This window comes from Gavia stellata, chromosome Z (genome assembly GCF_030936135.1).
Source record: "Gavia stellata isolate bGavSte3 chromosome Z, bGavSte3.hap2, whole genome shotgun sequence".
Lineage (NCBI taxonomy): Eukaryota > Metazoa > Chordata > Aves > Gaviiformes > Gaviidae > Gavia > Gavia stellata.
In genome coordinates, this window is record NC_082637.1 from 19,571,859 (window position 1) to 19,716,037 (window position 144,179).

General features: G+C 39.6%; 2 protein-coding genes across 2 annotated transcripts; both read left to right on the top strand.

Annotated features, from left to right (window-relative positions):
- The first annotated feature begins 12,086 nt into the window (after positions 1-12,086).
- FST (follistatin) lies at positions 12,087-17,608 on the top strand. The gene is made up of 6 exons (XM_059834171.1): positions 12,087-12,168; positions 14,111-14,302; positions 14,712-14,930; positions 15,296-15,520; positions 16,571-16,801; positions 17,526-17,608. Exons 1-6 carry the CDS (start codon positions 12,087-12,089, stop codon positions 17,606-17,608), a joined length of 1,032 nt encoding a protein of 343 aa, XP_059690154.1.
- A 27,261-nt stretch (positions 17,609-44,869) lies between these two features.
- NDUFS4 (NADH:ubiquinone oxidoreductase subunit S4) lies at positions 44,870-97,898 on the top strand. Its single transcript, XM_059833431.1, has 5 exons — positions 44,870-44,979; positions 68,731-68,809; positions 88,939-89,111; positions 93,279-93,352; positions 97,696-97,898. Exons 1-5 carry the CDS (start codon positions 44,894-44,896, stop codon positions 97,797-97,799), a joined length of 516 nt encoding a protein of 171 aa, XP_059689414.1. The 5' UTR covers positions 44,870-44,893; the 3' UTR covers positions 97,800-97,898.
- The last annotated feature ends 46,281 nt before the right edge of the window (positions 97,899-144,179 follow it).

The following is a 144,179-nucleotide window of genomic DNA, read 5'->3' on the forward strand; positions in this document are numbered from 1 at the left end:
TTGCACTCAGATTCCAACATGCAGGTATATTGTCATTACTGTAAATTTACAGTGACCTAGGAGAAAACAAATGAAATTGGTTTCTCAGAATGACACAAGAAAGACCAGTAGGGATTTTCCAACTGCTATGTTCTATTTTAACCCCAAATCCATCCTTCTCCTTTGCAAATTAACCTTAGGTGTACAATGTCAGTCCATTTATATCCAATACCTTATTGCTTAGCAGTGGATTCCTGAAGGTATTCTTGCAAAATGCTTAACTGCCTAAGGCCTGGGAGAAATAAAACCTGTTTCCTTGTTCACAACTATTTCTAATAGTATGAATAATCCCTTTCAATCTGGCAGCAGCTAATATACTCAGTCAGTGGTAACAATTATTTGCTGAAAGCAACTGATCTGTGCACATCAAATTCTGTCTTTGCTTAGAGCAGATACCTCGGGAAAGAAAGCCACTCCAGGAACAAAATAAGATGTCATCATAGTGTGAAAAGGTCATCTGGTGGAATTTTGGAGAAGGGAGTCAAAAGAAGTTGCTACTGACGATCTGAATTTAAAAGGAATCAGTTTCATGATCCTGAAGAATGTCCCTCCACCCATCTCCCTAAAAAAACCCTTAGAATTTCCATTTTTCTTTCATCTTGGGATCTCTGCAGCTGATTTTTATTCACTTTCTTTACAAGAAATGAATAAAAGTTTGCTATTTTCTGTCTTATCCACAAAAGGAGAACAGCCACCAAAGCTCAGAAACCAACAGCAAAACAGGTGAGGCTTCATGAGGAAATCTCGAGCAACCACATGTAATCCTCGACGTGTTATGAGTTAACCGGGCAGTGGCAGGACATCCAAGAGGGCAGCGCACCTCATAGACCTCAGACCATAGGGCTCCCATGTACTTGGTGGGAACAGTCCTCAAGAAACACAGCAGAAATGCCCCTCTGGACAGCCGCATGCTAAACGTCTGTCTTTCTGCATGGCCTTTCAGGGCGTCAGAACTTGGATGCAACCAAAGTGGTCTCAGGGGGAGCATCCTTCGTGGCACACACCGTTTGAAAGACACTGGAGACATTTACCACATGCAGCTGAAATCCCACCCTGTTCCACTAGAGGGTTATGCCTAAAGGACAAGCCTAAGCAGCGGCAGTAACAGGCAGGACGGTGCGCTCTGCTTCAGTGTAGTGCTGATTTTCCTTGTCCAAATGCAGGGGTACAGCCTCTACTTTACACCACTAGTTTCTCTTGCAGGAGCAATTTATGAAGCATAAAACCCCCAAATGTTGTCCTTTTCCCCTGCCTGTGTCTCTGAGCCTTCAAAGCTCCCCCTACAAATCTTTCTCAGCCTGAGTTTGCTGCCTATGGAACAAGAAAACTCGTCTGATTGTAAGACATTAGGACAAAAGAAAGTGCTAAATGATGTCTCTTCTCCTCCAACATACAAAAGAACTACTTTTTTAAAGATAAAGCATGTTTACAGCATAAAAAAAGGAATTCTTGTGGAAGAGTTTGGCTGAAATAACAGGCCATGCATAATAACCATGTAACTAAGAAAGTGATGGGTCCTGGTCTAACAAGAGGCATCACTCTACCTGTATGTCTTATCTGAATAGGAATGCTCAAAAAAGAGGGATCAGATTTGAAGATAATCTTGATTCTTCATCTAAAATACCATTGCTGCAATTGAATCACAAATATCCTATCCCTTTAAGCAAAATATTAAAATATTAAAGAGAAAAAAAATTAATTGCAAATAAACCCTTACTTCTATCTACCTCCTCTTCCCACATCCAGACACACTTTTCTCTGTGACCATTCATCTTTGTGTCAAGTTGCTACTTTTTTTATCTTGGCGTTGGAACCTGTCCAGGATTTGACCTCCCTTTTCTGTGAAAAGAATATGATTTTATTTCTGAGAAGCTCCAAGTACATTTTGGAGTTTTCTCTTTTTTAAGAAAAAATAAGATTAATACAATCAACACTCTCATACTGCACTCTTATTAGAATATCCTAGAATAAAAGGATAAAAATTATGAGCATGTGCTAACAGAATTTTTTAGGAGGCTTAAAGAAGATCTTAAAAATTATGTGCATCTTTAAACAAGACAGGGTAAAACCAGTACTTTTACTTCATTTCTAAGTGGTTCCAGACACTGCAAGTTATGTTGTTGGTATGCTGTAATTTTCCTCAAAAGAGTCAGTTACTTCACGTGCAGTATTGAATTTTGGGATATTGCATTTTGAGCCAAATAGCACACAGAGTCTGATGCTTAAATGACTCTCTTACTGTCTAGATTTGTTACGTCTTCATCTTTGAGATACTTCAGAATTGATTCTTTTAAGGATTTGAGTTTTACTAGTAGCAGGTTACTAAAGCATGCTTCAAAATTCTGTGGATAAAGCATTCACTTGGCTGTGAATGTACTTTCCACCTAATGGATTTGAAACCAGTTTTGACTTAGGTCTTCTCAGGAATGTTTTCCTTTATTTTGTTTTCCTTTGTTTTACCAATAGGTGAGCAAGTTACACATACCTCAAAGACATCTAAGAAGAACGGAGTTAATGGAATTCATCCTTAGTCCTCAAGAGGTCTCTCTTATTTTATGAATTCTTTGTAGATATGTCCGTTTGGAGTAGTGAATGTTGTTTTAAATTAATGCATTTTCAGATTTTCATGTTGTTCCTCCAAATCTCCCTTACTATCTGTTTACTGCCAAGATCCCTTTTTAATTTTTTTTTTCCTCTGCCAAAATACCATGAACGCCAACAGAAATCTAATAGCACAAGCTTGATTCTCTACTTTACAGTCCTCTCTGGAGGTTCTAATTATTACATTATTTACCCCTACACTATCCCTTCCCTTCCTCTCCCCCTTTCCTCCTCCACAAAAACCTCCTGAGTTTCTGCAAATTAATATGAAGAAAAGTGTCTTTCTTTAACAATCTCATTTGCATACAGTAGGCCACTTTTGCTGTTCTGCTTTCACATCTTTCAAAGCCAGCACAGCCCCATACCTTGCAGGCCTAAATTTCCTAGTTGTAAATTCTAGTGTTTCTATCAAGGACATATTTGATGTTGTTCTTACAACACTAGCTACTAGAATCCAGACATCATATCAGAATCTCAGCTTTCATTTTTAAAAAAATTATTTGCAAAATGTCATTGTTCTGTGGAAAGACCTGAAAATGTGGTTGCCATCTCAGAAACCAGAAAGTAGGAAAGAAAGAGAACTCAGTTAAAAACTACTTACTTAGGCTGACTTGTTTGAGTCAAACCTCATGATACCCCTGCATTCAGGACACTTGACCTTGGCAATACCACAGCTCACAGAGGCGAGCAGCCATTAAAAGCAAAGGCTCATGAGAACCTCTGGTGAGAGGAGTGAGACCTAAAGCACCCTCCAGTTAACCACTTCTGCTGCATCGCTGTAGAGAAGCAGGGACCTGCCAAGACTCTCTCAGGTTCGCTGGTTTTGCTCCCACATAGTGGATAGCACTATTTCAGCATGCAGGTTAGGAGGAGTTTGGATGTGCTGATGGATCAATTTTGGAATATATGGTGACTTTTCCCATTTGCAGAGATAGCCTCCTTTGTATATAAAGCTGGAAAGGAGACCACACCATCTTCTCACCATCACCACCACAGAATTTCATCTTCCTTTTGAATCCTGTGAAGGATGCTCAAAAAGTTCAATTAGCTCAGCAGGATATGGCCAATGAGTGTGATGAGGGACTAGAAACAGACTGAGTTTAGACTTGGAAATAGGGACTTTCTGTGCAATTAAGGTGGAACTATGAGGCTAGAAATAAGGACTATGTGGACCCTGGGGCAAACCACTGTCATCTTCTACTGCCTGTAATGAAAGAAAGTGGCACAAACTTCACACGCAAACCTCAGATAATTCTTTCGTCTTCAAAAAAAGTGATTCAACAGTAAATGTAATAGATACAGATAAAAGACAGCCACCTAATACAGACCAAATCCTGAATGTCAGGATTTAATGGTACATTCATGAATTTTTCTTTTAATAATCAACTTTTCTTCATCATTTCACGTTGTAAAGTATGGGGCCAACCCATGGATTTTTGCATGCGGAAATGAGATAAAGTAACACAGCAGCAAAAAAGGATGGCCAGTGGAGACAGATTTAGTTGAGATTCGGGGTTTCTCTCTCCTATTCCACAGGCTATCCCTATGTCTTTAGGCATGTCATTTTGTGCTTGATTCAGCTGCCTAAACAAAGATATTAATGTAATTTGTAAATTCCAAGTGTACCTAGGTTATTCATACAAGGCTAGCAGATGCGATGCCACAGACTTCTGGAGCAGCAGCTGGAGTCACATAGGATAGGCAAATTGTGTGGGAAAATGGCTAAAGTCCTTTTCCTGCCTCTTAACTATCTCAGCCTCTTTCATCTGAGATGCAGATGATCTCCATGCTTACTCTTCCTGCTCTCACAGCAGTCTTGTACAATGAAATTGTTAAGGATTAGCAGGTTCTCAGAGTTGGAGGCCCTGCAGTTATCAGCCCCACTCTCATGACCAGAGGAAACCAAGGACTTGGTTGATCATTATAAGAGGCAAAGGCCAGGGCAGAGACAGGAAAGCAGAAGCTCAAACCCATGCATTCTAGACTGTCCTGCAAAGCCATGACTGAAATGGCCACCCTGCGCACAGAAGATGCCCTATCTCCTCTTTTTCCAGACATCCAGGGAGGAAGGGAACTTAGACCTTATCCTAAGGACTGGCAGTCTGGATATCAATCCTTTTATTCACAGCTTCTGGCTCCTCAAGCCACCTCTTGATCAAGTGTGGAAGAAAGCGTATGTGAACTAACCAAGTTAGTGGACAGAACACGAGCCACAGGGCTCCTCCTAGACCCCCTGCGTGGGGGAAGTATCAGGAGGACATAGACAGTTTTTGTGCTACTGAAGGGAGACAATTCTCACAGTACATACAGTGGAGCCAACAAACTCTCAGCAGTCCATGCAGGGCCTCCACTTAAAAAAAATATATGCAATAGGTCCCCAAAGAAAGCATAAATTACCCTAGGTTTTTCTTCCTCCCCAGACTACTAGCTAATATTTGTAGTCATATTTATTCCATGAAAGCCTGACTTCAAAATAAGACTTTATAAGATCTACAGATACCACTATTTTGCACTGCAGTAAGACAAGTCTACAGTTACTTGCAGTGCCATTTACTTACGATAGCATAATACCTTCAATTTGTACCAAAAATTAATTTTGGAAATTCACTGTTGTTTATGTGATAGCAGAAATGTGCTTTCTAATGGACTGAAAATTCTGCTAACCTACGAAGAGTTGTCATACATGTGTGATGCTGTACTAGATCTTGAAATAAAAATGTTCAAGCACTAAGTGCTTTTTATAAGTATATTTCATTGCAAAAGAAAAATTTGAAAGAATCGGGATAATCATGAGACACTTCTTTTCTGCTTATAAAAACAAAGCAGCTCATCATAATTAGGAAAAAGCTTTTCTTTGCTTCCATCGTAGCCATGACCTTAACTTCTCTATAATTCTTTGTCACAGTCTCATTTAGATCATTATTTTGCTGAGGACTCTATCTAGTTCATTTACTTCCTCACATGCTATATATTCACCAACATGTGCAACACAGTACTAGAAGGTGACATTTGGAGTTTATCGACATGTACCATGTAGGACAATTTTGATAACATCCCAATAAGCTGCCACTGACTATACAGCAGTCTAAAATCCATTTGGTTCCATTAATCTCTGAAAGTAAACCATTAAAACTGATCCTCTTTCTTGATGGGCAATAAAGTAAATACAAACCTCACAATAAGAAGTTAATGATCTGTCCTTAACAAGGCTGTAACCTTGACGTACTCAAGCACCTACTCTCTAAGTCTAGAAACAAGATCCAGTACGTCACCAGATACATGCACTGAGCTGGAAATTGTCCATTTGTTACACTTTTTGCCATTCAGCTTGTCACAGGTGGCTATGGGTATCACTCTTAACAGTGATTTTTATTCCATTTAAGCTCCAAGCCAGGATCTACAGTCAAACAAAGCCTTTCTTGAGTTAGAAAACGATGTGACTCCATATATCCAATGAATCAGATATGCCCTCCACATTAACTTTAATAGAATCCAACTAACAAGAAGAAAAATAAAGTAATGGTAAAAATTAATTGAAATTGCACACTAGTTATTTACAAACTATGTCCGTCCACACTTTAGTTTTGGGTTTAGTCTCCAATCCTGTTCCAGCTGCAACCGACTGCCAACTGACATGTCCTTTGAAGTCTGCCACACAAAACGTTCCAGACCTTAAAAGCACAATAACCACACATAACCCCTCCATTCCTAAAGCACCGTGCTCCTCACCTATAATTTTAACTTAAAAATTTTAAGTTTTATCACCAAGTATGACATAGCTCCACTTGGCAGAGTTGTGGAAGTAGAAAAAGCAATTTGCCAGTCAGGAAGCTGGGCAAGGGCCATTCTGCACTTCGCACATGACTTAAGACAGCCAACTATTAGCTTAACGCTGCCCAAGCTGAAATGGCCTTCCAGGGGCTGTTCTATTTGACAGCTTTGCTCTTTCCATGCTCCCTCACGCTATGCCACTTCTTAAGCCTTTACGTGGAAATGGGTTGTTTAAAGCTGGCGGTGCTGCCTTTCTGGCATTTAGCCATTCCTTTAAAACAAGAGCATCCTAAAGGGTTGTTTAGAGCAGGTTTCCAGCAATAACTACATTTTCTGTTTCTTGTTTTTTAAGTTTTCAACATTTCATTTGGAATCAATGTCAGAATTCCTGCTGCTCTTGATAACACTACAGTCCCAACAAGGGGAGAGACTTTTTCTGCCGTAGAAATTCCATGGTCTGTGCACATTTCTAGTTTTTTTCTGTTCTCTGAAATTATACTGAGAAGTATCTGATCAATAGCTCAGATCAGTAAAGCAATAGATCAGTATACTCCTTTATCATATTTCATTTAACTTCCTCAGATAGCTAATGATTTTAACACTTCCCTTACAATTTTTTCCACTCCTATTTTCTACTGGAATTTTGTACTTTTGTCCAAGTTTTCAATAACGTGGAAAGCTTTTGTAATTTGTTTAGCAACCATGAATTAAACCTCACCTCACCACATCACATACTGTTTGCAATGGATACTGAATAATAAGGCTTGATGCACTTCGTCAATGCTGGTTCGTGGTACTGCCAGCACAAGAGAAGAAAATGTCTTTGGAGTGTCTAAGACAGCTTGTCCTGTTCTGGCCTACAACAAGGGGAAAGTATCCACCAAACTGTAGAGGGATAAACAATTCTGTACTGTAGAGGGATAAACAATTCTGTTAGTGCTCCCTGAATCACCGATAAAAGGTAGGAAAGGAGTCAGTTTGGCTCATACCACATATATGTCAATTTTATCGGACCTAAAATGTGAATGCCACCTGTCCACATGCCCTTTCTACAGTATGAACAAAGCCACAAACACACAGAGTTGCTAAACCTCCATGGGCTACCAGAAACTTTCCTTATTTAAGATCAGAGTACTCACAGTCATGCTGTCCTTCTATTCTTCCTGTGAACCACAATGAATCAGGCTAAACCTTTAGGGTGCCCTCCAGACAGTCTGAGCATCTGTCACAGGGTGGATTATTAAAACTGCAAATTGCTCACCTACAAGAGGACTTCTTGACCATGCTCAATTCCTTCTTTCCACTGAACCACAGGGAGAAGTTTCACATAGCACACCTGTTTCCAGCTGTCTTGGTCAAAAGGGATGACAGCGTTTCAGACTTGCCAAATATCTACTGATGGTCAAACTTATACTCCCTTTGCAATTTTTACCAGTGGCATTTATTAGGTAAGATCCCTACTATCTCTTAATTCAATCCATTGCCCGCGACCTGAAAACAGACATCAACTTTTAGGTCAACTTAAAGAAAAAATAAGTGTTCAATGTACCTGTATTCTTCTAATAAGCACAACACTCATCAATACCAATAACACACGTTCTGTGTCTAACAGTCTCACTTCCGTGTAGGAATAATTTCAGTGTAATAGCACAGCTATCCACTACCTAATATTATAATTCAGTTAATATATTTTGGAGCTTAGTTTTATCAGGAGTTGGTTTGTTTGTTTTTCATGGAAAAGTCCTGGCCAAATCAAGAAACGAACCTTTGCAATCCGAATTTTTATGCTTTACGCTGAGAAACACCACGTGGAATTTCTACGGAAACGGCTGTTGAAGGCTTGTATTGCCCTATACTGAAGAGAAAAAAAAGAAAGGGAAAGCTTATAAAATGGAACAAAGCAATGGTGCTCTGAAAAGTCCTTAAATCTGATACCTGAGATGCGAAAGAGGGGAACCTGTGTAAAAGTGCAGTTTTCCAGAAACGGACCCTTCTTTTTGTGATAATCAGGACAATTAGATGGAACAAAGGAGCGTAACAAGTCTTCTCTCCTACCAGAAGAGGACGTTCTACCTTTATGTGAGTATTTGCTCTGCGGGAGAAGCCAGTTGTGTGAGAAACCACACAGGATGACGCATACATCCAGGACCACAGGAGGGTGTTTGAGTCTTTTTCCTCTCCCTAGAATGTTAGGTTGGGAAATGCCAGGATAGGCCTTCCCATTTTCTTTCACCCAAAATCCAGAGCCCTTCCAAATAATCAGCTTTTGCTTGGAGTCCTATCCACATCCTTGAAAAACTTTATGCAGACACGCTCCTTATCAAAGAGAGGGTCCTGAGGTGGTCCATTCTTGATGCAAGCAACCGTTCCTCTGTTGAGAGGCAGCACGTTGAGGGGAAAAGAGTAAAAGGAAATACATAACACTAGTACGAGAAACACTGACCTATCACAAAATAAATATTCCCCATATGTGTATGCGTGTGTATGTATATGTATGCATGTTAACAGCACATGTCACACAAGGTTACACCTGGGGATTATTTTTCCTCCTACTCAGTATTTTGCTGCAATTTTCCTCACTTAATATTTTGGATTACGGGGTCTGTTGTAGCTACAGCTACATTACAGATAGGACAAAGACATACATTTTATGTAAATTGAGAGCTAAATCCGAACTTTCCAAAAGTTTGAGATGTTAGTATAGATGGGTTTTTTAAATGGCCTTATTATTCCAAGATCAGGGCCAGCTGCAAAGATTGGATTCACATCCAAAAACATATATTAAAATGCGTACACTTCTTGGTAGAAGTAAGTTTTAAAACCTGTCAGGCTGAGAACAACACTCTTTTTGTGTGCTGCCTGACAATTCAGTTACAGATCGACCCTACTGGTTTTTTGGTAATTTAAATATGATTGTTGGCAAAGCAGAAAGGGGTGGGGGAGTTGTACAGGGAGGCACACAGTGAGAAAGAAGAAAGCATTTCTGACTACACAATATATCCCCGACATGTTGTTACACACAAATCCAATATTTAGCATTTAAAAAAGAAGAAGAAGAAAAAAGAGAAAAACAATAAAAGAAACAGCAGCTGTTTCTATGTGATGTCAGAGAACAGGTGTGATACAAATCTCCATACCAGCGCAATCGTATTGATCTCCTGATGATACACGCATGAAGCACATGTGCAAACGTTATCGACCCATCCGGCACCTCATTTCCAGGAACACGGCCTGAAAATGCCTCTCTATAATTGAAAACATTATCAGGATCAACACCGTACTGGCCAATTATTAAAACACACACACGCACTGAGTAAGAAGAGGTGAGCCTGCCCGCGCAGCGCGCCCCGGCACCGCGGGCGTGCGGTGCCTCCCCGCTCGGCAGCAGCCGCCTGCGCTCCCCGCGCTGCCGCCGGGGCCCCGCCGGGCCCCTCCGGGGCCACCCGCGCTGGGGTGAGAGGCGGCTCGGCCCCGGCGCTGCCCCCCCGGGGGGGCGCCCAGCTCCTTCCCGAGGTGTGCGGCAGCGGCGGTGCGACGCCGCGGCCGGGAGCCCCGCGGGGCGAGTCGGCGGGGGACCCGGGAGAGGGGCGCCCGGGAGGCGGCGGCGAGGGCAGGCAGGCCGCCGACCCCACGCCCCGGCGGGCTCCGTGCGCTTTCCTACGCGCCCAGCCACGGGCCGAGCCCGGCTCTCCGTCCCCGCAGCGGGCAGGGGCTGCCCCGCACGTCCCGGCCGAGCCGTGCCCGGGGCGGGGGGGGGGGGGGGGGGGCCGGGGGGGACCGGCCCCCCGGGGCACCTGAGCCCAGGGTCCGTCGCCTCCGGGAGGAGAGGCAGGTTTTGAAAGCGGCCCCTCATGTGCGGCTCGGGGGTGAGGGGTGTTTCGCTATTGATTGTTAACGTCGTCTGCCATTAGAGGGCACTAAGCAACCCTGCATTAACGCTGCGCCGGCGAGCGAGGGGGGAGCGGCGGGGGGAGAGAGGGAGAGTGGCACCAATTTGGGAAAAGATTAAAAAGGATACGGAGTGCCGGAGCTTCTGAAGCGCTCAGAATGCCCGGGCGCTGCTCAGGACGATGATCATAATAATAATAACAACCAAAAAAAATTATGCAGCGAGGTCGATCATTTACCAGTCTGCTTCTTAATGCGTGTGACCGCAGGTGGTACCGAGGGACATTGTGATTCATGCCCACTTTCAAAGCAGGACCAGGGCCCGGGCTGAGGCACCCAAACAACTGTCTTCTAATATTAGCACGGCTGTATTTCTGGATCTATTATAGTCTGTCCAGACAGATCCCATTGTAATGGGATCTTTTATTAAAAGATTAGCACTATCTCCTGCAGTTGGTGGAAAAAAATCTGTTATCACTGAGTTATTTGCAGTTGTGAGGAGGGGGCGGGCGGTGGGGGGAGCCGGAGGGCGGGAGCGGGGAGGAGGGGTGTGGGGAGGGGAGGGCCGGGCGGAGGGCGCGGGCGGCCGCGGCGCACCGGCCCCTGACCCGGCACTGTCCGGGCATTCCTGTCTGCATACTTCGCAGTCTGTTGTGCTTTGGTGGCTCAGAAAAGCGAAAGAATCGAAATTAAAAAGGCAGCTTTTGAATAAACAATACCATTTTCCGTTAAGTAATCGTTTTGTGTAAAAGGAAATATCGCCTACTCGGTTTCATTCAGCGGTGCCAAAAAATGTTATAAATGAGAGACCGCCAACTTTTCTAAGGGGAGAATAATGCCAGACTGTGCTTAATAAACTAGTGCCCTAGAAGTTCATTATCGATGTTGCAATCTTTTCTGATTCTGAAAGGAGACCGCCTACGTCGCCCCCATTCCCGTCTCGTCCTCCCGGGCTCCCAGAGAAAAGGCTGTCACTTGGGCACAGCCCTAGGTATTAAACTTCTCTTTGGTTCGTCCCCCCCCCCCTTTTTTTTTTTTTGGGGGGGGGGGGGGGGAAGCTGGGGTTGGCCGGTGGGGTGGTTGGGGTTTGGGCTGGTTTTGGGCCGCGTACCGCCGAGCGAGCTGCGTGCGCCCGTCGGAGGTGCGGGGCTCTCAGCAGCCACTTCGCGCGCGCACGGCAGCGCCCCGCGGCCGCGGAGCCGACCCCGCGCGGGCAGGCGCCGCTCCGCGCCCCGGCAGCCTCCCCACCTCCGCGCACCCGCCCGCGCCGTCGGGGGGGAGAAGTGGCGCCCCTCGGGCGTCCGCGACCCCCCGCGGGTCTCCAGCGGCCGCGGCGCGGGCGCGGTGCGCCGCGCGCCTCCCCGCTTGCGCGGGCGCGGCCGGCTGCGCGGGCGCGGCGGCCGGGGCTTGCGCTGCCTCCCGCTGCTGCGCCAGCGGCTCCGGCGCCTCCGCCGCGGCAGGGCTGGCGTGGGGCTGCGCGGGTGCGCGCCCGTGTGTGCGTGCACCTAGAGCAGATCATTGGAGAGGGTTTCCAGAAGGTGGAAAATGTCACCTGATTCACACTGAACTTTTTAAATCTCCCCACCCCCGAGCAGACACACACACACATTAGGAGACCGCCCACCGCAGACAGCTAAGACCCCCGTATAGATTTAAAGAGAGACTGCATTCAGAGCCTGACGTTCATTCAATAGAGCGATCATAAGCAGGCTGGCTAGTGCTCGCTCCCTCTCCCTACTCCCCCTCACGCTGTTCCTGTGTCTCTCTCACTCCCTGCTACGCTGAGGATGTTAAATCAGAGAATCCACCCGGGCATGCTCTTACTCCTGATGTTTCTGTGCCACTTCATGGAAGATCACACAGTGCAGGGTAAGACCAGACTGTTTATTCGCAGATACGTTTCTTTATTACTATTACTGTTTTCTTTCTGTCTCTCGGGCACGGTTTAGTTTGCTGCGCTGCTAAACGCCTCTCTCCATGGTCCAACAGGACAGAAGTTAACTGTGGGCATGGGATTGCTTTGTACCGAGGTGCAGAGGTGTCATTTAGACGCCTTTTTGATCGGATCTTCGCACTGCTCTGCATAGGCACGGAGGACAGATGAGGATGTTTCTTGGTATTTATTGTTGTTATGCAGCATGAATGAAGAGCAGCATCGCGAGGGAACTTTCCCAGTCTCGGCTCCCGAATGAGTGCTCAAAGTTTGTTGGTAATTTAGCTCAGATTTTTATCTCGCCTGCCTGACGGAAGGAGAGGTAGTGATGGGGAGCCCCACGATTACAGCTGACATTTTTAGAAACCATTAAGTGGTCATTTTCCGGACATTCCTCTAATATTGGGATTTCCTCCTCCCCCTCTGTTGTTTTTTTTTTTTTTGGTGAATAAATATTAGTGTTGTAAATTCTCCTGTACTGAAGAGTATGCTTAAATAAGTTGGGGTGGTTGTTTTTTTTTTTTTTTTCCATGCGAACAAAACAAACGCGAACCTGATATTGACAACTCTTAAGAGCCCTCTTTCGACACAAGGGAATATTGATTTTTAGTTTTGGGGCTTTTTTCGCTCATCTTGACCGTGTTCCAACCACAACCTGGATGTCTTACCATTGCTTGTTTTATTAATTTTTTCCTTTTTTTTTTTTTTCTTTTCTCCCCCATTACCGAGCTAGAGCATAAGTTAATCTATCTAATGTAGGCAACTGTAAGGCGAAAAACTTTTTTTTTTTTTTTTTGTTAAGGGCGTTGTTTGTTCAATGATTTTTAGCGGGGAGGGGGGGGGGGCGAGATCTTACCCCGCGCCCAGCGGCATCTCGACTGGCCGATCCTGACCCCTCGCTGCGGTACATTCCCATCGGAGTAAGGAGGCAGGATCGAGCCCTGGCTGGATTAGCACCAGAATCAATTGGTATTGAGTTGCTGGAGAAGTCACATTGGTTATTCGCGAGAGACTCATCCCAACCAAAACTCTCCAGCTAAAAAAGGGGGAGTTGCTTGGACTAATGTTCTTGGCTTGACTCCACAAATAACAGGGATACTAGTGAAAAAAAAAAAGGGAAAAAAAAAAAAAAAACAATAAAACTCACTCTATCCGGTTTAGGGACAGTGTACTTTCCTCCGAAATGCTTGCGAGAGAGACAGCACCTATAACTTTTCCAGCTTGATCGATTTTTAAAACTCTGTAGGGACCTCCTGCTCTGTGTGCCCTTGTATTTTATGTACTTTGCTCACTTTTTTGGAGCTCTGCTGACTTATTTTAGTGAAGGAAAGATATTTGTTAATAGCAGCAGCAAAATGTGGAGATTTCGAAAGACTTCGCTAACAGCAAATGTTCCCAACTCGTGCAGATTGCAAAATGGGCTGGGACTGAAACTCTGTGCGGCACTAAAACAATGCTGCTGTGCAGCCGCGGTGAGGAGGAGCGGGCAGGGGGAGGAGGAAGGAATTTGCAAGCGCGATTTTCTTTTTATTCCCTTTTAAATGCACATCCTTTTCAAGCCTCTGTCACGTGCCGGCAGGGCTCCTTCTGCTCTACATATGGAATAAATACCGCCGAAAACTGCCTCGTCCTGCTTTGATCGGGTCTTTTCTTTCTTTCTGGCTTTTTTTGCGTGGTTTTTGTGTGTGTGTGTGTGTATGGTTTTCTTTTTTTTTTTTTTTTTTTAAACCGCGCTCCCAAACGGGCCGGCGTAGCTGCGGGTTATGAAATGGGGCAAATCAAAGTAAACAGTCTAGTAAAAGTCACTGCACGGCGCACGTGTTGTGTCTGGGTCACTGGTGCCTGCCACTGATCCGGCTGGGTGTCCCCCCCCCGCAGCTGGGAACTGCTGGCTCCGGCAGGCGCGGAACGGCCGCTGCCAGGTCCTCTACAAGACCGACCTCAGCAAGGAGGAGTGCTGCAAGACCGGCCGCCTGACAACTTCGTGGACGGAAGAGGACGTCAACGACAACACGCTTTTTAAGTGGATGATTTTTAATGGGGGAGCCCCAAACTGCATCCCGTGCAAAGGTGAGGGGGGTGCTGGCGAGCTGCTCCCTGCTGAGGAGCGGTTCAGGCAGGGACTGGGCTGGGGGAGGAGGAGCGGGGAAGGAGCTGGAGGGGGGGCAGCGCGGTCCTCCCGCTTCCTCCCTCGGTGGGGCTTTGAGGGGCGTCTCCTGCCAGCCCCGGGATCCGTCAGGGGACCCCCACTTCTGCTCGGCCGCCGTGCACGTCGCGGGGAGGGGCGCAGCGACCTCCTCTCCCCCCCTGCCCTCGGTGGCGGGGGGAATTTCCCTCGAGTGGTGTTTCCTGGAGGGGGGGGGAGGTGTTTTCTCTGTATGCTCAGGGGTCACGGTGTCTTTTTTTTCTTTAAGCAGTTTTGACACCAAGTCTGTTCTGCACGCTCGGTACTAAAGTGGTGCCTCTTTCCTTCCGTCAGAAACGTGCGAGAATGTGGACTGTGGACCCGGGAAGAAATGTAAAATGAACAAGAAGAACAAACCTCGGTGTGTTTGTGCTCCGGATTGCTCTAATATCACTTGGAAGGGCCCCGTGTGTGGCTTAGATGGGAAAACCTACAGGAACGAGTGTGCCCTTCTCAAAGCCAGATGTAAAGAACAGCCCGAACTTGAAGTCCAGTATCAGGGCAAATGCAAAAGTAGGTTTGCAAATCTAACCCGATCTCCCTCAAATGCCAAAGGGTGTGTGTCTGAGTGCAGGGAGGAGGAGCTGTTGGACGTACTTCCCCACAGGAACCAGAGTGATGTTCCAAATGCTGGGAGACAGTAACTAACCACGCTCAACAGACAAGGACGTAGCTGGATTGAGAGTTCCCCACAGTCTAGCAGCACATGTGTCCCACCAGCTACCCTAAGATGGGAAGGTTTCCTCCAGTGGCCCTTAAATGAGGAGAGCTGCTGAAGGCTTTTATCTGATCATTTGTTTCATTGTCTCACCCGTTCAGTCCTTGCTGGGGCTCCGGGATCTCCTATTAATCACTGTGTGTTTCTGTCTTTATTTCAGAGACCTGTAGGGATGTGTTATGCCCAGGCAGCTCCACGTGTGTGGTTGACCAAACTAATAATGCCTACTGCGTGACGTGTAATCGAATTTGCCCAGAGCCTACCTCCCCGGAACAGTATCTCTGCGGGAATGACGGCATAACTTACGCCAGTGCCTGCCACCTGAGGAAAGCTACCTGCCTACTGGGCAGATCCATTGGATTAGCCTACGAAGGAAAATGCATCAGTAGGTATCTCGGTCGGAGGGGCGAGGGTGGAGGGAGCTTCCTTGATCAGCTGCTTCAGAGTATCATGTGTGCAATTGGGTGGATGTAGTTAGCGCTGGGGAGGAGGAGAGACTTCCAGCAGCCTGGGTTAGTGCTCCCCTCCAAGAGCTCCCCTCCAGGAAAAAGAGAGCCAGGGTGAGCTTTGCCCCAGAAAAGATGGCAGAAGGGATGAGGGAGTAGAGGGCCTGATCCTGCTTCTCTTGCTATCGCTGTGGGTGCTGACATCAGTATCCAAGGAAGAAGTACCCGCCATTAAATAGATCATGACATAGTCACAGTGTAACAAGGTCTCGATAGTCAGTGGATCTGGATTCCTGGAAACAATTGTCTTCAAGTGGTCTTGGCAAAGCTTGTGTTAACTTAATTGGAAACATCTGATGACTTTTTCCTCTCTAGAAATATTGCAGTTTGGAGGCGGTGGGTAAAGATAGGAAAATAATCTCTGTGCATCCTGACATTTTGTGTTGTGATTTCCAGAAAGGACTGATAGTGAAGCGTGTTACAAGGAGGCACCTTCAGGGCAGCCTCTGCTCCCCGAAACTGCTGGGGGAATTTGGGGTAGTCTCAGGCTGCTTTTAGTTGGCTTACGTTGAGGTGAATTCCCTTTCTAATCTTGTAGACAACTACTCTGTGTGGGTTAGTTCGAAAATAATTGATTTAGAAATGTTGAATGTGTTGGCAAATTCTGCACTTACTGCTAATTTGGGGTGCTGAATTTCCACTGACATCAAATGGAGCAGGAAGGTCATGTACAATAGGCAAATGTAACTCTGTATTCCCAGGGCCAAGCTCTGCTGGCACAGCTGTCTTTCCTCCCCCACATATAGACAGGCAATGGTGTCTACAGGACTACTTGCTTGAGCAGAATCAGCAAGTATCATCACATCTACTGCATTTGAGCTTTGTCTATTCACAGTTCACAGGGGAAAGGGAGTTTGGGGTTGTTTGTTGTTGCTTTTCTTTTTCCTTTGTCTTTTCACTTACCTCTAGTATCCTGTGTATATTTTTAGAAGCCAAATCCTGTGAAGACATTCAGTGCAGTGCTGGGAAGAAATGCTTGTGGGATTTTAAGGTTGGCAGAGGTCGGTGCGCCCTCTGCGACGAGCTATGCCCTGAAAGCAAGTCAGACGAGGCAGTCTGTGCCAGCGATAACACAACTTACCCAAGCGAGTGTGCCATGAAAGAGGCAGCCTGCTCCATGGGTGTGCTTCTAGAAGTAAAGCACTCCGGATCTTGCAACTGTAAGTGAGATTTTTAACTCTGCAGACACATAAAGCTTCTGAAGGCAATCCATAGGTAATGAAGACTTACACCTTTAAACATAAGAAAGCTTGATACAGAGATTCGAGATATGGTACAGGTGCCATATAAGTATGCATCTATCACGCACACACTTTGGTTACTGATAAAATGCAATAGACCTCCAACAGCCAGTTGGCCTTCAAGTTGGGGTTTTGGGGATATTCTGAGGACAAGTCATTTTGTCAGAAAGGGCTTGCCCTAGGATTGTAATTCTAGTGATTTTTTCCTACTTTGTCGGCTCTCGTGTGCTTTGCTGATTGCTTTATTAACACCTGGATAAACTCTAACTCGGTCCAAAAGAACAAACTTAATGGTAGCACATGGGCACCTGGTTTAGCACAGTTGCCTCTACTAACTCTGAATGAAGGACACAAAGCAGTTAAACCTAGAACACAAGAGCGCTTTTTATTTGATTTCAGGAATCTGCCAATAAAACCTGAGCCATTGATTCTTCAGAACTTTCTGCAGTTATGACTTCATAGATTATGTATAAAAAAACCTTATTGCCTAACAGCAGATGCCAAAGAGCATCTCACTACAAGTCGCATAAAATGCAACGCTGTATTATGGCTGTTCAGAGGGCTTTGAAAACATGCACTGAGCTGCTTCTGCGCTGTTGTTGTCCTTATTTAAACAACAGCTCCCCTGTATTCCCCCATCTAGCCATTAATGAAGACCCAGAGGACGAAGACGAAGATGAAGACCAGGACTACAGCTTTCCTATATCTTCCATTCTAGAGTGGTAAAACCTCCATCACTATTGGAACAGCCATTGGGCACGAAATCAATGTCCATACTGTAAATAAGTGTATGCTTATTTATTTTGGGGAGAAAAAAAGTATACATATAGTTGAGTCTCGTAGACATTTATTTATACTGTGTCATGTTTTATAATTTATACATAAAATGTCTGGTTGACTGTACACCTTGTTTTTTGAAGAAATTTATTCGTTACGGGAAGAGCAGTGTTATTTATTGTGAAGTCTCTTGCTTGTAAAGTAAAGCTTTTCTTTTTTCTTGTAAACTATAAAAGTCCATTCCTTAGAGCTTACCCACATGATCTCATCTCTTTGTTTCACTGATGTTAACTCTTTTTCACTTTAACAAACTTGCATGTCCTTTTCTGTTACGTTTATTTATTGGATTTTCTTCTTGCCAGTTCTGTACATAAAAGATCCCTCGGGTTTTTGTTTACAAGGAATCTTGACTGACCAAAAGGCGTTGTAACTGACTTAAGTATACTTCCAGGGTGCATTGAGGCGATCTTTAAGGAAACTTCTTCCACTTCACTTTTCTCTACTTGTGATCACATCATGTACTGAAGTGATCTCAGTGTGCTGAGCGTGTATACTGTACTATACGAATTCCGGACCCAAAGAAATCGGATTATGAAGGTTGTTAATAGCTACAGGGCTAACTGTAGTAAGAATAAAGTTTTATTTTATTTTTATTGTTTTATTTTTTTGTAACATGCGTAAGTGTTTTATTAGGTGTTTCCTTTAAGATGGTCTTGCAGTACCACTTTCAAAGTTTTCCCAATCATTGTGTCACTAAAAGTTATATCAAAGCTTTATCAGTTCAAGTTTCTTGCTTTTCATAATACTTTTTTTCTGATGCAATTTTATATTTTCAAACATGGCGAGTTAAATATAAATTCATTTAAATATATAGTTTTGTACTTTTCTACCATGTAAATGTGCAATGTATATAAAAGTTATAATGTGTATTTGTAAATAAATGATGAGTGAAAAAATAAAAAATGGAATTTTCCTTAAAAGCAGTCCTCAGCTTTTGGTTCTAAAGGGTTCTGGCCCTCTGGTGCAGAGAAGACATACTGGTGGTTAGGGGAAAAGAGGCTTGTGCATGGTGTAGCAGCGAAACACTGGTTAAGGCCAAAGCTTTCAGGTGACATTGATTCAAGAAACCCTTTTTTTCAGACAGGAGCAATGTCTCCAGTTCATTGGTATTAATTAATTTTAAATCCAAGTACAGTGATGGAGGAGAAGAGATTTGGCATTTTTGTTTCCCTCTCCATCATCTAAATAAAAAGTCTGTCATTCCTTGGACTTTCATAACTTCCATACTTCTAGGAGGTTTTGAATATGCATTTGAATTTTTTCTAAGTTTCAGAACCATGTTACTGAGGTTGCAGTTGCATCACCATTTTAGATGACCGATAGAAAAAGCAAAACATGGCCTGCTTGCCCAAATTCATGATATGTCAAAATTAGCACAAAAGACTGAAAAAAAACCCTAACAAACCATCAAAGAGCACATTGTCACCTTCTCCCAAAAGGAAGGTTAATTCAGAAGTTCTTTTTGGTGAACCAATATTCAGACCAGACACACTTTTAAGAGTGGATACTAATACAGTGAACTGAGGAAAGGTAACAGCTATTAGCACAGCAGGGAGCAAAAGCCCCTTTTATGGTACCTGTGTTATGCTGTTCTCCCAAATAAGGCCCCACTTACCAAAATTTCTCTCATACTTACCCATTTTGTTTAAATACAAATCATATTTGAAGGCTGTTCCTGCTGTAGTCTTCCATAAATTTTTTACTATAAACTCTTAATTCGTTGTGGATTGTTTAGCATTATCCAAAGCAAATATAGTTTATTCATCTATGAATACATAAAAACTACAAGCGTGCATTTATAATACTGTATTCAAAATAACAGCAAAAAAAATTCTGCCCTTCATCCTCCTGTTCCTCCATTTAGGCAAGTAGTCTTTTTGGAAGGAAGTACATGATGAGAGAAGCAAAGGGAGCAGGATTTTGGTCTCCTGAGGGAACGGAACCCACAATAAAAAAGAACAGGGGCTGGGACAACAGAGGCATGGAAAAAAAACTTACCGCAAAGTCTCTCAAGGAACTAATAAACACATGACAATGACATAGAGACAAAATGTTTAATAGATGCTGAGAGTATCAGAGGAGATTTTTCTCAAATTCAGATAGGTGCCAGCTACTTCATTTCCAACAAAACAACAACATTAAACGACTGTTTTTAATTGTAAATATATTTACATGTCTTATAGAGAGACTGTAGCAGAGCAGGATTTCTGGGTTCTAATTTTATGTCCTGCTGCTCGTTCACAAAATACCTTTGAGAAAGTCACTGACAGCCAAATTCAAAAAAGCAACAAAAATGCCAGAAAGGTGTATTTACGCCTGTACAGAGATGCGAAATGGCCACAAAAATCTACATCAGGTTTTTGCTGATAAAATTATCTAAAAGTTCTGCTGCTGCATTTCCCATTTCTACTGTTATTTCTATACAGCTGAAAATCTTGAAACCTACTCTGCACCAAAGCCTGCCTGTAATGTACAGGTGAGGCATCTTCTGAGAGGCTTCACGAGGTAAGCATCTTCTGAGCATGCCCAACATACACTAACCTTGTCGTGAAGCACAACAGCCCCAGAGACTTTCTCCCAGAAACATGTCCAGAGGTTGTGGCAGGGTGACTGCCAACATTTTACATAATATCATACTTGTAGATAAGGCATTTGTTCATGAAGTGGGAGATGCAGGTTCACTGCCAGTCCCTTCGTGAGGAGATCTTTCCCACATCTCCCAAGAGTGCATCTACCACCAACTTAAGGTGAAGCTCAGGCTGGAGAACTGTCTGTCGTGCCTGCTGAAGCCATACCTCTGTACTGGAAAGGAAGCAAGATTCATTGAGAGAGGATAATTTGCAACCCTAATAGGTGCTGATTTTGAAGAGGAAGTCCTGTGTTCTTGCCTTAGGGGCTGCCTACACATTTTGCATTTGTAATTGAGTAACATACATAAATAGTGCTTGAAGCAGGGGCCAGGATCCAAGTTGCCTCCCCTCCTCCTTTCCCCAGTAGGTAAGTGCCTCCATCCTTGAGCTATGAAATCATGTTCCACTCTCTGCTTAAATCAAGATTACAAATCTCACATCTTTCTCTACACTGAGTCATAGTTACAGCAGGAGAGGCTTTACTTTTTCCATCCTCTCTTCTAGACTTGTACATGGGGAACTTCCTGGGAAGTGGAAATGTGAACTTAATTCTCTCAGTCTAAGGAAGGTGCTGAATCCGTTGTTTATACCTCTTTTCCTATTTTTTGTGTTTTTGTTTTGGTTCGGTTTTGTTTTGCTTCCTCTCTTAACGCACAGACTATCCTGGATGTTGTTTAAATGACGCAACAGAGATGTCTGGATGTCTAAGTACAAGAAGGTGGTTTCCAGCTCTTAAACCATCTTGCACAAGCTCCTAAACCCAGAAGATAAATAAATTTTCAGAAATATCTTTCTCTTCAGTGTTTTCTATCGTCTGGCATACATATTCCCCTTGCTGTAAATCACATTTCTGAAACTCCTAGTTCACCATGGAGTATACTTCAGTACTGAATCCCAGGCCTGTGAACTCCATTCACAAATGCAGGCACAGTAACACAGAGTGGAGCGTGCATGTTTGAAAACAGAAACCCATATTGTGGCACTTCAGTAAAATCGGCTTAATTCCAAGAGACCCAGATTGAGGCATTGGAACGATAAGAATATTGCCTCTAAAGCCCTGGTTCCCAAATGTATTCATCTACGCAATACATGCAAGTAGTATACACAATTTTGATCACACTCAAATGCATTCCTGATAGCTGTCTTCATATGACAGACTTAAGAACAGTATCATGGACCTCTTTTGCACCTTTTACCTCTTCGCTTGCTTTCTGCCTGCTAATACACCTCAACTAAAACTACATTCCAAGCCTCTCAGCAAATTTCAAACAGCTGCCATTTCTTTATTTTTTTTATGACATAAAAATGTTTCCTTCTTTCCCTGCAAATGGGAATCAGGTGAAATTAAATTTCAGTATGCAGTGCTGTTCTCTAGACAGTGACATTTTACTATACAATGAATCACCAGCACAGAAACATCTGTATCTTATCCCTTTGAAGAACTAGGATTCCATGCTTTCTGGTGAAGCATAACATTTGTACATAGACCAAGGGGTTCACAAGGTATCAGATTTTAAATTCATAACTCCCTGAAGATAAGGCAATCACATTTTTCGTTTGATATTTCTGTAATTCCAAGGCCTGCCTGACCCATTATGGCAGCATGAATTTTGCAGGTAGTATATGCAAAATAGTACGCACAAGTTAACTGTTGGGTTTTTTTTTTTTCCTGATAAATACATAATGGACCCTAGTGGTGGGATTTTGCTGACACTCGTTTGGGATCATCTGTATAATTCACATTCATTCATTATTTCTAAATAATGTGGCCAATGAAATTATCACCCAGAGGAGAAATATGACATGAAAACAAGGTGTGAGCCATAATGTTCAGCTGAGAGACTGATTTGGAGTTAAAACCACACATTTAGCTCATTTTCCTGTAATTTACAGGTACATTATTTTGATCTCTTAATCTTTAAACGGATTTGTTTAACTTCACCATGGAATTGAAGAGCACTAATGTGTCAGAAAACTGAGAAGGAACTCTGGACTTTGATAAAAGCTAATCAGACCTACCAGATGCTACAGGATAATGATTCTACCAAGGTGGTCCAGTGTAGATGTCAATGTGTAAAGGCCCCTGAATTTCCACCAGTGCCACTCAGTAATAGCATCTGAACCTCCCAGTGCTTCAGTAAGATCTACAAATACTCAGAACTCCTCAAAATGAAACCACAGCAGTCACATTCAAGAACTAAATTTTAGTCACCTGGTTTTAAAGACTTTTGAAATATTTAAGAAGGAATCTTGGGGCTATTTTTCATAGCATGTTAGAGGTTCACAGCAAAAGCAGCATTTTTTAAAAAATCATTCCTACCCTCAGTAACATGGTTATATGCAAAAATACCGTTTTACATAAGAACAGTTTTAATATATTTGCCAAGATCCCTTAGCAATTTGAAATGCTCTTATTCAGATAACAGTGTTCCTATCGATCTTCTGCTGAGCTTCATGTTACGTACTCTTAATTTTAAGTTTCAATTACTTCATATTTTAAGAGGCACCTGGAACCACAAAGATGACTTTGGTGGGTGGCCATTGTTAGAAACACTCAGAAGATACTAAAACATGCTACCATTTGATTTCTGAATTAGAAGCATTGCTAGAAGAGGTCACAAGGCAAGACATGTAGATAAGCCAGATATAGGTAGTTATGCAAGCCCATGGATAGTATAGACAAGGTGGCACTGATAACAAGTGAGCCCAGCAGAGGCTCAGGGGCTGCAGCATCTGCTCTACAACAGGAGCCTGAGGGATGGAGCTGCTTCTGCCTAGAGAAGGGAAGGCTTTGGGGGCACCTCAGAGCAGCCTCTCCCATTTATGATCAGGCCATTGTGTAGACAGAGCCAGGTTCTTCGTAGCAGTGCATGGTAGTAGGACAAGAGACAACAGGCGTAAGTTGAAACAACAGAAATTCACACTGGGTATAAGGGAAACCTTTTTCCCCATGAGGACAATCCAGCAGATGATGTCCTGACATCCCTTCCAAGCTGAATTATCCTATGATCCTGTGAAGAGGTATGTCCACCCAGTTTTAAGTCTTACAGACTCCAAAATCAGAAAAGCATGTCCAGTTGAAAAGAAACAATTCCCTCAAGAAACACTGATGGAACAACCGTATCACCACAGCTGTTGGATGCAATCGTCAACAGGAATATAGAATGTTTCTTCTTTAACATGCGTTTCCCTTACATGACCCTTAAGTGATCCTAAAATTTCCCATAAATGCTATTTTCCCATTGATTTTAATGAAACTTTTTGCTGTTCAAGGAATGCAGCATCTATTCTCTAGAACATTCATTCTGTGCCAAGTAGAATGTGTAGTGGACAAAATGCAAGCAAATGCACAAAAGTTTCTGTTTGTATTTTCAAGTAAAAACAAGTAAACAAGATGAAAGAGTGAAGCAGTTAAAATGCAGTTTAAAACTATTGTATTCTTCAGATTTGCAATTTTTTTTAGAACTGACAATAATTCTCAAAGAGACAATAACTAGTACCAGCTAGATTGGTCAAGACAGCAAGGAAAGCAAAAAAACCCCAAGGCAAGACACTTGGAAAAATAATGGGTAATGCCCACTGGAGCAACTTGTAAGAGCCCTGCAGGGATGTTTCCCATAATCTTTTCCCACATAAAGATGGTTTAGTCTGAGCAATTCAAATCCTTGTTTCAAACGGTGACTCCACCAAAACTGCAAAAAGCCTAAAATGCTTGGCATAAGAGATATACAAATATTGAGTATTTCCACATTTGAACTTCAACTTTAGAGAAATTAATTTTCATTCATTTTATGAGAAAGAAAAAAGGGACTGAGTCTGTCTCTATAAAGATACAGACCCAGAGCTCCAAATTTACACAGCCCGCAAACTCGAGAGTTGCACTTCCCAACCCAGCATGCCTGGAAGCTGTGACAATTCGTTTATTAATCTCCCTGGCATTCTCCACTTACGGGCTCTGATGGAACTTCAGCCTTAATTGAAAGGCACTTGCCACTGTCAGCAACCTAGCAAGCAGCACCACATGCGTTGACGGGGTGAAATCCAGCCAGGGCCCACAGCAGAAGCCCGATCAAAACCCTCATTTCCTATCTGGAAGAAAGGCCAGAACCTGAAGTGTTTAGCTGCAGCTTGTGTACAGCAAAGGTAGGGTAACATACAGACTTTGTTTGAATGTGTTTTACAGATAAACTGCAAGTTAGTAAGTAGCTATTTATCTCACACTGCAAAAGATACATGGTGAGGCTTACTATGGTCTGTTCGTGGTATTAATACCATTTCGTTCATACATGCAGGTGGGTCATTGCAGTGCACTTTAGGAGCCACACATTCAGATACATACTTAGGACCTTAAGAACATCTGGGAGTAAACCTTACTGCTCCTGCTCACCACCACCCCAGTTCTCCTCAGTAATGAATCAGTGAGGATCTAGGTAACTCTTTTCTGGGGAAAAAAAAAAAAAAAAAAATCAGTGAGGGATTTCCACTCTATAAGATTTCTTTTTCTTTTTTTTTTTTTCTCCTTTTTTCCCCCTTTTTTTTCTTTCTTTTCAAAATGAGACATAGCATATGGACAACTGGGAGAAATGGAGAAGCAGCAGCAAAGTGTCACAGCAAGGAAAATGAAAAAAGAGAAGGGCAGAGTGAAGATCCCAGGAAAAGAGCACAAGACCAAAGAGAAATAAAATTATGCTAAAAGTTCTATGCGAAGAACTACACACAGGAAGCCCATTTTAATCAGCCCCTCAGACGTATAAGCAATGCTATGAACGCTTAAGTGCCATCTACTGGTATATCTTGTGCTAACTAACCGTGTTGCTTGGGAGTCCGCCATGGGACACACGAAAGAGGAGATTCATCTTTTTCTCTGCCACTGACATGTTGGTGACTGTGAATAACAGGCCTTACTAGAACGCTGTTATAATCTCCCCACGGTAAAATGTAGATACTCAGATTTCATAACCTGTGTGCTTTCACAACCTGTGCAAAGCTCTTTGAGATTTAGTGGTTAAAACATTCTGCAAGAGAAGTAGGAACTTTTGCAGCAGCATGTCCACATCCAAACTTGTCACTTCTGGAGAAGATGTTAAAAAATGAAGTGGGAGACACAGAAGAAAAGGAGAACAGAAGACAGTGGAGGAAGAGTAAGGAAGAAGAGGGTAGAGACCAGTAGGAGTTAAGAAGGAGGAGAGTTGATAGAATACAGTGTAAGTGATTAATTGCTAAAGACAATACAATTTACACTGCAGTTTTAGCAGATGTGTATGTGTTGCTTCAGCTGTGGGAACAGCAGACTCTCCAGATCTTGTTTCTGACACACAATAACTGTGAATTCTATTATGTGCAAATAATAAATCTAAGCAGCACCTCCAACATATGAATGAGCAAGAAAAAGAGGGTCATATTTTCGGAAGTGTCAGCACATATTTGTCAACACCAAACTTAGCTAAATAGCACAAAGGAAGACTACAAGACAATGGTAACACAAACCCAAAGCAGTATGTGAGCTTGCAAGTAGATACATGGTTTTGAAAACCCACGTTTAATAGGTATGGCCTCTAGGGATGGCAGACTGCGCAGGGTCTTGGGTAGACTGGATGGGTTTGTTTTGCTGATGTATTTATTGGCTGGTATGTTAATTTTTTCAATGTGTTATAAAGCAGTCCCCAAGTTGGGGTCATGACCCCACTTGGGGCCCGCAAGCATGGAAGTGAAAATGAAAGTGGGGTTGTGACCCTGGAAGTAGGGTTGCTAAGGGAAAACTTTGGGAAGCACTGATGTTCTGCTACTAGGTGAGACCCCTGCGTGGATGGTGAGTTTAATCACTGCTGAGGGATAAAGTTTTTAACAGTGCCTGTATTTCTCAGAGACTTAAGTCTCATTTCTGACTGATTTACTGCCGGATTCAAGTAAAGGTCTCAGGTACATAAAGAGAGATTTGAGAATTAAATTCAGAATTGGGAGTACTACATCTTGAAAAGATCAGGCCCATCATGTAGTAAAGACATACCCAACGTTTTCTTTAAAGTATCTATTGGTAGCTGTAGCCTACTGATTAGAGCACTTCCCTGACAATCCCTGGCCTGAAGAAATCACACCGACCTCTGCCATTTTTCAGGAGGGTGATCTTAACACCAGGGCATCACCGTGGGATGGAGCCAAGTTTATGGGTTTTGCCCAACTCTGCAGGGTTACCAGGGGAGGTGGGGGTTGTCCCTCACTACCTGCATGCTCTCTGGGCAAGGAACAAGTATGTTTGGTTAAGGAGAGTCAGTATGTCGAGCAAGCATACTGAATAGAAAGGGATAGCCACTCAGAAGGAAAGACTAAGTCTTACTCCATTCTTTAGAAGAAGAGGCACAGATACACTTTCTTCAAGAACAGATCCTAAGCTTGAATTCAGGCTGGACTTCGAAGGTTTAAGGTTTAGTTGCCAGTACGCACTCATCTAGTGCCACTTCAGGCGCCCTACGATATCCTTGTTGGTCTCTAGCTGCTGTTCCCAAAGGAGACGGTTCTTCCATAGCTCCTGTGTCATATCTGACAGCCCAGTGAAGAAGCTCGTGATAGCCTAACGAGTTTTAAACAGAACAAGATCCCTATGTGTGGACAAGTGAATTGAGCCTTTAGGCTCCAAATCACCTAAGTACTTCTGAATAGTCATGAAAAGTAGACATGAAGAATTGTATCTGCTTATTTCTCATGCTCTATGCACAGTTATTCCAATCTCAAATTATACTATGCTATGACTGCAGCTTTCACAGTAGAGCTGGAGAAAATTCCTGACTTTCACCTGGAGATATATTTCGTAGTTAATAACAGAACATTTGTGACAGGCAGCATGCCATTTCAGTAAGTGAAGAGGCATTAACAGCTGATTTTTTGGCAGCAATGTGTCTCTGTTTCTCATTTATTAGTAACTTGTATTGATTCATACCAGGATTAATTATTGATGCAAATATTTCACCCATATTTTTTCTGTCACAAGCAGGGAAAAAATGCATGGCTGTAAATAATCCATACAGTGGTTTATGAAGCCCAGATTCCTGAGAGAGTATCAGATACCCACTTGGTGTCCCTGAGTGCTGGATTTCACATTCAGATCTCTGAATTAACAGATGTGTACAGTCACACACAGGCAGAAAGCTCCTTCTTGATACTACATCTGAGGAGGTTCAGGGTGCTGTTTATTTTAACAAAATCATGGGATAGCTTGTGCTTGTGAAATTTGCTCCAAAACTACTCATTTCGGAATGCTAATAACCCGTACTCTGCACAGAGCTCAACTTCTAAACATCTAAAAAAGGTAAGTGTACCTACTTTAATGTATTTCCAAAAAGAAAACAGCCACAATTCTGAGCAGAAGCCCCTGAACCTCAAAAACATACTTTTCTAATGTATGCAATCCTATTAAAAAGTACATCTTATGCATTTTTGCCTGAACATTTTGGTACATGAGATCCAACACATTTCAATTAAATTCAGGCAAATAAAATTTAAATAAGTCATTATTATCAAACCTATAAAAAGGGGAGGTCTCAGAAAGAAGGAATTTGATTTAAAATTTACAATATTTTAAAATACCGCACATTTCAGATCCTTCTATTTGCTGTGTTAAAAGTGAGGATGGTAAGAGCATTTTCAAGCTTTTTCTCCACAACAATGCTAGAAAGATCGTCTAATATGAAGCACAGAATTCTATGCATTCACATTATGCAAGAACTTGAGGATTTTAAGGAACAAACCAAAACCAAATATTGAAAAACATGATAAAGTTGTAAGAGTCAGCAGGGCTGACTGCCAAATAGAGAGGACTTTATTTATTCAGAACTGTTCCGTGTCTATGAAACTGAACCCTTGCCTGCTCTTCAGAACATCTCTTTTTATTAGTCCTGCATAGAGCAATCATTCCCCTCATCTAGAAATGGTAATTCTAGCTTAAACATGTTTTAAAGGTATATTGTCCTTCCGGTCAGTGAAGCAAGAGTGCCAGCATACCTACATCTGCAGCAGGGCAGTGTGAAGCACAGTTAACATGATGAAAAAAATTGCACTGCTAGCAAACATAATCATGTCAGTAAAACTTATTAAGTATAGACCAGACTTGAAGACATTATTTTCTGAAGAACCACAGAAACCAAGTTGACATTTGGGATTTGCTTTTTCACAGGAGCAAGTAGCCACAGCTGCTTATAAAGTTTTAATAGCTATGTTTTTCACTACACTGGCAAATCATAGGAGAACATATCAAATAAGCTTTTATTATAGTCTTGTAAAATATTCAACAGCATGTATTGAATGCAGAACCTATGTTCTCATTCTTTGTTCTGATGATGCCAATAAAGAAAGAAAAACGTAATATTTTGACATATCTGATCCAGAGAAGAGGAAGAGTTAAATATGTCTGTCATTGTGAAATCCTCATCTTTTCTAATGAAAAGCAAAATATTTAAGGTCAATTTTTCAACAACTCATGGAAAAATGCTTCCACACACTATTTGCATATTCAGACCAAATAACAGTCATTACTTGCACACACAGTCACTTGATGTGCTGTCTCAGGCAGATTGGCTGCACTGTCACGTGCACGGAATCCTCAAAGCTTCTTTGGGTTTCACAAAACCTGCAGATCATAGATGATATCTTTGTTTAAAGCCTCCATGGGGGGGACGGTGGCTCAACAGAGTAGAGGGAGTGTAACAACTGTTGCTTGTTTTCACGAGGGAGGTAAGATAGTCCCACCTTTACATGCACTCTTCCCCCATTTTCTCCCCAAGTTATGCAGCAGCACTGCTGCCAATAAATAAACTTAGGCTGAGGAAGGAGGTGGAGTTTTTTGCCCTTCCACCCCTTCTGTGAAGGTAAGTAGCCCTAAGCCACTGGGTTCGGTACAGAGAGCTGGGCTGGGGCTAAGGTTACTGAGCTAGAAAGGGACCCTGAATGGTATCCTAAGGCAGGCAGGGATACAACAAAAATCTTCTGGTAACACTGCACTAATAAGATCGCACGGGTGTGCGACTGTAGCATGAAATTGTTATCAAGGTTCCCGGCACAGTTTTGGCTCAGGCCAAGTACCCCTCTCCCACAATTCAAAGTTGCACAGGCCAAGGATCATCCCCAACAAGAATATAGTTAATACAGTCAGAAGGGCAAAAGAGCTAGCCATATGGACACAGGGCTTGCCATCCCAGTTAGCTTCAGGACCAAAGAACAGTCCTTAGTCCATTTTATTCACTCATACAGACACAGCTTTCAAGTCAGATTTACATGCTGTATGTGTGAAACCCCTTATTTATATGGCCTAGGAATAGCTTGTATAACTTGCAAGTGATGGAATGACATAAGACAAAGCCACAAATAAGCTGTGCATGATACTCATCTTAACTCTCTAGCAAAGGTGCACATGTATCAACCTGTCTATATTCCTTACTCCTTTAAATGTACTACAGACATTTTTCTTGGAGAATCAGGAAAGAGAGACAGCAGGTATGTGAATATCCTCAGTATCTTAATATGCAAATAGTGTACAACACTAATAACAGGAAATGTGCTAATAACAGAAAATGTGCTTGTTATTAAAATACTTGGGGAAAAAATTGATTGATTTGAGTAACTCGAGTGAACTTCACAATCTGTGTTTCTGAATAGGAGAAATGCCAGATCTGGAATAAGTATTTGCCTTATGGAACCTTGGCGTTTTCTCCTGCTCAGAAATGCAAACTGTGAAGTTCAACTGAGCTATGCAAATCGTCTTGTCTTATGCTTCTCTTATTAGGCAATTCTGTCGTGATAGTCTGAGTAATGAACTACATAATACAGTCTCAATGGTACATGGAATCAACATGTTATTTCAAGAGCAGAGACACTCTCAGTAAATAATTGCTTAGAATAATTTCTTTCATGCTTAAATTAAAGAGCTGCTGTCTGCACAAACACAGCTAGGCAGACTGAAGCAAGGAATGAGAAGAAATGAAGCGCTATTGGACACGCCTCATGGGTTCCTGATACCACTAGCAATATCCCAGGTGCATAGCTCAGTCTGAGATGCTATCTAAACTATGGGATGTGGGCAGATAATTCACATTTCCTTTCTTATACGTCACTGATATTTCTGCATGAGAAAAAGTTATCTAACCTACTAAACATAAATAAATCATGAAGCTCTGTTTTAGAAAGGATCACAGAAATTTTTACAAGGTTAAAGCAAATACCAAAATACATCAGTAAAAGACATGAAAGAAGGAAGAATGCATGACAATTAATCATATTAAAATAGCCAGATGGACTACTAGTCTTAGCAAGCAAGTAAGAGGAGTTAAATCACAGATGCTTGTGTGCCTTTGTTTTTATTCCAGAAAGTTGATTTTACATCAGGTAATTAAAAGCTACATGTTTGTAGCAACCTAGTGGAGAAAAAGCACTCTAGTTTTCCAGAAGTAACTAAGCACAGTCAACGCTGTTACCTTCATACTTCAGAGCAGTAAGATAATGGCCTTGTCTCCGTGAGGATTTTACAGACTTAGTTAGCAAGTACTAGTTGATCTACTGTGGGGAAAAAAAAAAGCAAAAAAGAAAGCAATGAAACCACAGCTTACGAGCCTTCACTGCAATGCCAGATGGAGAAATCTGCACCTGATTTGAGCATCCCGGTTAACCCAGGAACCCAGTTCAGTATTACTCCTCCACTCATAACAGATGTGCTCCCTTTATGCGTGCGAAGTTTGGCATTCTTCGGAAGATCCACTTTTTTTTCCTTGCAATAAGATGAGCTGTTCTCTAATTCTTCCATTGGAAGAACCTTCTGTTTTGGGTAGAACTGTTTGAAGGTCATAGATAGCCACCAGCACGTTGATGATATTAGTTTAGATTTTCATGCAAAGGAAATGGGCAATCAGCCTTGGTAAAAGTGAAATCCAGGCTCTAGCAACATAAAGGTAAGCAGTGAGAAAGGCACAAGAAAACTACAAAACAGTGACTGTTGCATTTCTGAGGCTAATTTTAGCGGTGTGATTTGCAAAGATTCATTAATTAATCCAGCAGACCTAATTGCAAATAAACACATCTGTCATAAAATTATCTTCTTATCATCTGAAAATAAAATCTTGATCTCATTCACTTGGTCCATGCATGGAAGAAGAAAAGACTGTTCAATTTTTCTGCTGGCATGAGGATTTGTGGGCCAGTTGCCTTTTCTGACATCATCTCTACTTCCATCAATGCATCTAGACCGCTTGTACACCCTTAAAAGATACAGTCAAGAAGTCCTTTGCCAGGGAAGTCACATCCATCCTTAGAAATTATGCTTTTTAAACAAAATGTCACCCATATTTTAAAAAAATGATAATTTTTTTCTCTATATAAAAAATAAGATGAAAAAGATCAAAGTTCTGAAAGATTACTACAACCATCCTGCAAATCAACAGGGATCTTTTCCTGTAGTAGTTTGCAATCAAAATCCATAAAGCTATGGGTTTTAGCTGCTGGAAAACAAAAGTCATTAAGTCTGCAAGAGGTCTTCAAGTCATCTGTGGACAGGCTACATGGTAATTGTATTCTCATTCTGGAAAGCTATTGTCAGGAACTGGTGGTAGGGACATCAGGTGCCTAGGATACCACAAAGAAATACAACTTTCCTCCACATATTTAGGTAGAATGATATGGAAATATAAAGCACCTTTTGTGATTTATTTCTGCTGACTCCTATCCACCTACTTTTGCTATAAAAAGGAGGATGACCTATGCCAGGAAAAGCATGACTTGGTGAGTTGTCAAAAAGGGAATGAATAATACAAAAACAAGAATAAAATTGGACTAGGCTAGAATCAACTTCCAATAAAAACATTCCCTAGGAAGTCTGAGTTTGGAGCTTATTTTTGCATGAAAGTATTTAAACTTTCACTGATATTGACATCCCAATGCTGTCTTTTTCCATTAGCAAGCAAAGTTTAGTTTCTGTCTTACATAGTTCAGCTGGTTGACATAGCAAACAGCAGAAGTGAATGACATTCTGGAAAATCTCTAGCTCATAATTCTTGGTTCTTAAAGATCTGGCAGAAGAAGCTTCAGGTTCCATGAAGCTGCCCTGTAGATAAGATTATTATCTATAATGACACCCACCAGAGAATACATAGCATCACACCTATTTTTAAGAAGTGCCAGGAAAGTGATACAAGCAGCTATGGGCTTGCTAGAATGACCCTAAGAATGTGCTAAAGTTCATAGCAGAAGGAAAGAATATTAAAAAAAAAAAAAAAGGAAGCCAAGAAGAGATGAGTAAAATGCTAAACATATATTTTGTCATACTGACATTGTGTGGTCAGATGCTGACATTCTTTGATCACATAATATATTTTCAGACAAAGGAAATGCAATAGAGATAATCCACTGGCGCATCAGCAAAAGTTACGTTATGACACCATAAAGAAAATTCTTAATTATGCTAGAAGAAGGTGGGAATTACTGGAAGAATGGTAAGGCAGATAAAAAAATAGCCAAAAAGAGGGAAAAGGAGATGATCACAAGTAGTCCTGAGAAACGAAGTATCAGACCAGAGTGCTCCTTAAACATCTTGTTTAATCTATTTGTTAACTTAACCTTGAGACAAAATTCAAGCATACATATGTTGATAACAAATGTTAGGATACATGGTCAGTACAGATGAAGACACAGACACTTCCCAGAAAGAACTGGATGACGTTGGTCATTGGTTAGTTACCGCAGAAAAAAGAATGAGACTCCAGACTGAGGAACTAATAATGATACAAGACAATTGTGTGATGTGGCCATACTGCAAGTCAAACACAACCCCAACACAGGATAGAAAGAGCAATGAAGTTCTTGAATAGTCTTCCAGAAGGAGCAATGGGGCAAAAATAGCTCAGATCCTCTTAAGATGGAACTTTATCAATTTATTAGAAAGGCTATGTGGTTGCCTGAAATAGGAGACTAGATGTGCCACAAGATGCCTTTCAGTTGCTATATATTCTTTGTTAAAAAGACCGTAACACCTTGCCACTATTTCTAGAAATGTGATTTACAAGCACAATAACCTGCATTCAACAATTTTCTATAAAATTTATTTTCTTGTTCCAGTTCTCCATGTTGAGAAGCTATCACTGCAAAACACTTTAAGCGTTGAACAAAAGCATCTGAATACAGAAATCCAAGTTGTGATGGAATGCTTTTAACCTGATGAGACAACAGGCAAACCATAATAAATATGGGAAAGAAAACATGGGCTTTGCCTTTGGTGGGAGGAAGGCTGTGGTGATGGAGAAGGTCATAAAGATAATTATTCAAGGCAAAGTTCAAAATAATTTACATATGCATCCCTGAAATCCCCTTCATTTTGTAGCAAATCAGTAGCAATTAAAAAAAAAGTCTAATATCAATGTTGAAAATTCTGATTTTGTGCTGAATATGTCATTTTCCTGCTGGCAAATCAAACATTGCTCATTGTTTAACTACAGAAATTGTGAATGTTGTGTATGGACTTCATAACTTGAACATTTTTCAAGAAATATCCCTAGAAACTGAAGTTCAGAAACATGTAAAAACAAGTTTCAACATAGTTGTCTGTATTCTTAAAGACAGAAAACTAACAAGAGGGAAAATTCTTTCTCTATGTTTACTAAACTTTTTGAATCTAGTTGTCCTGTGCAAATTCCAGGTGTGTGAATAAAGAGGGTATTTCAAGTCACTGCAAAATTTTGCATTTGTTTTTATGGAAGAAGAAAAATGTGACAAGCTTTTTTTAAAGTTTCTTCGGAAAGTTTTACTTTTTTGCAGTTGTTTCCTAGTTATTTGAGGGGTTTTTTTTCAGTTCATGGGAACTGGAGGCCTCGACTCAGCAAAGTGTATTAGCATGTTCCAAATTTCTTTAGGGCCATGAATATCTCCATTGAATGCATGAAGGACTCTACATTACATGAATATGAGAAATAGAGCTGGGTTTTAAACACATGTGAGGACACCTGATAAAGTATTTTACCTTAAAATGTGCTCAAAATGCATTTGTTTTTTAATATGTATTTCTAATCAGGTAATATAACTTAGCCATACATCGAATATCTAAACAAGAGGCTAAAAAGTTCCCTTTGAACTGTCTGAACATGTCAGATGCTACTTATACAGTTGTTATGTACCTTAACAAAAAATAATCTTTGTGAATAGATATAAATTATTTTTCCATTTCTAAGACTCATCAGAATTAGAAAGAGACAAGAGGCATAAGACAAAATTTAAGCTTCCAGAAAATGTTGCTAATTTCTTATTTTTTTTCTGAGAGCCTTTGTTCTCATTCAGAATGCCAGTGATCCTCTTTAGACCACGAAGATTCAATAGAAAACCTTGATCACTATGTCCATTTTGTTCATAAATGTATCCTTTTATTTCATCTTGCACTCTCTTTTCAGACCAACTACCCCCTTCTGCAAAAAGGAAAATTCTAATAGCACTTTCCTCCAGTGAATTCCTGTAAAAGGGGGCAAGCGATAATAGAAGTATGGATTCATAGGCATTAAAAAAATGAAACCATATGGAAACATGGGCAGAGGATTTGAGCAGGAAAAGTACTGTTTAAAAATTATTCTTTATGGCTTAATGTGGATTATTAGGAACACTGAAAAAGTTCTGAAAACTCTTAATTCAATGCTGCTACAAAGCCAATGCTCTGAAAAAACTAGAACAACATTTTTGTTGTCAGACTGGCTCATCTTGGAATGACAGCCTGGGAAATACACTTTGTGACCTAAATCTAAATTAACAAAAGACCCTGGAGAATACTTATTGTATCTGCCATTTTAGTCACAATTTCTGTGACCACTGACATGTACATGCGTACAGGGAATTTATTAACCCTCTTGTAATATTACTACCCTTCACCTTCTTATGAGGAAAACAGAAAATGAGGAAGGGTGTCCAAAGTCTCACATGGCATATAAAGTACAAAGAAAGAAATATGAGAGCCCTAGTAGTATTTAGCCTGCTGTTTATGAAATGAGGGAAAAAAATGTAACTTAAATTACAGTATTACATCTTCTGTCTGTTTTTCCACTGCACTTCAAGGGTATAAAATGGAAAATATATGAGAAAAGTAGTCTCAAAGAAGGTCTTTTTTATGATACTTTCCAAATTGATGAGAAGAATACACAGACACAACAGGGATTACAAGTCTGCTTGATGAAGTCTCTCTCATTTAAACTTGTTTCTGCTTTCTTCACAGAATGAGATAATCATCTCTCCAAAATGAATATATTTTTGAAAAAAATGACTCAAAGAAAGGTAATTGCTAATGTAAGGCTTAGAGGTCAGAACAAATGTGGGAAGAGAGGTAAGGAGAGGAATAATAAATATCTAGAAAAAATTAGAAAAGGGCCAAGATGAGGTAATTTCACAAGCCAATTAATCTCGCAAATGCTTAACTGTTTCACTGAAGAGCAGGGAGAGAAAAAGTAATGATCATACTGCCGTTCTGTGAAAGAGCCTTCCTTATACAACACATGGATGAGTTAGATCCTCCCCGATTTAATCTTGACACGTTAATATCCGAGTCAAAAGGCACAAGTATGAACAACTTCACTATTTGTATCAGCTAAAACTAAACTCATGAGGAATACCGAACAGGGTGGAAAAGACCTATTTTTGTCTAAAAGTTTCTGCTGCAGATGAACTATAAATTTATTTCTGTGTTTTTTTATTGTGTTGCAATACAACTGCCTTTGGTGAAAACTAAATCTGATACAAAACTAAAACGACAACAATTTAGTCAAGAAAATATGATAGAAAATGGAACAAAAAGTGACCCAAAATTAAAAAAGGACTGCATGAACAACTTTCTATTATCATTATATTTTAATGGTATTTATGTTTCGGGAATTGTTTTAATTTAAATTATTTATTGCAAAATAATAGTTCATCTTCATTTGGCAGTTATTTAATGTCACTTTTGCTTTGCCACTTTCCTGTTGGATGTAAGTCATCTGTTCCTCGGTACGACACTGTCCTGCAGCTGAATGGCTGATAGTGGCAAGCATATTAATATGCTAAGCCTTTTAGTGGCATAGGGCAGAACCATCCTGTTCTCCCCAGATGCTGAAACAGGCCTATGGCTTATCATGTCATTTTAAGACCCTGACGTTTGAGTCAGTAACACACCAAGCTATACGCTCCAAAATTAAGAACATAACTATTTCTTGTAAGTAGAAATCTTGTGGCATTTGTAGTCCTAATCTTATTTAATTAGACGATGCAAATGGAGTGAAATTACTAATTTAGAGCACTTTTTAAAATTGTCAAGACAAATTATGGTATGCAATAGAAATTGCATCACTACCAGAATGATAATCTCATAATTAACTGTGTATACTAATAATGACAAAGCAGAGCTCAGGCCTTTAGAACAAAACTATACTGAGAAACATAGGTAAGTAGACAACCTTTTTCAAAACTTCATTTTTGTGATTAGTTTTATACAGGCTATAGTATCTTAGTAAGCAGAAAAATAATGTGCATCACTGGTATCACTGTGATTTAACCAGTAAAAAAAGTTCATAAAAAGCCATTTAGAGAAGAAAAGAGAGAATTATTGTGAATAAGCAATCCAGTGCCTTGATTAATAAAAAAACCAGCACATTTTGGGAAAGGTGTGGCGGGCAAGCTAAAGCTGCTGTTGCTAAGCATCTGTATTAAAAAAAAAAGTATTCCTATAGCATATAACCTTACCAGGGGTTACTTTGAGGAGGGCATAGTGTTCCTTCTCTAGTGTATTGAGTAAAACCAGCACATTCTTCAACACCTTCTCTTATAAACAGCTCAGAATTTTTTTTTTCTGGACATTTTCTAAATATTCTATTTAGAAAATATTCTGCCAATATATATTTCAGTAATTTACTTCCATGGAAACAGAATCATTAATCCTTAAGAATTCCAACAGCTGCTTTACAGAAATTGTATTATTTTCTTGGCACCACGATACTTTTTGCAGAAACTAATTGTGTCACCAAAACCAGCATTCCTGGTGCAATTAATACAGTGATGGTCACAATCAAGATTTAAAGTACTATATAGCATGCTGCATTTTAGTAGAAGATTTTGATGTCTTCCATCCAAATATAGAAGATGCAGAAATACATGTGTTGTCTCATCCAGATCCAGCATGACAGTGCATAAGGCAGACAGATACAGAACTTTTAATTCCTTATCTAAAGTACTCAGAGCCAAAGCAAGCATAACCTAACCGGGTTGTTGCCTTCCTTTTTGCAATCTCTTGATTTCAGATTCCAGTTGCTATAGGGACATCCATCTTTCATTTCTATATGGACAGTCACAAATACCGCAGACTTTTTGGCAGCTCTCATGAATCTTAGACTCTCAAGATGTGCACTTAAGAGAAAACTTAATTTTCATTTTACAACAAAGATCCAAAATAATGTTGCTGGTTCTGTAGGATAATTTGACTATGCAAACTGACTAAACCAAAAAGGCCCAAATGTCTGAAGGCAACCCACAAGTAGTGCTTTCTTCAGTCTGGTCAAGAAAACAGGAGCACAATGGCAAATCGCACACAGATTGCTACAGCCAGCAGAAAAAGGAAAAGCAATCCTTAAAAGCCCTTGCAAATTTTATAGCACAACAGTTAGATTCCCAATTTTGTCTGTGGTTTGGAACTGCAGAGGTCTTGGGTCCAGTTCTTGCTTCAGTTTGTGTGGGGCAGACACAAGCAGTTGGCCTTGCTAGTCTCGTTTATATGCAAGTGAGGTGGGGCTTATTCAAAACCTTGGACAGTAATGTAAAAAGCCCCACAAAATATGTAACTTTTATGAGTTGGAAAAACCTTAATGTTTAAGGATATTCTTAGGATAAGAACTTCAGTGTGGAAGACTCAGTGTCATCCTTGCCTGCAGTGTCCTCAAAAGCATCTCATAGTGATAACAACTATGGGCTACTTTCATGCTAACATGAAAGGACCTCAGTCTGATCTAGTATTGCACTGTTAGTATATTTTTGTTCTATATTTCAGTTCTCATAAGGGTAAAGCAAATTCTTTTCAAATGTTTTTTTACTAGATAGCCCAGCTGCTTCATCAAAATACATTTTTATTCTGTATTTTCAATAATCTTCTGCTAATCTCTCAAAAACATTAAAAAGCCTCTTCCTTCAATGAAACTAGTGCCATTCAGCACCTGTCTGTAGTTGATGCCCTTCAAAAAATAGGCAAGCTGAAGAAGTGAGAGACTATTTTAAACAATCAAATTTCTCTCAAAGAGCAATGGTACTCTGCACAGTACCTCTTGTGACATCTGACTCCAAAATCGGTTTATGCATCCAAATGAAGATCAGATCACTGAGAGAAGAGCTTCAAATTGCACAAAGCAAAGAAAAAGAAAATAAAGTGACACATCAGACAAAAACATGTTAGTTTCAATACTGTTCTATACCTTTAAATAAATTAACAATTAACCAAGTAATCTTTCTCAGAATTAATTTTCCTAAATTCTCAAATGCACGTATCTATTTTAGCTTACCTGTGTTTGCTGTTTTCATAAGGAATTAGAATCCTTTAGATAAAAATTTGAAAAAAAAATCACTACTTTTCAGTAATATATCAAGACACATTTCGTAATTTTGAATGAAATGGAACTAGAGTTCAGAAAAATGGTACTTCTACTGCACTACATATTATTCTATGATACAGTGTTTTCAGCAATATTATAGAACGACAATTTTAAATCCTTTTATTCCATATTAACCAGGTTAGGGTTTTTTATCCTAAACCTTATGTATTATTTCACAAAGCTCCTAAAATCTCATAATCTGAATTTAGGGTTCAAAAACTATCCAAAATGCCAGGCATAGATTTCTATAACGGTTGGCTAGAGAGGAGCCTTTTAATTTTTGCAGCATGAATTGGAAGACCAAGCATCAGCTAGAGTCATACTCTGTCAAGACTGGAGAGGAACATTTCCTGAAGTCTTAATTTTCCAGGAACCTCAGGAAAAGCTAAGAAGGAAGAATGACTATCATTAGCATTATCAATCAAGCAGTGTCTGACCTGGACAGCTAAGAGGACTAGAATCTCTAAGAATTGCTCTCTTTTTATTATTGTAAGACTCTCCCACTAACAAATACTCAGGCACACCCAGGATCTTTAAAAAATCATATGAGAAAGCAAATGGCTATAAAAATTCAAAGACTAAAATCTGCTTCACCTCCAGTTTAAAAAAAAAAAAAAAGAAGCAGCAGAAATTACCCTACAGATGTTAATAATTGTCTGGGGTGGGAGTCGGGGAAGGGGGAGGCTGGCTTCTAAGTAAACAATGCAAAAAAAGACAAAGAGGTCCCTGCTGATGTAAAACAATAAAAGCAGTTTTCTCAGCAGTGTCAGCTTAGCAAGCCTGAGGGTCTGTATTTTAAACCCCAGTGGCCTGACGTCACTCACCCTGATGGTGTGTGTGAAGGAAGCTATCTCTCTGCGATGACCGACCTGAAAAGTGCTTTCAAAGCCCAGTGGGCTAATGTCACTCACACCGACGGTGGATGGTGGGATCTCTCAGGGTGGCAGCCTGGGGGAAGTGAGCTGCAACACCAGCAGCCGACCATCACTCACTCTGATGGCAGGGGGTCAGCTGGGATTCTTTGGTGGCCTCCCGGGCAATAGTTAAAAAGAAGATTTTGGTTCACATGTCAATGTCTAGCTTGAAAGCAGGGAGTATAAAAAGTGATTTTGTTTTTTTAATTGTGGTTCACCAGTGGCAGCAGTGCAGCCAGGAAGGGGAGTTTCCCTGCGAGGCCGTTTGATTGCATGTGAAGCTTACAATGGGGCTGGCTCTGCCTGGTTTTAATTTTTTTGTCCCGTATGAGCTGAGATGTTTTATTCCCCCATACCAAAAGGGGGGAAAAATTAAATCCAGACAGCTCCAACTGCACTTTAAATTTCATATGCAATCAAACAGACTTCGAGAATATTGTCAGCTTTCTTACCAACTTGGCTGCCAAATAGAGAAAGTAAATAAATACTAAATCCCAAAACATCATGTTCTTATGCTAACTCCTCTTTTAATGCAGAAATTGACATTTGGGACAAATTCTCCCATTAAATTCATCCTGACACCGAAAGCACGGTAAGGTTTCCAAAGGACTCTATAAGAGGAATAGTCTTTGTCCCACTACAAATACTCAAAAAAACTGCAAGCATAACTGCAGCTGATATTTCATCAGCAAAAGAAATTATTTTGGACAGAATGGAGCCAAAAGTATCACTACTTACAGAATAAGCTCTTACAAAGATAAAACTTTCAAACTAAAATTTTCAAACTAAAAATCAGTATTTTAAAAACTAAGTTCCAGTCCTATAAAAGTTAATTAATGTGAATTGCTTAGTGTATGTTAAGGTGTCATGCTTAGATGTCTGAAGGGTCGGAATCTGAGAGTTATCCAACACTGAAATCATAGCTTCTGCATGTAAAAGCAATACAAACAACAAATTGGAACTGGAAAGAGATGCAGCTATAGCCAGTATAATGCGTTTGCTTGTATGTTGTACCCCTTTTCTACCAGTTCTTTGCCGCATTAGATGAGATCTTTGAGACTGATGCTATTGTTTCCTACATAGTTCCTCTATGCCACCCAGAAGAAAACAAACCAATTCAAAGCAACAATACATTAAGGAATAGCTCCAGAATTCTGCTTGTCATGGCTAACTGTGGTTTATTTGAGACTATGAAATGATTTGTACCACAACTGATTTGCTTGGGCATGGAGTAAAGCTGTGCAACCTCAGTCTTGCAGAAAAAAAGTAAAAGGTGAAATTTTCCTCTCCAATTCTCACAATGTGTACAGCTCACATATGTGAACAGAAAACATGACTCTAACTCTGCATAGTTAAGCTAATAAGCTTTCTCATAGAGTGAGACAATAGGAACTGTGAGCATACTGTACAGCACAATAAGTGCTGGCACATGAACTGTTTCAGTCTTGAGGGACAGTGTTTCACACTGTATCAGTGACAGAAGACCAGCTTGCAGCCAGAATTATGAATGAAAAGTTTAAGCCTTCCTGAAAGTATGGACTTAGAATGAGTCTTCTGCAGTCATCTCAAAAACTGATGCACCGAATTATTCTGGGGAATACGGCATTTAACACTTCATTTTCTAAGACTGTTAGGCACACAAATTCATTAGTTTAACCTAAGACATGATGATTTTAAAAGGTGGTGTATTATATGTGTGAGTACATTTACACAAGTTTAAGCCAATCAGATAAAACCATATACATTCAACTTAAACTTCCGTAGGAGTGTCTTACAGGTCTACTTCTAAACCTGGGGAAATAGTGGGAAACAGAAAAGTTTGTATCTCTCCCTCTCTCAGGCACTAGACTGCAAGGGACTGTTGGTGCATATTAATTTCATGGTAAACTGTATACTTGGAATTGTCACACATGCTGTCTCTGGAGAGCTATGGTTATTTGTCCTGAAATAGTCTCTCACGTGTTTGTGACTACTATACAATAATACTTCAGCAACAAATGCTATGGTTACATTTCTATTAGTAAATAAACAGTCCAAGGACCCTTTTGTACCCCTGATGCAGCTCAGCTTACGTGGCACAGATCACATCTATGGAGCTAAACTTTTTCCTCTCTTCTCCCCTACTCCAAAAAAACAATCCAAAACCCAGAATGGCCTCATCCACACGGTTTATTAGGAACAGTCCCAGGCCCATGCTAGTTCCCAGACGGTGCTCACACATTGTTTGGGGCGGTGCTAATTGGCCAGGGCCAAAACAGTTCCAGGGACTGTGCTAGCAATTAGCAGCACGTTCACTTGCACACATGCTCAAGCCCATCAGTCGCGGTGATCTAGCACAAGACGGTCTTGTCTATGCAGCTGCCAAAGGCAGCTCCTGAATTTGGCACCCTCCTTTGACAGATTCAGTTATTAAGGTAGCAGCTCCAAATTCCAGCTGCCCTATGCTACCTCTGTCCTTCCCCCTCCCAAACAAGAGGTAGCAGGGAGAGCAGGAGTTCAAAGAATTGAGCCACATGAAGCACAGGAGCCTTCACGTGCTGCCCAAACCACTGGCTCCATCTCTTTCAGTGAAAGAATACACCAGAAACAAAGCGGGACCTACCCCAAAGGTCTGCGGCTGAGCTATAATGATCTGCCAGCCAATGCAAAGTAGACAGGCTCAAACAACTTGCCTCAGTTTACAGTGGAGCCCTCAAGAGCAACTGGCCTCACCAAACCACTGGTGGCTTTGAACAGGTATAAAATCTTCCTCTGCTTCCAGAAATGACAGAACATTTCTCCTAGCTGAAGCACCACAAAAGGGACAATTTTAGATTAGCTGAAGTAAATCTGAGTTGGTGTGAATGCCTCCTCTAACCTACCATCACTCATGCGCTGGGAAAAGATTTTGGAAGACAGAGAGAAAAATTAATGCATTTCCTGAGATGCAGATACTCTTTACTATGTGTAGCTCCATGTGACTGAAGGTTTGGTGCGAGAGATAACATGCATTATGAAGCTGATAACTGATACAGTTGAAAAAAAAAAATCACAAAAAAAGATTTTCAAGTCTGCGTCTCAAAATCTCTGAAGAAAAACTGCTAGGTTCAAAAGTTTGGGGTATTTTCCCACCTGCATTTAACAAAGGATATCACCTCCCCATATAAGCCATTTCAATTCCTCATTGCTACAAAATTACTCCTGCTGTCTGTCTGACTACATCTGACTTTGAACATATTCACTAATGATTGAAAAATTAATTTTAAATACTCCTATCTGTAAACCCACCAAATTTCTAAATCACTATCCTTTCTGTGTCTCTGTATTATGCTGCCGAGAAAGATTTTTTACTTTCCTTCTTTTTCTGCAGGGTTGTTGCTGTTTTGAAAGGGAAAAACAGTATACATTTTCATTTTCCCACAATTCAGAAATATTTGACAGGAAGGGAGCATCAAAAATTACATATTTGAGAGTGGAAAGTTCTAGTAGGATGATTTACAGTAGAAAGTATTTTGCAACCTTTGTCTAATACAAAGACTATGACATAATGGCTCTAGGTCTGACATTTAATTAGGATTATATAATACAAGGGTGTTGCTTGTTTGTTCTCATCAGAAATTAATGCTCCGTTGATTTGATAACTGCAGAAAACATTTGTGGAAAATGTGTTTAACTTTTCACTAGAACTAGTCTTCTTCCATCTTCCTTTATTTGGGCAGGAAAATGCTGAATTTATTTGCTTGTGCAGAATTTTTGTATCTGACCCTGTCAAACTGTGCTGTCAAAATCGACAAGGCTGGCTTCTTCTGGAGCAGCTCAGAAACTCACCAACTCAAAACCAACATTTCCTCCTGTAGGAATTCCATCACTTTTTTGTTTAACAAACTTATTTTTTCAGTTTTTTAGTAAAACTGAAGCTGAAACTTCAGCTTTTTTCAAAATGTCAACACATTTTTAATATAATTACAATAATTTTAAGAGTACTGCCTTTTTCGCCCCCCAGAACCAGAAACTTTTCAGTCCTTCATAGAATTATAGATCCTACTGTAACACTGTGCTTTTGCACCATGCATTTTTGGAAACTTTATGTCATTTGAGGTTTTGGCACTGAACACGATTGTGTTTGACTCTTGATTTATAGCAATCTGCCTTCTTTAGCCATGAACACTGCACCATAATGCTTCCAGGGCATAAGTACTGTTATTTACTTCCCTTTTACAGTTAATGTATTAAAAATATGACTCCACTTTAAGAGAACAGGGGTCTTGCCAGCTTTCCTTGCTTGAATATAGGAAATAATTAACAGAGTTCCTGAAAGTACTACAGTATGTTGGAGACTTGCTTGTCTTGAATCGGGAACATGCATCTGCTTTAGATAGTGAAACTAAGAAATATGTTAAAAAAGAGGTGTAAGAAGATATATCAAAGCTTTGACGTCTTCTATGGAGCGCACCACTTTGTCTGTGAAACATAATGGGGAAGAATGGGGCCAAAAATACCCGTCCCACAGCATTTGTGCCCACGCAGGAGGGGCTTCAAGCGCTGGGGACGGCAGGGCTCCAAGGCCGCCATGCCCTCCCTCCCTTGCCGGTCCGCCCCGCAGGCACACACACCAGCCAGCCCAGCCACGCTGCCAGGGGAGCGGTGAGGCCGCCGGGGCCAGAGGCCTGCGCCATCCCTCCCGGAGGCTCGACCCCTGCCATCGAGAAGATGGCGTCACGCCCGAAGCTGCCGGGAAACGTTTCTGGGCGCAACGCCCAGGGGGGCAAAGGGGCGCCTGTGTCCCAAAACGCGTGCACGGCTCCTCCACGGAGCTCCGGACATCAGACCTGACCTTCGTCGCTGCTGGCGACGGGGTGTCAGCAGCCCCCCGGCCCTTTCCCTTCTTCCCTTCCCCGGCCCGCTCTCCATCGCAGGCTGTCCCCCTCCCTGCTTGCCCCTCCCTTTCCCGCTTTCCGTCCTCGCCTTCGCGTTTCCTGTTTGGGCGGAGGAGGTTTGGCCCTGCGACGCCGCCGTCTCCCAGCGGCTGCGGCGAGCGTTATGGCGGCGGCTCTCTCAATGTCAGCGGCTCTGAGGCACCTTGTCGCGAGGAGCGGGGCCGCCGCGGCCCGCCTGTCGCCGGCCAGGTAACGGGCACCGCGGGCGCTCCGCCGACGGGCCGGGCGGCACAGCCGCAGCCAGGATCCCGCCGGCGGCGGCCTGCGGGGGCGGCCGCGGTGCCGAGGAGGCTGACCTGGGCCTACAGCTTCGCTGCGGCCACCTCGGGCGCTGGGCCGGGGGGGCGGCGAAGGGCCCCGCCGCGAGCGGGGGGCGGCCGGGCTGCAGGCGGGCGCCTGGCCGAGGCCTTCTTCCGGGGCTGTGTGTGTCTGATCGTGTCTGTGCTTGCTGTCTTCCTCGCCGTGACCGCCCGCCCGGTGTCCTTGCGGCCCCCGGAGGTCGGGAGCTGGTCGAAACGGCAGAGGAGCCCCGCCGTGCCCGGCGTGGCGGGCTGCGTTTGACTCGCTGCCGGGAAGCCGCGGAGGGCGATGGCTGCTTCCATCGCCAGCGCAGTCTTCCTAGAGATTTACACCCCTTTGCCCTGTACTGTACCCTGTAGCTTTTCCTCTCTGTCCCCTCAACAAGATCTCTTACTTTTTTCGGGGGCGTACATAGCTACTTGTTCACTGATTCCTTGAAATAATGCTGGAAATCACTTTGTATTTTTTGGTGGCACTTTGCTGCTTGTTTCTTTAATGCAGAGACCTCTACTGAAAGTCCAGTACATGACCCAATCTCTAAGTGAAGATGTGTGCTTGTGTTTGCTTGTGTGCATGTCACGGGACTTAGGTTTTTGTAAGGCTCCCTTCTAGTCAGGAGAACAAATATAGTTCAATGCCATTAGCTATGATTTGGAGGGTTTGCTTTTCCATGCTACTTAAATCTTTACATATAAACATACATACCAGATAGTTTCAGTAATTTTTTTAAAATCTGTGGGGGTCTTTGTATGTACGTGTGTGTATATATATGTAAAAAAACTACACACAGAAAGCGATATATACACACATATATAGAGAAAGAAGGACTATGGCCATACTATTTTTCCCCACTTTTTAATCTCTGATTGTCCCATTGGTTACTGCTGCTTCTTCCCTCTTAAAATGTTTTACAGTGCTGAAGATTAATCCTCAGTCTCATGAAAATTATTTGGAATCTGTGAATATGAATTTAGGGATTCCTCTATGCTAATGCAGAAACTTACTGTTCATGTTCGTCTGCTTGTTTCTGCCCTTCTTTTAGTCCTCTGTGGTGCTGACACAACTGTTGCCTGTGCCATGGGGTAAATTGGATCAGTCAACCGATTCAGATTAAAAATAATATTGTTTGTTTGTTTTAAAGTTTTACCACTCTACCTTTTAAGCAGTTATTCCAGAGCAAATAGTAGGATGTAGTAGGAGTGGGAATGAACAGCATGGAAATGTGAGGTAGGGACTCCTACGTTGTCATTTCTTCCAGGAAATTTCTTCTTTGAAATAGTGCCTTAGGTTTCTTCCCTGCCACAGAGGGAGACTGAAGAATTACTGTCCCTTAATATCTTAAGTAAAAGAGAGGTTGAAGATATTTGGCTAAGCAGGACGGAAACATACTTTTCAGATTCCATAGGAGAGTGGCCTGATCATAAATCTGCAGGTTTCTTGGAGAAGAGGCAAGGAAGAGCACTATGACTCTCTCTTATTTAAAGATTTACGCATCTTTGCAGTCGTTGCATGTTAGAAGAGTGAGAATAAAATTTTCCTTGGAACAAGGAAAAGATGTTTCAGAATAAGATAATTTTTGGCAGTATGAAGAAACTGTTAAGGCTGTCATTTGTTGCATGATTTTTGTAAAGTAATTAATTATTTTCTTGGTGAAGTAGGCTCTGAAGCTTACACCTTTCCTCAGTTACTGTTTTATATGAAATACACTGTTAAGCAGCCTCTCCGGTCTCCCTACTTGGAAGGGAGAATCAAGGTACATAATTACAGAAAAGGATTCAGGGCTCTAAATTTTAAATTCAAGATGCCTTCCTGTACCTCATAGTGAGGTAATAAAATTAAGACAGAGGTGCATGGGAGAAAGTGTATCTTTTGCTTCTGTACTTTCTATTGCTTCTTGAAAACAGCTCTTTGGTTTGTTTTCCTGTGTGGATGCCTTTCTTGTGTACTGTATAATCCTTTTTATTTTACTAGAAATCTAGATGACTCCAATATCATAAATGCCAGTAGACAGGTAGATGCTTCAAAGCTTGGCAGTATACAAGTCCTATTTCTGGCTTTAGTATCTCACATCTCATTTTGTAAAAAGGGGATAAAGGAACTTCCCTACCTCACAGAATTGTGAATGGTCTTACAATACAAACCACTTAAGCTTATTTTCCATTTATAATGATCAGCAACTATCCAAAAGCCTACTTCTTTGAGAAGCCAATGGTTTGCAGCATTATCTTGCAATTGGATATACAGATCCTGCGATACTGGTTTCCTTTCAGAAAAGTATTTTGATGGATACAGTTTGGTGCAAGTAGCTTCTTTGTTACAACAAATTCAGAGTAAATGTAATGTCTTTGCCTGTCTAATTTATTATTGGAGTAATCTGTGTATTTGTCAGTCTGTAGGAAGAATGTATTATACCAGTATGCTGTATGTGTCTTAAAGTAAATATAGGTGTTAGAGTTACTAGCAATAAAAGTTAACACTGTTCTGAGGAGATGACTGAAAAAGATGCTGGAATTGTCAACTGTGAGGGCATTTGAATGATTCTTCCATCATTTCAGCACTATGCTTTTGTTTACTCAGATTCAGAGTAAGGTTTGGTCAAGTTTGGTACAACTTGGCAAATAAACTGTAATTTAACCTAAATTAGTTTATGAGAGTTATATAGCTTATTGTTTGAGCACTGTGGGATTAAAGTTAAAACCTTCAAGCAGTAGTTCTATTTGCAGTGTTTTTTGCAGATTTTTGCATGTGAAACCTGTAATATTTCTCCAGTTTTCAGAACTGCAATTACAGAATAATATAGCTGCCCTCTGATTTTGAAAACCATACCCAAGATCACTTCCCCATAGTCACAGGAGAGATTCTATTCTGATTTCCGTTAGTTATATTTGGTTCTTACAAATATTATGACATCTTCTAATGCAAAGATTGAATTTATCAGTACGTGTTTAAGCACTTACATGCATGTCCAAGCTGCTTGATGCTTCTGGTTACCGGTAACACAACAAGGAAGTAAGTGTTCAGTCTGAAGTTAAGAGAACGTGCAGCAACGTTCCTCTTATCTTTACGAAGTTTGTGTACCTAGTTTAAATCACTGAAGCAATGGTTGCTGAGTCCATCATTATGATGTCTGGTGGTAAGCCTAATAGACATCAGCAGATGGCTTGAGCTGATACAGAAAGTGGCCTTTGCTTAGATCACAGTTTTGAAGCTTTCATGCTGCAAGATCTGTCGAGGTTTCAGGAGCTTGAGTTTATGTTGAATGTGCTCTTCTTGAGTTTGACCTCTTCGGGAGGAAAGTTGCACCTTGTTTGTCTCTCTTACCTGATTACTTCAAATTTTACCCCTTAATTATCTGCAGCCATAATTTGATTAAGGGGTATAATTTAAATAATACAGTTACATTTCTTTTAAGTTTTATGTGAATTGGAGGAAAGCAGAGGAGGGACTCTTAAATGTCTTTCTCTTGGGAAAGATTACAGTGTCTCCTTGCATTAGAAAATAGGGGTAGGTGGACCTGGGAAAAGAAAACTTCAAACAAATTTCTACTGAACTGGGAATCAGCTATTTGTTCCAAAACCACTTAGTATTTCAGAGAGTGCCTTTATTTCTCAAGGTGTTGCAGTCAGGACACAAAGATACTAATTTCTGTGGCAGAAGCAGAGTGTTTTTTATGTGCGGGTATAATACCTGGCCACACAGTCCCTGCATTTCATGATAATGGATTGTTCTTGTCACTTTTCAGTGATAGGTGATGGTTCTTCAAAATGTATTACCTTCCTCTTGTAATTCTGTTGTAAAGACTCTGAGCATGATGGCAGATGTTTTGCTAATTTATCATAAATGGATACCTGAGGTTACAAAAGCAAAGAATCATGGACGTTTGTGTAGTACAAAGCCTGTTACTCAGTTCATGCTATATGCTCAAGAGAATGAGGAAACCTGGAATGCCATTTAAATCTTACTCTTCAGTTATTGTATATATAAGCAAGCTTCCCACTGAGTAAAAAGAGGGGGAAGCCATTTTTGTGGGAAATTAAAGGATTTACAAAATATAGAAGAAACCTGTTTCATTTTCTGTCTTGCTCTTTCATGAATAATACAGAAAATGTTTATTAATTTTTCAAAAAAAGTTTCTTTTTTCTCAAGATAACTAGCTTACTCTTCTGTGTTACCGCTTGTTTTGTTCTTCCTTTTCACAGAATCACTAAGGTTGGAAAAGACCTGTAAGATCATCAAGTCCTACCGTAAAAAAAAAAACAAACACCCACAAACCACAAAACACACCACAACCCACACCAAAACAACCCACCCACACCACACAGCACCATGCCCATCAAGCCACATCCCACAATGCCACATCCACACGCTCCTTGAATACCTCCAGGGAGGGTGACTCCACTACCTCCCTGGGCAGCCTGTTCCAGTGTTTCACCACTCCCCCAGTAAAGAACTTTTTCCTAATATCCAGTCTGAATCTCCCCTGGCGCAACTTGAGGCCATTTCCTCTAGTTCTGTCATTAGTCACTTGGGAGAAGAGACCAACACCCACCTCTCTGCAACCCCCTTTCAGGGAATTGTAGAGAGTGATGAGGTCTCCCCTCAGCCTCCTCTTCTCCAGACTGAACAACCCCAGTTCCCTCAGCCGCTCCTCATAAGATTTGTGCTCCAGACCCCTCACCAGCTTCATTGCCCTTCTCTGGATGTGCTCCAGCACCTCAATGTCCTTCTTGTAGTGAGGGGCCCAAAACCAAACACAGTATTCGAGGTGTGGCCTCACCAGAGCCGAGTACAGGGGCACAATCACCTCCCTGCTCCTGCTGGCCACACTGTTTCTGATAGAGGCCAGGATGCCGTTGGCCTTCTTGGCCACCTGGGCACACTGCTGGCTCATCTTCAGATGGCTGTCAATCAATACCCCCAGGTCCTTTTCTGCAGGGCAGCTTTCCAGCCACTCGTCCCCAAGCCTGTAGCGTTGCCTGGGGTTGTTGTGACCCAAGTGCAGGACCCGGCACTTGGCCTTGTTGAACCTCATCCCATTGGCCTGGGCCCATCGATCCAGCCTGTCCAGATCCCTCTGCAGAGCCTTCCAACCCTCAAGAAGATCAACACTCCCTCCCAGCTTGATGTTGTCTGCAAACTTGCTGAGGGAGCAGTCAATCCCCTTGTCCAGATCATCGATAAATATATTAAACAAGACTGGCCCCAAAACTGAGCCCTGGGGGACTCCACTTGTGACCGGCCACCAACTGGATTTCACCCCATTCACCACAACTCTCTGGGCTCGGCCATCCAGCCAGTTTTTTACTCAGCGAAGGGTGCACCTGTCTAAGCCACGAGTCGCCAGCTTCTCCAGGAGAATACTGTGGGGAACAGTGTCAAAGGCTTTGCTGAAGTCCAGGTAGACAACATCAACAGCCTTTCCCTCATCCACTGGGCGGGTCACCTGGTCATAGAAGGAGATGAGGTTGGTCAAGCAGGACCTGCCCTTCATGAACCCGTGCTGGCTGGGCCTGATCCCTTGGTTATCCTGCACGTGTCCCGTGAGCGCCCTCAAGATGAGCCTCTCCTTAATCTTCCCCGGCACTGAGGTCAGGCTGACAGGCCTGTAGTTCCCCGGATCCTCCTTCCGGCCCTTCTGGTAGGTGGGCATCACATTGGCAATCCTCCAGTCGTCCGGGACCTCCCCTGTTAACCAGGACTGTTGATAAATGATGGAGAGTGGCTTGGCAAGCTCCTCCGCCAGCTCCCTCAGCACCCTTGGGTGGATGCCATCAGGACCCATAGACTTATGAGTCTCCAGGTGGCATAGCAGGTCGTTAACTGCTTCCTCCGGGATCATGGGGAGCCTATTTTGCTCTCCATCCCTGTCTTCCAGCTCAGGGAGATGGCTTTTTTGTTGCACATTTATTCTAAGCTGTATGTTAAAATAGGGCTTAGCAGAGTTCCAGATCTAGATCTGGGTAGATCAGAGAGCTACACAAAGATGCACAAAACTCTGACTGCGTCTGGTTAATAGAAGCACTATTTAGCCAGTGTTGGTGCTAGCCAGTGTGACTTTTTTGTCAAGTTTGGAATAAGTAGCTTGTTGTAGCAGTCGTATTGCTTATTATTTCATCCAGCTGTCATGTGTGTCTGCTACTTACTCCCAGATACTGTATGGGATAATGTATATGTGGTGTTGTCAGGTTCAGACACATCAGCAGCTTTGGTTTTCATTAGTAAAAAAAATAGTTCTGCAGCATTTGACTTCATCAGAATTAATTCCAGTGGCTAACTGCATCTGCAAACAGTACCTGGAATAAAATTTCAAGATAAGACCAGGGGAAAAAGTTTTTTGAGGTCTTGCCCTTGCTGTACAAGTGGTGTTTATACATAGTTTCATTTTGGTTATTAATAGGGGAAAAAGACTTTTAAAATGTATATTTATCTCAAATTTTACAATTTTGTCTTGAATATCTATTTTGGTTTTAATGCATATCAGAGAAAGTAGAGTGACTGAGACTATCTTACAACGCAATAGTACAACTGTAAACTGAAATGTGGAATAAAACTCCGTGGAGCTTTTTGGTCATAAGATTGTGGTGACATGGAGGTTTGGAGCAGACTCAAGGTGAAGGATGTGGAGAGACAAATGGACATAGTGAGGGGAGAAAAAGATGAAAAACACTGCAGTTTGTACACTTAATGAGCATAAGTTTAAAAACAAGACTCCAGGCAGCAGTGAGTGTTAGTCTGATCTTGCAGACAGGCTGAAGCAGTAGTTTGGGAGAGATACATGTTCCATATATCTAAGTGTGTCATTAATTTAAAACCCATTCCTTTTGACTCTGTCCACACTGTTCAAATAAAGATTGTGTAGATAAGAGAGGGTCTAGCAGCCAAATTGTGCATACTCACTGTGACTGAAAGCATCATCAGTGGTTATTTTTTATAGTCGCATCCTTTGATGACGATCTGGTGTCTGGCTCTTGTGAAGGAAGGCCCTCTTCCCCATCAGTTTTGCACCCTTTGAGGGAGTGAGGAGGAGAATTCTGACAAGTAGGATGGCTTGAATCCTTTTGCAGTACTTCATGTAGGATCTCAAAGTTGCTAATCCATTGCTACTTGCTTCTGTCTTGTAAAGAGTTGACGGGACAACAACATCCTGTCTTATTCATTACAGGTGTGTTATTCATGGATGTGCACCTTTATTACAAGGTCAGAGAGGCTCTGGTGAACCAGAATGGTGTTTTAGATTTCCTGCTTTTGGCTTTTCTGTTTGGCATTATGGGAAGTAGGGTGTAGGACTGCTCCCTGTTTCCTTTAAAATGGAAAAAGGAAGCTTTGGAAAGCCCCCATGGAGGAACGAAGATGTTGGACGTAATGAAACATGGGAGCAGTAGGATGTTGCTGTCAAAGTGAAGAATTCTGTCATAGATTAGTGAAATGAAAAGGTGAGAAATACCCTGTATCATGTAGTTTACCCTTCTTCTAATGCACAACTTGTCTCCTAGTGAGGTAAGATCAAGATCATTCTTATTCTTAAAGTTGTATGGGATTCCCATAATGCTTCTTAAAGTTCAAGTACTTTCAGTATTGGTCTAGGTGAGGAAGAGGATGGGTAGAAAGTCATGAAAGTAAGAGGGGCAGAAAGGGAAAAGAGATTGGGAGGCCAAAGTTTGAGAATGAGGGCAAGGGAGAGATGTGTTGTTCAGGAAACGGCTGTTTTTCTAATGTAATTATGGAGAAGTAAGTAGAGCAGGCATTATGACAGCAAAATGTTCCTGATGAGGCTTCTTAAATTGCTGTTCACTATTGGGCACATAACTTGTAGTCACTTATTTTAATTACATTTGGTTCCTTCACTTTTGGATTTAGAAACGCAAAGGAGGAGGATTGACAGCCTTTTCAGCAAGACAAGGTTTAATAGAGACAAGCAGACAGACATTTAAGGTATGTTTGTGTTGAATGATAGCTAGTAAATTAGTGATGTGCTTGCTTCTGCACTAGAAGAGCTGAAAGCTCTTCTTACCAGCTCCGTGGCAACTAGTCATTGTGAATTCAGAAATGCAGCTTACTTACCTAAGTTTGGCATATCTTTAAAAAAAGCATTATTACATGCTAGAATAACTTTTTCCCTAAATCTACTGATCTGAGAACCTAATAATCTCACTGCTTTGAAGATTTGAAGAGGAGTGGAGATATGAATAAAAACCCAAAACCCCACCAAAACAAAAAAGAAAACCCCAGACAAAAAAGCCTTGGAGGGTAGAGGTGAAGTTTGTTGGCACTAGTATCCTAAAACAGAATGACATAATACTTACCTTCAGGGACTGAACAATTTAAAATAGGTACTGACAGTGCATTTGAAAATGACAGTTACTTTGTTTTCAAAACAAAACTCCAGACTTTTTTTATGAAAAAGGCTTTCATGTTGGTATTTCCTAATACTAAATATTTGGTATCTTGAAGTTTGAGAGAAATGTATTTGTAGAACTTGTTACAATGACTTGAAGCACATTTTTTTGTCAAATAAATAAAGAAATTGATAGAAAGATTATGAAATGCCATATGGATACATGGAGAAGGGGAATTCGAGTGCCAGCTGTCAATAGATAGAATTTCAAATCTGTGTTAACAAAATAATAACATTTGCTAGTGGTGGAGGTTTAATATATACTGTTCAGCAGGTTTAACTCATACTGGAAAAATACTACTTTTTGGGTTACAAAAATGACCTTGATTTTGCCTTAATGTAGGTCTGAGCATTATGAGTCAATTAACCTTATTATTCCATTATACATCTCAACTTGATGCAATATTTATATATGATTGGAAAAGCCCAGAAGACAGTTGGGTTGGGTTGTGTTTCTGACTGATAGGAACTGTCACTTTCAAAGCTGTTCTTCACAAAAGCAGGCACTATCAAAATGCGCCAGTGAGATTCAGAAGAAGCTAAGTTCCAAAACACAAAGTAACTTGAGAATTTAATTCATACCATCTACCTCAATAACATGCTGCTTTTGCCTTTCACTCACAACTAGACACGATCAAAATCAGTACCTGATATTTCTGTTTTGGGGAGGAAATAAATGCACATCAAATCAACAGCAGGAATTATTAGACCAATATATAGCTCTCAGTATATTAGACCAATGTAATAGGTCTTCCCTGTGGCACTGTGGGAAGTTAAGCACATGATGAATAGTGAGGGTGGAAACAGTAATTACACTTAATATGGCTGATATTTTTAATTTTTATCTGCATTCTCAATTTTGAATATTGCTTTTCTGACGTCTTTGTATAACTTATTCTATGGGCAAATCAGCTACTTAGTATGATAATAATTTCTCATCTTGCCCAACCTTGTGACTGTCCCTGTCAATTTTTTTTTTTTTTTCCCCAAAAGGAATTTGTGAACTTTAAGCATGCTTGAAAGCAGTGTTAGCATAAGGTAAATTTCTGGAGATACAAAGGCAATGTCACTGTTTAGTTCTGTCTGGGAATAACACACAGTCTTGTTCATAGTTATTATATTTTATGCGATTCTTTGTGATGCAGGAGAATATCTGTTCCTAAACCTGTTTTTCTGAGAGCGAACCATGTCTGTCTGCCTTTTTTTTTTACCATAGGGCCTGAAATTAATTTTTTTGTATTTTGAGAAAACAAGAAATTAAAGCTATGCCACCCCACCAGGCAGCTATTGATTTTTCTGCTGTTGGCCACATTGGCTGTTGTAAGAGACTGAAATGCTGAGAGGCTTATATAGTTAGCAGGGAAGCTTAAACCTACTCACAGTATTAAAAAAAAAAAAAAAGTTTCAAAAAATCTTCTTTTATACTAATAGTTTCTGTAAATTTGTATAATCCTTAAGAGCTTATTGTTTTACACGTTTTATCCATGTACACGTTTTCATTCTCATGACAATACAGTGGATTTTGATAAGCTTTTAAAATTATTTTGTAAGAATATGATCCTGAGTGTGTTACAGAGTATACCTCCAAACTGTCTTAAGATCACGTCCTTTATTTTTTCTAATAAAACATATTGCTAAACTAGCAGGAGGCAAGCTGAACAGTTAACATTACCTTCTTTATAATGCATATCTCCATATTTCCTGAGAAATGAATGGCATATTTCTGTCTGAGTTTCAAAGTGCAGTTGTTCCCTCCTGGCAGTATGACTATGTTTAGGTACTATTTTGTTAACAAGTCACTTTCTAGCTGCAGTAATTTCTGTCTGTCTTAATCTTCCCTTGACCTGTGACTGATGTTGAGGAAGTAAATTAACTTTTGATTCAACTGGACAGACTGTAGGCAGCTCCAGAATGTGTGTGGGCAAACAATTCTTGCAGCTGCTTATTCTTGGGAGTGTTAACATGTAAGATTTCATAAACAGCTTCATATTTTTTAAAAATAAGATTTGATGTATTTTATAGAAAATATTTGAAGACCTGTCTTTTATGAATGTATCCTCTATATGTAAGTGCTTTGTAAGTACTGTCATTTGCTATCAGTCTAATGAAGTAATGTTCTACTAAATGTCAGTGATGCCGTTTGTACTCAAGTTCAAACCAAAATTTTGTAGCAGAGGATAACTGTTTAATTTTTCATTGGTTCTATATATTTCAGTAGTTTTAAGTAGAGATTTTTTGGATATTGCATCTGATGTCAATAATCTTCAGAAGTACCATCTTTCATTATAAAGCCAGAGATGTATTTTGTGGCTATTTAAAGACCCAAGAATAAACAAGTGGCTTACTACTTTCAGTAGAAGCACTATATTTTAGATGAAGGAAAAAAACACAGAGCTCTTCATGCAGTAGCTTTGTAGCTTTGACTGTTCTGTCATGTATTCAAGGAGTATTTGTATGTGCTGCATAAGTTATCTCAAGGGAAATTCTACAGCAGTGATGTTTTGTCATATGTCACTGTTGATTGTGCCTACCAGAGAAAGAGACAAATAATTTGAATGTTGTTGTCTGAACTGGAATTCAAGAATAAGGTTTGCATTTGAAGCACCAGTTTTGCCTTAAGGGTTTATTCCATTTTAGGAAAGAGTGAGCAATAGCAAGGCTAGCAGTCTTCTTTCAGAGAGCTAATAGCTGCTCTCATAGTAAGAATATGAAAAGAGACTATCGAAAGGAAAGAACAGTACCAGTGGAGGAGGAGAAAGTCATGAGTACAAGAGAATACACAAATAGGATAGCTGATGAGGTCATTTTTATTCTCAAAGGTGAGTTCTCCAAGAATGCTTGTAAGGTGTGTTTACATTAATAAATAGCAGTAAATGGTAAGCAAAAGGAGTAAGATAATTATGGAACAACAGGGCACTCAAGCTTTCTTTTAAAGTAGACTTCATTTAAGTAGCTTGGCAGTTTCATTATATTACTCTTGTAACACACAGTAATTTATCCTTCACCAATTTAAAGAATTATTGTCCCAAGACTGCGGATGCTGATACAGTAATCTATAGAAGAAAAGCCTTTTTTTTTTTCCCCTAAACTAGTGCATATAATTGTTACTTGCACTTGCATGTAGAATAGCAGTTAAAGTTTTGATGTGATAATTTTTTAAAATCTTCTGTTGGAGACACTTGCATAGGTTGCTTACATTGCAGCCATCCATTTGTTTTAAGCTAAAGACAAATGTGTATTATAGAAGTTAATTAATCGCACTGGAACCCATGACAAAAAACCTGTGTGGTTAGTATCCTTTTAAAAAGAAGTAAGTTAGAATTGGTCATTATAGAGAGACTACATAAAGATTAAGACCTGTGCTTTGGTTCCAAAGTAATGAGGCTGAAAAACAAGTGCAAATATATTGCATACACTGGAAAAAAAATAATTTGATAGGAATTAATGACTAGCAAAGTGTCGGGAGCAGCAAGGGCTGGCTGCTCCTGAAGGTAAGGCAAGCTGGAAGCTGAGGATGATCCCAGCAGGGACAGTGCCCTCACTGACCAGGGCACAGTCCCACAGCATCTATACATCAGGAGAGCTGGGTGCTGGTTATAGGGTCCATCAACAGTTCCTGACACAGCGAAGTCATGAGTGAGATCCAGGGTCCGTCCAGGGAGTCCGGTCAGGAGCAAAAGAAACCAGAGGCAGGTTTGGAGACAAGCTGCAACGTGTGTCTGAAATCCATCCAGGCAACAGGGTCTGAACAGGACTGGAGTCATATTGCAGCTTGGGTGAGGGGTCTAGCCAGACTCGGAGACAGGAGCCAGAGCCAGGGCTGGAGGAGGGTACGCTTAATGATGTTGTTCAGACAAGGACTGAAGACCCAGAGCTGAGCTTAAATGGAGCTCCAGGGCCACAGGCAGGGCGTGTTCATGGGGGCCTTGGTGTGGCTGGTCACAGCCATTAAGACCTGTTAGTGCCCTTAGGGTCCTGGTGCATAGTCTGACAGAGTTTGTCTTCAGACCTTTAATATTAGAGCACAAGCTGACTTGAAAACTCAAATTATATTCTTGCATGTAAGAGAGCATCATTGGTGTGTCTTCTCTGCATGTAACTCAGTAGGCAAAGATTTATTGAAACATCATGGGGCTTATTCCACTCAGAGGTGTGTGAAAAGGAAGCTGAAAATATGTCAACAAAACAATGATGTGGACAGGCAGAAGAATTAAAAAATGGGCTGTGGTGTGATTAAGGTGTGTGATACAATGGAGGATAGCTAAGGTACCTGAGAGCTGTGCAATGGCAACAGTTCAAAGAGGAGTTGAGGGCAAAAACTTGATATCAGGAAGGAAATGGAAGAGTAAGGTGGCTGAAACAAGGCGAAGTTAACAAAGCAAGTGTGAAATAAAATCATATGCAATCGGTGCTGGTGAGGCCGCACCTCAAGTACTGTGTTCAGTTTCGGGCCCCTCACTACAAGAAGGACATTGAGGTGCTGGAGCATGTCCGGAGAAGGGCGATGAAGCTGGTGAAGGGTCTGGAGCACAATGGGTCTTATGAGGAGCGGCTGAGGGAACTGGGGTTGTTCAGTGTGGAGAAGAGGAGGCTGAGGGGAGACCTTGTCGCTCTCTACAGCTACCTGAAAGGAGGTTGTAGAGAGATGGGTGTTGGTCTCTTCTCCCAAGTGACTAGTGACAGGACAAGAGGAAATGGCCTCAAGTTGCGCCAGGGGAGGTTCAGGCTGGATATTAGGAAAAAGTTCTTTACTGAGAGAGTAGTGAAACATTGGAATAGGCTGCCCAGGGAGGTAGTGGAGTCACCCTCCCTGGAGGTATTCAAGGAGCGTGTGGATGTGGCATTGTGGGATGTAGCTTGATGGGCATGGTGCTGTGTGTAGTTGGGTGGGTTGGTTTTTGGTGTGTTGTGGTTTGTTGTTGTTGTGTGGTGTGTGGGTTGTTTTTTGTTTTTTTTTTTTTTTTTGGTTGGACTTGATGATCTTACAGGTCTTTTCCAACCTTAGTGATTCTGTATTCTGACAAGGAAATGGCCTCAAGTTGTGCCAGGGGAGGTTTAGGCTGGATGTTAGGAAAAAGTTCTTTACTGAGAGAGTGGTGAAGCATTGGAACAGGCTGCCCAGGGAGGTGATGGAGTCACCATCACTGGAGGTGTTCAAGGAACGTGTGGACGTGGCACTGCGGGATGTGGTTTAGTGGGTATGGTGGTGTTGGGTTGATGGTTGGACTTGATGATCTTACAGGTCTTTTCCAACCTTAATGATTCTGCGATTCTGTAATATTAGATGATCCCACTCTCATCTAGAACAACTGAGCGCATACAGTTCTGAAAAGTGACCTGCTTCTGTGCGTTGCATTCCATTTGTAAGGCATTTGGCTGTCTTTAAGTGGCTTTTACGCCATACATACTACAAACATGAATGAATAGATAGCTCTTAAATACATTCTTTCATAGCTGCCCAACAACTAAAGCTTACTAGCCAAATAGCTTAATTGACTTTTGTGAACGATTATAAACCAAGGTGTAGCTTTCCAGTAACACTTTAAAGGATTCTTATTCGTACTACAGTTTAGTTCAGTAGTTTACAGTTCAAGTGTTTGAGGGCATTAAATAAGAAAGAAGTTGCCTTTATTTGTATGCCACGTTTTACAGACCTTGCTATTACCTTAGATTATTAGAGTAAGTATTACTTAAGCCTCTAAGTGCAGTCAAATAGAAAGGCTAAATGAAGAGGAAAGGATAGGGATGAAATACAGGACCATACTATGCCATAAACCAGTTTGCAAACACAGAGGAATCTTTACTCATTTTTTTTGTTTAATTTTACATAATTCGAAGGCTCTCGTTCAAAATGCATAAACTTCCCTAAGACAGAGGTGGGTTGTGGAACATTAGTTTCATTCCTCACAGTTTTGGAATTAAACCCTTTGACTTTTGTTGTTCTTACTATAAAGAGAGCACAGTTTTTAGTTATTCACTAGTTGTATGAATGCCTGAATGTGTATGTGTGGGGAGAAGTTTGACATTTAGAAAGCACAAACAGAGCAAATATGTTACCTGTGTATTTTGTCTTTACTCTCTACATAACTTTTCGCCCTTCCTTTTTAACTTTTTTGGGCTTTCTAACTAGATAATATAAAATTCAGTTGATAGTTGATAGGGGCTGCACAGCATTTCTAGTATTATTTGCATTTTGGCAGACTTGCGTAGAAGCAGTTTCCACTGGTTCACGGGGAACCTGGTGTTCTCAGATTGTGATCTGCGGTTAGTTTCTAAGATTAGGTCTTCTGGATTGGAGAGTGGCGTGTAGTGAAATTGCTGATCAGCAACTGTACAGGTGGCAGTAGTTCAGAGCTACTGTCACCTGACAGCAGTTGGACATCTTATAAGTTATGTGTTGCTGTAGAAGTAGTACACCAGATCTCGTTTCATAATGAGTTTTATGATTTCTACTACAAAAATACTTAAATAATTTTGAGTCATTTTATTCTTAACATGTTAAGCCCCTTTCTTAAAAGTGTTTCTAGTCTGTTTGCTGTAATCTGGGAGAGACCACTGGCATACTTTGAGTCATGTGCATATGGGGGTCTGGAAGTGCTGACATGACTTTGTTCAGAAGTTTAGTTGCAAATAATGACTGAGTTTGCGTCCTGCCACATCAAGAAACAGTCTGGTATCAGCCTGGGACTTGCAGAGAACTGTTTCAGGATGGGCAGCCCTTGCTTGCTTGCTAGCCCAAGCTAGCACTGTGGATTTTTGCCTGAACTTTTCCTCAGCTCAAGCTGTTTTCATTGTGCATATGCTCATGCCATGCATGTACCCACCTAACTAGTGCTCCTACAAGGCATAGCACTCAAAAGCATGGTGGAGACACCTGTGTAGTTCTGCAGGAGTAGGTTGACCCTGCCTTGTGCTTACTGTCCGGCCATTGCAGAGCCTTCTGAAGGGTTGTGCAGCTCAAATGGGCCCTGTATGAGTCAGGGGTAGCGCAGGCCTGGCACCAAGTCAGAGCTAACCTTCCTCATTCCTTGTTGACCCAGAGAAAGCTGTTTAAATGAGGGAAACTGATGGTGGGCAACTCAAGCTGTGTCTTAACAGAGCTGACTTTTGTCCTGGGGACTTAACTGGAGTGCCAGGAGTGGCTGTAGTGCTCTGGTCCTATGGTAGTTCTGGAAGGACTACGGCTGTGTTTGCATAGTGCTGTGGTTCAGCTGATACCTTGGTTATCTGTAGATACGTCAATAGCATTTTCCTGTCTGTGGGATAATTAAAGTAGAACCTAAAATAACTAAAATTTGATTGTTTTCTACTTAATAAAGTATGTACTACTTGAAAATTTAAATCATTTAATATTTCTAAAGGCAGGTGAAGGTAACATTTAGCTTTGAAGATGCACACTAAGTTACAAGACACAAGTCAAATGCTCAAAGTTATTTTTATGTTTATTCAGTACATTTATATGACCATTGCTTCTTTTCATAATGTAAATTTGCCTAACAGAAAAGCATGTTCAGTTCCTGCCCTGTTTTCTAAACACACCTGAAAAAAAAAATATGTTTTGCATATGAACATTTTCGCAAGTAGAAGCAGTATTTATATATTTCTATTTCAATTTTTATCTTTTTGGCCATGTAATGCAGAAATTTCAGTACTTTAGATTAAATAAATTGGTATTCCTTTCATCCATTCAGAAACATAATTTACTGTGTTTATAATTTAACATCATTTTGTAGGCAAAGGAAAAATTATGATATGCCAATATTGTCTGAGAATGTAACTATTTATAAATGGGGAACTTGCTTTTCCTCCAAACCCAAAAGTTACTCATGCAGTTCATACTACAAAATAGAACTACATGGTATCCACAGGCAGTGTTTGGTATTATATTCCATATTTTGTTTATATTGGGATGTAATAAGAATAGTAAATGTATCCTGGTAAAAATAAAATGCCATTGACTCTGTTAAGTCTTTATCACTTTAATTGCAGTAGTGAATCTAATACCAAGGAAGTATTATCCCACATTACTTAAGTTCATCTCTCACAAGTTCAATTTTACAAGCTGTCTTTATAAAAATGCATTATATTGGGGCTGAATACTGTGATCTGTACTGTATTTGACATTGTATAAGAGGCAATCGTTAATGTCTGTATTTTATATGAAAGAACATTATACTGATTTGGTTTTAGCCTGCTTAATTGCAGTGTGTGACTAGACTGGATGCGGTGTAAGTTCTGAGCTGGCAGTGTTTCCATGTTCTTTTCATTCAGAATTTAATGTCCTTATGGTGGCTGTATGCTGTGAAGCTTATATTATTCCTGATAAATGCCATAATGTTAAAAAAGGTTGGTTTTCTGTTCAATGTATTGAATGGTTCATCATGGCTTCTGCTTCTGCATATATGAATATTCACATCTATTGGTGCCCTGGTCATTCAGTATCAGAATATTTAAAACACCATTTAGACTTACTTCTTAGTGACTGCCTTCATTTTTCATGAGGCACACGGGGTTTTCTTCAAGACTTCGTTTATCTCTATGTTGTGATCTGATTTACCTGTGCTGTGATATCTGGTTTTCTTTAACATGTCTCCAACAGTTGACCAAAAGGGGGTGCTAATAGATCAAACAGTCAGATGTGTTGCATAAAGAGGTTAAGGAGCCTTTTTTTGTACAATGAATTAAATCTCAGCTACTGATTTAGATCAGGTAAATACAAGTTTTCACATCTGGGTGTTGTGTAACGTGCTGGTCACAGCATTGCTCTTTGTGGAAGGCAGATTCATGCCTGGTAAATATGGTTGCTTCTCACCTTCCACTAGGCTTGTGGGGGATTCTTCGTGACATTTCCAGGGGCTCTGTGGCAGGCATTCTCTTCTGTAAGACTCCCATTTATTTTTCCATTTGTGCAGTTAAAATACAAAAGCATATAAGGGTTAAGCATAGGTTATTTAGCAGATACTTAAGAAGTTCAAATTTATTGAATTTTAGAGATTGAATACAGATATCCCAAACTACCAAGATAAATGTTCAAGTCAGGTGCCTTAATATCCTTCATCCTGATATCCCAAAAGACTTTCGCTGTCCATTTTTTTTACTGTTTGTTTCTCCAGTTCCACAGAACTGGTTAATGGTGGCAACAGAGCTGGGAGCCTCTAATGTAAGAACAGAAGAGACATAAGTATGTCCCCTGAAACAAGGGACTCTGCTATGTCCTTATCCTGCAGTGGGATGAGATGGTTGAGAGACTGATACTGGTGTGAATATTGTAGTGAAGACTGGAGAACTTCCAATGGCTTCTCAATGGACCCTTCCATTTGTGTAGCAGAGATGTGAAACCCATTTGTGGCTTTGCTGGAACAGCAGATGACGGTGGAAGGGGAGTACACGCTTCTCGTGGAAGACACGTGGTTATATGATCACAGCATTTGTTTTTCCAGGATACGTGATACCTATATACTTTTTTGAACTCTACAAATTCACATTTTCACTAGTAGTTATCATTTATTCATTCCGTGTCACTGAGCTAATATAAGAGTATTTTTATGAATATTTAATAAGAAGACTGTGTAGTGTAGTCTTGGCCAAATTTCTACTCTTGTCTCTCTACACAGGATAAAAGATATTTAGATTTACTGTGAGACTCTAAAATAACAAATTGCAGCCATAACCGAGTCTAGATGTAACATTCAGGTCTATAATGCCTCTCTAAAGAACTGTGCACTCTGGAAGAAAAGGTGACTGTAACCTTTACTAACACTGAAACCCAGAAATATCATTAAAGTGTGTTGTTTTATAGCAGATACTAAAGCACAGTTTGTGCTGAAGCTGGACCATGATCAGATTACAGAGTCACAGAATCGCAGAATGATTAAGGTTGGAAAAGACCTGTAAGATCATGAAGTCCAACCATCAACCCAACACCACCATGCCGACTAAACCACGTCCCGCAGTGCCACGTCCACACGTTCCTTGAACACCTCCAGTGATGGTGACTCCACCACCTCACTGGGCAGCCTGTTGCAGTGTTTGACCACTCTCTCAGTAAAGGAATTTTTTCCTAATATCCAGCCTAAACCTCCCCTGGCACAACTTGAGGCCATTTCCTCTTGCCCTGTCACTCATCACTTGGGAGAAGAGACCAACATCCACCTGGCTATAACCCCCTTTCAGGTAACTGTAGAGAGCGATGAGGTCTCCCCTCAGCCTCCTCTTCTCCACACTGAACAACCCCAGTTCCCTCAGCCGCTCCTCATAAGACTTGTGCTCCAGACCCTTCACCAGCTTCATTGCCCTTGTATTGCACAAAGTTACATTTTAAGTTAACTGTAGAAATAACTATAATGAAATTATAATAAATTATAGGAATTATTAAATGATAATAGTGTGAAATGATTATACAGGATCATATAGATCAAGTTTAAGGAATTTAAATGCCCAACACAATGGAACGGGGTGGGGAGAAAATACAACTTTCTTAATTGCAAACCAAATGACAATTTGAGTGGCGGTCTCGGGAGCCAAAGCAGCTGCTATAACTTCATACCAAGTTATCCATGTTTGTGGAAACACAAAGACAGCTCCATATTTGTGTGACAGACTAACATGTACAGAACAAAGGAATCTTCCATTAAGAGAATGACTGATTTGAGAGAGGAAATATACTTGGGGAGGAGTGTGATGCCAGATGCATCTGCAGGAAGAGGCCCAGAAAGACAAACTTCAGGAAGGTAATTTTGCTGTCTGAGTCCCTGTGGACTAAGTGTGGCATCTTCAACAGCCATACAGCCAGGCCTCCTTGATGAAAGAAAAACTTTTTAGGGACTAGAAGACCTTGTGAAGGGTTGGTTATAATCCAAGAAGCTGCAGATCTGGATTAGCCACATACTTTGAGGTGGGATACTGTGGGAAAGTATCTGCAAGATCATAAAGGACATGGGTGACTTTTTTAATAAACCTTAATTTTACTTTTGTCTACATAATTTTGAAGGGTTTTTGTTTTAAAAGGCTAACTATTGTAATAAACCCAGGTATTTACATGTAAAAGCTTGTTTGTTCATCTCTAGGGAGCTCACTGTAACAAAAATGTTTGGGCAGATTCACAAGGGAGCTGTGGCCAGCTTTGAGTCTTGTCACACTTTGTTTATTAGATAGTAACTATGAAGGAAGTTTGTCTGATCTGTGTTTTTAATGGAACACTAATGAGCCTAGAAGATAGCAGGGTTTATTGTTGCTAGCTATTACATGTAAAACTTTCTGTATAGTTTCTGACCTTTAGAATTATATTGTTGGTCTATTTATTATTATTTAATAAGTATTCTATGTGCAGCAATTTTAAATCAGAGTTTGATTAGTCTTGGAACAAGGTAAGAAATGGAACTTCCTGCTTTTAAGGCCTCATCCCAAGATGTTTCGACAGGAAAAAAAATGCATAAGCAGTCAAAAAGAGGCAAAACGGTATAATGTGGACCCATATTGCTTACAAAGAGAAAGGAAGAAAGCAGATTACCTTTCCAGAGGTCAGTAGTAGAAGAAAGGAGGAGAAACTTGTGAGAATGGAACTGTAAAAAGTATGTTTTATTCTGCAAATTTATCTGTCACAAAAGCTACCTAAAGATCAGGGTGGACGTGGGCAGAGGCACGTATTAATTGGGAATTTTGTGCAAATTACAGTTGAGGACAGAATAAAAGGTTTAAATTGAGTGGTCACTTAATTGATTTAGATTGCATATTCATTTAATTTGAAGATAAAATAAATGTAAAGTTTATACAATTTCTAAGGGGAAACTTGAGTGATTAAATGATATTTGTCATTGTGGGAGTTTGAAAAGAGAGGATTGTGTGAAAGAGGTCTGTTTCCTGGTTATCTCCTCAGTTAAGTGCCTGACATTGGGGACTAACTTGCAATGAAACCTGTTGAAAATTAAACAAGCAGTCTGGGAATCAAGTAACACTTTCTATTAACTTTTAAATAGTAGTATTTCCAATCACATGATGTTTCAGAGTTACTGGTATGTCTAAGCTCCAGGTTACTTTCCTACGAGAGGTGCAACAAACAGAAATATCAACAGCCTGTCGTCTTTAAAGCAAAACAGGTGTTTTATGTATTATTACAGAGACACCACCATGGACTTACGGTTCACGTTTCTAGTCTAGTCCAAATGCCAGTTTTTAACCACTTTTCAAATAGGAACTTCTTAAGGAAAGTTTGTTCTTTCCAACTCATTGCAATCCAGGGATGGACAGAAGGCTGAGCGTTTTAAGAAATGTACAAGGTTGCAAATTCCAGTAACAGTTGGGCTTTTTCCAGAATGTTGTAGTCAAGAGAAATGGCTTTGAAAAATGATGAAGAGGAGCAGAAGTTGCCTTAGGTTAGTAAACCGTCCGTCTGCTTTTGTAGAATAAGAACTACAACATCGTGGAGAGCTGGAAGGTGTGATGCCGTGCAATTTATCCCAGTTGACAGAGACATCTTGTGCAAAAAAATCAGCTCCCTCTCTATGCAGAGTAGAGGCATCTCAGAGATTCTGCCCACCTTTAATCTGGTGGGATTTTTACCTTGCTCTTCCGTATTAGCTCTACTGGTATGAAATCTCTTGAATTTTTTTCTCTGCAAATACAGAAATTTACAAAATGAGCAATCATCTGAGTAAAACCGGTGTCAAATGACATAATGCTGAGTGGAAATAATTTTGAAAGGGTATGGCAGTTATACTTTTCAAAGCTGATTAATGCTTTTCCAAATGCAAACAAACAAACAAATTCAAAGTGGATTGTGCTAAATTTTGTTCCAAATTGCATTTATATTACAAGAAAAAGTGTGATGCTGATCAGCCTTATTGCTTAAATCTGTTATTGCTTAAATGTTCTGAAGTCTTTGCATATTCATCAGACCTCTCCACAGAGCAAGGTTCAGAGAACTTCTTGATTCATAGCTTAGATTATTTTCTATCCAGAAAGGACCAATTTGATTGCATAATCCAATGTCCTTCTTTGGCCGTATATTAAGTAGTGTAGTAAACATAGTATCACATGAAGTTCTAGAATACCTGCAGAACACTACTTTGATACTAAAATTCTTGGGAGTGGGGGGAGAAACTAATTTTCCCATTACAATTGTCTTGTTTAAGGTTGGAAATTTAGTGGCTTCAGCTACTTACCACTGGAACTCAAGTGTATTGCTGCTGTTTTGAAGGCTTTTAGGATAACTTCTCTCTTGGTGTGGTTTTGAATGAGGACCTTCTTCTAGCATACTGCAGTATCTGTCTGTTCTGTTTTTATGATACTTTTTTTTACATGTACAAATTAAAAAATGACAGCCATGTTGAGCCAGAAGCTCTCTGGGACAGAAATTTTGAGCTAACAGAGTAGTTATCATTTCAATGTTTGTGAAATTCTTGTGCTCCCTTGCACTTGAAAACTTCATCTTGTTCTTCAAAGTACCCTTTCAGTCAGATTTTGTCATTTTAAATAGGAATAGATCTGTCTGTCCATGTCACAAAGCTGGGTGATTCTATAAACTTTGTGCTTTGAGTTTGTTTTTCATGTTGTGGACCATTTTTGAAGTTGTTATTGGCAAACGGAAGGTAGTTTAGTAGAGTGTAATCTGTGTTAGAAGTATAGATTTGTGGGAATCTGCATTTGAAATATTACTGAACTGAACTTTGTTCCAGTTGCTTAGTTTTGTAAGATTCTTGTGGCTTTCTTCATAGTTGCTAATTTTAAATTCCTTTCTAGTGTAGGTTTTAACCCCTAAAAATTTTACCATGCTAATACTGTCTGAAATGGAATGCTTGTTTAGTTAATGTGTTAAATCCAGTGCAGCTAGGTTAATTAAATGATCAAGTTCATACCTTCAAATGCATTCTCACCAGAATCAACAAAAATTAGGGAGGGCTTTGAGATTAGAAGACATGGTAGATGCATGTGTTATGGAGACTGTTCCCCCAGTTAGGTCTTCCATGTTTCCATGGCTTAGTAGAATGTGGTAGAAGATACGCTGTTTTAATTATACAGATTTTGAATGATTGTGTGCACGTTATCTGGTCCTGAGACACCTTTCATGTTATTGACTATTTAACAGTTAATGTGGGGAGGGGTTGTATTGCAGATTTTCTGAAAGGCTTGGAATTTGGCTTTAAAAGCTGTGATGTTTTTAAAGGCATTTATGGATGGTTTTCTTAAAAATTAGGTGAATATTACCAATAGCGTTGAATTACTAGAAGTATGATTGTAAGTATCCCATAGGCAAAATCTCAAAGTTCATTTGCATCTGCAAGCGTGTCTGGCTTCCCAAATTAGGTAATCTTCTGAAGAACAGTTGAAACTGAAGTGGCTTAGTCCCTCTTACTGTTCAGTTGTCTATATTCTTGCATTTTTGTGCCTCATTTATTTAAAATGACCTTAATTAAATGTGAAGCACACTATTAGCTCAGAGAATTGAGCTTTTTGGCTTGTTTCACTTGTTGTTGCATTATTTTACCAAAAGAAGATTTGTACTCAAAGGGCCCGATCCTGACATTAGTGACATAATGCAAGTTAAGGGCAAATTTTACTTCTTAATTCAGTGATGTGGAATTCAGTTCTGTATTTCCATCTGTACCTTACAGGTTTAGTAATTACGCAAGAAGATTAACCATATTTCTTGGAAACAAATAAGCTGACCCATAGTGATTTAGAAATGAAGCAAAATAGTTGTGAGCTTTGCCCACTCAAAACCAGAAAATTTTGTTTAAATTATCAGCTTAGGGTTTGTTTTGTTGTTTTTTGTTGGTTTGGGGTTTTTTTTTTTTGTAATTTGTTAATATTGTGTTGTTAAAGCATACAATTGGAGCTTTACCATTACAAATAGATTTAGGATTTTTTTCCTCTGATGCCATCATTTTAAGGATCAGAGTTTCAGAATGCTTGCAGCAGCCTTGTCTTTTTCTGTCTGTTCGTGACAAACCAGCTACTGTACATTCATATAGAGCAGTACAGTCCTTGCCACTGGCAGTCTGTCTGTGACAGAGAGCCTGTAGGCTGACATAAAGTGCAGCCTGTTGTGAACTGCTAAGTGGGAGTCTGCCAAAAACTCAGCAGACAGAACTAATTGGGGAGAAAAAGGATTTTTGTGCCCTCATCTCTCCCTCTTCAATTTTTTTTACAAGACGGATATTGTTAAAGTAACTTGTTTATGTAAGATTTGTCTGCCTCTATTTTCTCATTGCATGAATCATTTTTTAACTTCAAGTCTTGCACCGCAGGTCACTGAGCACTTCCACATGGCGGCTGGCACAGGACCAAACTCGAGACACGCAACTCATCGCAGTTGATGAAAAATTGGTAAGGGTTTTCTACTGCATACTGCTATGATACAGCCTTCAGGGTTATTTCTGCACAATAGGCATTCAGTATGGTATTCTGCGTTCTTCTAGGAAAGCCATATAAATGTGAACTACAAAGCAACAATCCTTAATATGTTTTTAAAAGGGGAACATTAGTAAAACATAAGTATGTGAAGGAAATATGGCATTCGAAGTGTTAAGCAATATAAAATTATGAGTACCTTATTTTTTATTATTGTATTATGGCCAAGGACCTGTATGAGCTGTAATTTATAACAAGTTTGCTCTTTTTGATATCTAGCTATATTTTCTGTGTAGTGAAATTATACAGAATTTGGCAGCTTCCTGAAATTCTCCTAATTTGGACCCATATTACTAAAGAAACTCTAAAGAAGCGTCGTGCAAGATTATTGTTACTATGCACATATACTCTAGCTTTTGAATATGCATGAAGGTTAGATTACAACTGGGAACAAATGCATAACATTCTTCTGCTAATCAGTAGCAGATCAGCAATTTGGCAATCTTTTCTTGTAAGTTCTTCCATAATGTGTGGTCTGTTACTCTAGATGCAACCTGACACTTATGTTTACATTATTCAATAGTATAATTTTTGCAAGACTTCTGGGGGGAATGCGTCACAGCAGAAGCATGCTTTTCATTGGTTTTCATATGGTTTTTGAATCTTCAGGAAAAAAAATTTCCCATCATATGTACCAGACAGTTCATATTATATATACATTCTTGTATCCCTGAAGCTGTATTAACTACTTAAGACATAGTTGGAATTTGTATTTATAAATTGAGTATTTGTAATGTTAACTACAAGTTGAGACAGCTGAAGTTTAACAGGCTATTGGAAAAAAATGCATCTACTTTAAAAACTCCTTAGGGCTTTTTTTTCTCATGCTTTGTAATATGGATGTAGCAATAATAATTACTCACAGGTAAAAAAAATCAGTTCTTTTGTAAGCTTTTTTCTGAATTTAAAAAGTAATAGTATATTTTAGGTTTTAAAATTAAAGAAAAAATTAATGCTTTATTCTAGCGAACATGATTAGCTTGCTAATCTAGTTGTGCAACTTGGGATTCAGGAAATTTCATTTAATGTACAAGAGTTCATGAGTGACTATGTAAATAAGATTCACCAAGTCAATTGACCTACATTTCCCTAAACAAAGTATGAATTTTGTTTGATTATTGTAACACTGTTCTTTAACATTAAAAAAAAAAATCTAAATAGAGTTTTTATAATGCCTGAATTTACAGTATCACATTTCCCTGTTGTGACCTCAGGTGATGGATACATAGATCTGAAAGAGACTATGGTGAGAAGACAGACCCACAAAATAAATACTCTTCTATCTTCCATTTTGTATTTAAATGTACATTATCCTAAGTTAGTGTTGTACATTACCCTGTCTAGCTGTGAGAGTTTATAATTCCATTTGAATTGAAGTGATACTAATTTGAAACACAACTATTCTCTTCTCTTAGTGTTAGTGTAAATGAATTGTAAGTGAAGCGGTTATTTCTCATGTCATTATATGTTCGCATCAATTTGAAGATGCTGATATCATAGTTGCTGGGGTTTTTTTTGAGATCTCATTGTAGCAGCCATTGAATAATTTTTTTTCATTGTGATACATATAATGTATCTAAATGATTGTTTTATCCTCAGTTCTTTCAAATATCAGGTTAAATGTCAGACTGACTGGTATTTTCCTACAATATTGTGCATGTAGGTGCACATTCTAGAGGCACAAGTATTTTTTTTTCCAGATTGTTGTAGGACCTGAAACAAAATTAGAAAATTATAATATTATTTTAAAATTTTCATTTGTAGGTTTAGTTAAGTTTTTGAGGAAGTTTCCATAATGCCATAAAATATCCAATAATTGATGTTCTATTAGTGGCCCAAAATTTATATTCCATTAGCAAGGAAAATCCTCACAAAGACGTTTGATGTGGTTTTCAACTCTTTCAGGATTAGAAGTTCTCTAGACACCTGTTAAACCTCATGGAAGAGTAGAGTAATGTATTAACTTATTTTAGGCTGTTGCAGTATATTTCCTAATTTTAAGTAGGATTAACTACAAGCCATTAAAACTAATTTAACACATGACATGAATTTTCTGTTTTTTAAATAATGTTGCTAAGCATAATAAAACTAGTATTTCCATGCAAGTTCTAATTAAACTGTATTCCAGAAGTCGATGCTTAACTTTTAGTTAAAAAAGATCCCTCCTCTTGTGTTAGTGCCAATATATGCATCTTATTGTTAGAAGTCATTAAATCATATTTTGATGTATTTGTTGGCTTTGTCATACTTTTTTTTAAAGCTTGGCATCACCTTATGGGTGGTTTTTACATGCATATCAGAAAGAAGCAGCAAGAACAGGCGGAAAATGGGATATGGTTATCTTTGTTTGCCTTACTCCTCTTGTAACTTACTTTGAAACGGAACTCTTCTGTGAGTTGATGTTTACAAGGCTAGTAGAGTTACACCATGGTTATTGAAAACTTTTAACTGCATACTGTAGTTGAGTTAATCTGTCTATTTCCAGTGCTTTTGTAGACTTTTTATTGCTATGTGTACATGCGTATGCTGGAACTTAATCAACAGGGATTCCTTTGAATTATCTGGAGTCCCATTTGGTTTTGTAAGTACTAAAATATTCCTTGTCTTGGGAAACACAAATGAAATAGAAGAGGGAAGAGCATCCTGACATTGAATTATTAAGTAGTAGTTGGACACCTTCTTACTGCAGCCCAGCATGTGTTGAATACAACAGAAAAATGAGTTCTCATGAAATAGTAGAAAATACAGTAATTTAGACCACATTCATTTTTCATATTAGAAGAAAGTGGGACTCTTAAATGTAAAAGGAGGTAAATGCTCAGCTTGTATAGAACACATCCAAGAACTGATATCTTTGTCTCAGTCACTAGCTGTTTTCAATGAATATTGAATAAAATAATTTAATGAACAGTTAAATCCGAAGAAAATAACATACAAAATGAACAAAGCTAAACAGAAATTTAGTTCTTGCAACACATTTTGAATCTCTGGCCACCAGTTAGGTCATATTCCAAGAGTCTGGACAAATAGCTGTGTGAAAAGTAGTCTCTCAAGACCCTGCTTGCATTAGGAAATTTGGGCTATAGAGGACAAAGGCTGTTGGCAGCAAATCTCCCTCAGGTAGTGTTCCAAATAAATTAACTGTTTGTGCGTATGGAATAACATAGCTTCCATCATCATTATAAAAAGGTTCATTTTGCCTAAAATGGGGGTTTGAACTGTTTTAAATTACTGTGATTTGTTTCAGTCATTGTAAGTAGGGTGCATCAATACTGCTTGTTGTAGCTAAAAGTCGTCCAGTTCAGCATGTGTGCTTTAAACAATCTTCCCAGTCAATGCTGATAACACTGCATTGTGGGTGTCTAGCCTGGAGTTTCTACAGGCGAGGCACTTTTGTGAAAGTTGCTGTCTGCAATTGGAAGGTACCCCCAAATATTGGCCAGTAAAAGGACTTCAGTAGTAGTTAAACTATACCAATATTGCAAGAACTTTTCAAAATAAGAACAACTGCCAGAAAATATCCTTTGCATCTCAAAAGCAGAATATTCCACTGATAATGTATATGCTGTAGCTCAAAGCAAAAATTATTACAAGAGCCGTTCTAGGGTTTGGTCACTGGGGGGGATGGTAGAAACATTGTGGGACTGTAGTTAAGGATCAGGTATTAGTTGCAGCCATCTCACAGATGTTTTTATTCTGTATCTGGCCAAGATAAAATAGGATGAGTTGCTACACAGAGTTAAGCATTCAAGAGCAGTGCTTTCAAGTGCAATTGAGATGGTATTAAAGTAGTTTTTGCAGCATTGTAAGAGCATGTAGGGACGGACTGTATTACAAGCATGACAGGCTAACTACAGTGATGCTATGGACATTTCAGCACCTGTTCTGAAATTGTTTTGTTCTGCCTATACTGTTAATTAACCTTTTTTTCAGTAATGGTTCAGAAGTCTCAGTGCTGAACCTCAGCAGAATACCAGTTTCCTCCTGATTGTAAACAAACTCTACATAACTCACTAAAGATAACTTGCATATACCAAATGGGGCATAGAAAATCTGAACTCCTTTTTGAGGGTGAACAGTTCATACTTTTCAGATGATGTTCAAGAGGAGCAGTAAATGCTGTATACTGCAGCAGCCTAGGCCAAAGCGTATTAGTAAGTGGACTTAGTGGATGAGGGAAAGGCTGGGGATGTTGTTTACCTGGCCTTTGACACCATTTTTCCGCAGCATTCTCCTGGAGAAACTGGCTGCTGTTGGCTTGGACAGGTGTACTTTTTGCTGGGTGAAAGACTGGCTGGATGGCTGGGCCCAAAAAGTTGTGGTGAAATCCACAACAGTTAAATCCAGTTGGCGGCCGGTCACAAGTGGTGTTCTCCAGGGCGCAGTATTGGGGCCAGTTCTGTTTAATATCTTTATCAATGATCTGGACAAGGGGATCGAGTGCACCCTCAGTAAGTTTGCAGATGACACCAAGTTAGGCAGGAGTGTTGATCTGCTGGAGGGTAGGAAGGCTCTGCAGAGGGATCTGGACAGGCTGGATCGATGGGCCCAGGCCAATTGGATGAGGTTCAACAAGGCCAAGTGCCGGGTCCTGCACTTGGGTCACAACAACCCCATGCAACGCTACAGGCTTGGGGATGAGTGGCTGGAAAGCTGCCCTGCAGAAAAGGACCTGGGGGTGTTGATTGACAGCCGGCTGAAGATGAGCCAGCAGTGTGCCCAGGTGGCCAAGAAGGCCATCAGCATCCTGGCCTCTATCAGAAATAGTGTGGCCATCAGGAGTAGGGAGGTGATCGTGCCCCTGTACTCGGCACTGGTGAGGCTGCATCTCGAATCCTGTGTTCAGTTTTGGGCCCCTCATTACAAGAAGGACATTGAGGTGCTGGAGCGTGTCCAGAGAAGGGCGACGAAGCTGGTGAGGGGTCTGGAGCACAAGTCTTATGAGGAGTGGCTGAGGGAACTGGGGTTGTTTAGCCTGGAGAAGAGGAGGCTGAGGGGGGACATTATGGCTCTTTACAACTACTTGAAAGGAGGTTGTAGCAAGGTGGGTGCTGGTCTTTTCTCCCAAGTGACAATTGATAGGATGAGGAAATCGGTTGGATCTTAGGAAAAATTTCTTCACTGAAAGGGTTGTCAGGCATTGGACCAGGCTGCCCAGGGAGGTGGTGGAGTCACCATCCCTGGAGGTATTTAAAAGACATGTGGATGAGGCGCTTAGGGACATGGTTTAGTGGTGGACTTAGCAGTGTTAGGTTTATGGCAGGACCTGATGATCTTAAAGGTCTTTTCCAACCTAAATGATTCTATGATTCTAATAACTATTGTGAAATTGGTATAAAGACTCTTACGAGCTTCCTCTTGGCTGTCCGGAGGTAGTAGTTAGTGGCTGTTGTAAGTGTCTGCTACTGGGCAATCCAGGAGTAGTAGTGCATTAATAGGACTCTCAGAACATGAACCTCTTCAGGAAGAATGTTGCGGAAACACTCCAGTCCATTTTTTCTAGAAGACTGCATTATTAGCAAACATCACACAGTGTTTTCAGGATTGAGTCATAGTTTGTTCACCTTTATCCAAATCCCAACTTTGTCTAGGCTTAGAAATTAGTGAAATTGTATAATCTTTGTTTGATTAGAGAAGCATAGACTTTACTATAACAAACAGTTATAATACTGCAGCTCAAAATAAGATATACAAAGAAGTGAAAAATAGCATGGAATGACAAAACGTCTTCAAATCTCAGTCTGATAGTCTACAGTGCTGTGAAACAGAGGACATAGCAAATCAAGCTTTAACATGCATTTTAAAGTGTGATCATTACTAGCAGCCTTTCCCAAGAACCGAGAGTATATAATACACTTAACTCTGAAAACCAAAGCAACAATATGTCATAAAATTACATGCAAGACAGTGTGACATTGCATTTGAAGACTATGTATAGGAGCTGTTTTTGCAACTTGGTGAAGAAAAACACTTGGCAAAGTACGCATTTATTAAAGACAGGCTTACTAGATTTCCTTTTCTTGAAACTACTATTCAGCCAAGAATTTTCCAAGCATTACCACTGTGTTAGATAATAAGGATATAGTGGATGTTCTGTGTTTTGGTTTTTCAAAATGCTGTTAACCCCTTGTAGGTTATTCCTTGAGGGTGAGTTCAAACTGTTCCTAAAGTAACTCAACGGGATAAAAGAATTTAGAATAATCTTTTCTTCGTTTAATCCACTCTAGCTGCAGTACGTATTCAACTGGTTACCCTAAAGGATTCAGTTCAGGACAGCATTCCTCTTTAGATGAGGAATGTAACTTACAGATTTTCGTGTGCCTTATATTTATGGCTTTCTGATAGGGAGTTGTCATATTCAAAGGGTACAAGATACGAGGATGGAAATCTGGGGGAGGGGGTTCAGACAGAGTTACCCGTTCCCTCCCCCTAGCCCCAAATTTCTCTCTTGTAGGTTGTATTCCTTCTATTTATTTTTTTTCCTCTCAATTAGATCAATAGCTTGCATTTTGCTTCAGAATAATGAAAAGTGAATAAAAATGAATAAATGTGTTATGTAAAATAAGGTTAATAAAAGTGATTTTTCCACCTTTTACTTTGCAGATATGTTTTGAGAAACAGTTTCTAGCTTTGGCCAAAATGGCCTTGTATATGAAGCCTGTGGTTTGGAGAAGTACTTTCTTCCATCATGGTTGTGTCAAGTAAGCAGGTGACCAGCTTATTTGAACTGTGTTCTACTTGGGATTCAAGATAAAAGAAAAGTTGTTTGCTAGTGGTTTATAAAATATTTAACACAGTGTTTCACTTCATATGCATTACTTAGTGTTTGGTTTGCATTCGGTCATCTGCAGTTGTGATGTTTGACACTTGAATGTTACTAGTTTCCAGTGTAAAAGGTGTTTAAGGTATAAACCCACATTCTGGAATTATTTCAAAATTAAACACATTCTTTCAATAAAAGTGAAATATTCAAAAGAGAAGACTGTTTGCAGGTAACAATACATATACATCTACTTTTATTAAAGTGTCTAATTTAAGAGTGGACTTGCATAGAGTTAAATATTTAAAGGGCTTTAATTTTTGTGGTTATTGACAGTTTATTTATGAATCTGCATTTTTGCTGCAAAACTTAATCTATGAAAAAGTTCTTTTTGTATTTCTTTTTTTTTTCCTCCCCAGTGAAGACTAAGAAATACTGCTCTGGTGAGGAAAAAACTGTCTTGGATAACTTTGTCAGGCAGCTAATGTGAAATTTAATATTTAAAGGTTTTAATGATTTTGGGGATGGTGATAATCCTCTCACTTCATGTGCACCACACTGATCTGCCAGAGCATACATTTATTTCGAAACAGTGGGGTTTTTTGTTTTCAATTTAGATAATTTGGCAGTTTCTTCTTTATAGTTTTGGCTGGTAGTTGCATTTAGTCTTAAAAACAGTACAAGTTCAGGTGTAGGTGTGTGTGTAGTTACCAGATTATCTAGCTACATATTTTCAGTACTGCAAATTCACTATAGTTTGCTGTTTGGCAATTAAATCCCTCTTCAGTTGGAATGTCCTAGCTCAATTCAGCCTGTACTGCTTGCTACAACTTGTTTTTGTAAGCAATTGTAGTTTGATGAAGCTTGTGGTTGTTTAGAAAACCCGGTTGGCTGGATACCAATGAAGAGCTTTCTGTAAGAATGTCTGCAGGCAACAAGTTACTCTCCATGATAAAGAAGCTTTCTATAATCTGACAGTCCAAGTAAAGAAATTACCATCACCTTTATCTGTATTTTAAGAGCAATAAATATTGCTATATTACTAAATTTCAGCTTGAGATAATTTTTTTTTTCAGTTTAGAAAACTACACATTTTGCAAACAGCCCAGAATCTTGTATAAAGTGATACATAGTTGTATCAGTGAGAGCAATTGCACTCTCATCCCTTTGTAGGTTTATTTTGGTTTTAGGATAGAGTAAAGGATTTGGATTTCTTTGTCTGAGCGCCTTTTCTTTTGGAGCGTGGTAGTGCTATCTCTGCTGGGTATTGGATGGAGGAGTGTCTGAGATGGAGGTTACACAACCTTCTAACATCTCGAGTGTCTGTTTTGTCTGGGCTTCCTTCGTGCAGCATTCTTGTGCAAAAATTTCAAGGCTTTAGTCTGGAGCACTGGGTCAAAGAATATGTCTTTTTAAAGGGTATGCAGGTGATTTTTTTGTTTCATTACACAGTATTTCATTTTCTATCAGAGAATACTGATTTTTGAGGAGCTTGCTATGATGGCTGCTCAGAACAAATTACAGGAGTATCATTGTGCCATGATTAGTTTGTCTGGCTTCCAAAGGGTTACTGGTTTGGTTTTGTAACTCTAAATATGCAAGCAATGATTCTAATCTGCTAGAAAGAATAAAAGTAGCCCATTGATACAGTCTAGTAATCAACAGAGTGAGAAGTAACTTCATTTTTGGAGTTCTTTTGTTTAGTAGTTTTGCTTTTTAAAGACTAGATAGCATTTTCATATTCTTCTGGAGAATCTGACTGCTTATGGCTTGGATGGACACACTCTTTGCTGGGTAAAAAACTGGCTGGATGGCCAGGCCCAAAGGGTTGTGGTGAATGGAGTTAAACCCGGTTGTTGGCCAGTCAGAAGTGATGTTTCCCAGGGCTCAGTATTGGGGCCAGTTCTGTTTAATATCTTTATCAATGATCTGGATGAGGAAATCGAGTGCACCCTCAGTAAATTTGCAGATGACACCGAGTTGGGTGGGAGTGTTGATCTGCTGGAGGGTCGGAAGGCTCTGCAGAGGGATCTGGACAGGCTGGATCGATGGGCCCAGGCCAATTGGATGAGGTTCAACAAGGCCAAGTGCCGGGTCCTGCACTTGGGTCACAACAACCCCATGCAACGCTACAGGCTTGGGGACGAGTGGCTGGAAAGCTGCCCTGCAGAAAAGGACCTGGGGGTGTTGATTGACAGCCATCTGAAGATGAGCCAGCAGTGTGCCCAGGTGGCCAAGAAGGCCAACGGCATCCTGGCCTCTATCAGAAACAGTGTGACCAGCAGGAGCAGGGAGGTGATTGTGCCCCTGTACTCGGCGCTGGTGAGGCTGCGCCTCAAATACTGTGTTCAGTTTTGGGCCCCTCATTACAAGAAGGACATTGAGGTGCTGGAGTGTGTCCAGAGAAGGGCGACGAAGCTGGTGAGGGGTCTGGAGCACAAGTCTCATGAGGAGCGGCTGAGGGAACTGGGGTTGTTCAGCCTGGAGAAGAGGAGGCTGAGGGGAGGCATTATTGCTCTTTACAACTACCTGAAAGGAGGTTGCAGAGAGGTGGGTGTTGGGCTCTTCTCCCAAGTGGCAAGTCATAGGACAGGAGGAAATGGCCTCAAGTTGCACCAGGGGAGGTTTAGATTGGATCTTAGGAAAAACTTCTTCACTGAAAGGGTTGTCAGACATTGGACCAGGCTGCCCAGGGAGGTGGTGGAGTCACCATCCCTGGAGGTATTTAAAAGACATGTGGATGAGGCGCTTAGGGACATGGTTTAGTGGTGGACTTAGCAGTGTTAGGTTTATGGCAGGACCTGATGATCTTAAAGGTCTTTTCCAACCTAAAAGATTCTATGATTATAAAACAATACCATTATCTGAACGTTTTCTAGAACACCTAAGTTAGTATTCCCTGTTATGAAATATTTCTGTAGATGACATGAATTATTTTTATCCTGTCAGGAATAGTGATTAAACAGTTCCTTGTAGAGTGGTTGCTTTTCTGTTCAATCAAGTGTGTCTTTCTGCATTTTTGTAGTATATCTAAGTTCTAGATTTAAGACACAAATCCTAGCCTAACTAATGAAGTTCTATGTACAGACTTGCAAGCTGTTTCTAGTCATGAAGTTCTAGCTGAATCATTTTATCAAGTCAGAAAGAAAAAGCTTTCCTTGTCTGAAAAACCCAGTAATACTCTGGGAAACCATTAACATCTTGGTCATGCTGCAAGAGAGCTTGGTGCTTCTTCAGTACTCCCTCTTTCTACTTGGAAGTTCAGTGATGAAATGGAACCAGATGCTCCTCCAGTTCTTGATGGCTTGTTTATGAGGTATCTTTGAATTACTTTCATGGCTGCTTTTTCAAATTAGGAATGTTAAACCTGTGTTAAGTGGGGACATGGACCATGGAGAGAGCATCTGATGTTCAGATCCAGAGTTTTAATACGCAATTTAGTTCCTGTGTTGTGAAGCATGCACTGTAGGGAAATTGCTCAATTTCTTATGTATGGTTTTGGCATACTCAGTTCTATTCACTCCATAAAGCCCATTGGCTTATGTTTAATGCAGAAGAAAATCTTTGCTTGATGGGGAAATAACTTTTATCCTATTACCTGTTAGCCTGAAAACTGGGTTAACAAGTGAGAAGAAGCTGAGCTATAAGGAATTTCTACAAAATGCTGATAAGACATACCAAATACAGTATTTTTTTTAATGTTATAATTATGTTGCAAATGTTTTAAAAAAATTAAGACACTGGTGAGTAATTGTGATTATAAACATCTGAAGAACTGGATAGTTTTTCCTTACAGATTCATTTTATATATGTGCACATATATTCATGTATAAAAATAAATAACAGTATTTTTCTTTATAGGCCAACATCATCATCATAAATCATATATTTAAAAGTTTTCACTGAGTAGCATGTTAACCAGGCAGAAGCTTTTTTAAGATTCAAATTGTAGTTTGCATTAGTATTTTATTCTTTATTCTTCTGTTTTGTATTTTATCTTAGGTGCATTTTCTTAGGACCATGTTTTTGTTGCCATGTCCACTTCATTTGAAAGTGTTCTTGGGTCAGCTAATTCTGGTTCTCTGATAAGTCAGAAGTTGAATATCTTCTTCTGTAATGTCTGTTTCCAATACAAATTCTTACTTTTTTTATCACTGTTTAGTAAACACAGTTGTGCATTGTACTCTCCATTAATGTTTTTTTTTTCCCCACAGTAATAGAAAACTGAAAGGAAAGATGTCGTATATCAAATTGAATTACTGAATTTAATTGGTGTCGGATTTCTCTCTGTTGTATCAGGAAGTATAAGACCATGATTTCTGTCCTATAAATAACCTTAAGGGCCAATCATATAAAGGCCAAAGCACGAATTACAGGGATAGACTTCTAGATAGAAGAAGCTAAACCCAGTTTGTGAAGTACTACTAATACATTCTAGTTATGATTCAGCTTCTTAGAGATTGTAGAAATCTTTTCCTTTTAACTAACCATATAGATAAATTCAAAGAAACCATTTTTGTCCAGTGGTATTAAGCTGCATATTTTATTGATGATGTTGATATAGTTGAAGCCCCATCAACCCTTCCCATACACACCAAGGAGTAATGACGGCGTTACTGTTAGAAAAGAACCTTCTAAAACACATTTAAGGCTTAAAAGCTGTATGCACTAATTAACAAAATACAGTGAACATTTAAGCTGTTAATAGCCGCAACATCCCTGATGCATAGACCATCAGTACGCTAACACTGCATAACAGTTCTCTATTGTGCATCTCTTTAACAAGGGTGACTGTGTCAGTTCTTTTCTTGCTTCACTACCTGCTGTGTATGGAAATTATGTACACTATTTAGCACTTGCTTTCAACTTTTAAAGTCCATGCATATTACATAGAAGCATTACATCTTGCATTAGGGTTAGGGACAGCTTTTAACAGGTCTGGCTTCCTTGTAATTTATTAAATGCGACTTTTATTCTAAAAAGCATGCACTAACAGGGATTTTGCTCTACATTTGCATTTCTTGATTGAGGATTTTCATCTGGTTTTCTCCCCTATGTCTTACACTACTTTTTACTATCTGGCAAAGATCTGTTACAGAAATCCCTTTCTTTATAAAGGAGATGTAAAGAATAGAGAACATGCATCACAATGAAGGCAGGCATTGGTTTACATGAACTCAGGATTTCTCGATATTGTTCTTAGTAGCAGACCGTGCACTAGTGTGACAGTACTGTCAATTTAAACATTAAAACACTTTTTGCCTTTTTTTCAGCCCTACCTTTGCTAAATGCCTTTTTTTAATAAAAGCCTAAATAGTTTGTTAAATATTAACCCTTAAACGGTGTTCCACAGCTACCATTAAATGGGGAGTTAATAGATAGGTGGGAGGTGAAAGGAAAAAATCACCAGAATGCAGAATAATGAAATTTTAAAAAAATAATTTCAGTATTCTTTGCTCTAGCTGCCAGCCCAGGGAGATTGTTAGCTAGTTAAAACTGAGTCCACAATGAATGTTTCATGTACTATAGTGATAGTCTTTCTTATGACTTCATCATAGGAAGCTTTGTGAGGTTTTCAAATGGGCATAAAGCAGATCAGAACTGTTAACTTTCTTGTTCCTGACAGAATTCCTGAAAAACAGTAACTTTACAAAATTCACTTAAGTCATATGCTTATGATTTATTTTGTAAATACAGGTAGCTTCTAATGAATGTTAAAATAAGGATGTTACTAAAATGGCATCAGGAACACACAAAAAATACAGAAATTATTCCCAATGTGCAACAGTAGCCTGAATTTTGGCTCTCACTTGAGATGTGGAAGACCCTACCCAGAGCTGCTGGTTGGACCTTTGGGTGTCCATGATCAAAACTGCATTTTATAAATTGTAAGCTCAAGAGTCATCTTTAGGGAATAATTCACCAAGGTATTCTTGAAATACTACGTTTAGCTTTGCAAGTCAGTCTGCTTATTGTGACTTATGCTAGGAGTATAGCGTAAATAATTAGAACTGCAAACTGAATAAATTTTGTGTGAAAGAGTATACCGTCGCTGAACTACAAGTCAACTACAGTATACTATTTATTTAATAGTATATACAAAATTGAACTAATCAGGGGAATCAGTACAAAGCTGTCTATTCTAGCTGGGCTCTAGCTGCTAGTACTTTTGTCGTCTTTCCTTTAAAGCTCCTTCCTCTCTGGGTTTTTTATTTTCCAACTGACAAATAGTATCTGTAAGAACAGTTGCTTATGGTAGTAAAGCAGTAGAGTGTTGCCGTAACTGTAAGTTATTCTAAGAGGAATTAAATTATTTCAGTTGTTCAGTTACCCTCTTTCTAAATACAGGTAAACTAAGACTGCCTCTCCTTCTATTTGAAAGTTTACGGTCTAAAAACTTTGCTGTAGTCTTATTGTTAACTACATGATTTTTTGGGGGGCTTTTTTAAATCTGAGGATTGTGAAGTTCTTGTAGAATGCATGAAAGTTGTGTGCTGTAGAAAACTGTATTTTTAAATGCCCCGCAGGTAATAAAAAAACCCCAGCCACTTGTGTGTGTGGAAGCAAAACGTTTGCTTACTTAGTATGAGTTCTAGAAAGTATGTTCTCTCTAAATCTTGCTGTGTTACAAGAAAAAGTAGTTTACAAGATCTCCTGTAAGTAATTCAGACTTTTTTCCCACCTTTTTCAAGATAAGCATGCTGTTTATCATTTCCTCAGTTTGAAGAATGTCATGACCACACGGAAGTCTCTGATGACTACTAGTAGCAACATCAATTTATTTTTATGAAATATATTCTTCTCCCCTGACCGCCACTACTTTCTTCCATTTAATAATGATTTTCTTAATTTCCATCATATGGAGAAACTGCAGTGTAAGCCCAGATATTTGATTCCCCGTCTCTTTAATTTCATTATATTTACCCAGACAACATTTACAAAACTAAGACATACTGCTACAGGAAAAAAATACATTATTAATAATTAAATAATAATTTTGTCTTGCTCTTTGATTCTTTCTTGGCAGAAAAACTATACTGAGCAAGAAATATCCGTCTGTGCTGAAAGTGGGACTTACGTGTTTCGAATGTTTCATTTTAAAATTTCTAAAGCGTTGTTTACCTATCCATCAAGAATGCAGGCTGAATGATAGGTATTTTTCGCATGTTTGTCAAGAAAAATGCCTCTCTGTTTTGAGCCTTGTCAGGGCACTGAGAGGTGCACAATCTGAGATTTTTGTTTCTATTTTTAGTGTTATGGTTGAAACTAACAAAAGCACAACTCAGCAGCTTTTGCCATAACTTTTACCATTAATCATTTTTATGAATACAATCTATGACTTTTGCAGGAGGCAAATGTGAATACAAAATTTGGGAATGTAATGCAGACTGTAAGTAAAGTGTTTTAAGATGTGAAAGAAGGGTTGGTGAGGGTGAAGTTTTCTACTTACTAGTGTGAAGTAGTGTTCCAACTTGTAGAGAGCACCTGGGATTTTTAGAAGCCCAATCAGTTATTCCTGTTTACTCTTTCATCATGTTCTTTCTGAACAAATCCAAGTGACGTTGGTTTAATGGTGTGTGGGATGTGTTATGCTGCTATGTTTGTAGTATCTCATGCAAGCAGCATGGAATAATATTGGGCATGCAAAATATTGGGAAAATGGAGTGAGCCTTTGTCTAGTGGGACAACACGGAAGTTCTCAAGGAGGTTTTGTGACAACATTGAATGCTTAGCCATCCTGGCTGTTAGAGTAGTATCTCCTCAGCTGTGAAATACAAACTGATGAATAGAGTTTGCTGAAGCTAGCAGCACTTGCAAATGTTGGACTGTTTTGGATGCTGATACCTCCTGTGCATAATGGCAGCCAGTAGTCTAAAAAGTATTATAATGGATTTATGTTGATTCCAGTAATGTGACAATTTCTGCTTCTGTTAGACCCACTTTTCAGCATGTCCTTTTCTCCATACCCAATTTCTCTTTAGCGTTTTCTGCAAATCTGCCTATGGAAAGAGATTTTCTTTAAATAGAAGCTTTCATGCAATCACTATTATTATTGAATCCTGTTTCCTGTTTACAATGTTTGGTTTTCTTTTTAAAAATACGGTTCTTTCACGGCTTTTCTCAACTTCTTTTTTAATTGTTCTGCAGGATGGTTAGATGGGAGAACACATTATGGGTAACACCGTGTTGTTCACAGATTACTGTGGTAACGCAAAATGACTGTGAAGCCTGAAAGAAGACTGTATTCTGTGTAATATAGAATTTCCTAAGGGCAAATATGCTTTTTCCCCCTTGTTATGTCTGAAGCTGTTAGATAAATGTTGTCTGACCATGTTTAGTTCATTCTGCTCCATTTTTCCACTTACAATTTGCATAGTAGATCCTGTTCTCTTATATTTGTTTCAAAAATACCGTATTGAAGTGTAGAAACGTAAATGTTCTCATCCTGACTTACAGCCTAAACAGCTGAGCACACTAAAATAAAAAGCTCAGTTCACAGCAGCTATTTTGTGGGTATTATGCAAGATGGTCTGTGCTTTGATATAACAGCTCCTAAAGAAAGTGTATTGCAACATGAATTTATAGCAAAACTTTATGTGTTTAGTCTGTAAAACATATTGGGGGTGGGGAAGAGAGCAAGCTGTTGTAAACTCCTATAAAGTCCAGAAAACTTCTACTTTCTCTCCTTTTTAACTAGTGTAAACTATTGAGGTTAAGTAGGTGGGGCAACCGGAAGTAATTACTAAGGCCAGTGGCATTTTTGCGGTTTAATAAAGGCAGAAGCTAATTATTCAGTTTTTATTTAAGTGAAATGATGCCAAAAAGGAGGTTCCTGCAGAGCAGCTGCACTCCTTCAGTGTTACCCTAATTTACCACAGACACAACTGTCACAAACAGAACTTTTAAACTTGATATATAGCCACGAAAGTAAGGAGCCCTTTGTCTGGAGTGCATGCAGAAGAACTCTTTTATACAAATCAACCGGCAGATGACGGACAATGATGAAAATTTGATTCTTTGAAGTCATAATGGTCATTGAAATGTGTGAAATTCTGGTATTGAAAAGAGAGCGGCTAGCAAGACTCTAAATCCTGGGTGGTTGCTGGAAGCTTGCTGGGAGGTTTTTCTGTGTTTTGACATCAACTTCCCATTGCTTGTTCCCTGTTTCCTTTATTAAAAAAAAAAGAGAGGGGGGTGCTAAACACTAGATAGTTGATAGTGGTTATGTACAGTATTTGTCTATGTGTGGACAGAAATGTCATAGGAGAAACATGACACCTTTATGCACACCTGGCCCATCTCTTCAAAAACACTTGTTTTCAGAGATACTTTCAATAGTTTTGTCTCTCTCCCTTGAATTACAGAGTTCCATTTCTAGTCCCCTTTAGAATTTGTGCTATTAGTGGAGTACTTAAAAGCAGGAAGTTCTTGTTTCCTTTAAGTCATCTTCATGCCCAATACTGCTTTCATTGACACTGCCTCTGTGAACCAGTTTTTCTCCCTGCTGTATAGCACATTTATAATTTCTTATTACTCTTTCCAGAACAGCTTTACCAGGCTTTCCACCATGAAAAGTGTTCTTCAATAGTGTAAGTTACAATAAAGACAAAACCTTGTCTTCATTTATAAGCAGTTTGATGTGATTTCTGCTGTTTAAAAAAAGTGTTTTGTCCCTCTCAGTTTATTCCAAAAAGAGCCCAAATGCCTCAAAATTAGCATTTTAATTTTTTTAATTACAAAAAAATTCAGAGGTTGTTATTAAAAAACCACCCCTCTATATATATTAAGAAAAACAATGTCAGAATGCACCTTATAGATGATAGCGTTAAAAATGTGAAGCAGGGTTGTTAATTTTCGGTAAAGCAAACCTATACAGTTCAAATATCAAATCTTTCTTATTGTCACCTTATTATTTAGAATTTTGAATGCCGAACACCTCACCAATATTTTAATGTGCTAATATAGCAAAATTCAGTAAGGAACACTTAAAAAAAAAAAGAGGTAGTAATGTGAAACCAGCTGTCAAAAACATCTTTGTTTTGGAAAGTTGGTTCACAGGTAGTTTCAATGAGAACTTGAACTCCGAACAAAGCACTGAAGACACAGTAAAGAGTTCAACCCAGTGCAGCATAGTTCTTTTCAAGTATTATATTGTTTTAATGGCATCTTGGAGCGGGAGCTTTAGCCCATTGAAATGTCGCTTAAAGGACAGGTTCTTCTGTCACTAGCTGGAGCTGTGTGGATGAAATGATCACAATAGAGTGTTGTAATGCGTTTTAAAAGTGTGAGAAATCAGTTTGTCTAGACTAAGAGTGCGCCTACAGGGAATAGGAATTTTAGAGCTTCTGTGCTCTTTAGGTGTCAAGTATGTGATAGATGCCAAGCCTTTTTATTCCATATCTTTGGCAACAGCTCAGCTATGCTACAGTACCTTACATGTCTACAGCAAGAAAAACCAGTGATTTTATGTCAGGACAACTTGGGCTTCAGAAACCAGAAACTCATTGTCCTAACAACTGTCTGTTCAATTGCCAGCTTTAAAATGGGGAAGATATCAATAAACAATTGCTAGATTACCAGAAGGCATGGAAACTTTAGCTATAATGAATCGAAGTATGTAGAGCTAGCAACGCCATGTAGATATTTTAGTTTCGGAAGGTGGGCAGGTTTTTGTTTTCACCTTGAAAAGATTTTTATGGGAGGAATCCTGTATTATTAGTGAAATAACTTTGATTTGGAGCCAACTGAGTGCCCGAAAAAACATGGCTTGAAGGGACTTAACGGTTTGTCTGGGGTTTTGGTTTTATTTTCATCCTGATCAACAAGTCTAGGCATTCCTTTGCTACGGTTACCTCATGAATATAAAATTTGCGGAGTTTTAATACTCCTTTTAGATTGTGTTCTGTATCCACTGATGTGTAGTATTTTTATGATTCTATGGTTTGGAGGCTTCAAAAGAGGAAATTGTATATGTCCATAAAGTTATTTAACATAGTCTCTTATTTTAATAATTCCAGATAATTCTGGAACAATTAAAAAACCTCTAAATCTGAAGCATAAAATTCACAATGGACATATGAGTTGCAGAGAATAATAATAGTAAAAAAAAACCATCCTCATAATGTTGAGCTATTTTGAAGCTTGCATATTTGGAGGTATTTGATGATAATAAACCCAGGATTTTTGCATGTAGCAGATTATTTCAGACGGGAAAAAGAAATTTTTTGTGAATATTCTTACATTTTCTTAATAAGCATATTTGTTAAATACAGAAATAAAGGCTAATATAGTAGCCTATTCCTATAAACAGGCAAGCTGAAACACTGAAGCCCTACCAAACTTACTGCAGGTAAACCCCCTTTTTGTTAAACAAAGTGCTTTGCCAATTCAAATAAGAAAACTTTAAGCTATTTCCTCCTAAAACTGTGGTTTAAGCTTCAGCAGTCAGAAATGCCAGTCTGTCAGGAGGTGTTTTACATACGTGTTGCAACATTCCAGTGACTGGTGGTGTTTCTTTTTCATATCACTGCTAGACTCATATTAAAAATAAACATTACTTGGTCCTAATGAAAGCATTTATAATGCAATTGTTAAGATATTTTGACGGTTTCTTCTGGTAGTCTGGGCAGAAATGTCAGAAGTTGGAAAATTAGTGTGCATGCTTGTTTGTTTCCCCTGCTGTTCTAATTGCAAATACAAGTCAAATGCTTTAAGCTTGCTCCCTTGTGTAGTTTTGAGGGAGTGATCTTCCAAAATTTATTTTCTGAAGTAAAATGAAAAATGAGACTTGCCTCATTTCAAAGGATGATACGGTGACAGCACGAAGAGCTTTTAAGTTTGCCACAAAAAAAAATTCCATAAAGTTAGTAGCTACAGACATGTGAAGCCACAGTGTTTTATTTAAACTTGTTTGTCTTCTAATTCAAGTCATGGCAGTACTGGCAAGATGAGTTCAATATGCCCGACATTTTGCTGCACTTTTTTTGATTTTTACCAGTTTACTATTTGTTCCTCAAGAGAGGAGGGGAGGGGAGGGCAAGGGAGAGAGACCAAGGAGCTCCCACTGGCCTTTTAAGTATGTAAGGAACAGGAGTACTTTAGCATCCTTAGAGATGGATTTGATATTTGATTTCACTCTTTACTAGGGTGAACTGACAGGTTAATTTTATGTAATTACTGTTTAGTTTTTAGCGAGAAAGTTCACTTTAATTGTATCAGATGCTGCTGAGGGTAATTTTTCACAGCAATTCTTGTGAGGCTTTTCCCTCTCTTTGTTAAAGTCCGTTAATATTTTCAGGCTGTTTTTGTGATCCTTCAGTTTTTATCTTTGTTAGGTTTATTTGTTGAGGGCTCACAAGCCAAGCCTTAGTAGAGGAGGGCGTCCTACTACTGACGGTATACAATGTTACAAGCCTTTTTTTTTTTTTCTTCTTTGAAGGTTGGAATCTTCTGAATCCTTTTGACTTTCAGAAAAATACCATTACCAGTATCATACGTTCCTCTCTTGATCCTGAACATCAACAGAATAATTGACTCTCAAAAGCTGATATTCATAGCTTGAAACACGGCAAGGGGGTCAATTTTATGTTATAACTAAAGGTTAGAGAAATAAGAGAGCTGAATTCTAGTACCTGCTCTGCAGTCTCAAACAATCAATAGATTATTGCGTGAAAGATAACCTCCTGTCTCTTCCTTCATGCTAAGCATAGTGTCTTGAGTCAGTATGGATGTTGCTGCCTCTTAACTATATACAGAGTTAAGCCCAAGTGAAAGCACTTACATTGCAGCACATAGCTGGCTGGCTAGGATTTTGGTGAATAGTCCTGTTCATATGAAGTTTAGGCTCCTAGTGGTAATGTAAATTTTGGGATTTGTTGGTTTTAGTCTGTACTCTAATATTTTCTTTAAGGGAGAAAGAAGGGTTTATACATTTACGCCTTTGCTTTAGCTGGTGCAAGTTGGAGCAGCTGTGGTCAGAGGATGGGGGGGGAATGTCCTGTCCGTCCTCTGGCACTAGCAGTTGTGTAGTTTGGAGATGAGCAGGTTCAGATAACTGATCCATGCAAAATCTAATTCAGCCAGGGGAAGTAGGATGATAGCAGCCCCAAGATGTATCAGCTTCATTTTTGTACAACTGGACTCATAACGTACTTTTCTGCAATTTTTTTCTTTTTTTGTAACTTTAAAAATAAACCATGATATTATGTAAAAAGCGTAAGCAGTATTATTCTACAAGCCTTTTATGTGAACCCTTTTTTAACACGTTCCATTGTGTTTTTCATAGGATATCACTGCTTTAACTGGTGTTCCAGATGAGCACATCAAAACCAGAAAAGTTCACATTTTTGTTCCAGCGCGTAATGCAATGCAGGCAGGAGTTAACAATACAAAGAAATGGAAGATGGAATTTGATAACAGGGAGCGCTGGGAGAACCCTTTAATGGGCTGGGCATCTACGTAAGTAGTTACTGAATTTGGAAATACCTTTCTTCTATATTTGGCTCATACTTGTCATGTAAATTGTAAGTTTGAAATGTCCTTTGCACCTGTAAATCTACTTGTGCTTTAACAGTACTTAAAGTAAGTGGTTGGGTTTGTTAGCCATGTGATTAATGATCTGTTACGTTTAAAAGCAGATTTTAGCTCATATCATCTGGAAGAGTTTGAAAAAAGTGTTAACAACCAGAAATTTCAACGATTACATTTGTGGTGATGTTACTGTATGGCAGCACCAGGGAAAGAAAGTTATTAGTTACCTGAATCAGTAAATCCTTCTCAGCTCTTAGTTGCATCTTTTAGAACTGGTTAAACATAAAATAACAATACTTAGCTTCTGGATTTTTTTTTTTTTACAAAGTTTTATAAATATCGTGAAGATCTGAAATGAGGAGCCATAACTAATTTAAAAAAAACCCCAGACCTCTCTAAAATATTATACTGTTTGTTTCAATGTTGCTAATATTAATAGTAAAAACTCTTAAATACACCAAAATCCAGAAAAGTATTAATCTTACCCAAACATGCTATAATTTGGAGATGGAAGTATAACTTGGATGCAGCTAATTTTTAATTCTTTTTTCCCCTATAAAAATATACTACCTACATTTTACAGTGTGGTTAGAATTCCTGTAAACTGTGAGGACTATGCCAGCAATTCTGACAATATTTTAATTTTGATTTGATGCTGTCTTGTTTGAGGTATATTCAGAAAAGTTAGTTACTCTACATAAACGGAAATCAACCACTAGAGATTATTTTTCAAACTTCAAAAAGGATACAATGTGTATTGAAAATGTCTGGCTGCATTCATATTAGCGCTTATGATCAAAGAACACCAAATTCTATGAAAAAATCAAAACCTTAAATATTAAATAATTTGAGGATGCATTTTTTGAGATCTATTAACATTCTAAATCTGGTCACAGAATGATTTCTTTCTTTCTTTCTTTCTTTATAAAATAAATATATCCAGAAATATGAGTTCAGAATAACTCTGAAATCAGTCTTCCTGTTAACGTTGGTTTCCCATTGAAAATTGAGGAGGCTCACAACCTGTGATATCATGGTTTTATTGGTGTTGCAAAGCATAAGGGAAGCCAAGCTCAACTATCTGTTAAAATACCTATTTTAAAATGTTAAGCCTGTGTATAACAAGGACCTCATCTTAAGCACATCCTGGGGTTTTTTACCATTTCATCTTAAGCATATTTAAATTGCTGTTTCAGGGTATAAGATTTCAGTGATTTAATTGGATGACTTGACTACTGCAAGCAGCCACTACATTTAGCAAGTAATGACCAGGTTGTTTCACGGGGCCTAAATTAATTGATAGACTATTGACCAGCAATACACCTTTGCCTCCTGTCTTGCGTCCGCGCACCGCCCCCCCCCCCCCCAAGTGTCTAGCCACTAAAGTATCGTCTATTTATACCACTGCACGGATTATAACACTGTAGCAGGTGCCAGTACCACCTGCTTTAGTTCTGGTTGAATTTAACTTTTCTTCTAATCCCCCTTCACTTTTCAGCTGACTTTAACCTCCCCAGACAAATTATTTTCTGGGTGGGATTTTGCATGGTCTCAGCCAAAACAATGGCTTTTAACCTTTCTAACAGTTATAACCACTTGTACTAAATAAACCACCTAGAAAAATGAGCCATGGTATTCAAGGCTTACTTGTATGTTAAGTTGTCCTGGAGTGAGCTTATTGTGGGAATTTAGAAAGGAATGGCTGTTTTGAATGAATCCATCTCTGCATGCATTTTTATTTTGGCATAGGGAGAGGAATATTTCCTGTGTAAGCAAGCTCCAGGTAGGCCAAAAGCAAGCGCTGTGTTGAGAGTTGGCACTGCTAGTTATGGGTTTTGTAAACTAGTTTGTATCTGTTCATTTTTTAAGGAATTCTCACAAAAACTATTAGTGGACGTTCTGGTAATTTCAAATTACTGTTCAATTCGCCGGAATACCTAAAAAGAGTTTCTTCTCTTCACATTTAACTTCTGCAAAGAACAGTTCTTAGAAGTTTTCCCATTTACTTTTGAATAATGTAATGGGATTAGTGGATTAGAGCCCTTTAGGGTCTAGGGATTAGAGCCCTTTTCCTCTGAACTCAATATACTGATTTACCTGTAGGTCTTTGTTTACAGTCTCATTTGCTTTTTTTATTGTATTTATCATTTCTTGGATATAGTTTTTTTCAATTAAAATTATCCAGTTGTAAATCTAAATAAAATGGACCCATGGCATGCTTTTTTAATTGGGACGTTTCATTACAGGACTGCCTGTGGATAGTTCTTGAGTACATCTTTTAATATAAAGCTGTAAACAAAGAAACATGGGAAATGCATGGTTTCCATTGTATAAGATCTCATAAGAGAACAAAATGTGGAATCCCATTTTGTAGTGGGGTAAGACAGTTTAGGGCAGGCATAGGAAATCCTGCAGCACTGCTATTGCTGACACTATCAGGACATCTTGCTGGCCATCCTGAACTCCGGTTTGCTCACAGATTATCACAAACACATGGATAGCTCATTTATGGAAAGAACTGGATTTAGATTGGATGAAAGATGATCCCACATGAAAACAGAACAAATAATTTCTGCACAATCCTCATTTCCAAACTGCCTCTGTCCTGGAAGGTTTTCGCCAAACTTGCAGTACTGAACAGGCACCGGTCCCTCACTGCACTTCATACTTAAACTTCTTTGTTCCCACGTAGTAGTGCTGAGAAAATTTTTTCCAACCCCAATCATGGAAGAGAAGAACGATAAGCAAAAGTTGTCACAATATTGCGGTATATTTGGGTGACTTGATTCTCCACTGATCACGTCATGGACTAATTCTTAGTTCCAATTCTCCTTACTGCCTTTATAAGAGAAATCTTTAAATGTTTTTAAGAGAGCCCATCTTAGTGGCTTGTGAAAGTGTAATTTCTGCCTTTATCCTGTTTGGGTTTTTTTATCGGGGAATATATTGGATATATAGTGAACTCCATCTTTCCGTGTGTACATCAGATAAAATTACATTGTTGTCTTTGCTGGAAGCTAGATTCCCCCTCTTCCCCTCCCCCTCCACCAGTCACAGGCTTTGTCCTTTATTGTAGAGAATTCAATGTATCTTTGGTTGCTTTTTCTCTTCATTTACCCTTCTAGCTTCAAAGAGAGAACAGTTGAGAGGCAGCTTCTTCAATAGTTTGTTGCAATTTGGTCTTGTCTTCCTGGTTGTCTCCCAGGCTCATGTGCAATGTTGTCTCAGGGAAGCATTATCTAATCATTGTGCTGCTACAACTGGTATCTTATTTTCCTAAAAGTTTTGTAGATTAGTTTTTAGAACACTTTTTTTTTTCATCCTTTGTCATTGTTCTTAAATTGAGCTTTTATAGCAACAAATAAGGCAGGTTTTTTTTTTTAACGTAGATTTCAGTTTCTTTCAAAAAGCTTTTTGCTGTTTGATTCCTTTCAGAAACACAGTTGAGAAATAGCTGATAATCTGAAACTAACCACTGTGTATTTAGTTAGCTAGCAGTTTGCATTTCTGACCTTCATTTTCAGTGGTGGCCTGAGATCTGCTTGCTATGCTGGAATAATTTGTGGAGGTCATGTGACCTCAGCCAAAGCTGAACTCTTGAGGTTTTTTGCGTACTTTTCAGTCTCTGATTAATTCCTGCTCTGCTCCCTTCAATATTCTGCTCTTTTCTGCATAAAGTTATTCTTCCCCTAGCTGCTCTGCAGGCTCCTGGTCTCCTTGAAATTATTACCTTAAGCCTCCTGATCCTCCAAAAAGAGAGGGAGTAAACAGCTTTAAAATTTAAAAAGATTATTGCAGAGCATTTATTATAACCTCAGGAGGTGATTAGGCATATTTGTCTAATAAAAAACTAAAAACATTAATTTCTGCAAAGAGCTGGGAGAGAAGTTTAACAGACTGCGAGAGTGAAACAATACTCTGCAGAAAGTAAATGTTAATCCTGGAGATAATTAAAAATAAAGGGATTTTGAATGGCTTGTGAGGTGGTATACTACAAAAAGTTGTGTAATACAGCATTTGACTAGCATTTGAGATACAGATATAATTGTTTTATATTTCAAATGTGCTTAAAATTTGCCATCTGATTTCTTACAGAGCTGATCCTTTATCCAACATGGTTCTTACTTTCTCTACTAAAGAAGATGCCATTGCCTTTGCTGAAAAAAATGGTAGGTATTGTACATATTGGGTATGAGTGATTCAGCTTTCTATAGACAATTTTGATCTCAAAGTATTAACAATAGTAGAAGTACAGGATAACGTACTTTCCCTGTGTTCCACAAAATTGGTAGACCATTAGTGCACTACTTGAGGAGGAGGAAAATGTGGGGGAATGTTTCCATGGGTGCTGAAGGCATTTAATCTAGGCCTTCCACTTTCTGGAAAAGTGTTCCAGCCTCTTAGCATGACTATTTCAATGCTTTTGCAAGTATCTCTGTTTGGAATGAGAACTGAGCCTTGCTCAGGTCTTTGAGGAAAACTAATATTAATACTTTAAGAGTATCCCAGGCTGGGGGTCCCATCTACGTGGCAGTGGGATTTTTGCCTGAAAGCTTGGCGTGAGCATCTGAATTGTAGTTAAGGAAAGGCTGTCAGAACCCTTGTGAATGTTTGACAAAAAGAAAAACTAAAATTAAGTGGCTACCAAGTAAGCATGTTGGACTTCAGTTTTGGCATGTTGCAGAAGGGATTTATCGTAGAATCATACAATATCTCAAGTTGGAAGGGACCTGTAAGGATCATCAAGTCCAACTCCCTGCTCCTTGCAGGACTACCTAAAACTAAATCATGTGACTAAGAGCGTTGTCCAGATGCTCCTTGAACTCTGACAGGCTTGGTGCTGTGACCACTTCCCTCAGGAGCCTGTTCCAGTGACCTACTACCCTCTTGGTGAAGAACCTTTTCCTAACATCCAGTCTGAACTGCCTCTGATGTAGCTTCATTCCATTTCCTCGTGTCCTGTTGCTGGTCACCAGAGAGAGGAGATCAGCACCTACCTCTCTGGTGCTCCCATTGATGAAGTTGTGGATTGAAGGAGTTATACCTAACTCTTCCCAAGCACAATACTAAAGTCTAAACACACATGATGATGGTTCATATCAGAGAAAAAGATAGTAGAAAAGCCAGTATCATTACTTAATATTTTTAATGCTAATGATGTATCAGAAGGACTGTATCTGTAAACTTACTTGGTTATTTAGGCTTGTATTTTCTCACAGAATTATGGTACCACAAGCAGTATCCATAATCTCAGTCTTTTGAATATTCAGCAGTCCTTTTATGTGTTGGTATGAATTTTTCACTGCATTTTTTAGGTTTTTTTGAATCAGTTTTATTTTCCTTAAAGAGCTAGGCATGATGCTTAATGCTCATGGATGTGACGAAGATTAATTGCACTGACTTAAAGCCAGGAATAATGCACATGGAGTGTAAGCTTCTTCAGAAGTCTTCCCTGTGGTGTACAGCTTTCAACTGTATTTAGTCTGGAGTAAACAGATAGTAAAGTTTCTTGGTCAGACCATATTGTGCAGAGTTTTTAGATGGCTCATGTTGTACACCCAGAAATCAGAATAAGTCCATTAACTTGTACAATTAAGAAGCTAAACCATTTAATGTGCAATTTATTTGCACTTTTTAATGGTAAAGGCCAATTCCTCTATTGCTCTTTGAATTGATCTTTTTTTTAACTTAATAGTCTTAATTTTATTGAAAAAGAAATTGGATTCACTAAGAAGTTAATAGGATCATCATATTTGCATTGGATATACCAATTACTGTGCATTTTTAATAGTATTCTGTAATGTTTTATGAACAAATACGAAATTTGGGAGAATGTGGTATTGCTTTACTTATGCTTCTGTATTGTTCATGCTATTTCTATTTCTTGGGAAATTCAACCTGTAAGAGAAAAAAACTGAATCCTGGCGTATGTATCACTACATTAATGAGCTACTAACGTCATCTCTTTGGACATGCTATATTTTGTCCTTTCAAAATGAAGTTTCAAGTAAAATACTTGACTTGTTCAGTGTAGAAACTTTATGCCTTCACTGAATTAGTAATGAATCTCCATTGTGTGAGAAAACTACAAAGAAATTCTACCAACTAAACTGAGGCTGGGATTTACTATTAATATTATTAGTTCAATATTCACTTAGCTTGCACCCTTACCATAATTGCGATGTACCAAACTTTTCTGTGGATACTGGCTTGCCTAAATTATTATTCCACTTTTATTTAAGGTGGCTTAGTTTTATGCGTATGATATGTGCATAATATTTTCTGTAGTAATAGCCTCAGTATCAGATGTAGCTAGAAATACAAATTTTACAATATTTAGTTCTGCTTTTAGAAAGAAATGAGAAACTTAGGCACACATTTACAATGGAACTTAGCTTCTAAACTGAGGTGTTATTCAAACATGTTTAAGTCTAGCAGCACAAATATTTATCTCTCTGTCCTTCCCATATGAACCACCCAAGTTTTCCTGTACAAAATTCCTTAAGAACCTCAAGTTTAATTTCTGCAAATCCTAGATATTGCAGGTGTTTTGATACAGTTGGGAAAACTAAGAGTTCTTTGTCACCTAAGAACTTCAGGAACCTGAGGCAAGCTATCTTTCTGCCTGCCCCATCTGATGTGTTTTCTAATGTAGGAATAACAGCACTGAATACAGTAATGGGAGAGATCTCTGTCCAAAATATGACAGCTGAGGATGGTCTGATGTTGAGGCAAGGAGGAAGCACTTGTAACTGGATGAAATGAAATCACTGAGGCAGTTGTTTGAAGACATACAGCTTTAGTAAAAAGGATGGAGAGTTTTTCTGCTCCACAATAACCTTTAGTCAGGTGAGGAGGGTGTTCTTCCAGAGACAATGAAATCTGCTTTCTATCCACTTGGCTTGTATGGCAGGGTTCTGGGCAAGAATAACCTCCCCCACCATTGTGGTATGTTTATAAAAGTGATCACTGCTCTCGGTTGTGAACAACTGAAGGTACCTAACTCAAGGAGACTGTTCCAGGGTGTGAAACCTTATCACATATGGTGGCCTCTTGCAATCCAAAGTTAGATGTAACTAACTGTGAATTTTGGATAGCTATGGCAGCCCAAGTCATTGTGCTGGTAGTTGTGAATCTCTTTTGGAGGCATTCGGCTCCTCTCTATCTAGCATATAAAAAGGTGAAGCAATAATTTGGGGCTGTAGATTCCATTCCAGCAGCCAGGTTCCTCAAAGTTAGGTGTTGCAATGTTGAATGTTGCAACACTGAAGTCTGTCTCTGGATCTAGTTCTGGCTGTTTACTCAAGCTTATATTTTTAATCAGAACAGGAGGCAAAAGCCAGTGCTCTCACAGGCGGAAAGAATAAGTTTTTAAAACCTCCGTTCCAGTATTTCTTACGGAGAGTAGTTAACTTGGAAATTAACATTGGGTCAGCCTAGTAAGCATGAAGAAAATGTTTGTGTGACATTTTTGAATACACAAAATTGAGGGACAGTAACATGAGAACTTGTGTATCTTAGAAAACATGTTTTGATGTGTAGATATATCTTGAGTATTTTCTGTGAACATCTTAAATGTAAAAATGCAGTTATATGTTAAACCTTTTAGGACTTTCCACTTTTTGTTTTAAAACTAAGGAAGAAAAGTATCTTTTGTTCGTATCAGTTAAAACTGCATACTTAACCACATATAGCTTCAACTCAAGTATATCAACTTTGAGTGAAATGTTGCAGCTAAAGAGACCAAACTTTGGAATACTGAGTGCTGCCCTGGCAACTTTCCAGGCACCTGGAGGCTGCAACCAATTTGCATTTTGATTTACATAAACACTAATGTCTCCACCTCCTCTTTTCTGACATTTTTTAGCATTTCTCTTGCTTAACTATCACATAATTTACTTGTCTTCTATCACTTCATTCTCTTTTCTTTTACTCCTAATTTTTTTATGTTCTTAGAAAAATGTTAAGTTTTAAACTCCTTTCTAATGCTGAAGTTTTTTCATTGCTCTTCCTTTCTTTGGTCCTCCCACCGTTCTTTTTTCCTCTAGCTTTCCAAGGTCTCCATTCTCTCCCAACCTTTGGGATTAAACTTCTGTATGCTATTATTTTCCACATTCCCTTATCTTTATTTTCATTTCCTGTCCCAGCATAGACAGAGCCTTAGTGCTTCTGTGATGCTATGGAGTTGTGGAGCCATGAACTTGCAGGATAGTCAGTGTTCCCTGTTGAGCTTTTCGCTGATGACTGTCAAGATTTTTGCAGGAGTAAAGAAAATGGAGGTACGTAGTGTGGTGAAGTGTTACCAACTGAGAGAATGGGCATATGGCACATCCATGGCTTTTCAGTATTCTCTGCTGCCAGCTACAAAGGAGTAAGCAGGAGGATGCCTACGTGGAGAAAAAGATATTAAAGTTAAAAGGTTTAAGTTGCATTTGCTCTGTATTGTATGCTGAGAATATTTAGAATTCTCTTTTTTCTTGTCTCCCCCCACCATTTCCCCTGTAACCTCCAGGCTGGAGCTATGACGTTGAAGAGAAGAAGGTTCCAAAACCTAAATCCAAGTCTTACGGTGCAAACTTTTCTTGGAACAAAAGAACAAGGGTGTCTACAAAATAGGTTGGCATTGGCTGTCTGTGAATAGTCAGCTGTGCTATATTTATAGCCCATGTATAATACATCTCTTAATCTCCTAATAAATTTGACCTTTAAACTACAGATGCATCTTGTGATGTCTATTTAAAATGTTTTTGATGTCTCCAATTGAACCTGTTACAAACTTCCCTATAAATAGAGGAGATTTGGAGTGTTCATACTTCTAAAAAATTACTGTACTAGGAATCTATCAAAAGGGATGTTTGAAATCAGCTGCAACTTTAAAGATTATGGTTTGTCTTTGATGGTAATTTTATATTCACTGTCTTGTTTAAACTTATCAGCCTTGCATATACAAATTCTCTCACTAGAAGATGGGGTTTTTTTCTTTCTATATGACAGAAGTTTGTCAATTGAAGAGCAAGGTATGATGTATAAAACTTACCATTTGAGTATAACTTAGACTGTTCTGTATAAATGTGTATTATATAACCTCCTTTCTGCCCAAATTAATATTGTCATTATTCCAGAAGCATTCATGACTGGAATAGAAAGCACTGTTTTTTGTGTTGGAGGTGGGGGAGGTTTAGTCCAAAAGATTGAGATTGCAGTTGTTTCTCTGTGATGTTCTTCAAAAGTGAAACTAAGCCAGTTAAATATTCACAAATTAAGTCAGAAGAGTGTCGGGTGTGTCACACAGCATCAGCATACACTAATTATATAATTATAGTTCTATTTTTTTTATTGCTTGTTACATGTTTATCTGCATTGAGGTTTCCTGTTGCCTAACAAGAGATGTGGTGATGGCCTAAACTCAGTTTGTCTTACATGACATTAAATTATCATTTTTAATAATGCACTATATTATGTTTCAAATCCTTGGTTACCTATCTATGGCTTTTGATTTATTCACTTTTCCTGTACCTTTTACTTAACAAATTGATATATCAACACATGATCAGTGAAAACTATTAAAATTTGGGGGAGGGTGCACCTTTTTCATATGCAACCAAGAGTGTTATCCCAACTGTCACAAAAGAAACAGTTGAGACAGCTTTCTCCACATAGATCTAAAGAGTGGTGTAAGTGCTGTGCACTGAATTCTAGCTAAAAGAAGACATAAAACTACCTTGTGTTGCCCAGACTTGATTATATTCTTGTTGTAACCAGCTGCCCTATATGCTGGCTAACATTTGTTTAAAGCATTGTTTTTTGACCCAGTTTCAGTGTAATCAACCAGTTGGCTGATGTCACTATTTTCCTATCACAGACAAGAACTGTTATTCCAATTCATCTTCCTATTGAATTTTGAACGCTGCATTGTGCAGTGGAGCCTAAAGTCCTTCAGGAATGCCAAAGTGCACCAAACTGGAATCGTAACAGTGCAGAATCTACTGCATCTCTTTGTATTCCAGCTAAGCTTAATATGCTGATCTTGCTAAGGAGACAGTAATAAGAAAAGCCATTCGTTGTTTTGTTTTTTTTTTTTTCAGTCTGTCTTTTACAAGTGAAGAGCAGCAAGATCTTAATTTAATGGGCTTCAAGCTTTCTAAGATTGCCAACATTAAAATTGAAATGTGTTTGGATATCTAATGCAGCAGATGCACAGCTTGGTTTTTGAAATTATGTAGTCTAGGGGAATGACTGATAAATGTTAGATACCTAACATTATCTTTGGACACCTAACATATGAATTGCTGTATGTTAATCTCTGCTTCTTGTAACTAGAATCAGTTTCACATAAAGCACAGTATCTTTTTTGTTTGTTTGTTTCTCCTGCTAAGATAATGGAAATATTCAAAGGAGAATTAAGTAAGTCCCCTTCCCGAGGAAGAAAGCTCTTTCTTTTTTTTAATGCATATGTTCATTGTGATTCAGTACTGTGCATCCCACCTTGAAGTCTTTAAGTCATGTTTGAGCCCAGACCTTCTTCTCCTCTGATCACTTTCCTAGGACTTGGATTTTTTTTTCTCCTGTTGGATGGCTTCTTAAGAATGAGCATGCTGACAATGGAAGAGAGTTCATTATCATCACTATAGCCTTCAAACCCTAGAAGTGAAACTGAATGCAAGAGCTTGCAGAGGACCAGGGCCAACAGGATTATATTTTAGAGATCAAAAAATCTGCTAGATACTAAAGTTCATTACCCTTTCATTAACTTATCGGAATCCTACAGCACTAGGCTGGAACTGAAATTGTACAAGATGATCTGACAGTCTTTAGTTAAGTACCTTCAGAAGTGTTTCACTGGTGACCTCCAGGTTCTATCTACTCTTCAGTGTGTTATGACCGGTAGAATTGCTCCCAAATCTGGAATATGTCAAAACAAAAGGCACAACAGGTAAACTACCATAATTAGTTTTTTTAATATCCGAAACCGTTGATCTGAAAATGGAAATCTAAAGAGATTTTGAGGATTCAAGGCTAGTACAAACACTGAGTGAGATTAGAGATGCATCTTGGTGGTAGATGTAGCTGTGCTGCATCCAACTAATGAAAGCTTTTCATGGCAGTAATACTTCAAACCTGTGGAAGTATCAAAATCATTAATGGGGAAAGAAAAAGTTTAAAACTCCCACAGAAATAGAACACATTCTTTACCCAGTGGGATTTGCATGCATCTGAGGTGTCTTACCACCTTACATGGCAGTAACAATCAAAAGATTATTAAAGAATTACAGGACAATTGCATGCCAGCATTGCAGAGGATGTTATATTTACATTCTTTCATTGAGCTGTGTAGATTTGAGAGGAAAGCCTGTCTTTGCAGTTTTGTAGCTTCCATTACTGTGGAAAGTCTTATGCAAAAAATTAACAGGGGCTGATAGGAAGTAGTTTACACTTGGACTTGTGTAGATAACATTGTGTGAAGTTCTGGAGGCAGAACTCTGCTCCTGGACAAAGTCTGACCAGTTCCAGCAAATTAGTCCATAGTGGCACCAGTTTTCTGAAGAAGGCTTATTATCTGTCATTGCTGTCTCAGCCAGCTACGTATCACAGTAAGATTTGGATTATTCCTGTCAAGTCTGGGTGAAAGTTCCTTCTTTTAAGAACATCATAATCTTTTTCCTCCCATATGCTACTACTTCCATCAGCTCTACAAGGTATATGGCACACGTATTTTTTTTTCTTTAATGTCTCTTGACCACATGAAAAATATCATGCTTGAGTTTTTGAAAGGTTGGCCACTCCAGTACTGTAATTTCTGTTTAAAACCAAGAATGTTTTGATGAAAATTTTTTACTAATAAACCCCCTTTTTTTTATTTTTACCCCATGTTTGCATTTCCCCCTTCCTGCCACTTTTTCTCCAATTCCTTGCAATGAATTCTGTTCTGTTGAATGTATCCCTATTTACGTTAATTCAGTGATGAGCCACAGAAAAACAAAACTAAAACCAACCCTGTTTAGCTGTCTTCTGAATTCTCAGAATGGTCCTAATCTTTGTATTTTATGGCATTTCTTTTCCCTAAGCCAAATTGAAATGCTGGAAGTAAATGTTCCCCATTCTATTGCTGATTACAGATAACAATATCTACTTTGCAGTATAGGACTTCCTACAAAATGTGGGTGCGTACCTGCAAATACTTTGATATATTTTGCGTAGTTCTGGTGTGATAAAATACTATTTGCAGGATACCAAGTTATTTTGAGATTGGCAGCATTCATAATTCTAACGAACATTTTTTTTATTATAACAAAGGCCCTGCAACTCTCAAAATCATGATGTTGTAATGGAACGTAAAGACTGTCAGGAAGCTAAAAGCACAGTTTCAGATTTCTAGCAGTGTATTCCTTAACTGTGCAGTTTGATGGATAATTTAAAACAAATCAGACTATTAAGTGATACTGTGAAATGGAAAATTTAATTACCCTTACCTGCAAAGTTTTGAAATGTGGTAGAAAAGGAGAAGCTAATTTGGACTAATTTTAGCTTTTGCTTGTAATTTCACACCAGGAACTTGTGTAGTTTGGTTTTGCCAGCAATACAGTTATCTGACCTTATGTTTGGTTACTGGGCATGCCAACATATTTTGTTACTCCAAGAAGAAAAAAGTGCAAATGAAAAAACCTGAAATAACTTAAAAAAATAATTTTAAATGGTTGTATAGTAAGTATGGTATGTCTGGTAAGGCAGCTTGCTTTGCTAAGTCCTTGTTCTTATTCCTACATTCTGAGAGGGGTTTATTTTTAATTCTTACTTGATTAGTGCTGAAGTATATCACCAACATCTCAAGATTGCTGAAATAAATGTGCTTACAGCAACTTAATAGAACAAAAAAGGCAAATTATTTTGAAATGGTATTAAAATGTAGATTTCAGTTGGATTTAAAATACTGATTCCTCACGTGCACGTTCGTCATGAGAGAAGGTAGAAAGGTCCCTGTGTTGAGCCAACCCTTCCTGCACAGAAAATGTGAATGAAAACGTTTTTGGACAAGTTAATTAGAATAAATACAAAGGTCACATAGTAGTCTTGTGAGAGTCCTGAAGGAATTCAGATTTGAAACTGTGTAACTATGATCTGTGGCTTAAACATTTTGCTTAAAACTCTCTCTACCTGAATACAGGTGACAGGGTTTGGTTTTTTGGTTTATTGGGTTTTGGGTTTTTTTCCCCCCCCTCTCAAAATAAGTATCTATAAATACTGCTGTGATATAAAAATGATGCGTCAGTTTGTCTATTTTAGATGTAATTCACTTTCATGTTCTTCAGGGGAGTTGGTGGATAGGGGGCAAGGTGATTCAATTAGTCCATTTGGATTTACAGAGGGCTTTCAAAAAATGTCTTCTTACCAAGTTACAGAGAGAGGCAACAGCATACTTAAAAGACATAAGTATCTTTTGTTTGAGGAGCAAATCTGTAGGGTGGAATTAGCTTTTCAGTCTACAGGAGAGAGAACTGAGGATGAGTATGGTAGTACCCTCTCAAATCATAAGTGCAGAGACTAGTATATAATTATTCACTGTTTTTCATACAGAGGCAGAACAACAAACTCATGAGGATGCAGCTTAAAAATAAATGAGTAAATTTTCACATAGAAGATTCTGAAGTTCATTGTCAACTTTTTGACTACTAAAACTAACTTTACACTAGCTCAAATTCAACAAAAGAAATGCATGCAATAAAAGTTTGCATTAAACATAAAGTAGTACCCTGTTTAGAAAAATCCCAGAGCTGAAGGCTGCAGACAGCTGGGAAAGGGTATCCTTGGAGTATCCCTGTTTTTATGTTTGTTCGTTGGAAGTCACTATTAGCCACTGCCAAAGCTGGGTTTGGTCCGGTGAATACTCTGATCTGGCACAGAATGGCTGTTCTTAGTACTATCTGCCAGTATGGTGTTCAAACATTTCATGCTATTGTGTTTGTCAATGTTTTGTGATTAATTAAATACATTCTTTAGACTGAAGAAATGACCACAAACAATTTCCACGTCAAAGCTGGTGGAGAGGTACTACTGACCATCATGATCTTCAGTGATCATCAGATTTTTTAAAAGAGGGTATCATACTCAGATACCTATGTGTGGCTAAATTCCACAGATTCAAAATTATTGTCCAAGATTGCAGAAATATTTAAATGAAGATTAAATATTTTCATATTATATGTACAGTTTACCCTCCTAAAACATCCTGGTAAAACAATGGCTTGGCATGATAAATAAGTACAATTGTTCTTGAAAAGGTATCACTAAGGTAGAAGAAGTGAAGAAAACTGTTTTATTTTGGTATTGTGCCTATAAATACTGGAAGATATTTTAATTACTCTGTATTAGGTAGAGAAGATGAGAAAATTCTTAGCATGTCTGTCAAGTAAAGTAGTTGTCTTCTAGCATGCCTTGGTTGTCTGTTACAGGAATATGTATGCAAAGTTGTAGTCAGTCTACTGAGATGATTTTTCTAATAGAATGCAAACCTGTCACTGCTGCCTTCTGCCTTAACCGGCTAAGGGAGGTAAAACATCAAACTGAGAAATACTGTTAATTTAAAACCAGAACATACCGCTTATAACAACCAGTGCCTAATAAATTCTCTGCTTGTTACAGAGCCTTTTCTGATCAATTCTTGGATGTTTCACTGTTTTGGTTTACATATGATCTGATGTTGTTCCCAAATAGGTGTTTTGTCAAAATTACAAAGCTGCTCAGAAATGAAATTTATTTTTGCTTTCTTCCCCTTTCCCCCACCTGACCACTTTTATTGCTGCACTTGGGATGTCTGCACAGTGCTTGAGAAAATATTTTTGAGTGATACTCATGGCTGGGGAAATGCTGCAGTTGTAGTGCCCTTTACATTGCAGACTGTCTTACTCATTGATCTATTGCATGGATCATTCAAGTTTTAGTTTTCTGATAGTGCATTTTTTTCTCTCTCTCTGGCAAGACAGATTTCCAGTTTATTATTGGGCTACTGATAGCAAAGTTCCTTTACCAGTCAACATCCTAAAGTATAGCCTAGAAGAGACACAAAATCTCATTTATAACAAATGAAGAAGCTTCATTGAGGCACTGTAAAAGAAACTACTGAATATTTTACCACTTCAACTAAGTAAGTTTTTGTGAATTTTCACTTTCACGATCCTTAGTTTGCAACTGCTCTTTGCAGCTATACATAAAACAGAATTCCTTTGATAGCTGGTGGATTTTGATTCATTTAGCTAGTGTGGATATCTGAAGAGGAGAGATGCACTGAGCTTTGGAAATACCTTTTTGTCTGTTGCCACGGGTGTGATGTGAATGCTAAATGTTCATGTCTCAAAAGAGAGACTAAAGTTATTGGGAAAAAATGTATCATTAAGGTTATTAAACACATAGAAGCCACCTCCAGCATAGACGTCCCTAAAGCACAAATGGCTGGAGGCTGTGAGAATACTCGAAGGTATGTGACTCAGCAGGCATCCCTACAGAGCTAGACGGCTGTCTGCATTCACTCCCCATCAGAAACAGGACCTGGGCTAGATGAAGCCAGCGTAACTACCTTTATGTTCTTATAACCACTTATATTACTATAAACAGAGACTAGTTAAGCTACCACCATCTCTACTGTAAATATCTGAAGTTCAATACCACTCTTCATGTCTGAGAGATAGTTAATTTCTGATCAGTAAAATACTATCTAACTGAGGGATGTTGAAACTGTTGAATTTATATCTCTGAATCTCCTTGCTTCGCACAGCTTAAGATTGAATTACATGCAAATTTTTATTTTGTTGTATTATCTCAAGTTCCTTCAGGTTTTTTTTCTGCCTCCTTTAAAAATGGTGGCTGAAGGATCCACCTCTGCTACAAAGAATGGCCAAGAAATGCCTTTTCTGCTTTTTTTTTTTCCCTCCACACTAGTAGTTTGGTTTAGTATGGAAGCCCTGCCTGTGTCTCAAGATTCAATATACTTTCTGAAGGAGGCATAGATGCTACCAGTGAGTGCAGTGGAGGAGTGGAGAGAGTTAGGTATACTCACTTCTCTTGATGTGACCTCAAAAATAGCATCCTCACTTCCCATCAGTGCCTACCTTCGGATTTCAGACTAAGAAGCACTGGAGAGAAATTGCAGAGCCCGTGTTTGAACTTAAGCCTTTATCTTCCTGAAGAGATCCAGGAGAAGACCTTGGAAGACAATATAGGAATCCCATTTCAGGAAGGTCAGATGACTTACTACCTGAAATATTTTGAAAGAAAGAGCTGACATAATTTTCAGTTCCTCCTCTGCCTGCTTTCTATCCACTGGAAGGTAGGTTATGAGGAAGAGCAGGTAACAAATACAATTAGGACTACTTGGGCTGACTTCTGCATGTTAGAACAGGGTAGAAAATAATCAGCACCTGGCTCCCCCACTCACCAATCACAGAGTGCACCTTAGGAAATTGTCTCAATACCAGGTTTCGCTTCTTGCCTCCTTTTCCCACATTACATGATGGCTTATCTTCAAAGCATTCCCATTTCGCTATCTTCAGACAATTCTGTTTTGCAGGTGGAAGGCAGCTTTTTGTTTTTCCTGAACTTTGATCATTACCATATGGTCTTTCATATGTGCTCAGGGTCTCTTTCCAGGATCACGATTCATTTTTCTCTTCCCGGACAATTTTTCTGACCAGGTGTCTATACAAAAAACTTAAACGCAAAGTGATGTGGTTCTTGGGAGTATTTTGGATTCCAGACAGAAATAGTTGTATGGTGCCAGGGACATAAGATTCGTGGCCTGGCCTTGGGGATGAATGTTATCAGGTACGGAGTCTTATCTCAGAGGAATGTTAACCTAAGACGCAAATATCTGTAATAGAAAACAAATGGTGTCACAGAAACAAAAATTCAGTTCTTAACTGGCGCCTGTTGAGCCTTTTATTCTTTTCCATAGGCATTGCCTTAAAGATTCACAGTCAGTCTTTGAGTGATGTGGTTATGTGTGCTCCATTCTGGTGCTATTTTTTCTGGAGTTTGGAATTTCTTTTTTGGCCAGTAGTCTGAGCATCCCACATCTGTGCACTTAAATGACCTTCACCATCTCCTGAGGGCATAAAATGGCAGAGTGTAGCCAACTGTCTCATTTGTGATTAGAATTACTAGTCGTGTCTAGGTGCTTAACTCTTTTTATCTGTGGCACATCATTAATCTAGTACTAGGCTAGCTCAAAAATATTTTATTTTTAGGATTCATTTTGAATTTTTAACCTGTTAGAGTCCTGCTGTTTGAGTTGTCGGCAACGTAAAAAGTTCCCTGAATCTTGGCAGCTTGGAAATACTTTGTAAAAAAACCTAAGTAATACTGGGAAATGTTGAGTTGTTGAATCATTGTGGTTTGTGGGAAAATTCTGGCTTAAGTAAACATTAGTTTTGAAATAATTTGCAGCCAGGCATAACTTCAGATCAAACCCACTGAACTTGCATGAGAGTAGCCAATAGCAGGAAGGAACAGTGTCTGGGAAAGCACAGTCAAGGGACTGGCACCTGCTGCTGCTGCTATGTCCCAGGTGAATTCCCTAACAGTTAGGCTAATTCCTCTCCTTTTTGCTGACCCAAATAATACCCAGTTATCTGCACAAAATAGGACTGCTCCAAAGAAGTGACTGAACCAAGGACTGTAGATACTCATCTCATGTGTAAATGGCCCAGGCCCTGATGTCTGATTGGAGTGAGAACTTCAGTCTGGATCTTATGTCTCCTAGGTAGCTGCTGTGACTGTTATTTGCTCTAGTTTATTTCTCTGTTGCTTGTTTCTATTTTTCTTTGCAAGGAACTTCAAAAGCTCCAGGTTTTATTTCTAGGCAAGATCCTCAGGGATAATATTTCCCCACCCACTTCTAGTTAATTTAGGGTATCTTCTTTGCCAGATCACAGATAGAATATGCTGCCTCTCAAATCTCTGCCAAATTTTGGCTTAGAATGAAAAAGAACTATAATTTCTAATGCTGTCTTGTAGAATAGAATTTGCAGACTTTGCATTTGAGAGCATCAACAGGAATTGGTAAAACTCGCTTCAATTTTAGAGAAATCCCTGGGCAGTAGTAAGCTTGAATCTGAGAATACTTAGTCATGTGCCATTGGGCGCGTCCATTTCTCATGAAGCCAGATTTTGCCTTTATTATATGCAAGAATTTCTGGCCTGGCATCCTGGTTAACAGACTGAAACATTCTAGCATGTCTGGTGGAAGCATCCTGTTAAAGTGTATATAAGGCTGTTCTCACAACCTTCACCTGCAGTGATGCTGATAAAAAAATTTGCAATCTTATGTTCATCCAAATAAGCTCTCCTTTTGTTTCTCTGGGACCTGGGGAGTCTGATCAAGTATCAAGGTTTCTTTGTACTTAACTTAGCAGCAATCCATCCAGCTTGTAATAGTCTCAGAAAAATTGCTATGTGTCTGCTCTGCAGTTATTGAGCCCTTCCTTTCTAGCACCATAGGTGAAATGAATGGGGACCTGTTTTTTGATTCATTAATTTTGTTTCTTAGATTATCTTTGTGTGAACATAGGACTTTTTATGAGCATTTTAATTCTGCTTCTTGAGAACTAATAGAAGTCCACCTTACCTTAATCCCCAAGCAAAATTTCTCCTCAAAATAGTTGTAGCTTTCCATGTCAACCACTTAATTACTATAAAAAAAGTCTTCAGGTACTGTATATGTCAAACACTTTTCGATGACTTCCATCTTACCAAAACATTCACAACTTGATTGAGGTGACTGGCTTTGTTGAAAGAGTAAAAGAACAAACCGTTTTGCAAGCAATGCTGCAGATTTTCTCCAAAAATGAATCCATATGGATTGCTAACTCAACTACTCTATATTAAGAGATAGCTATATGAGAACCTTCTCCCCAATCAGATAAAGATTTACTACATAAAAGCTTCTGCAACTTCTTTTGGAAATATTCCCATCTTTGGAGTATGCGCTATGCCACCTGTTTATGCATTTATGAAACACTGCTCCCTGCGGGACAAGTCTGGGTTGTATGCTTATTTTGATAAAGTGGTACTTTAATCTTCAGTCAGACACTAAGCAATTACCTCCTGCCACTGAAGTCATGTCCAAGAGTAAAATACATGATACCTTTTCTCTCGCCTTTGAATTATTTCCACAAATTAACTGTTCATTGTGCTGTACACATGTATTCAGTACTCTGCTATTATAAAACTTTTAACAGACTTACTAAGTGAGGGAAATATCTGGGACTCCACTGAAGACCATCTAACAGCTCAGAATTAAGTATTCTGACTCTGCATGTATGGCATATGTACAACAGGTGAAGATTTACTGCACAAATAGATTTTATAAAACAGCAACCGTAGAAGCAACAGTTTGGCTCCTTTGAGTAAGTGTTTATGTATTTCATTGTTGGTACCTTGCAAATGCTAATCCAGTGATAGGAAGGGATGCTTACCATCTAGCTAAATAAAGATTGAAATGCTGCTTAATCAAATAAGCTTAAGTTCAAATGTTTCCCTAAGGGCATCCAACTGGTTTGATGTCTGCAGACTGTTAACCAGCACTGGGTATTCTCTCTATGTCCCATCCCATTTGATCCACAGCTGAGCTGTAATTCCAAATAGATGCTACTCACTCAATAACAAATAAGGATACATAGGTACTTTTTCTTTTAAGGATTCTTCACAATTCTGCTCAGTGAATGGATGTCATATTAGCTCCAGTAGGGTGGTTCATGGTGGTTTTCCAAGACTGATCCTTTCTTGAATAACAGATCTGTTCTGGTCAGTCAGTATGTTTAACAGAGAATTCGTAATACGTTGGAAAAGCACTTTTAGCCCTAGCCAGAATTTCTTATGTTCTAGGAGGAACAGGGTTTCCTGTTGCTCTGTGCACAGCAGCACCATCAAGGTGCAGATGAACATGTAGCATGAGCTGGGTTAGTAGGAGTTACTGTTCTTCCTCCAAAAAATAGCTCTCTTGTCGTAAATTTACTTGTAGAACTAGAGTTAGACTTTTTACACCTGGAAGCAATAAATAAAGTGGCCTATAGTCTCCAAGTGTCAAGACTGAGGATAGGAGGTGGCAAGGGACATCTTACAAAGCTGAGCAAGGTCCCTACTGTAGGTTGTCCAATCTTTCAAGCTGCTTTCGGCATGGTACCAAAATATAACGACAGGTAAGTTGCAAAGATGGTTTTTATGCTGTCTGGCATAGAAGGCTATGACTGTAACATCAGATCTTCAGCATCACTATCCAAAGACCAAATCCCGCTATGTTGCCAACCTGCCTACATGATGGAGTTACAATGGAAATCTAGATGAAGTGACTATTATATTCCTGCATCCCCAGAAGCTAGAACGAACTTACTCTTCTAGCTGATGAACCAGTGAAACAGACCTAGGAGGTTTCACTACATAAGCATAGGAGTGCCTACATTAAAAAAAAAAAACCTCATGTCTCCACTGCATGTTCTCAGTATATTCAGGTAAAGGACATATGGACCAGTTCCCTATGTTTAATGTTCTTTAGTTCCAACTAGTCACAGGTGCAGAGGTTCAACAACTATTTGGTTAACTTAAATACTAAGAAACATAGGTCTTTGGAGGGACCTGGAATCAATCATGGCCAACCATGAATAGATACTCCATGGCTGTCTACAAAAATATCTGCTCTGATTGCCCTAAGTATGCAACCATGCACTTACCCATGAAACCTCAAAACCTTGTAAAAAAGTTCGTGTCGCTCTATAACTAACCCGAAACATCCAGTATAAAGACAAAAAATCATCACGGAGGATAATATGCAAGACTGAAACAGGAAAAATTAAACATGTCACCGATGTCCCAACCATGGCCTTAGCAACAGCAGGGCATTTGTGAAGAGAACATGCCTGTGGGATCCTAGAAAGTAAGCACTGCCTAACACCATGCAGAAAGGCTGAAAACAGAAAAGACTGTTAGCAGACTCTGTCAACACTGAATTTGGGGAGAGGAATCCATGTGACTCCAGACCTGACAATTGGGGTCTTCCTAAACAATTGAGCAGAGGCAGGAAAGGTTTTTTTCAACATCACAAAAATACCAGTAAATTCTGCCCCAATAGCCCATCACTTTCTGTGGTCATTGTCTGATGCTTCAAAAGAAAGTAACCCTGCCTATCTTCATTCTCCAAAAGCCAAATTATGCACTGAGGGCAAATGTAAATCTCTCTGCCTGCAGGTAAACAGCTGGCAGGATTAAAGTATTTAAAATACAGTGCAAAAAAGATACAGGGAAATGCAGTCTCCTTTCAAGCCTCTGTTACAGATACAAGAAGTTAACCACCCAAAGATACAAATCAAAAGTTTTAATTTTCAACAGCAGGATCACTTCTATCCTGTCATCAAATCCCACTCACAAACTTGTGAGTTGCTAGCATGAAACATTATATTCCTTGTGGTCCTTACTGCATTTCAAAGACCAGTCTAGAATGGCTGATCTCTGAAATTCTGATTTTTCTGTTCTTATTTCCAGACTAGTTTTATTTATTTATAACCAGTTCATACACCTTTCCACTTATTTGGCCCATATGCCCTCTCTGGTAAGTGCTTTCTGAATTAAAATACCAAATCAGATTCCTTTTTCACCTTTGATTACTAAACTAAACACATCAAACTCTGTCTTTACTCTCATGCCAATGGCTTGCCATTTCCCAAATCATTTTAGTAGACTTTGCTGTGTTAAATTGCTCTTTCTGTAAAACAAGTGTTAAGAGCTTTGGATGCCATTCCCTTTCAGAGCACTAATAATCTCATAGCAGAGTATAGTTGTTTTCAATATTATTAAGACCATCTAGTCTACTAGACAGCAAGACAAGCATTACCAAGTTGAGCGTACACAATTTTAGCCACTGGCACTTTTTTCTTTTGATGAGAGTTTTCTCTATAGCTTTGTCTCCAGGCAATGTTAGAAGATAAATGTATCTATAAAACATTTTTTGTTTTGCAGGGTCATACATAAAGAATGAGCTTCTTCCTATATTCAAAGTAGGTTTCAGCATGAAGACAAAAGGGAAGGCTTACCTGAAGGTTTCTATTCAGCCAGTTTCCTTTCATCTGTAAATCATGCCCAATGCAAAGCCAAAACATTATTCAGAATGGGAACAGAAATTGGTTTGTTACTATTAGAGCTGATGATGCTCTGGAAGTGGAAGAAACATGTTTCTGCCACAAAGTGCAGTTAACCCAAACCACCATTTGATACTGTAAGTATGAAACATCACAGCCTAAGAATTTTCTCAGAAGTGGAAAATGTCTGAAAGTTGGCAGTGACTTACAAATCAGATTCTGAACTTGGGTTGTAAGGAGTTCGGAATACCAGTCTGATCAATCTATTGAATAGAGACACTGAAAATTTTCAGATAAGCATTGGGAAAAAGAAATTACTGTTGTGATTTTTGTTGTTGTTTTCAAGGAAATAACTTCTAACTTATTAACAAGTTGCAATCAAACATGGAATTGATGAAACCGCTGGTTTTTAACTGCCTTCTGATGGCACTGAAATGCTTTGGTTTTTAGCAATTTTATTTCAATATGGAAGACATTTCCATGGACCTAGATTAGACTAATTACAAAAATAAGAAATTTATCTTAAAACATTTATCTTAATTTATCTTAGAGCATTAAAAGTACTGAGGATAGATCTCCATTTGCACTTACTTTGTTGATTTGGTAGTTTTTTCGAGGAAAATTCTATCATCAGTTGGCCTAAAAATGTTATAATCTGTCTACAAACTTTGTCTTATAAACTTCAAAACAGGGAAGAAGTCAGCTGAATATAATCAACAAATAACAAATGGGAGTTGTTTTCTTACTAGAACAACAGTGCCCATGGTGGTGATTGGACTACTAGTATTTACCTTCCATTTGCAACACAGCTTGCTAATCTGATGATTATTTGTGTGTAGTCACAAATAAGATAGATGAAGGAGAAAGGGAAGTTATTCATCAAGACTGCAGACTGCAATGTGACAGTGGTCAATCTGTATCAGGATTGCAACTGTTGAAACAAATGCTGATTTGGTAAGCCCAAATTGTTTAGGAAAGGCAATATGTTAAGATATTCCTTTGATAGCTTTACTATTCTGTTCCTTATTTAAAGACTGAAGAAAGAACTGTTTATTATAAAAAGTGTAAACTTTCATTGAAAGCATATTCCCTTGATCATTCAGCTAAAGGAAATATAACCTAACCTTAGAGCTGAGAATAACACCATAACTAAATAGGTTTGGATGAAATTAATATTAACAACTCAGTTAAATCATCAAACTGCCTGTTTCCAGTGGATCAAGACTTTAGCTTCCTCCATGACAGTAACAATATCAGTTTTTTCTAAAAGAAGGAAAAAATGTAAGCAAAGTCAATTTTCATCAAATTTTAATCTGAATCCAAGCAAAATTCACTTTTGTCAGGCTGCCAAACAGAATATGAGCTTTAACTTGAAATTCCAAAGTTCTGTGGCAAAATTTATCCTTTGAACTTGCTGGTTCTCAAAAACTGACAACAGTGATATACTGAATAGGTTACTATGTAGCACATAGCTATTTTAATTAGACAGTTGTTTTACTAAAACAGCTTTTAGGAACAACTTCTTTAAATACATTGCAGTGTAATGACTAGCAGTAGTTTTTTTACAGAGGAAGATGCCAGGTAAGATATACATATATATTCTACCTTGGATAAGGGCAGGGGAGAGGGAAGTCTGTGAGGAGCGGAAACTTGGCTATGGCCACAAGAAGTTCCATTCTGTTCTGGCATTGAAGTGGGTTTGGAAACTACTGATCAATCAAATGGTATTAGCAACACTTTTGTTTTCTGTGTCCATGTTTTCAAAAAAATGTGTCAAGAAATTAAGTGGTTGCTTATGACAGATGTAAGGTAGTAAACTTTGTTTCATTATACTGACACTGAACACTTTGAAAAATAATGAAAAATAAATGCATGATGAAGTATATATGCACACAAATCTGAAATATTTTTTTTAACTGAAATGCAGTGGCTATTTTTTGCCAAAATATGCTGTTTCTTAGGGTGTTCCAGTGAAGAGGAAACTACTGGTCCTTGCACAGGAAGAGCTTTTGGAGGGAGATTAATATCCCGAGTTGTCAGAAGTAACAACCCTAGACTGTCATATAAAATAGTAACATGCAAACAATGGAAATAAAAATATAAAAATAAAATAAACTGTGTACTATCCTCAAGGCTCTGCCAAAGTCACCACTGTCATTAAGAGCAAGCTGAAGGATTCCGTAAGTGAGACAGAGTTTGTTCAGATGAAATCACAAAAACAGGCTGTGACTGGCTGTTCATTGTTGAACAATGAAGTTGCTGCTTTGTTTGTGAACATGGTATCTTGAAGAGCATCCAGAACTGGTGGACTAGAAGGAGGAATTGTATTCATCACAGTGTATCCTGTTGCTCTTGCATCATCTGCCCAGAAAGCATCTGGCCTCAGCTGCCAAGACAGCATTGCTTTTCAAAACAGTACACCAGCAAGCATTTCTTTTCTTTATGCATGTCCTGTATGGTTAAAAATGTAGTTGTTGGTACTGTGAGCCCTGATAACTTCTCAGGAAGCCCCAGACCAGAAAAAATAGAACAATACTAGAAACACATGCTGTGAGTGCGTTTTCCATGGCAGGTAGCAAGGCATGTCCTTTCAATTCAGTGTGGTAAACTAGTAAGGATCTCGCTCTGTGACTTCACTGCCTGAATTCTCTTACCACAGTGGATGTTGTGTTTCAGATAAGATCTAGAATGAAAAGCTTTATGGCTAATTTAGAAAGCTAAACCAATCCTGAAATAACACCTTTTAATAAAAAAAGGGAAGTTAACTCAGCTGAGCACTGTCTATCCTTTGTGTTCTTTTCCACTTGGTGTTGTTTATTGCCAGGTGTATCTGATGCCTTTCTGTCGAGGTGTGGCAGAAGTTCATGATGGATGGAGGGATCTTAAACTAACCAGGCAAGGATCAATCTGAATGTTTTTAGTTCTTAATGTGAAAGAATCTACATGCCAGTCAGTATTATTGTTGTGAAGTACCTAACCAGTCCACAAGATCAACAAAAGGTCCGTGCCAAAGATAATTCTCACCAAGAGGAAGAATTCATCAATGGCTATGGGCTCAGAAAACTTTCTGTAGTAACACAGAACCAAGGGTGCCTCTTACCCAGGGGGCAGTGAGGTCCTTTCCCACCAGAGCTTTATAAACCTTGCTAAATCTTTGTTGCTGTGTCTTAATAGAGGGGGTGTAACACAATGGAGGACTGCAAGAACTGAGACAACACATAACACATTTCCATAGAGGTGGTTTTTTTAAGGCGTAAATGTTTTAGCCAGATGTTGTGCATTGGTGTACCTGAGCAATAGCCCTCTACAGGGACGTCAGTGACTGTCCCAGAGCTTACAGAGATGAGCATGCAGCAACATGCACTGCACATAAGAAAGAGTTACAAGGTGATGGGCATTTTTCCTCGATTCCAATGTATAACAATTATTCTTATCCTGATAATACTATCTGTATAATGAATAATCTATACTGTTCTTGTTTTATACAATATTGTTCTTTAAAACTTCCATTGCCTCACATACATACACACTCTCTCCCTTGCAAGTCTACTATAAAATTTGCTGTTGAATGCCCTGCCACTGCACAGCACCATTACAAGGAAGATCTTGTCACAGCTTCTGGTATTAAAATCCACTTTCTCAGAAATTAATCAGCCTGCTGCTAAAAATTCTCCACAAATGCTCTTATTCTTTGGACTGACTATATGTGAGTAACAATTAAAGCAGGGATGTGTACTCATGAGAAAGAAGGACAATGCCCAGAACATAAAATACCTTTGCGAGGGGAGAGGCACATTTCTTTGTCATACTTTGGAAAAAAACTTACATCTAATTTAGGTCTATCATTTTAGCTACTATACTACTACATTACTGCTGTACTGTAGATAGATAAGTTATGATTTCTAAGTCAGTCAGTCATTGAAACTTTTGCTACGTGTATAGAATATGAATCCTGTATGGATTCTTGAACACATCACATGACCCCACTACAGAGTGACATGGAGAATTCCACTTTACTAAGAAAGTAATGTCAATATACTCTTCTATTAGAAAATACGTCCAATACGAAAATTGAGATTTTTGTCATAGCTCCTGGCTCCTGTAATGCAATATATAGCAGTTGCTTGGAACCCCCAGAGGCTATAGCTTTGAGTTGTCTTTCTTTTATTACTTTGCACGAGCTCTCTTTTAGAACTGGGAGGGGAGGAGGGGTTAGAAATGTAAACATAAAACAAAGTGGTCAATGATACCTATATGGAAACATCCATTTTCAAACCCAGACTTCAGTTTTGTCTCCCAGTGTTAGACAGATGCCAGACCCTGCTGGTTTTTGTACATTCTGTGGTCCACAGCTTCTGTTTGCATCACTGTTATAGTGGAATAACAGAAAATTTAACCATTTCCATATTGGCCAAGAAAGTTTATTTAAAAACTCCAAAATATAATTAAAAAAAAAGAAAAGAATTGCCAGCAGTAAGTAGAGTGGAGCTAAGAATTCCAGACAGCCCATAGAATAAAACAGTTTATGAAAAATCACAAATATTTTTAAATTCTGATAATAAAAGCATGTTAAAGTCCAGCTGAGTATATGGCTGGAGAGATTTAGAAGTCTGTTAGACATTCTACTACACTTTCTTACCTCTTCTGGCTGTGTGTCTCCCTGGCCTTGAAACAACAGCCTTAATTGACTTTATAAGCATCCATGGGAATCACAGGAAGGCCATAAGGTTCATAAAGATAAAACAAACCACCCCACCCTACTCCACCCTCCCCAAAAAGTCTCACTCCAGATCAAAATGGTCTAATATGAATACTTCAAAATGCTGAATCTGTTTGTAAGTCAACCTAGATTTTTCTGGCAAAATTACACTCATTTTCCCAGAGCTCTTTTCTGACTTACTACCCAAGCAGAGGTAAAAGCTCCTCTAGAGTAGTGATGTAGTATGTTACTTTATGCCACACAGACAAGAAAGTATCCTAATTTTTTTCAACCTTTAAGCATTACAGGTGAGCCTTTCAGAGAAACACACAGCACCTAAATAATTTTATTACTTGCTTAGGCAGACTCATGACTTTAAGTTTTTTGTTTGACTTCGAGGTTGTAAAGTACATTCAGATCACCTTTCTTTATATTGTATGTGTATGAAAGTCAGGAATCAAACTTTCTTTGAGCTTTTCCACAAGAAATGAAATGTTCTCGGAACATGTTGCCCTAAGAATCATTGCAAGAACATGATGATCCCCAATAGAAATAAGTATTAATGGTGTTGCAGTGTTCCTAAATACTTTCTTCTGCCAAAAGTTTACTTATGTTTTCCTGATAATGACAAGAGAAACATTGTTGAATTTAATAAATAGCTAGATTAGATGTTAAACTTACCATCAGTTTCACTTATAGTATCTGTGAGTCGGTCTGGTCCAAGGACTGATTGCTGGCTATTACTTAGAACATCAGTTATTTTAGTCACATTAGATAATAACTTCACCTCATCAGGCAAACACATTTCTGAAACTTGATCTAGTGAAGGCTGATGATCAGAATTTTTTTAGGAAACACTAGAAGAAGATGAGAATAAAGTAGTAATCTAGTTCTTTCCAGACCATTTTTGTGCTTCTGGAAAAAACAGTGCAGGTTTCAAAAGACCATTTTGGTAAAAGCAACATATTTTTGTTCACAGATTGTAGCTTTAGATTAAATAATTTATTTTTTTTTACGTATGCTTTTCTGAACTGCGCTGTAAATAGAAAGATTAAAGAAGGAAGTGAAAAGGGATGAAGAAAGTAAAACAGAGGCAGGAATGTAATGAACTTTTTTCATGACCTTTGGAATTTCTAGTTGTTTTTCATTATGCAACACTGAGCCCTATCCAGGAAGATAAACTAGTGGAAATGGAACATATTACACTTGAGGAAAAGGAGCTATTTCAAAGACAGCAACCACATCTGATAACTAACACTTACGTGAAGATAATGTCAAAGGCTCCCCCCCCCCCCGCCCCCCTTTTTTGTAAGGCAGAATTTTGCATGGAAATTTGGAGAGAAACTTGGTTCCAAAATTAATTACCCACTGCTATCCCACAGGATTACCAAGAAGTACCACTGAGGCTGCGAGTCAGGAAGGTCTTGTGGCCTTAACTAGACACCTAGCAGGCACAAACAAAAAGTCCTAAACCCTGTGTTTAACTTATGCCTATTAAAAAAGATTAAGATGTGGAGAAATACAACTCAAATGACTTAAAGGAAAGGCATTGGAGCTTAAACCTGGTGGTCTATGATGAAAGGTCTGAATGGAAATGTAAATGAGAGAAGACTAGAGCAATTAGCAGTACGGAAGTAGTCACAACTATAGAAAGGTGTGTGGCATAATGTGATTATAGATGCTATAAGGGCTGATCAGTTATCCTTAACTGGGAATACAGAACCAGACAGGCAAAACAAGAAATAAATAGATACAGCAACAGGAGGAAAAAAAGAGTGAGAAAAGGACATGGGCGATAGAGGTAGAAAATGGAGAGAAAGAGAAAGGTGGGAGAACAATTTCGGTTTAGAAGGAGGAAATTGATACCAGTTTATTTTTTGGTCTGGGGTGGGGAGGCAGTTTGGAAAGCGGGGATTATGATGGAGACTGTGCATGGGAAAAGAAACTTCAGGGTGATATTTAGGGAGACATTTTAAGGTCATTCATTTCTGTATATTGGCAGTAATCCATTGTGGAGAACAGACAGCTACTGTAGTTGTTAGTAAAGATAAATGTCATTGAATTATAGATGAATATAATGGAAAAACTTCATGTCTAGCCATTGTGTACAATTAGGAGTGGGACATACTGGCTGTGTGGGCTTTGTGAATGCCAGGTGCGTGGGTGAGTAGTGAGCGTTGGGAAAGGGTGTCCTATTCAAGTGGTCCATTCAGCTCTTACACCAGCACTGTAATGTCATTATTTTTTCCTGCTCTGGCTTCTGAGTACAAACCAAAGAATAGTAACACTAAGTACATTGGTGACTATCTCAGCACATCCATATGTTTCTGCTTGCATGTTCAATGCAATGGCAGTGGGGAAAGGACTCACCTTTAATGTGATGATCGTTCATAAAGGCCTGAGTGATTACACTGCTAACGACACCACACCACACCAGTTCACAATGCACAACACACTATACACCCCCAACCAGTCAGTCAGAGAGTAAACCTGGTTAGATATTAAAGTCTTTATCTCTTCTGACATACAAAATTTTCATTACCTAAAATTCATTATTTTAATGGGTGAAAGTTTGCTTGCCAAGTCATTACTCTGGAAGACTTCAGCCTTCCAGTAGGACATCTTAAGTCTCTAAGCCTGTCGGTGCTCTTAGATGTACAGAGCTCTCCATGTCTGCTTTCCCTAGAACAACAGTTACCACTTTTTCTGTCACTGAAGAGGGGCATTTGGCTCTTGCAGCCAGCACAGGGGTGTTTAACTGTTTTGTGAAGCATGTTTTTCCTTTACTCAGTGTAGTCTGAACAAAGTCATAGTGATGGTGTTTCTCCCACTATTCCTGTGCTATACAGCTATTGCTTTCTAAGTATCCATTTTCTGCCTTTTCTTACATTTGGCTGTTCCCCCCCCCCCCCCCCCCCCTTCTGTACATCACAGACTATTTGTCCTTCTGCATGCACATTTGGTAATGACACAACTGCTTTTCCAATAACCTACCGCTTCTGTCACAACCATTACATGTGTTAATAGCCCATTCGCTGGAGATTGCACTGTCTGAATACAAAATTGGCTGAGTTTACACAGACTACCATGCAGGCAGTGTTGTACTGTATTGGAAGAATGACCAATTACAACCACTGGCCTACTCAGCCAGGAGACTAATAAAGAGCAGGAGCAGAATGAACTACACATCGCTAGCCATTAAAGGCAGCATTCTAGAAAAATTATGAAGGCCTGTTGTCTACAAATATAGCCTAAGAAACCATATATATTGAAACAGATTCACTAGTGGCATACTTAAGTAGAAAATGAAGAATGTATTTTATAATGCAGCTTCTGCATGTCTAAGTAAGATACATCTGGTGTAACAGTAGTTAGTAGGGAGAAATGAGGAGTGACCTAGATTGCATTAGTAAAAAACTTCTCTTAAATTCCTTTAAAAAAACCCAACCCTGCAAACTGAAGCATATCCCTTTCCTTTTTCGTGGAGCAGCACGGAGAGAAAATAGCAAAAGGTATTTGGGAGGTGGACAGCTTACAGGTGAATGACTAAGAACAGTGTCCCCTCTCTAACCTTCAAGGTGAGATCTGGTGGACACTCTCAGAGCACATCTGCCAGATTTGGATACAAGGAAACATTCCTGGAGACTGAGTATTGCCACCCTCTCCTGTTACTCAGTCACCCTGGGGCTAGAACAGTCACATCAGCTGTAGGAGACTTGAGATCATTATACTTTGCAGCCTCTAATCATTTCTGCTTGGCTTTCATTCTGCCTGAAAATGAGGAAGGGAATACTGGTATGATGTGAATTGTGTCAGGGCACACTTCCTTCATAATTCTCACTCTCTTGTTTATGGTAGAAAGAAATCCACTACCACTATGTCTGCAATTGTCAGAAATTCAAATATCACTGGTAGAAAGAGGAACATAAGAGATTTCTTGAGAAGAATAGAGAAAAGTAAACACCACAACTATATTATTACAGGAAAAAAGGGGACATGGAGGGAGAGACATGCCACCTCAGAAATTCCTCATCTACAAGTTACTGGAAATTACAAAACTATCCAAGGAGCGAGCTATCACTATATTATGCCTATATGTTTCATATAACATTCCCAAGACATTTGCTGTCAGAGACAGTCTAGATGGATCATTGGCTTTACCTGCTGCAGCCATTCTTATGCTCATAGATTTAGTTTCTCAGAGCTGGATTTTGCCGCCACCATAATTTCCTCCCTCTCAAAACCATACCCTACCCAATATCATCCTCAGGATGCAACCCCTAGGAATTGAAGGGAAGAGGCCTCTTCCCTTTCAGTCAGACCCATCCCCTCATATCAGAGGAACACAGTCACTTGGCTCCAGTGTATTGTCACTTATCCCTGCCCTGTGCACTTCACAATCTATGCCACTTTCTGGCCACTCAGCCACCCTCTGCTTCTATGATTCAACTTCTGAAGGTTGCCGCCAGCCTGAACGCCTCTGTGACAGCTACATGTGTCCTACACGCTATTGGAACTACCCAGGGCAAGAATGAAATACATACCTGTGCCATGGTCAAATCCTAGATCTTGCCTGATGCAGCCAACTGAACTATAACTGGCAAAAATTTACCTCTAAATGAAGGAAAGGGTAAATGCCTCCCCCTTCTAATCTAGATTATAGAAAACACAGCTCACTCCCAAACCAGACCAACTTGGGAGAGAGTACCTTATTATATGGTCAGTCTATAGAAGACAAACACACCTGCTACTTCCTTCCTTCTTGCATAAGCATTCAAAACAGTTCCATCTTGGAAGAAATCCCTGCTTCTTCTCCAACCACCTAAAAGTCAGCCTGCTGCTAAGACAAGGTCTACGCTGGGCTCCATCCAGCCCTACACGCTGCCCCACCTACTGGGGATAACACATGAGCTGCTCCCAAAACAGAACCTGGCATGGCAGGGGTTAAGGGGGGGGGTGGGGGGGGGCGATGGGGCGGGGAGGGTGAGAGAAAGAAAATAGCCCGACACTCTTCCCAGCTTGTTTGATGGAGATGCGACCTGGCAGCATTGAAAAGCTTCAAGATTAATGGAGAAAAGGCGGAATCTGACAGCTTTTCCGCTGGTTTCACTCCTCCTGGGTGGGCCGATTGCTCTTGAATGTCACTTGCTACTTAATCTTGTGTATCTGAAACAGACTGACGTGTTTGGGGAGCCCCGCTTGCTCTGTATAGACATCAATTGGCAAGGCAGATAAAAGGAAACTGCATTGAATTACTCTCTTATGCCTTTTATAGAGCACTTTCTGACTACAAAATAATTAGTAGCCCCATCCAACGAAACCCATCGTGGTTAGGGTACTCTTTAAACACCAAAAGTGAGGAGGAGCAAGTATTCCTTACTCTCTTCCAGCTGCTTCCCAGGGCTACTATAAAACCAAGACATATTTATACTCAAATGGAAACATCTCTAGATAATATTGTCATTTAATATCACCTCACTGTCTGTTAAAGGCTTGCATTGATTTTTTTTCTGAATGATGGATATTTGTTTGCAAGTTGAAGATTTGCTGCAGACTTAACAATTTATGTGTTATATGCTTTCCCTACTGAGCAGAAAAAAACTCTATGTACTCTTTAAAAATGTAATACATCTCCCACTCAGCGAACATGATGCATTCTCCCTTGTAGTATATAAAGGGGGGCATGGGAAACTAAAACTTAAGGGTTTTTTTCTCCATCTGCAGTGAAATCAGATGGTGACTGTCTTGCAAAAGACATCTGATTCTTTTTATAATCCCAGAATTTCAAGTCGAGTTCTTCCTTATCTTTCACCCATGTCATACCATTTACAGCAACCTAGAAATAGTAGCAAATAAAAATAGCAGTCCCAAATAGTTCGTAAAAATTGCTTCATATCCCAAACTGTTTCTAGTGCTATAAATCTGAGTTTGCCTCTTTTTGTTAATAAAAATTAGTTTGGAGATATACTAGTGGAATGGCACAAAGCTGACATAGCTGCTCAGTCTACAATTAGTGACACAAGCAAAACTCTGATACTGTGTGAACTGGAAGTTAACATTTGAACTTTTGAAGCATCTGAAAATGTAGGTGTGCTTTGTTGCTGCACAAATTAGCTTCTGCTTTGTGTTAGACAATTGTCTAAAATTGCACTGAGCCAATTTGACACAGGATGTATCTATCATAAAGTCTTCCATTTTTTGCTTTTTCAAACAAAAAAACCCCACACAGTTAAGTTTGAAAAGTTTAAACTGTGTCACACCAGCTTCTAAGTGAGGAAAAGTGTCCCAGATTAAACATCAACACCACCATTGTATTTCAACTGTCACCTAAAAACCAGCTAGTAAGAGATGACTGTGCCTTCACCAATTATGTAGACCTATTCAGTTGGGAAAAAAAAAAGTTCTGCTCTGTGTGGTTTTTTATGGCATTTTTCCTTAGATCTAAGTGGCACTTTATAGGAAGAAAATGTGATTTTACACAAAGACTTGTAACAAGCTAGAGGAATAGCAGCCACTTCACTGGGTTTTTTTCAGCCGACTAATTTCTATGCCCTTCCAAGGAAGACAGAAGATATAAACTGAATGATGAATCACTTCAGTGAAAGTGTCACAAAGCTCTGCTATTTTATTTATTTATTACTATTTTTAATAAGAAAATTCTCAGACACCTTACTGTTTTTAAATGAGCAGCTGCTGTTTTCTGATTGTTTTTGTTTCAGCAAGGCTGCAGGGAAGTGCTAACATCTTAATCTCACTGTGAGTGTACAATTTCTGCCAATGTTTAAAAAAATAATTTAAAGAATTGTTAAAAATTTTGAAAGTTTTTTAAAAAAATTAAAGTAGTGAAAACTTCATAAAGTCCAACTGTTTAATTTTTTTTTTTTTGGTGTTGGGCTACTGACTGTGTTTTAATAAATGAAGCATAATTACATGTATAGATATCAGAACATATCAATATGAGCTTTTTAAAGTTTAGATTAATTCCCCACTTTAAGATTGTTTCATCTATTTCTCAGCACTAATCCTTTAACAAACTGCGGAGAAAAGTAAAGAGAGCAACGAAGCCTGGTTGTGATGATTCACAGGAAATGGATTCCTTTATCAAGTATATGTTCAGTTTATATGGATTCAGGAATGAACAAGAAACACTAATGAATAAGAGGCTATTAGGACATTTTTGCAATATTATGTATTATGGAAAACAAACAGCATGACATCCTAGAAACTAAAGGGTCTTAACATCATGTCCCTTCCCCCTTCCCGAGAAGGGTGACATTTGCATTGTTAAAAAATACATAGAGCTTTAAAGACATTTACTAAATTTTCTTGAAGGCTCTTAAACAAAATTCTTTCTGTTGATGCAGTCCAGCCAAATTTATATCGTACTTGTCAGAATAAATCTTAATCTTTCTATATTTGTCTTTGTTTGCTAAACTTGCTTGAGGTTTTTAAGAGCAGTGGTCAAATTCTACACACACATTTAACTTCATCTGTTAAGTTCCTGAGACTTGGCAGAAATGAAGGTGAGCATGTGCACAAGTGCTTGCAGGACCCAGATCTTACAAGGAAAACATCCTGAAATGTGCTAGGGCTTCTATTCTTTTTAAGGATTAGGACTAGGCAATCTCTGTTAATTAAGTGCCTATCCTTTCCCTGGAAAATTTATCATTTGTTGACATCATACCAGTCTTTTATCAAAGTAAGAGTAGGAGATGCAGCCAAACCTTAGGTAATTTATACAAAACAGCTCTGTAGTTTGTTGTCACATTTGGCCACAAAAGGGAATTTCTTATCTGGGGCTTCTTAGTGCAACATATTGCAACAAGTCTTTGATTTTCAGCCTGGTTCAAAGTACTTGAAATCATGGGTCACTAACACAATACACCACTACATTCCTTCTGAGTCCTTTTCCCTGCTATTTAGGTGCAGTGTTTGTGCCGGCTTCTAGCATAATCCAGGTGCAGTGTCTTGTAAGGAGGAGAGTCGATATCCAGATAATAGCCATTGATGTGTGCAAACATACACACAAACACATGTGCATAAAACAAAAAACAGAAAGAGTTTTGTTTTCCTTCTACAAGCAGGAAAGCTGCTATTCCATATGAAGATGTAATCACAAACCAAGAATGCTTAGATGAACAACACTGGGGGTAAGTTTTAAGGGCAGACAAAACAAAGTCTGATCTGTTTAGACTTTTGTACTACTACAGAAAAACAAGAGACTTTCAAGGTTGAGTTGGACTTCACAGCTACACAGCCAAAGGCAACGGAGTTGTTGGCTGGAATTGTGTTGTCAAAGGGGAAGGAGCCTCCATGTGCACCTCAGCCCCTGTGCAACCTCAGCCCATTACCCAGCAGAGACATGACATCCTGACAATAGGGATTTACTTCCTTATTGTAAAAAGATAATTTTTTTTTCAGCCCCACAGTTCTATTTTGAAACCCATCTATTAAAAGCTGATTTCAAATTCCTAAAGGTTGATAAATCCAAACGTAAAACTTGTACTGTTGTCAACACCTTCTGCCAGTATTCTGAGCTTGAAGCAGCAGGACTGAGATGACCCTCAGGATCCTGTCTTGTCCCTTCAATTCCAATTTCATTATCTCATAGCGAAATGAGAAGGAGAGAAAGTGATTGTGGTGCAAGAACTACTTTTTTTTTTTTCCTAGTTTGAATGTGCAGTTATGAGGATAAAGGGCCTATTCATAGCATGGTGCTTCACAAAGCTAAGATAGTGTAGTAGTCAATAATAATTTCTTTCTCAGAATTTCTTCATTGCAAGAATTCCACAAGGAAAAGCCTTCCCTTGGCAAAATGGGACTACATTCCATTTTACCAATCTCTAGACATTTTTCATGACCCCAAAGTATTCTTTTTCCTTGTGCTCCATCCTCACAAAAACTTGCTAATAGTAATTTCAACTAAATAGTTTAAAGCATGTTAGCTGTTTTCAGGATTGTCAAAACAAAGTGTTGTTCCCTAATATAAAAACAGAAGCTAACATTACAAGACTAGGAAGAATGATGAAGCCATGGCTGACGATGCGTGTTGGAAACAAGACATGGCATCATATAGACCCAGATGGGCAGCAGGGTCTCACACAGGAGCTGAAGCTGAGGAAACCCCAAGCAGTGTCCTCTAGGTCTCCTCAGGTTCCCTGCATGAGACAAATTCCCTGCAAATGCTGGAAGGGAACCAGTGGCTGTGGGAAAGTTTTTGGCACATTTGATCCCCATTCAGTGGGAGAGAAGGCGACACTAATGCAACATCTCATGTCTCCCAAGCAGGGGACTGACAGCCCTAGCGGGAGATCCAGCTTGCAGGACTGGGGCAGTCATACTGGAGGTGCTGTGGTGGGGGGAGAACAGTTGCTATGGCCCATTTGTGTAATTGCTAAGATGGAGGATGGGCAAGTGTGGGCCTGTCAGAGGAAAAAGTGAAAGCTTGGAGGGGAGGGGGCTCAGGCAGAACTGGAGGCTGTGCATTACCAGGCAACCCTTAAGTTTTTTGCAACACAAGTCAAAATATCACTTTGCTCCATACACGTGGGAGAGCTCTGAGATGATTAACAGGCTGCCACACACACAAATATCTATGTAGACATCAAAGTAATAAAGAAACCCAGTGTAATTGTCCTAAAATATAGTATTTTGTGTCAAGATTTGGGAGAAGGGGGAAAATGACAAGTACTTGTTTTAGGACTTAGCAACACTTGATCTTTTATAAAACCACCCTCCTACCCCCGTTACTCCCAAGGGTAAGGTTTTTTCTATGGTGCTTTCAAAGGGCCCTAGTCTACACCCCAGGTCTCAGCTCCTGTGATACCGTCTTGGAAACCTAACTTAAACTGCCTTTCGCATGTGTGCCAGGGAAGCAGGGCTCCTGCAGCCAGTTTCAGGAGTCCTTGCTGAGCTCCCCACGGCTGCTCTGCTCCCCGCGAGGCCCAGCGTGTCATCCAATATGCTTGGCTCTCTGCTCCCTGGCCACAGGCTGGACTCGGATGGTTACTTTCCAACCCCCTGCTGCCTGGCTCCACAGAGGAGCAGAGGGAGCATGCGTTGTAATCCAATTACTTCCTCCCCATGGGGAAAGGAGAGGAGGCAAGAGGCAAGTCAGGAGACAGAAAACAAAAGGTTGAGCAACCGCCTGCAGCAAAATAGGGAATTCCACGAGGGAATGCTGAATTTGGTGGCACCCTGACGAAATGCCAAATTACATAGCCACTGCCTCGCTGAGCATAAGGGCCCTGAGCCTGGGGGACCAGGATTAAGAGTCATTGGATCAGTTCATGCAAGTTAGAGCCCTGTTTCAGATTTTCATTGGAGTCAAGCACATGACAGCGCAATGGATTACACCATATATTTTTTAAGTTATTCTTCAGAACTTAAGGGTCGTTTGTTTGTTTTCCCCTCTGAACGAAATTGTAAATTCCATTGCTATGAAATACACAGAGTTCTTTTAGCAAATTGTTGCTGCACATAAACTATTGCCACTCTTCTAATGGATTATTGATGATACAGTATAACACACTTAATTAGGCTGGCCACTTTACTGAGGCCATCTGCCAGTGAATCATATCTTGTCTAAATTTAAAATCCTTAACTCATTAACCTCTTTCTCCTACCCTCTCTCTCTCTGCATATATGTTGGGTTTGGTTTTTTCTTTTTTTTTTACATACATATATATATATATATTTACTATGTCCATGTATCTCTTTAGCATTAGATGAACTTTACTGATAGATCCGACCATGGTCCAGCTGGAGCCAGCTGTAATGCTTCTCATACTGGACCAGAAATCCCCCACACTGCTAAGCTGTGATGCAGTGGAAACTCACACTGCTGGGTCCAGTTCGTCTAAAGAGTGTTACTGTGTTAATGCTGTAATCACAGGCTTTGTGCCCCATGAGGTATAGTCCCATCTGCAGCTAGTGTGAAGCCAGCATGTACTTCATATTGTGTGGCATGACTAATGTGACAGAAATGTTCTGATCCACATCGAATTAGGTGGATGAGCCAGGGATGACCCTGTTCTTACTTCAACTGCTACTAAGACAAACTGCTGCAACTGCTGTGGGTTCTCAGCTGCTCTGTGAGAAGAAGTCACTTGTCTGACTTATCCAGTGGAAAAAGAGCTTGCCACTGCTCAAGCGTACCTTCCCCAAAGTAGGAGGCAGTGTCATGTCGGCAGCTGGACTTCAGCATCAAGTTGCAACTGTTTTATAATGAAGATCTTTTCAGTACTGTGAAAGTGTATGAGCTGTAGCCCTACCTGAGGGGAGATTCAGGGCAGAATGAACTGTATGAATTTTATGCTTAACACCTGCTATTCAACATGTCTGGAAGGATCAGTTCCTTGGTTTTGCTTACAAACCTTGGCTGAAGAATCCTTAAGCTGAGGCAAGGAGAAGCCCATTACTCAACCCTATGCTATAGTAGTTATGTAGTGTAATAAAAGGTATTGATTATTCTTTTCTCAATCCCTGAGTAATCTAGAGCTACCTACCTGATGGAGGGCCTCTTTCCCTGTATCTCATTGCACAGTTTCCACAATCTGCTGCATTCATTTTTCTTCATGGTTCATGGCGTTTGACCTTCCAGGAGCAGAAGCAATGGGAACCCCACTGATGAGATTGGTTCTTCTGGTAATCTGCCAAAGCCTGTGGTTATCAGGCTTCAGAAGACAGTGAAAATCATGGTTGTTTACACCAGCCTTTAACAAAATTTACAGCAACCTCTAGAGTTTATTAATTTAAGGTAGTTGCCTCAGTTTGAACCCTACTTTTATCTCTGTTCTCATTACTATTCAATGTCTTAAAGGTGTTGTGAGAAGACGCTATTCCTCCTCCCATGCATTCCCATCTTCCCCCACTGATGCTCACATTTTGTCCATCCCAGCTTCCATTGTTTCAGCAGCCCCACAATGACTTTTTATTTTATAACCAGGGAGAATTTCTTACTCCCAGAACATATGATTACAACCAAGTTCTAAGTGCCTGAAAAGGTGGTCTGTAATGGCTTTGCTGGCAAAGGCATGACTTTAATTATTGCTGACAAGGTATTAAATCCCTATTACATTTACCTATTTTCTGGCTCAAGTACTTGGAACATCAGGTCTTGCAGAATGCAATTTCTTTTCTTCCCCCTTTTCCTGAGTTTTCAGCACAGCCTGGAAGGGCAGCTGCAACTGCCGTGGTGTATTACAAGCACAACGCATGCTCAACTGGCTGTTCGGCAGGATTTGCTGGGCAAAGGCACATAGGAGCAGCAGCATGGCACAGAAAGCATAGATGAGCACTGTGATAAAATAAGAGAGAAACACAGAGAGTATCTCACATGCCTGAAGCGTGGTTTTGGTATAAACTATTCCTCCCTTTGTCCACTTGCCTCCTGTTTCCTTGCTAATATGCTTCCCCTGCTCTTACCGTCCTCCCATCTTTCCTCTGCTGTCTCTTTCCTCCTCTTCTCACCATTCCCTTTTCCTCTCTTTTCCACACCCCGTCCCCCCACCTGCATCCTCAAAGGATGTCTCAGACCCTACATCCCTTTTCCACATCTCCTAGAGCTACCATGTGTGGGGAGCAGCAAATACTTACATTTCATGTGCAGCCCCTCAGCCCAAGCATCAGGTGCCAAAGCAAATGTCAGGTTAAAGAGCTGGGCTGGCTTTGGAGTGGTGAGTGCTAACAGTATACACCATGGGTTAAGAGCTGCTGGATATTTGATGGCAGCTTGTCAGCAGCACCTAGGATACCTCTGCCCTCCCCAGTCCACCATGCCTTCCCCCTTTATTACTTATGTCACACAGAGAGGGCAGGTTCTTACCTTCCAGCCTGGGGACAGGGAGAGATGCCAGCTGCTTCTCTTCCTGTGGTCTGGGCTTTTACAGGGCACCTTTGATTAATTGTTTGATAAAAAGCTATTTTGTCCAGATAGTGTTGTCAATGTTCTTCTGATTTTTTTCCCTGCCTAGTAGAGAAACTACTAGGGAAAAGGGAAAATAACATTTTACATACATTCTTCACTCCTTTGGTCAGACATACTCAGTTTTTCAAACCATTTCTATTATCAAGATTATTACTGAAAATAGATTCATTATCTGATAATCACAGCAGGGTTTCTAGGATTTTTAACTATACAAAACAGCTCTCAATTTCTCCCTACAGGACTATTTCACAGGCTGATCAGAAAGCAGGGTTTGCTTTTCAGACTCTTTTTTCTTAATTAGCCTGAGATTCAGACAAATAAAATCAATGAGATGAAGTCTGACACGCTGATTTATTTTCAGGAGCAAGGTCTCACTTTGTAATATTGTTTGAGGAGACTGTGTATTCCTCCACAGTTTTATCTGCTGAGTTCCAGACAGAGGTCATATAAAAATAGTCACGTATATAAAAAGATGTTTTTTCTTCAACCCATTATTCTTAACTACACATATCCTTGAACCATCCTTTTTCTCCTTAATATTTACACCAATCTGATGTTTGTGCATTGTTATCGTCTCTCCTAATAGTCTCGTAACCCAGCTCCACATGACTAACTAACTCCCCTAATCTTTGTGGCAGGGAGGAGCAGTGGAGACTGCAATTGTTGTGTATCCACTGGCAGCCTGACAGATGGAACAATCCCCACACAAGACTCCGCTATCAGTTGGCTCCTTGCATTACCTGGCAGCAAACCGGCCGGCTCTGAGAGGTTGCTTAGCGTATGAGAAACTCTGCTGTGGAAGCCCCGCATGGTCTCGGGCCAGATTCCTCTGCCCCCACCTTCCCTCCTGCTCCCAGTTCAGCTATTTTACAGCTAACTAATTCTGCAACTGTCTTGCACCGATTGCAGGCGTGCAGTTGCATACTGAGATGGGTCAGGGAACTCATCTGGCTGAAAACTAATGTGGAAAAAGGACACTGGTGCAAAGATGGGGGAGAAAGGCAAAGTGCCCAGCGGCATAAGCCGGGGAGCCATGTATGCTGGCCAGAGGGCCTCGGCCTCTGCTTAAAGCTACCTGACAGCAGGCTGCCCTCCTCCTTCCATGAGAAACGTTCCCCAGTACAGGTCCATGTGGATGGGGCAGATTTCCCCTCCATTTACTGACTTTTAAAGTGGAAGGAGAATGGCACTTCCACAGTAGGATATATAATTACTTTTTAATTTCATGAGACGTAGCTCAGGTAAACACTAACTGCTTACAATACAGGAATGGTTCTTTGAGATGAGGTCCACACAGAGGCCGCACAGCTCTTTTTCCATGGAGCAATTTTTCTGCATGGATCTTGGTCTACAGAAAGCAGCTATCTACCTGTTTAGAGAGGGTATATTTAGGAGTTTCCATTCACTTATAGCAGGACAGCCCCAGCAATAGTGCATCTGACCTGGATGTTCCTATCAAAAAAATTGTCTTGGACAAAACACTGCACCACTGCTCTCCACATTTCAATAGGAAAGGGACTTTCTTCAAACAGCGAATGAGATCTATCTCAGTTTTGCCAGAATGGGTCTGTTGTGGCTAAGGAAAGAGGTCTGGTCCCCAAAAGTCCCCATTTCTCCAGCTTATATAGCAACTACTAATAGCATTAGTTTGATTTCTAATGGCTCAAAGTGAGCACATATCGAGGCCATTAATAATACAAGGATGTCCAAGAAAAACTGGGAGAAAAGCATCAAGAAAAAACCCCTACAACCTCCCAAGGAATCTAATCATGATAGGGTGAGAAAAGAATGCGGCTGTGGATTGATGGATGATGTGCAGATATTTTTTGTTGCAGACTTATGAAACAAGTGGAAAGTCCAGATGTTTCAGAGACACTAAATAGTTCAATATTTCTGAAATGGGTGTTGTCAAGGGAGATAGTTAACGCTGAGATGCCCAAATAGGATATGTCTTCCACTTGGCTTTATTACATGGTCTAGCTGAGGTTTTCTTCTATAAAGAAAAGCATGAGCTTCAGCAGAACAACTCTCTTCAGTTTATTTCAACTAACTACGTCAGGTTGCCAATTGTAACAAAATTGAATCTGAGTGTAGGACCTGACTGCAGTTCCACTTGACCAGGGGAGTGGTGCAAACAGGGTGATTGCAGGCTGGTGTAATCTTCTGTCCAGTTTTATCTGTACTGCAGAAACCTGGAGACTGGACATTTCACTCAAAGGCACTGAAATTGCTCTATACTCACACATTTCTAACTTAAAAGATCACTTTTATTTTCCTCAGCTCTTTAGAGATTTGCACCTAGTCAATTCAGCTTGGAAACTACAGATCTTGTTCTGCACTTTCACCATCTCTATCTTTTGGTTTCCATTGTCAATAGCTCTGTTGCTGTATCTGTTGTTACACATCTTCAGCCTAGAAGAAGTTCTAGAAGATCACTTGCCCAGTGTCTACTTCAAGTACATTAGTGAGCTGCTTAAAAGACAAACTTAAAAAAAAATCCTTTAATTTGTGATTTCCTCTGCTAATAATTAAACCAATAACAGTTCTTCAACACTGTGACAACACCTCAAAGTCAGCCACAGCTTTGCAATGTATTTGCCTTGACATTTTATTTTGGTGAATTTTCAAAGGAAGATCACATCTTGCTTTCAGGCTTTGTTCCAGTCAACCCAGTGGCTTCCCTGGTAGCAGCACACCTGGCAGAGTCTTCTGTAGTCTGCAGAAAGTTTTCTCCAACACTGCTGGAGCTTGGCTGCTGGTCCACTTTTCCTCTCGGCAGGCTCTCCTTCAGCAATGGTCTTACCGCTTGGTGCCAGGTTTTTCATCTGCAGTCTCTGGGCTGTCCTTCCACCAGCTCTGCAGGGATGGAGAACAACTCTGCCTTCCAGAAAGTACTCTGTGTCCTTCACAGATGTTCATAAGGATCTTTTTAAAACTTTCTACCACTTAATCTCTAGTAACTTCTTTTATTTTTGACCTTATGAGCATTGAGTACCACTTTCTGTCCTTTCTGACCCAACAATTACTACAAACTTTCATAACCTTCCTTCATAACTGCATTAGTGAAAGGTCTCCCAGTGGCTTGGGAGATGCATATGTACTCCTTCCCTTGAAAAAAATAAGTGAGCTATTCTCATTCCTTCCCCCATCACTTTGCAGGCTTTGTGCTCTTACGGCTGGTGCTTTACCAGCACCCACCTCTAGAGGCTGTTCCCCCAGCATTTTCCATACTCATGTTTACATCCTAAGGAATCACTGTATACTGCAAGTCTGATGAGATAGTGCTTTCCCCCTAGTAACCGCGTTTCTCCAAAGAATATTAAGTCAGTCATTTATGAACACAAAGCAACCCATTTTCACACCATGTGAGGTAGACTGGCAGGTTTGGTTGCTTCTTGTCCTCTCTACAGGGAAAATATGCTCAGAAATAGAATTTCATTTAAATTTTAGGATCTCTACCTATTTTATAAAATCTTATAATATTTTCTGATGGGAATTCTGAAAAAAATTTGTATCATGTATAACATTTTCCTTGGACTCAACATATGTGTATGCATATGTATAGGTGTGTGTGCATAAAGACAGAAACATGCTTCTTTCTTTGTATACAGAAAATGTTATTCCACAGAACCTGAGAGAACCCAGAGCATTAGTAATATAGAGAGTAGAACAAAGAAAAATACGTAGTTTCTAAGTGTGACCAGTGTATGCAAGATGTAATCATTGTTGGGACCATAAAAATTGCATGACCAGCAATGATTTATTAGTAGTGCAGAATCCAGGGAAATACTCCCCTCTAAATTATTGTTTCTCTGGCTCTAAGTATTCAATAAATTCCCAGCTTGAGCCAGGGAATTTATTTTCTCCTCTTCTCTATATTTGTCTGTGGTTTGCATTATCATTCACTAAATATATTTTGACATAGCATTACTTTTCTTGATCTGCAGATTCGAAAGCTTTTGTGACTCCCCCTTTGACCCTCTTCCCTTTTAGGAATTTCACAAATAAATCAGTAACTAGCACTCACATAATGAGTTGCACTCTTTTTTGTTGTTATATAATAGTTATACACTTTTTAAATAAGGGCAGAGTAACACAAATGATATAACAACTCACTAGGTTGAAAAGCTTGAAGTATGTCATTTTCATGTTTATATTGCACAATTTCTCCCCTTCTTTTAGAAAATATTTAAAAGTATAATGGGTAATTTTCCATTGTAGTAGCTTAAAGGTAGATCAGAAAAATGTCTTAAAAAAGAAATATCTATTATTTTGTCTAAAAAACCACCACACTTCTGCCACCAATTATTTTTATTAACAACTTAAATGATTTATGGAAGTCTCTTTTGCATAAATTTATGCAATTTTCAGGAAAAGGGAGGAGTATTGGTCATCAAATGCCAAAAAGAACAAGTAAAGTTACTTGGGTCTGAAATGAGCCAGACCAAAAAGTATCCCATGTTGCCTAAGCAATGACTACATGCTCAAGTTGATAAGCCCCTGGTACCAGGATTGGTCAAAATCAAGTTTGTCTTGGCTGTGAATTTGCTGAAGATATTACCAAATACAGTGGGAATTGGGGAATCTGCTGACTGCCACTTTGAGAAGAAAAGGGGGCAGATTCTGCTTTCAGAGATTCAATCCACACAGGTAACCACTGGTGTTTCATGGTGGCCTTCGTGGAGTTCCTGCTAATTGACAGAAAAAGAGATGTGCCCCACTATTGCTGTAACACCAATTAAGGAAAAGAAACAGCACACAAAGTGAAGTTTCCAAAACTCAGTAAATTTGTGTTACACTGCTAAAGACAAAGAAGAAAGCGATGCCATTGTATGCTGGGTTTAGAGATGGGTAGTTTTTGCTACCAAAGGAGGAGGAAGAAGCAGAAAAGGTCTGCCAGACCATGAGTGGGATGGGCCATCTAAAACAACAGACAAACGTGTATCATTTGAGCCAAGAAAATATTAATTGGGCCTTCTGGTTTTGTTTTGAATTTTCAAATATGCTGGTCTGGGCATTCTTGGCTTTGTAGCCATGACAAGGCTGATGCTTGACTCTTACTCTTTTTTTTGCTAAGATGTTAGACAAGTTCATCTTTTGAAAATTAGCACATGTGACTAAATACACAATGATAAAAGCACTTATATTATTTCCATAAATTCCTCTGACAGCCATTTGAATGCAAATTGAGCAGAAAGAAATCCTATTTGAATGAATTAACAAGGAAAGGCGGCAGCGTGGTGTGGGGGGAGAAATGAGACTGAATACAGACAGAGTAGATACAACCTCTTAAAAACAGAGTTGGTTCGTATTCTATATAATTGAAGAAGGCATTTTTAACACCATTCTTTAGGGTCAGAGGGCTCTTCAGTTTGTTTATCCAGCTTGAGTGCACTGATACAGTCAAGATAGTGAAACATGCTTCATCTATTTCAATAGTGCAAACCAGGGACTGCCTGTTATGTGTTGGCTTTTACTTCTTTTGTCTCCATGAACAAAAGAAACAGCAATCTCTTAATTGAAATGATAACAGCACAAAATTGAAATGATACAGCACAAAAACTGTGTCATATGTGTAGCATCTGCAGCAAACCTACCTCCTTTCGGTGAGGCCCTATGATTGTGCTTGCTGCCCTGGAGTGTCCAGGCTGTAGAAGATAGATGACTGTTAGAAGATTTACAATAAAGCTACACTTAATCAGTCAACCAGTTTATTTTAGCTTGAAAACTGCAAAGTAAGACAAAAGTCGATAAAACTTCAGAGTGTGGTAGATTATTTAGATTGGGTTTCCCTGAGAAAGGGATACACTGGTCAGTGCAAACATTGCTTCCCAGTACTGTTCCTCTACACTGTCGTAGTGGAAAATGAGGCTACGGCACTAGTGCTAACTCCAGGGTCTGAAGATGAAGAGCAAGGGAGCAGGGTAGGGCAGAAATACACTTCTCCGCATAAACCCACTACTAAAGAAACCAGATGGAGCCTGCAGGTTCACCTGGGTATTAGTCATCCCAAAGCATTGTATTGGAAAGGATTAGGACAGGGAAAATAAGATGGATGGAAATTAATCTTGTATGGAGAAAACACCTCCAGAAGGAAACCAGAAAGAAACTAGGCATATGCTCTCACTACATATTCCTAAATCAAGGATCTGCTGCAATACATCTGTATGCAGTCCTTTCAGATTATGAAGACCAGTAGGTAGACACACACCTAATGAAAAACCAACTATGGGTTGCATGAAGTGGCACTGGTGATTCACTGTGTGGAATTACCACTGCTCAATTGCTATTCAGCTCTGATGAGTCAGGGGTAACTGTACAGATGGTTATATCATGTTCAGAAGAGATATAAAATTATGGCACATCTTATTTGCAAGTATATTTTCATTTAATATAAGTTACTTCATCTTAAATAATTTACTTTTTAAGAAAATTGTAATCCCTGTCACTAAAACTGTAAATAAATTTAACATAGTTCAAAATATTTGAGGCTGAAATAGGTACATGAAACCATTTGGTTTAAACAGAATCAGTTTGAACTTTGAGAACCACAGCACATAGTTCCGTAACTCAGTTTATATGCAAATCTGAACTTCACATTGCCTGAAAATTAGGAACTAACTGATTTGAATTATAGTAAAGAAATGAATAATACATTTAAATAACAACAGGAACTGTCCATAAATCTGAGATAGTTTGTCATATTATTTAGTGCAATAGCGAGGGTTTGAAATATGTAATAGAACATATTCTAAATTGTGAACAGATATCCTTTCTTTGTGGCTGACTGGATCTGAGTTCACATTGTTCAAGATACATGTGAATGTTTAGCTACAGCTGAAAGAAATGAACTACATCCAATAGATCTTTGCTTGTACAGAACACATCAAAAAGACAAAGCCAAAATCTATGTACTGCTTAGACAAAAGACTCTTCAACATTAGTCTCTCATGAAAGGCATCATTCAATAATCTTCTTAATATGAGCCAATATTCCTATATCAGGTGAAATTACACTACTGTACACACATTGCCTCCATAAAACCATAGTACTGCAATGCAAAACTTAGCTTTTATTCCAAAGGAGACTCTGACAAAACTAAAATCCAGGCTGTGCTGGGACACCACCTTGCCTCCTCCGAAACAGCTGCGGAAGAGAGTCATAACTGTTTGCAAGGTACAACAGGACTACATGCTAGTTGTGATTAATGAAAACAAACCCCTTGTTACCAGACAAATTTGGTTGGGTTACAAAAGTGAAAGTGCCTTGGGAAGTTTAACGTGAAAAGATTACAACCTTGCTTTGCTGGTCTCATCTTTGGAAGGCCTTAGTTGCACAGAAAAGCACTACAGTGAGAGCCTAAGTTCAAACACCAGCTTTGCTTCAGAGTCCAGATGATCTTCAAGTCAAAATCACTCTGGATTTGATTCCCTTTCTGCAAAATGGAAGGAAAAAAGCCCTCACTTTTGTGGAGGATGTTGTCAGGCTCAATTCTGTGGGCTTGTAAAGCTATTTGGATAACAAAAGAGAAAGAGCCATAGGAGAATAATGATGATAAGTCAGGATGTTCCAACAACACAAAACTATGGCATTGATTAAATATTGATGTGAGGAGAAGAAGTGATAGAAATAGATTAACTACCATTATATTAGACAAAACATCTTGGCTAGAGAGCTAAAAGCTAGTACTGTCCAGAGACGTTCAAGGGCATTCCATAAAACCTAGATAAAAAAAGGGGAAATACTGACACAGCTTCATCTATTTTAACTGCTGTTCTGCCTGGATGGCAAGATAGTGTAGCTACAGGTCATGTAGCAGTCACTGTCTAAAAACATGCATTCTTCAAACTGTTACATACACCTGTAAACAATTGTTCATGTGATGATGGCCTGAATGTCAGCAGAACGATGTGTCTTGCCTCCTATCAGACAGGCAATGGAGATTCTGTGGAAGGCTCCAGACATAACTGGCAGTCTTGAAAGACAACACTACTTCCTTAATACTCCCAACACTATGTTGTATGTCAAATTCTAAAACCTGCCCTTTTTCCCAGCAAGATTACAATTGCTTGAAAGGGAGAGGGAATCTGAGATAAGTAACCAGTTAAGAAAACATTTCCCAGAATGATTTTGAGATGTTGTCTGGCAATGGTCTGATCAGAGCTACTGGCATTGTGCCATGTTGTTAAAGGAGCTAAGCTATGATGTTAGTCAGGCTTTGTGCTGAACTATGCCACAGATGCCACCTTCCATTGAGAAGATGTTGCCTGCAGCCACCCAGAGTTCACTGCTCAAGACATTCCTGGGCCTCATAGCTTCTAGGGCTGTACGAAAAGGAGGTATGGTGCTTTGGATGTTAGCGCCTTTTTTAGGGTTTTGAAGATCAAGAAGTAAAGCAGAAAATTGATGAAAGTTTATTGGGTTTCTAAGTTTTTAGCTGAATAGGTAAGTTGAGGATCAATGTTCTGAACTAGCCAAAGTTTCTGGGTAGGCACTAGACCTACCTACTCAGAGAACTGCATGATGGCCTTGAGATTAAAAAAAGAAGTAAACCTGCCTGCCCTGCGGAAAGGAGGCAAGCAGAGTGACCTGGCCAGTCAGAGAGAGGAAATTTACCTCTTCTACTCGAGTTCAAGACCCGAGCCCAGGATACCATGACCAAGTATCAGGGGGTTGTTTTGCAAGTGCTGGAACAAGAAACTAAGCCTCTGTTTCTGAAATACATTTGTCCTAAGCGAGGGAAGGTGATACCCACCATCCTCTCTCATCAGTTTGTATAGATTTGCCAAGTCCACCCTGCACTCAGTCACTGCTGTGGAAATGCTCCCTTCCTCTGAATATTTCTGCTCTGTCTTTTCATCCATTGAAGACTTTTCTTCCACTAGAGACTCATTCCATGCTGTGTAAATGCTGCAGACATGAAGAGAATTCACAGATGAAGGGGAAAAGGTATAATCCCAATGTTTAGTGAGACCATCAGCACCATTGTCCCCATAGCTCTGAAAAACAAGAGCTGTAAGTCCCCATAAGAGAGTTGGTCAACTGCTTTAGCATGAAGGTGGGCCAGTTATGCCCTAATTTTACATTGAGGATAACTGCAGGAGGACAGGGAATTTTACTGAGAATGAAATCCAGATGATGTGTTGTTTGAAAAGATGTGTTACAAAGGCAAATAGAGAAATGGGCATAGATGAGAAAGTTTCAAAATAAAGTCAATTATATCTGACACTAAAGTAATTCTGATAACAGAATCTCACATTTACATCCTCTGAAACATCAATGTAATATTTTTTATTGTTTTTCAACACAACATTTTCTTTGAGTGCCATTTTGAGCATGCACATCAATCTTCCCTACAGCACTCCTTAATCAAGTTATTTTGCTAATATTTTTCTCTCTGAATTTCCTATTTCTTTTTAGTTCAAGAAACTGAATCTGATATACTGTGGTGTTAAAGTAACCACAGAATACAGACATGCAGATCATACACTGCTCAGTAAGAGCAAGTCATTTCCACAGATGAGGAGAAACCCCAGCAATTCTGAAGGAGAAATAAATATTTTAACATTTTATGTATTCCAGCTATAACATCCCATAAATGATTAAATAAAAGAGCTATTTTATAAAATGCATATAGAGAAGATTTTTCTTTGTTCTGTAACCACAGATAGGGCTAAACATTCCTCACAGGAAACTTTAAAATGGGGAAGGAATGATGGCATTTACCTTACCATATGGATGCCTACATATCTCAGTACAGTGGTGGTATCCAACATGTTTATCTGCACTCCCACTTTACTCTACATCTGTCTAGCTACCCAGGAGAACAATGCATCTGGAAAGGTTGAATAGGCCAGGGGAGTTTAGCTGTTTGCAATGTTCTTGAGAAAACTTACTGGAGAGAGGTCAACATGATTTTTTCCTTGCATCTCTTTGCATTAAATAAAAACATATTCTATGTTATCTCAACATCCCGAGATTGTTTTTCTCAATAGGAACACAGAAACATATTTGAAAGTGTTTGCTTTTGAGAACCTTGTATGCAACAGGAATGCTTGAGAGGGCATAATATGAGGGTTAGTACTGAGCAACAGATGTAGATGAAAAGAAAAAACAGGTTTCTGATGGAACAGATTACAGCAGAAAATGCTTTCTGAACAAGTTTGTACAGTTGCAATCTAAAAATTACCATCTTTGCTATTTATGGGAGTTATCCGTGGTATCCTGTGACAGAATGTATACGAATGGTTCAAAGCTGCATGAGGGGAGGTTCAGACCAGCTATTAGGAAACATTTCCTTACCAAGAGGGTAAACAAACACTGGAAAAGGTTTCCTAGGGACGTGGTCAATGCCCCATGCCTGTCAGTGTTTAAGAGGCATTTGGACAATGCCCTTAATAATATTCTTTAACTTTTGGTCAGCCCTGGTGTGGTCAGGCAGTTGGATTAGGTGATCATTGTAGGTCCCTTCCAACTTAACTATACTATTCTATTCTATCTATGAAAAAATCCTCATCAGGGCAAAACTGGCAATGAATAAAGCAAGTAAATTTTTTTTAAAATATTGATTTTAAAAAAGAGAAAAATATTTCTGTATTCTTTAAAGATTAAATACCATAAGGAAAAATATTTTCACAAACATAACTGGATTTCAGAAGCCTGAGCTATTTTCTTTATTATTAGGTTACTAACCCATGGAGTGGTCAGAAGTAAAGGCTTGATTATTTGTTTTTAAAAGTCAGCAAAAATATGACATTAGAGAAATTTGATTACTTGCACTGTGACTAAGACCAGTTGGTGATATCCTCCAAATCTTAATACCTCTAGTTTAATAACTGAGAGAACTGAATAGATCTTTATAAATCAATGAGTCCACCAGGATTTCTAGAGCAGGATGTTTTACCTGCCAAGTGGTTTCTCTTCATTGCCTGGAAGAGGAGACTTAGCTTTCCTGCCTCATTATCCTTTCAATTGTTTTCTGAAATTTAAATAACATAGTGCAAAAAAGGAAAATATTTCTTCTGTGGCTATGGAGGAAGATACCCAAGTAAAAAGCTGGTAATCCTGTATTTGAATGCTCGGACAGTAACTTCTATATCATTGATTTAACTTTAACTATAAATGAATATTTCTGGATCAATCTTGAATCACGACTGAAAGGTAGAACTGTTGTCATGGATTAGCAATAGATACTCAGCAACAGCCATGACTCTGGTAGCTCATACTCTAACCAGTTACTCTTTTACAGTTAAAACAGGTCTGACATTGAAACGCAGAGAACTCTTCAAAATAGTTAAGGAGATGACCCAGTATCACCCGCATGTTCTAATTTAGGATGTCTGCTACACTTGTTACTGTTAAAGACTTTTTAAAAAGTAATATGTACCTTTAAGCAGACAGGCTTTTGCCAGTTTAATTTTCATGAACAATGCAACATACCTTTATTGGTTTTGATATCCTAGAGTTGTAAATGTTAAGTCAGGAAAGCATCTTGGTTCTTGCCCTATAATATAGCTGTAAATGCTGACCCATGAAGATACACTACTTCAGAACACTCTTCCACTTCTAAAAACAACTGTAAAACCAATTTTTTTTCCTAAAAAAGAGAAACAGACTGCATTTTTTTACATTTATAGGAATTCAAAGCATCTCATTTAGTATCAAATGACACTACCTTAAATAAAGTACAACAGCATCCTTCCTTATTTAAACAGCATGTTCCAGGGCTGTGTCAGTAAGGACAACCTAATGATCCAAAGGTTCATTTGCAAGTAATGTGTTTTGCAGACACATTATTGAGCTACTAGTGATATCAGAAAATTAATTCACACATCAGTTACCCACTACCAGGTTTGCTGGGCTGAAACTAGTCCAAACCTAACAAAGGGGTCAATTTTCAACATTTAAACCAGTTCATAAACTTTCCCAAATTCGATTGCTTGAAGTGGCAAAACTTCTAGTTTCCATATTACCCAGCAGTTTCTCTTTTAAAGAGGCAGCTGTGGAATACCTAAAGTGCGTAGAAACTTTCCTCTACATCTCTGGGTGGAAGATGGCCAGCACAAAGGTTATAGGCTAGGTCTTCACATGCCAGTAAAGGCATGAGCCCCGTAGACACCAGAAGATCCCACATTCTGGTGTACTTGAGCACTTCACAAAAGTTACTGCACCCCCAAAGCCCCTTATCTATGTCCAAAGCAGCAGCAAAGGCTCAGAGAGTCAAGGAAGCAAGGTCCAGAGATAGGGCCAAAATTTAAGAATTCATTGTTCCCATCTGTGTTTTCCCCCCTTTACCAATGCTTGCTTTTGAAGTCAAAAGGCTGTATTGCTTCAGGATGCTGGTGAGCAGGAATTCCCAGCAATTGCAATGCTGTAGGGTGACAACGTGTGAGCTCTGAGCTCATCGAGTCCCTGGAGAGGGCCACGTACTCATATTTCCTTCATGCCACTGATCTTCATGGGGGCAGACTTTGTTTAGCAGTGACTTGGGGCATAGAATTCAGTCCCAGGGAAAAAAAAATCAGTATATTTCCTAAGTTTTCGATACCATTTTTGTGAGCGAGAAACACCCTCCCTCCGGGCCTGGAAACACAAGGGGAACCTTGTGTGAAGAAACACAACCACAGCAGGAAAGCGGGACATTGCAAATGGCTTCCCATGCCCCAAAGCCAACTCTGTTGCCACTTAAGCCAGCTTTGAAACCTACTGTCCACCTTGCCTTACTCTTCTAAACCACAGATACCTGCACTGGTGACCTGATGCCCTTCCTGGAACGTGACACACGGCGCAGCCCTGCTGCAGCCGGCCGGGAGCCTGGCTTCCCGCCTCCAAGGGGAACACCGCCATGGTGTTCCTGCTACTGCCGGTGCTCCTGCTACCGAGGCAAGCTGGTACGCCCGGAAGCACAGGGGGACAGTTGCCGTTACACCGGGGTACTTCTCTGAGGGAAGCCGTAGGGAGGTCTGAGTGGCGCTGGGGAAAGGCCTTGCCCGGGGGAGGGGAGGCCTTCCTCATGTCTCCTCCCGCCAACCGAGGAGCGGGCTTTGATCTGCCCGGGATGACAGTGCGCCAAACTGCCTCTCATTCAAATGAATCTGCCAGACAGTTGGGAGACATTCCTCAAAGAGTCACCAGCAAAGGGCTGCAAAGGAGGGTGGCTCCAGCCCATGCTCCTTTATAATGTCTCCTCACCGCCTCATCTGTCTGCTGAGCGGGCCTGCTGTGATTTCCCCCCATATCCAAGCTCAATTTGTATGCAAATCCTCCCTCATTTGTTCTTGCTCCCTTCAGAAAGGACAAATTTAGTATAATAACTGTAATTGCTTTAATAACATGAAAAAACCGACACCTTTATGGGACCAACAATCAGAGACTGAAATCGTAACACAGCATGACAGGTGTGGAGGCATGCCACCATTACTGATTTTCCCATCTCAGTATTTCTTTCATCATCTTGAAAAGTGCTTATCTCAGTAAGCCAGCCATGGCTGGCTTGTGGCTCTTGAACTCCATGCAGTCTGTAGCAAGTAAGGCGGGGGTCCCAGGGTAGGGGCACGTCGCCGGTGAGCAGCGGGCTCTGCCGCGACAGCAGCTGCCGGGCGTCTCAACCCCTCTCTGGAGGAAGGTGTGGGTCAGCATGACTTGGCGATGTAGAGCCGCTATCAATATTTCTTCAACCTGGCCTCTCTCCCCCAGCTCTGTGGAGGACATATTAAATCTCTTATGGCCTACAGGACATAGGTTCAGGCAGACGGCTATCCCTGCTTCCCATCAGAGAGATGGAGGTCTCAGTGCCATTTGCAATGGTGGTCCCTATCTCCAGTTACACTGGGCTAACCTTCTGAACCCCTCTTGCTGAACTGGACAATGTCTATTCTTGGCAACTTTTTCTGGTTTAATTCGGAGATTAGCAAATTAGAATCCATTTTCAGCATCAGTCAGCTGGACCAGGACACGCTTGATCTTGGCTGTTAGTTATACTCAAACCCATTGACTAATAGTTGCATTTTCTAGTTACTATTTGCATTGTAACCTGTAAATTTAATCATAAAACAGAACCTCAGACCTAGTCCTCCTGTAATAGCCTCTGCTTTACTAAAAGATAAACCCATCACCAAAGATCATTTATTGCATGAACCAGAGTTCCCATCCAAAATATGCAAATATGGAAGTGCAAAAGATGGTGAGAAATGGGTCTTCATGCACACTCTGGTGTAGAGAGGCCACAATACTGGAGACAACTGGGAATGAACTGATCCTTTTGAGTGCAAGGGGAACTCCAGACCTGCCTCAACAACCACTCCGAGGGCACACTTGCATGATGCAGGAGAGATAGGTGTAAACAGCTGTGAACATCAAGGCTTTTTTCAAACCTTACAAGCAGGCAGGAATTAAAAAGGATCAAATCAGTAACTGGAAACATTGGTTAGTAGTGACTACCTCCTTCAGGCCTTAATCAGGTTAGATGTGAAGTGGTTCTCACAGATGAAGTGCTTGAGAACATGCTAATCACCAGTATCCAGGTAGCATAAAATGCCAAACTTAAAAGAAGAAACAGTTTGTCTTCCATTTGATTTTACCCAAACCCAAAGGCAAAACTGCCTGCTGAATCTCTCACAAGCAACCAGAACAAGATTCACCATCCCAAAGCAGTTTTATGGAAGATTTCTCCGCAGCACTGAGAATGGAAAAAACAAGTATGAGATTTCTTCTCTACAAACACTGTATGTATTTTCTTGAATGTCTAGGTCACCAATACAACTACATACGAAACCACCACACAATGTTTGACCTTGATATTACAATTCTGCAGAGATCAAAAGCAAGTGCCAAAAATAGGCAAGATGTTTATATAGCCCATAATAGTAGACTCCTATATTACTGGCACCTCTCAGTGGAGACAGGCCTGAACCGAAACCTCAGGTCTGCACATCATACCAAGAAAAGAAAACAAATAAACAAAAAGCTAAAGTTCTGTCCCAGATCTCAGAGGGTTACCAGGAATGCTCCTGGTTCTGCTAAAGACTTTGGTGCTCTAGTGTTTGGTAGTCTTCATTCTACGGAAAGAAAACGAAAAGAAAAAAGCTCTCTTTAGTCTGAAAGTGAGCACTAAAGTCAGCTTGCCATGTGAATGAAATGAGAGAACCCCGAGGAACAAGATCTCAGCAACATACCACTATCTTTGGGTAAACATTTGTTTGCAATATCTTTTTAAAATAATACTGTCAACTTCAGTGATTGACGATTTCACCCCA

What these genes read in the sequence shown, in the direction of transcription:
- FST (XM_059834171.1), top strand. Translation starts at nt 12,087, where the DNA reads ATGTTAAATCAGAGAATCCACCCGGGCATGCTCTTACTCCTGATGTTT. An exon ending in GTATCAGGGCAAATGCAAAA is followed by an intron (nt 14,931 to 15,295) that starts GTAGGTTTGCAA and finishes TCTTTATTTCAG; the next exon opens with AGACCTGTAGGGATGTGTTA. An exon ending in GCACTCCGGATCTTGCAACT is followed by an intron (nt 16,802 to 17,525) that starts GTAAGTGAGATT and finishes TCCCCCATCTAG; the next exon opens with CCATTAATGAAGACCCAGAG.
- NDUFS4 (XM_059833431.1), top strand. Translation starts at nt 44,894, where the DNA reads ATGGCGGCGGCTCTCTCAATGTCAGCGGCTCTGAGGCACCTTGTCGCG. An exon ending in TCGCAGTTGATGAAAAATTG is followed by an intron (nt 68,810 to 88,938) that starts GTAAGGGTTTTC and finishes TGTTTTTCATAG; the next exon opens with GATATCACTGCTTTAACTGG. An exon ending in TTAATGGGCTGGGCATCTAC is followed by an intron (nt 89,112 to 93,278) that starts GTAAGTAGTTAC and finishes GATTTCTTACAG; the next exon opens with AGCTGATCCTTTATCCAACA.